Below are 135,668 nucleotides of genomic sequence, written 5' to 3'. Positions count from 1 at the left end.
CACCTGTATGGTACTTCTTAGGGTATGTTTACATGACAACGAAGTACTAAAAGCAGTTTTTTTTTCCTTCGCATTTTTCGCGTACAGATGGCAATGTTATTGTTGGAAATCTCAGAAGCATAGACCAGGGGCCTGTACCATGATGGTAGATGAACAAACTCAGGGTTATAGGATTAGTTTCGAGTTGACAAAACCAAACCACTCCAATCCGGCTTTGTTGGTACCATGATGCTGATCATCAACTTTCTCTGTCAACTCAGGCTTTGATCCTGAGTTTGTGAAGTGTGTGCACATGAATCTGTGACATCAGTGGTGAGCAGCCAATCACATGCCTTGCAACAGAAATAAACTGTGATTCACTTCTCACGAGAGAGCCAGTGAGATTCAATTCACTGAAAATTAAGAATTTAAACGCATTTACACTAATGGAAAATACTTATCTTTGAAAGAGGACAAATAAAAGAAATGATCTTTCTCTATCAGTCCAAGTGAAGTTAGTTTATATGGTTAATAATATATAGAGATAGAGACTCAAACATACAAGCTCACATGTAGTCATATTTAAATAGTATATTTACACCTTATTTATATTAGCCTACATATGATCAATATTCATTGAAACTAAGTGCTTAATAACAACTGTTAAACTAAACTTGCATGTGTGTAATGGATTAATAAAAATATAGATCATATACAAATCATATATAAATTATATTATCATTAAAACCAGACAACTTCATCATTAAATATTTGTTTTTACTATATAATGACCTTTAATTTGGAGGAAGAGAAACCGGGGGAGTGACTTTATTGCGTTGGGTGTGTCAGTGTCACTTAGCTTACACCTGATTGGTCCAATTTCAGTTTGAGATCTCTAACCCTGAACATAACCTTCCCCGGAGCAGGTTAGCCGTGGAGCGTAAGTTACCATAGCGATGAACACCGCTAAAAGCCAAGTCACTTTCATGGTACCTAAAACCCAGGATTGGTGCAAACTAATCTGAAATTTACCTGGCTAGCCAGCTAATCCAGCATCATGGTACAGGCCCCAGGAGACTTTGGGATCTCTTGAAGCAGAAGTTACTCTTTATTGAGAAACACGCTGTGCGTCGCTGTGGTCATCCAAAATCTAACTAAAGCAGTGACTTGGTAGTTCATATACATTCAAGGGGGAGGGATACATAGAGTAGAGGTGTGGACAATCTAAACAAAGGATGCAAATGCAGTACAGGAATCAGATCATTGCTTACATTTCCTAGCCATGGTCTAATCAGCATAACTGTGTCATTCAAATGCATAGGTGCTAATCCAATCAGTCTGGCAGTATCACCTTTACCTTTACATTATCATAGAGACAAAAGCACTGCTGTATCTTGAGCTTGTCCTGCCAAATGGTCAGGATGTAGGATCTGCAGATTTTAAACAGATTCTTAAATTTGTAATTCCACAGTTCCCCCTTTGAGAGTTCTAATAACTCTCACATAATACAAATTTAAACCCTCTTAAATCCCTTCTGTAACATATATGTTTGTTAACATAAGTTCCATCTTCCAGTCATGCAACTTGTAACAGTTACAGGCACATACATCTTATTCTGTGTCGTGTCATTTACATAAGTGTTGTTCTTTAACTTGAGTATACTGTTGACACACATATACAACGCAGGGTGGTAACATGTTGTATTAACTACATGATGACACAGAAAAACCATGTAGCATAAGCGTGGAAGTCCTAAAAGTCCATGGCGCCTGAATATCTGTGGAGTCTGTTCCCGGGAGAGTCCATTTCCATGTTTGTCCCAAGATGATTATTTGTCGTCGTGCAACTCTGAGTTGCTCAGATGACTCCGTCATCATGAAGGTTGTTCATGGTTATCTGAGGTGATGCTTTACACCAAGTGTTGCTTTAGACGTCATGGCATATACACATACCTGCACACAAGAAAACAAAGAAAAAGCAGACCAGCAGTATTCATGCATAGACTTTAGTACGTTACACCTCTGATGATCCTATAGTTTTTCTGTCTAACTCTGATCATCATAAACTTCTAGTGATCGTATAGTGGTTTTGTTCTTCTTTTTCTTAACCTAGTCTTAATCAATTTGACACCTATAGACCAGTAAGGTGGGGATAAACTGAGAGAGGGGGAAACCTATGAGGAAGTCTTCACCACAGGGTTTAGCCCCCGATGCCTTATGCACTTCGGTTCTTCCCTGGGCTCCTCACTGGTCTGTGTGTCCTATTCTCTCCCTGTAGTTAATTTGCAAACTTTACTGTGCTACATCTCTATCTTCCATTGAAACATCAGTCATAGCAGACATCATAACCCATTGAGGATGGACAAGTGAATGGAGTGTGCTGTAGCATAACATTTAAGGCTGTGAGTGTACTTAACCTGTGTCCCCAAATGGTGGAAGTGATAGTCAACTTTCTTTTGTTCAGAATGAGTCTTTAAGCTTTCTTGTAAATGACTGGGGAAATTAAGCACTCACAGCCCAAATGGTTAGCATGTCAGCAAGCTGCTGCTCCAAGAGTTTGGAGAAGAGGGGAGGGGCAGTTTCAATGTAGCAAGTAGACTGAGTAGGAGCTGAGTAAAGCTGTTAATTTCTTTTAATGTCTTTTTGTTTTTCCTACACTCTTTCATCCAATGTCCAGGTTTACCACAGTAATGACATCTGCCTTCTCTCTTAGGACATTTACAATTCTGTCGATTCTCTGTGTTGACCTTAAAGGATGCTGCTGCAATCTTTACTCTTGTCTTGACATCTGAGTCTCTTTCCCAAATAGCTAACCTATCCAAGTTGTTTTGCAGGGTTCCATTGGACCATGTGAGGTCTAAGAAAGGCAATGCATTTCTGTATTCTGATGAAAGCCCATCAAACCACATGCGGACCAGTGGTCCATTATCCTCTAACACCTTCTCTGGAGTGTCAACTATTCCACTGTATGCTGCCGCTGACTGACAAAATCTTTCAGTGTACTCACTTACAGTTTCATCCTTCTGTACACAACTAGTGATCTTTGACCAGTCTACCTTTGGTCCAACAAGGTTCTGTAACACTCTCAGAACTCCTTCTCTCAATTCGCCTTTGCTGGAATGCTGAAACTCAGAACTATTTACAGCACTTTCAAAATCATTGAATTCTGACTCTTTCAGGATTTGTGACATTAGCTGTGTGACTTCAGCTAGGGACATATCATAGAGCTTCATTTTTCTGGACAACTCTGTCCTAAACTCAGAAAAATTTCTATGCACTGATGGCAAATTCTCAGCAATTCTTTCTATGTCTTCAGGACCAATAGCGGTACTGACTGCTTTTAACTGCAGTATGGGGGTTACAGATGGAACTGTGTCAACCCCTTTTGCCCTACTCTGAGCCTTTTGTCTCACTCCACACACTTCAACTGCTTTTACATCTTTATCCATGAATCCAGTATTGCTATTGCCCTCTAGTCTACAGAAAGACTGTAAGTCAGGATAGCTTTCATCTGACTGTTGGTCTTTTGAGTCACATTTGGTTGAGGCTTTGTTAAGGTCCAACTTCTGAGTGAGACGAGACACTCAAGTGTGCAACTGTTTGTTCTGCTCTTCTAACTTAGCGATATGTTGGATTTGTTCTTGTGCAATGGATAGAGTAAATTCTCTGTGGCAGCAGATAATGCCCTTCATATTTTTCTTCCGAATACAAGCACCAAATACCTTTTTGCATTCTTCAATGGACCAAACTTTTTCTGGATGAATCCCAAATTTCTTTGTCAAATCCAATTTGACTGACTCAGTCACTATTGAGTCCATGTGCTTTCCTAACACTGATTTGAACTCACTATCTGTCCATAAAGGAGTAGCTAGTCCACCTTTCTCAGTTGTTGGAATAAGTCTAGCGTTCTTTCTCAACATTGTGTAATGTCTTTCTGGTACAACAATACACTTCAACACTTCCCTGACAGAGCAGAGGTTAACCTAGTTAATACACATCGTAATGTATTCAACCTTCTCTGGTGATCAGAGTAGAACCAACCTGCTAACACACAGTAACAACTTTAACCTTCCCTGAATTAACAGAGGATGAACCTTCTTCTCTAGCAAAGGATGGCTATTCTGTTAACACACCACCTTCCCTGATAAAACAGAGGACAACACAAATTATTAGCACTTTACACTAATTCTTCCCTGCCTGAACAGAGGATACCTAATTATTAGAATGTGATGCTAAACTTCCCTGCCTAAACAGAGGATAAACTTCATCTCTAAAAGAACATTTTTAGAGGATAACTTAGTTAACCAAACCCTACAGCTGTCTGTTAACTCTTCTCTGATGGCGCAGAGGATAACACATTTGTACTGGTCTTAATGGTTCTTTTGGGTAGAGTATCACTCACCAACCCTTGGGTGTACAGGAAAATTCAGCCTGGATCTTCTCTTGGATCAGATCTCTGTTGTGCTTGAAGTTCCAATCTGGATTGAGGTGAGAAGCTCTATCCGGGTCACGGCACCAAAACTGTTGGAAATCTCAGAAGCATAGACCAGGAGACTTTGGGATCTCTTGAAGCAGAAGTTACTCTTTATTGAGAAACACGCTGTGCGTCGCTGTGGTCATCCAAAATCTAACTAAAGCAGTGACTTGGTAGTTCATATACATTCAAGGGGGAGGGATACATAGAGTAGAGGTGTGGACAATCTAAACAAAGGATGCAAATGCAGTACAGGAATAAGATCATTACTTACATTTCCTAGCCATGGTCTAATCAGCATAACTGTGTCATTCAAATGCATAGGTGCTAATCCAATCAGTCTGGCAGTATCACCTTTACCTTTACATTATCATAGAGACAAAAGCACTGCTGTATCTTGAGCTTGTCCTGCCAAATGGTCAGGATGTAGGATCTGCAGATTTTAAACAGATTCTTAAATTTGTAATTCCACATTATCAAAACAATCACGTTCATGCAGATCCGTGAAAACTAAAAAAACTAAAAACTAAAAAATGTATTATTCATGCCAGGCCAGTGGTTGGCGATGTCACTTTGTTAAGAAACACTACGTGCCTGAACATTTAATACGAATGCGCAATTGCGCATGACAGAGTTTTCACAAACTCACGTTTTTGTAGTTTACACGGAGATAATAAAAGTATTATTTTCAAAAACTACAAACAAAAGTTTGCATTTTCAGGCCCTCAAAACGACGTTTTCGAGAAAATGAACGGCCAAAATGCATAAAGCTTTCAGTTTTTATTTGAAAATGGTGTCCTTTAAACAGCCCCTTCGAAAAATTAACACTATTTCTGCAAATATCCATATTTCAGTTATCGATTGTTTACTAAACAAAAAAATATATTTCATGGAATGGTTCATTACTTTAAGAGAGGGAAACACTGGAAAGAGGGTAAAATGGTTGATGCACAACTAGGCCAATTAAGAAGTCTCTGTAATTAATGTAAACTAAAAAAAATTTTAAAAAAAAGGAACAAAACAAAATCCTGGAGTTATTCCCATAGCATTTATTCCCATAGGGCCTATATCCCATTTGTTCACATCAAAATGTGCATATTTGCTAAAAAGGCATCCTAATGAACAAATAAAATAGGATCCGAGCTCGGTATTTGGAAGTAACCAAGTGAGTGTGAGGAGACGGGGTGGTGGAGGGATGCTGAAAACTGTCGAGGATTCATGGGTGAGTTGACTGTGGTTATATATAGGCCTGTACCCATTCTGATTGGGTAGATATGTTGATTACTGATTGTTGACAACTGGCTGAGATGATGTGATAACTGGATAACTTATTTAACTTTGTTCCTTCCGAACTTTGTTAATAAAACCTCATTAAATGCTGTAAAAGCGCAGTTCATTATTAGTTCATGTTCATCATTTAAAATAAGTTTTGCTTATGTGTTTAGAAAAATTAAGCTGGCATCAACTATTAATTTTTAGGCTACTGTATGTATATGAGGGATACAAATGACACCATTTTGTAAAATAATATATGCTTGTCAGCTTTTAATAGGACAGAGAAATCTTACACAAAGAAAAGTGTAGACAGGAGTTGGATTCAAAAGTTAAATGAGAAGCAAAGAGCACTAAAGCTTTAAAATTTCACATACATCAGCTTAAACACATCCTGGGTATATAGACAGTCTGAAACCCTAAGCCAGGCATCTTGTGAATAAGACTGACAGTAATTTAAAAGCAATGCCCCTCTTCACTAGTCTCTAGTGATTTGGTCTCTCTCTACCCGTTAATTAGTTTGTCTCCAACTGCTGATTTAGCCTCAGTGTCCTTGCAGGAAGCCGTGTGGTGGGTCTCTTTTACAGGCTGATTAATCCTGTTCAGGCCCGTGGAGTGGTGTTAGACCCCGTCAGCAGCTTATTAGTATGTGTGCCTACTAGCAGAGCCCCTGCTACTCCTAAGGCTTAATAATATGTGTTTCTTAAGCTAACGTCCTTATTAGTGCTACTAAGTGACGATCACACTTATAAATAGTGCTGTGTGCCTTTTTAATTAAGGCCTATGAAATCATAGGCTTGATGCGCGAGCATGTGTGCATGTGTGTGATAAATGAGGGGTGTTCGTGCTGGTGTTATGACTGCTGCTCCCGTGAGTTTGCCTCGCACACTTATCCTAACAAGAACACACACACACACACACAAAAACACAATCTCTTCACACGTTACTCTTGATGATTTATGGTCTGAGGTGCAACAGCCTCTTTACAGTGCAGTTTTGTTGAGAAGATAACAGCTTGAGAGATACAGGCATGTAATGTTAAACATCAATTAGGATGCTGTCTACTCATACATGCAGTCTTTTCCCTTTGGAATTTTCATCCTTAAACAGGGCCGTAACCACCTTTGACATTGAATGGGACGTGACTGTTTTTATATATTTCTCCCATCTTTCATTTGTCTTTAATAGCTGTCTGAAACGCATGCAATTATATATATATATATAATACACACACACACACACACACTTCCCGGCCCCCCAAAAAACTCACTATTTGTATTTTAATAGGCAAATACTTTAGAATCTATGAATTGATCTTTATTACAGTGATTATTATATTTATAGCATGTTATATGTTTGGCAATGTAACCCTAACAGATGGAGTTTGTAGCTTTTCATTTTGAGGGTAATATTAGCTGTTTGAACTTTTTTTTATGTTGTTTAAGGCAAGCGCGAGCTCTTGGGGTGTGGAGCACCAGATTTAAAGGGCCACACACCCTGAATCGGCTCATTTCTAATCATGCCCCAAAATAGGCAGTTAAAAAAATGAATTAAAAAAATCTATGGGGAATTTTGAGCTGAAACTTCAGACACATTCAGGGAACACTTTAGACTTATATTACATCTTTTAAAAAAAGTTCTAGGGCACCTTTAAGAAATGAAAAGCTGCACACTTCATCTTTTAGGTTTAAAAGAACCGTTGCCAAACATATAATGTGCTAGAAACATTATAATCACTGTAATAATGATCCATCCAGACTCTTAAGTATTTGCCTATTAAAATCCAAATCTTTTTTTTTTTCTTTTTGGCCAGAAAGTATATATCTATTCGCCTATATAAAATTGTTATAAAATCTGTATATCAAATTTGCAGTGTGTATGTATATATACAGTCAAACCAAAAATTATTCAAACACTAGATAATTTTTTATATATATTTTTTTACTAGTGGGTGCAGGACACTATAGTTCATTTATGTAAGTGAGGATAGCAAAATAAATAAACTGTGACATATTATCCCCAACAATTCTTCATAGAGTGGACTACCAGTAAAATTGATTAAAAAAAAGTTGGGACCAAAAATTATTCAGACACTTTGACCTGACCATGTTTTGCTTAAGTGTTATCTGACATAATTAAGATACTTTTTTTTTGTACTGTGGCCTAGTGAATAAACTGTAACAATGAATGAAATGTTCAAGGTGTCTGAATAAATTTTGGTTTGACTGTAGATGTGTGTGTGTCTGTGTGTTTATACTTATTTATTTTTTGCTTTTTTTTTCACATAGCCTACGTTAGCCTGCAATATTTTGATAAAGTTTAAATGCAGTAAAAAATAAATAAAGAAAAAAAAAGAAAAAAAAAACGTGAAACACAAAAACTGAATTTTTGAAGAAATAATTTGGGGACTAATAATGAAAGCGAATAGGGACTGCAGGTTGTCAATTTCCGAGATGACACAAAATCGCCATTTAAAGGCATCATAAAGTTACATGACTTACATATCTCTCATATCTCCTGAAGACGATGGAGAAACAGACAATCGTCACATCCGATCTGTGTTCTTGGTGCGCTCCTGAAAGAAGCCATGTCCGATTCCTGAAAGAATTGTTCTTTTGAATCGGTTCTTTTCAATGAATCGGTTGAACCGTTTCGCAAAAGCGGTGTAAACTAGGCCTATTCATTTACGAATCGGACTGATTTGTCAACTCAACGAATCGCAGCAGTTAAAACCTCACTGGAGGAGAAGAGTATGTTTAGTTCTGTTCGTCACACAAATCCATCGTAAGATTTTTAGACTAATAATATAGAAAAATCGAACGGACTACTTTCACAGTGATTTTTTTTTTACCCTTAGCGTATATATAGTGTAATTTCTTATACAAGAGCGTGCAGGACAGTATGCAAAATGTATGATTTTGTGTTCCACGAAAGAAAAGTCATATTGAACTAATTCAGAATGATGAAATAATTTTAGCTGAACCATCCCTTTAATTTAATACCTTCAGACTAATTAGCTCATCCTACCCCAATTTTTCATTAAGTTTCATAAGTCTGTGCAAACAAACTGCGGTCATCATCCCGATGTAATGTTGTAATGTGAACACTAGGGTGTAATGAAGATCATGTTTTTAAGCCCATCCACAGTCTTAATTCTTGCTGTCAGCTTATTTCTTTTTATTGCACATTATCCTTCTCCCAGAATCCACCTACACATTCTCTTCCCTCCTTCTCTGCTCCTCTCCTCCAAAGCAGAGCTGGCAAGGTTTGCCAATGCAAAATAAATCCATTTTGATGTTCCTTACAGCTCTCTCTTCTTCTCTCTCTCTCTCAAGTATGCTCACGCAATTCAGTTATGTTTAGAGGAGCTCTGGTGATTCATGCAGTTCGAGATATTCACCGTGCCCTATTTCTCCCTCTCCCTCTCCCCCCACTCGTCTAATGAAGTTAGTGTGTATATGCAGCGGAGAGAAGTAGATTAGAGCTGAGGTGATGAGGCAGAAGGGGAGCCTCAGTACTCCTGTACTCAGACCTGAGGAGGGGCTGCTGGGGTCGGCCGAGATGAATTCCCTCTGCTCCTGAGGTGATCTAATTGATTTTTGTACCCTGAGCCATCTGGCTTGGAGTGTGTGTGTGTGTGTGTGTGTGTGTGTGTGTGTGTAAGGGAGAGCAAGACAACAGATCACCTCTTGAATTTGGTTTTGGGCTCACATTTGCTATTTAAAAGCACTGGCTGCATGCTATACTCTTTCTGTGAGGGATTCTAATTAAATCATTATGTGCTAGCTAGAGCATGCTTTCAACATCATCACCAAAGGTCATCTGTGTTACCTAGGACAGACGACATCATCAGTGTCTTCATTTCACCTGGGAATGTTCACCTAACACAATAACCAGGGTGTCTCATACTGTTTTTCTTTTCAAAAATATATTTGTCAATGACAAATAAAGATGTCTGAAATGATAAAAAAGGAAGGGGAAAAAAAACTAATTTAAAATGAAAGTATTCATACTGCTTTCATATGGAAAAAAAATAAAAAATAAAATAACTGTAGCTTGAATAGAAAGGGGTTTTTTTAATCACTAAAAAATTGCTGGGTTAAAAACAACCCAAGTTGGGTTAAATATTTGAGCCAACCTGCTGGGCAGTTTTATTTAACTCAACTACTGTTTAAAAATTACTATGGCTGGCTTGAAATGAACCAAAAATAGGTTGGAAATTAAAAATCAGACATAATTACTAGAGGCAACAGTAATAATCAAAAGGTGAACATTTATTAATAAGCAATTTAATACAGATTTATTATGTAATTATGATTTATTAAACTTATTAACAAATATTTATTTTGTAAAAATATTAATAAATGTCCATTTCCAACCTATTTTGGGTTCATTTTAAGCGAACAATATAGTAATTTTTAAACAATAGTTGAGTTAAATACAACTTTTTGTCTATTTTTAACCAAACTTGGGCTATTTTTAACCCAGATTTTTTTTTAGAGTGCATGAAGTACAAAATATCAAGAATTTTTGCAACATAAATACTTAATTTGACCTGAACAATATGTGCCTCCATAAATAATGGCTCAAGATATATGATAAAAAAAACTAAAAAAAAAAACTAATTTACCTTGTGTGGACAAAATATGTTAAATATTAATATTTTTAATGCCCTTTTGTGAATTAAATTAATAATGATAATAAGAGATTATTAAATTACTTTTGCAATTTTTTGAACCAATTCCACCTTTTAATAAGCTTTTTTTTTTTTTCAAAAAAGAAGAAATTTAAAAGAAAAATACTGAATTTTTTTTTTTTTTGCAGTTATCTGATAATGTTTAATTTGGACAAAAAGCTGATCATGTAGATTAAATAATTCAACCCTCAGCATAAACCTCTAGTTTATTTGCTCATATTACAGCATTGATGCTGTTTAAGTCTTTTCTTACAGTCTCCAAAGGAAGATGCTATTACAAATATCAGCAACATTAACAACAGCATGTTACTGTAATAGATATTTGTATCTGTCTATAATAATGTGTGTGTGTGTATTCATGTTTGTTAGCACATGTGTGGCAGTGTTAATATCCAGCCCTGTAGCACAGTCTCTCTGAAGTATTCTCTGCTGGATCAGAATCAATAGAAAGATTTGGTTAGGTCATATAGGGTTGAGTAAGGTTTTACAGTCATTTGTACTATTTAAATAAACAAATGCAATTTCCACATGCAGCAAATGTCTAAAATGAAAATCAGGTGCACTGTTGCGCAGGTGCAAATGATTAGAAGCTCATTAGAGAGTAAATGAAGGGGCACTGCCTCATATAAACATCAGAAACTTGTGGTCAGGTTTGGTCTTAGCAGCTGAGGAGTGTGGCTACATCATGCTGAGATCAAAAGAGTTCGCTGAGGCCCTCAGAACAGAACACTGCTGATGTTTGCGAGTTTGAGCAGCATTTTAAAATGATTTTTGAACAATTTTTTTGTTAGTCACTCCACTGTCCAAAAGAAAAAACAATTTCAGCTGAATATTTATCCAACCTTGGTGGTCCAGCCAAACTGCACTGAAGTCGCTAACCTGATGAAACTCTACATGTGATGTCAAGATGGAAAAAGTCAACATTCTTATTAAAGGGATATAGTTCACTCAAAAATGAAAATGATCCCATAATTTACTCACCTCAAGCCATCCTAGGTGTATCAGTCTTTCTTCTTTCAGTGAAACAAAATCAAGAGTTATGGCTCTTCCAAGCTTTATAATGGGAATGAATGATAACATTTTTCTAAAGCCCAAAAAAGTGCATCCATGCATCATAAAAGTAATCCATACTGCTCCAGGGGATCAATAAAGGCATTCTGAAGCAAAAGCTCTGTGTTTTTATTAAAAAAAATAAGAACTAAGTAACTTTTTTTACCTTCATAAATAGTTTTCGAAGTCCTCACGATGGTTAATTGACTTGTAGTGGTGTGTTTGAGGCGAGCACTAACCCCTTCTGGCACGTCTACACCAGAATACAGCACTTGCAACGTTCACGTGAGAGTGACAAAATGCTTTACGGTAATTCAAAAACAATGTATATATTATGTCTTTACCCACCTCCATCGAGTGTACTGTATTTGCAAATTACCCACCTCCTCTTTCTTGTACTGTATTTGCAAAACTACTGCGCTGGCGAGTGTTGTAGTCGTTGTAGTCCAGAGCTGCGCTTGGAGTATTTATGACAGTGTCATTCACTGAAGGAAACTGTAGGGGGAGCTTCGCGAATCTTGCTTAGTTCTGCTTTAACGGCCATGCGCGAGTCTAGTTCCGGTCGAAGAGAGACCTAACCCAGAGCCGGTTTTTCCACGGCTCTGACCTAACGTTAACCCTACTCAACGCGGAAGTGCAGAAGATATCAAAACAAAACTAGTGATGGGCAGAGCGAGGCTTCGTGAAACACTGAAGCAGTTGAATCAAATGTGCCGTGATGATTCGAGGCTTCGAAACAATCTGACACTTGACTCCACGGTGACCCCTAGTGGTCAAAAGAGTGTAAATGCAACAAAACTCAAACTAAACATGCAGTAAAACACCTTTTACAAATCTATTGCAAATGTTTTATTGAAAGTAAAATCTATTAAATGCAATTAACTAATTCTCTAGTAAGATTAGGCTACATATAGAGTGACTGTATATCTGTTCTTTTATCAATTTTCAAGACTTGTTTCTCTGTTCCATGGCTCAAGCTAAACAGGCCAATAAGAGATTAATAACTACCATTATTCATTTTAATTATTCTAATGTCTAATTAAAACATCTACAAATTTATAAAACTGATCAGAGATCAGGTAAAACCCATAGACACTTGTTCAATGCTTCTCAGTGAATCTGCATGATTCATGGGTTAATTTTATCATCGCCCTCTACCGGTGAACCACTGAAATTTCGAACTGTTTTGAAATGTTTCGAAACAGTGATGACGTAATGAAGCCTCGTTTACTAAAATCACGTGACTTTGGCAGTTTGATACACGCTCCGAATCACTGATTCGAAACAAATGATTCATGAAGCTTCGGAGCTTCATGAAGCATGTGTTTCGAAATCGGCCATCACTAAACAAAACACTGATCACGAATTAAAAGTCTTAAAGGTGGGGTTTCACATCTCATGTTAATCTTGAGTACATAAATTGTAACAGTGCATCCTTCATATCTCCGAAAAGTCTTTAGTTTTGTCAAAAGATAGATACGCTAAACCGAGTCTTTCCGAAAAAAGCCGAGCTCCTGGAGGCGTGTCTGCCGTCAGTGCCATGGGCGGAGCTAAAGAGTCACAAGCGTGCAGCTTTTGCGTAGAAATCGTCAGCTAGCTGCGACACCATTATAAATAAAAAGGGAAGAAAAACGTTTGTGTTGTTTACATTATATGCACTTGCGCGCAGATTGCCAACAAAACACAGACATCTGATGCAGCTTTACTCACCACCCGCGATCTGCAAATCCAGCGCCGAACTGGGACTTGTTTACAAAGCATTCATCACCGAAATCCCGGGAACAAACAAACATACGTGCATAACTCCGTTGCTGCCCCGGAAAAACAAACTTCATCCACTGTTCCCTTGATGCTGGGTTCTTTGGGAAGATGAAAAAGGTAATCTTTCCCTCACAAAAATTGTGATGTGTAAAATGCTGTCATTTCTTTCTTACGTTGCAATCTAACGGTTATTTTCCTTAAATGAGACTGCCTAGATGATGTATGCAGCCTTCAAAGGGTGCAGCTCCTGAATTGGGACACAGCCATTGTTGAAAAATCTCTCGGCTTCCGTATCCCGAACGAAGCGTTGATGGGCATGTTCTTGCTCTGGGTGACGGCTGCGTCCGAAAATCTAGGTATACTGTCTTGCTGCCTCGCTGTCTTATAAGAGAATGACTTGTACGGCAGTGTTTGTGCATGAAGGTACCTCACGTAATGAGATAGGACTAACTGCAGAACCGCAGAACCATACGTCATGACAGTCTGAGGACGACAGCGCCAGACTAACAGCCTGAGGGCGGAAGTGGGCGGAGCCAATTTATCTCCGTAGGCATCGCTCCATTTGGAGCTTTTTAAAGTTTAAAACCATGTTAATGTGAAATATTGTATTAAAACGATCTAACTGAAATTATAGATATAGATAGATTCGCATTGTGTTAATTGCTTAATCATATACACAAACACGTTACGATATATATACATACATATATATATATATATATATATATATATATATATATATATATATATATCCTATGTGTGTATTAAAACCCCCTTGTAACCTTTAATTATTTTAAAAGTTCATAAATTTGTTTTATGTCTTAAATGATTAACTGAATATAAATTGAACACAAAGCTTAAACACTAAAAATGATAAACATTTATTAATTTGTCATAAAATATTTTACTTAAGCATTTCAGAATGAATCATTGTTTTTCATAATATATAATGCGCATTACACGGTTGTACACTAGAATGCGTGAATTAAGTACATTCAGATCCATCAAACCCAAAAACAAAACACAAAAGATATTTATTTAATTTTAATAAAATGTACTAAAATGTAAGAGCAAAAGCATTATATAGCCACTAGCTGTGCTTTGCTCTAAAATAAATACAAAATCAAACCAAATTGAGTGTAGAATGAACAGCAGGTACATGATGACAAATTAAATCTGAAAAAAGAAATGTTTTTGTCCAGACACTCATTAAGAAAAATTGCCATATCATCCTTAATTTGAAAGCAAAACACTAAAGGCTCTTTGGCCAGTTGTCTGTCATCATCTGTTTCAGCCTGTGGAAGTTGAAGAAGGGCTTGTTCCTGGTCTTCCTCTTTCAATATCAGAAAGCACAGCTCTTCCACTAAACCCTTGAAGACCTTTGGTTGTTGTGCAGCGCAGAAGTCTTCTGTGATCCACGGCTCCTTCATGAGAGAAGGGTACAAACAAATGGGATGAGATGTTAAAAGTGTATTTAACAATACTTTGTGTTGTAGTCAGGATGCAGCACAGCATGTATAATAAAGTTTTGACATTCTGTTTTTCTCATGTTTATATATTGAAGAACATATATAATAAATAGTAAATCATACCATCACACCAATGAAATTAATCAGTTATGTTCAGTATATATATATATATATATATATATATATATATATATACTGAAGCTCCACATATTGCTTGTATATTGACATGCTTTTGACAGTCACAGAAACACTGTGCATTGTATATAAATATAAAATTCAGCATTGGAAAGAAAAAAAAAACAAATGCTGACAGAAAATGCAACAATTGCAGTGCAGAAAATACTGTTTAATTCTTTTATAGTCTGAAATGTTCATTCAGGATAAACTTAAATAGTGAAGTTGACTATATGTAATGAGGATGTGCAATGCCTGAGCATTTATGAAAACATATTGTGTGCTTTGTTCATCCTATTAGTGACACTGACACTGCAAATAAGGATGTTAACCAGGGTTTAGTGATGTACAGTGTGAAACGCTGCATATGAATACTCAGTATTAATTGTTAACCCCAGGTAAATGATGATCAGTGTGAAACGTGAATCAAGATAACCCAGGATTCTGTTTACCTGGTGCTAACAATCACCCAGGGTTAACTATTTAAAGTATGAAAAGCCCTCATATATGTTTTTCATTCTAATGAAAAAAGAAGTTCATACATTTTTAAAAACGTTTAACTTTTCCTTTTTTTTTTTCTTACCATTAACATGAAGATCCCACACAGCCGGTCAACTGTTCTAAAACAATAGAATATTATTAAGTTATTCCTGAAAAGTTTTGACAGATATAACAACACACCATCTGTATAAGTAGCTTATGTGTTTATGAAAGTCTTATGAAACTAACCTTGTTTTTGATCAGCTTCTCTTGTCCTGGGGTGAGACTGCTTGTCAATTTACTGCATTGCAAAATCAAAGAAAAACTTAAATATATAACCATAAAAATTGCATAAAAGAAACAAGTTTCATTCTTCTAAAGTCAAAATTACTACTTACTGCATTGCAAAAACAACATTTTAAATTCAGAATACAAAAGAAACGTTCATACCTCCATGAACAAATCCTTTTGAAGTGAATTTGAAGCTGTGCATTCAACCTGTGCCGTCTGGTCGGTTTAAGAGCACTGGACAGTGGAAATTGTTGCAGCACGTTTTGCATCGCTGTAAATGAAGTAAAGCGGAGCATCTCCCAATACTAATATGCCTCTAAAATCCACAAAAACACTGATCAGTATTGTAAAATGTAACCAATTAAATAAAGTACAGTACCAACAACAAGTAAAATCACAAACCATAAATATGTAAACACCCGGGTGAAAAAATACTATAGTGTTTTTGAACCATACTGTATTTACAACACTAATGAATGCTACAGAATACTATAATACTGACTATAGTGAATACACTATAGTGAACTGATAAACTGTAATAAATAGTATAAATAGTATACTTTAGTTTTTACTACAGTAAACTGTAGTGTATATTGTAGTATAATATACAATAAAATTGTAGAAAACTTAGTACAATATTGGGTAAAGTAATTTGTTTATATTATTATAGCCGTTATATTATCACAGCAACTATAGAATTACCACAATAAATTAATTCAAGTACTTATAGTACTATAGTATGGTTCAAAAACACTATAGTATTTACTATAAATTATAGTATTTTTTCACCTGGGCGCAAGCAATGCGAGACGATTTGTAAAATATCAAAAGACGTGATAAAGTGACTTTGAAGCCCATTTACAAAATATTTGAGTCATGTTAAGTGTTAACGATCGAATAAATACACAACACATAAACGTGATCGATTAAAAGCACAACACAAAGAAACTTTTTACCATGTTCTCTTCTTCCGCCATGATTGTTTGCTTGTTTGTCGCTAACTCCGCCCACATCCAACCTGAGACTCATTACTCCGCCCACTTCCGCCCTCAGGCTGTTAGTCTGGCGCTGTCGTCCTCAGACTGTCATGACGTATGGTTCTGCGGTTCTGCAGTTGGTTATTATTGCACGTAATTGATTTCGTACAGACTTCTGAGGCAGTGCAACAGTTTAATGATCTACAGCAATATAGCACGAGCTTTGGTGAGAACTAAACAAATGTTTAATTACTACAGTAGTAATTTCTCGATAGAAATGATATCAAAATTGAAATATGTTGATCAAAATCGTACATTTATACACAAACTGAGCAGCAAATGCAACTTTCGGACGCCATCTTTATTTTTCTAGCTCGACTGTCACAGAATGGAAAGCACAGGATTGGGGGATATCAAAGGCAGCTAAGGATACATCTATGCTTCCTTCAAAAATCGATCTGAGGAAGGTATCTCATGAGAGAGGAAGTGAAGCTAACATTGGATTCGGACGTGCCTTGATGCCTTACTACCTTGAAATGTGTCCTCAGAAGGCAGCATTTTCCAGTTTTCGGACGCAGCCGATGTGTGTGTGCACTCTTATCAGGGAGAAGTGCTTATACAAGGAATTACGCAGTCTTCAGTGTCACATGATTCTTCAGAAATCATTCTAGTATGCTCATTTGGTGCTTAAGAAACATTTCTTCTTATTATTATCAATGTTGAAAACAGCTGTGCAGTTTAACATTTTTTTCCCACACTTATTGCAATCATCGAATACAGTTGTTTCAATCATACCCATTGCCACAGGTGTATAAAATAAACCACCTAGTAATGAAGTCTGGATTTACAAACATTTGTGAAAAAGTTTGTCGTACTGAAGAGCGCAGTGATTTCAAGTGTGGTACTGTTATAGGATGCCAACTTTGCAATAGGACAGTTTGTGAAATTTTAACCCTGCTACATATTCCCAATCAAATGTAAGTGGTATTATTGGAAAGCAGAAGCTTTTAGTAACAGCAGCAACTTAGCCACGAAGAGGAAGATCACATAAAGTCACAGAGCAGGGTCACCAAATGCTGATGGTGTGTACTTCCAGTGAAGGGAACACTTAATGCTTTCAGCATACCAAGGCATTTTTGACAACGCTATCCTTCCAACTTTGTGGGAACAGTTTGGGGAAGGCCCTTTTCTATTCCAGTATAACTGCGCACCAGTGCACAAAGCAAGGTCCATAAAGACATGGTTGGATGAATTTGGTCTGGAAGAACTTGCCTGGCCCGCACAGAGTCCTGACCTCAACCCGATATAGAACACCTTTGGGATGAACTGGAACAGGGATTGTAAGCCAGGCCTTCTCATCCAACATCATTACCTGACCTCACAAATGCTCTACTGGATAAATGGCCAAAAATTCTCACAGAAACACTCAAAAATATTGTGAAAAGCCTTCCCAGAAGAGAGAAAGCTGTTATAGGACAACTCCTTATTAATGTCTATATATATTTAGAATGCAATGCCATTACAGTCCCTGTTGGTGTTATGGTTCGGTCTCTCAATACTTTTGTCCATACACACACACGGATCACTTTGTGAGCTTCCAAATTTCAGTATCTGTAGGAAAAATGGTGCATGATTATTAACTCACCAAAGTTTAATACTTAGGACTGCGATTTCTTTTGCCAAATTTAACTTCATGTAGGACGACGGCCTAAAGATCATCATAAAATAACTTACATACTTCCGAGCACTGTTTATCATCCATTCTGCCTTCAGAGGAAATGCAGAAAAAAGCAAGCAATTTCAATTTGATTTACATGATATGCAATATCCACCAGCAATATGTTACAGAGCCTTAGCTTGAACTTCAACGGTGCTTATTCCACCTATAAAACTGTTTATTAAAATCAAGTGTGCTGAAACAATCCAAGTAAAATATCGATGGGGATCTCTTAGTGATTTTGTGAATGCAGCATTAATCCTCATGCCTATGCGCAATGAAATCCAGCGCTTGGGTGAATGAACGTGATTTTTAAGTAAAGGGTAATGTTTTGAGCACAGATGTGGGCTATTTGTATTTGATTGTTCTATCCACTAAATTTCCCAGGGGATGTTCTGTTCTCTGCTTCCACTCTTGGCTTGTTCCTGTGCTGTTGTCCATCAGCTTTCAGCTACTGCTGGAAAAAGGGCTCTCGTTTCATTCTAAGTGTGTTTTCCAGATTGTTCAATACTAAGTTGTCATGGCACAAGGGTCATGAGAGATCTACTCTGATTTTGAGTGTCCCGACTGATAGATGTTCAGAAGACCATACATAAAGCTTTTCAGAAGAGCGTTCTTCTACAATTGCATTAAAACTGAAACATCCAGGTGCCGCGGAGCTCAAGAATATTCTGGCTTCCGTTCTAAAAAAATTATTTATGGCAGTTTGACACACACAAACCAAGCGAGTCTATTCTCCATACAGCAGAGGGTTGAGCATGCATCACATAATTTTCAGACTTTAGTCAGATCATAGATTTATGTTTTGTTGCATTAATAATTCATGCCCTCCATCCAAAAACCTGCATGGAAAACCTGAGCCCAATCAATGTTTTCTGTTGGTGCTATGGGGTTTTATTCACAGTGAATGTCTCTGTATTTCCATCGTGATGTGACTAAATTCATTCAAAATCATCTGACCCTTTGAAATGCATGCCTGTAACGCTTGCAATTAATGAAGATTTACATCTCTCGTAATGGAAATATTCTAGAAAAATGTTGAATTCTTGAAGTATTTTATTGTGAGATGGGGAGTCATTAAAAAACAAAATAAAACAAACATTCAAACAAAAAGCTACCACTAAAAAAGGTTAAAACGGACATATAAAAGACTTTGTTGCCTTGATGTAGACAAAGAGAGTTACAAATTGGCACAACCAAAAATAATAATAAAAAAAACAACACATTGATGATGTTTTGGCTTCATTAAAAGGGCAGCACAGTTTCATGGTGAAGGACAATCTTTCGATACAACAGCAAAGACTCATGCGTGTATAGCATACAATTAGTTTTCAGACGTTCAGTAGCTTCAAAGTATAGTGGGGTAAGAGACAGTAACATGAAAGTGACGTGTAAAAGGTAACAGTTCTGATATACTTTAGGGGTGTTTTTGTTTTTTTTCTTCAAACAATGCATTTTGAAAATTTGAAAATAATACTTTTTCTGTTTTAAAACACTTTGAAATGCTAGAGTTTCTCCCCCCCAGCTTTGTATTCATTTATCTTTGAAATTATTCTTCATACTAAAATATATTATTGTATTAATACAAACTACAGTATTGTACACTACATTGTGTAATAAATAACCATAAAGAAAATACAAAAATAAGACACATAAATATAAAAGGTCTCTAAAACTAAAACTGTAAAGTTATACTGGTGAGGGATGGGAGGGGTAATACTGCCATTACTGAAAACAAAACGAAACAAAACAAAAAAAATTACACAATGTTCACTGAAACAAACAACAAAAAAACTTCAATACAAACAAGACAAAAATTAATACTGACAGGTAAAAAGGCTGACTGAAAAAAACAAAAACGAAAAACACTAAAAGTGAATTCTTCATTGATCATATCTGTCTACATTTGTTACCTGAAGAAAAAGTGTCGTGCTGCTAAAGATAACAAGAGAAACAAGTGCACCAAACGGGGAAAATACTTCAAGGCTGAAAAAAGAGATTCTTTTTTTTACTCCTTTTTGCTCATCGATCGTCTTTCCTGAATTCTTGATGCAGTGTAGTTCTTATACTGGATTGATCCAAAAAAAAAAAGAGAGAGGCAGTCTTGTCCTTTAGTCAGGACTAGTGGTTTAGGTGCAGGGGTCCAAAATTTGCTACTAAAACGAAGACAGCATGAGCCCCACGCGAGTGTGCTGCTTAGCGGCGGCGGCGTCACAGCAACGGCACAGCACTGTTCAATGGCACTTCCAACATGCATGTTTTTGCATAAGGGTGGATGGTGGGTGGGGAAGGGACTTATGGCGATCACCTGAAACATGATGATGACTAAAAAGTCTAAAACCAACTGTCCGGGATTACTAAGGTTTTTCTTTGATGTCTTGGCTTTTTTTTTTTTTTTTTGGAATTCATTAAAGCCCTCCCACCATCAATCTTTTTACATTTAAGGCTCAGTGTCCTTCTTGAAATGAGACGACGGACAAATGTTGTGCTAGCGAGCACTAGCGTGGCTTAGGGAATAACGTCTGGGGTCGCTAATACTGGAAGGTAGACATTAAACAACACAAGGCCCACATAGGTGTTCCATAGGTAAACTGGGAATATGGTAGTGCACAGGATACTTTTTCCTTCAAATGCAAGAAAATACAGAGTTTTGTTCATTGGCAATAAAAACGTATAGAAATCTCTCTCTCCCAACTGTACAGCTTTTCAGGGTAAACCGAGAGTGACAAAAATTAGTAATACTGATAAAAGAAATTGACCCAAGGCGTTTTAGTAATAAAACATTATTAGCCAAAACGTGTATAGCTTTCAGTCCGTATATGTGTCATTTTCTTTTTTGTTTTTGTTCATTTTTTCGTTAAACTTTGCATTTATACAAACCATACTCAAACACTGAAAATCGTCTTTATGTGGAAAAAGTAACTATTTCGTATTTATCAGGCACACCTGGGGGTTTATACACAGTAGTGGGTTTAAATGCAGCGTAAGAGCAGTCACGCTCTCTTCCTCGCCTCGTTCTCGTCTTTACAAAGTCAGTTCTCAGGAAGAGAGAGAAACATCTGCAAAGAGAAAACGTCTTTTTTGTTCCTTCAAATTAGTAATTTTGTAAAACAACTTCATAAGGAATAAGGGTTTTAAAAACACAGTTGTGGCTTCTCTTCATTTCACACCTCCATTCATAGCGGCTGTGTTTTCTTCATTTTCACTGTTTTTTTTATTGTTCTCTCTTTCCTCGTCTCCTTCTGTTGTGTCCTTCATGTGTTCAAGGGCCCCTGTGTCCATTGGTTCCTCCTCCGTTCGCTCATCTTCCCCATTTTCTTCCTCCTCACATTCATCCTGCATCACTACAACTTTCAGCGTCTGTCCGTCATTTTCCTCGCTCTCACCTTCCTCGTCGCCATCTTCTCGTTCCGCTCCCTCCATCCTCTCTCCTTCCCCTTCCTGTTCTTCATCTGCTCCCTGGTCGTCTTCATCTCCCTCCTCTCCAATCTTGACCACCTGAATCTCATCCTCATCCACTAAGCTCCCAGAGCCTATTTCATCCTCCTCCTCACTCTCATCCTCTCTGGTACTACTCCCCCGTTCGTCTGAGTCCAGTTGGGAGGGGGGCGAGGCCGCCGCGCTTCCTGTTCGAGGCTGCTCCTCGCCGTGGTTGTCCTCTTCCTCGACTCCTTGGCCTAGCCCTTGACCTTGAGCCTCTTTCTTACAGTAGGAGTATCGGTGGTTCATGTGTTGCGAGTAGGAGCCGGAGTGAGAGAAGCGTTTGCCGCACTTGTCGCACTGGTACGGCTTTTCTCCGGAGTGCAGGCGCAGGTGCTCTATTAGGTGGTGTTTGTGTTTGAAGGCCTTGCTGCAGATCCCGCATTCATGAGGCCTCTTTCCTGCAGGAGAAGAAGTTGCACTCTATTAGTATTTATCTTGGAGTACTTCTAGAATATACATAGAGAGACATGGTAAAAATTTACGATAAATGTTTTTCAGCTGATTGACACTGTTATGCAACAGTAGAACATATTAAATTGACTCATTTTCATCAATTATATGCATGCTTTAAAAACCACTGTTACACAGTTCAACTTATAAAGGGTCCCAGCTGCAAAAAAAAAAAAAAAATCTTGTAATCTCCACATGCAGCGCTAGAAAATCCACCCACACCCTTCAACCTTCAACCCTGGATCTTTAAGGCATTAAGAATTGCATTACATGTTGTTATGTAGCCATGGACAATAAGACCAAACAATGAATCAAAACAAGATGTGGTGCACAAGACAGGCCAGTTCCACCAAGGCCTGGAAGTTTATAAACTGTGGCTTCAGACGAAAAATCGAACGAGAGAGAGAAAAGACAGCACAACTTGTGGTTCAAGGCGCTGTGATGTCATTTGGATGAGGGCTGTTTGCTTTTTGGCCAGGTATCATAACAGTGAGAGGTGACCGGCTCTTGGCTTTGCTAACTTCTCATGTTTTTAGAGCAAAAGAGGGAGGAGGAGTGTAAATTACTAACAGAGAACTGATGCAACAGCCTGGGTTCGGTGTGAGAAGGTAATGTATTTGGCCAGCGGATGAGGGAAAATAAGTCACCGCACCCTCCAGCACGTGTAATTTAACAGCGGTTGGAACTTAAAATTCAGTTCTGCTCCCTGTGTAATAGGTAAAATTACTGCAATACAATGTATTCTGTCATGATTTCCCCTTCAATATCACTTCAAATCATATTTCTGTGAATGCCCAGCCATTTGCCTATGAACGATCTTCTAAAAACAGGTTTAACTGCTTTCTATATGTCTACATTTTTCCCCTTTTGTGATATAGGTGTGTGAGAATCCCACCTGTGTGTTCGTATTTATGGCGGAGCAGTGAGCTGCTCTTCTGGAAGATTTTGTCACACAGGTCACAGGCGAACAGCCCACTCTCTGTCCTTTTCATCTTCTTCCTCGTCGGCCCTGAGTCTGAGTCTGTCTGTTCTTCCAATGTTGAGTTGACCTCTGAACCCATCTCCTGTTTCTCCTCCTACATCAAGAGAAAAAGCAGATCATCGTACATTTGTGGGCACATATACATATATGTTATGTATACACTTGAATGTTAGTTCAGAACTACCACTGTGGACTCTTAGGCTGCGTCTAAAAATGCTGCCTTCTGAGGACACATTTCAAGGTAGTAAGGCATCAAGGCATGTCTGAATTCAATGTTAGCTTCACTTCCTGCCTCATGAGATACCTTCATCTGATCGATTTTTGAAGGAAGCATAGATGTATCCTTAGCTGCCTTTGATATCCCACAATCCTGTGCTTTCCATTTTGTGACAGTTGAGCTAGAAAAATAAAGATGGCGTCCGAAAGTTCCAATTGCTGCTAAGTTTGTGTATAAATGTACGATTTTGACCAACATATTTCAATTTTGATATCATTTCTATCGAGAAATTACTACTGTAATAATTAAATATTTGTTTAGTTCTCACCAAAGCTCGCGCTATATTGCTGTAGATCATTAAACTGTTACACTGCCTCAGAAGTCTGTCCGAAATGAGTTTCGTGAGGTACCTTCATGCACAAATGCTGCCGTACAAGTCATTCTCTTATAAGACAGCGAGGCAGCAAGACAGCTACCTAGGTTTTCGGACGCAGCCTTAAACTAACAAGCAGTGAATGTGGGGTCCTCACCTTAATGCCATTGACGTGTATAACGTTCTTCTGTGGTGTGTCGGCCCCTGCTGGGCTGGAGGATGTAGTGGTGTAACTGTACGTCAGCTGCGGGATCAGGATGGTCTGTTTAGTGGTGGTAAGTGCACGTAGACATTGTGCTTGTCCCTGGTCAGTGATAGCCACTAGGGTGGGCAGTTGAGTGGTCACAATGTTTATGGGATTGGCACTTGGTTGGCTGGCATATATGGCAGCATTGGTGCTTGCATTGCTGAGCAGTTCCTTCTTTGTGCAAGTCAAATTCAGCGGCTCCTCTTGAGCCGAGTAAACAGTGTTAACGTGACCGCTAGCCACAGCAGCTGTAGCAGCGGATTTTGGTAGCGACAGATCGAGAGGTCCTTCGCCTTCCTCAAGAGTCCTGGCTGGGACAGGACCATCGGCCGATAGGTTTAGTGGTGAAGGGGATGTAGGGACACTCTCGATCCCATTCACCCCAGCTGCTACGCCCTCTACTGGGCTACAGCATTCCCTCTCCCCTTGCTCCTCTGAGTTCATTTGATCATCCGGCTCTGTTCTGGGTGATCCATCTCTAGTACCATCCAAATCCCCAGGGGTTGTCTGCTCATCTTCAGCCGGAGGTGAGGAGGGGTCTATGGAGATCTGTCCCAGCTGCATCTTCTCAAACCACTTCTTTACCACCTCAGCTGGAAGACTGACAGACTCTGATATCTTTGCCAGCTCCTCCTTGGTGGGCTCGTTGTTTAAAGCAAAGTAAGCCTTAAGTAAGGAGAGAAGGTTCTTCAGAGGAGGCTTACCAGGACACAGTCCTTCCTCCAAGTCCAACTTCCCGTCAAGATTTTTCCCATTTACCCTATGTCCATCTTTACCACAGTGCTTAAGTGTTGTGTCATTGTGTAACATACTTTTTTCATCCACAGTGATGGTGGTTTTGTCCCTATTTGTCTTGACAGTAAGGTCCTCTGGTAGCTTCTGAGCCTTGCAGACCTCCGTGTTCAACCCCAAAGTTTCCTTCTTCGGACTTTGAAGGACTGCTTGGGCCTGTGACGGGTCTAGACTGTAGTTGATGATGATCTTAGCACTGCCATCCTGATCCAAGATGGGAAGACTAATGGCCTGGATGACTTGCTGGGGTGCTTGAGCAATTCCCACCCCTCCTGCTCCAATGATTCCCGTCCCTGCTTGCAGCCCCTTAGCTTGCGTGCTTTCCAGCACTTGCCTGATGACATTGCCATCCACTGCCACCTTCAGCATATTCTGTAAGTCCCCCAGGTTGATGCTGATTGGGGATACCAGACCCACTGTTGGGAGCACAACAGCCTGTACGGCACCCTGGAGAGGGGCTGCCGCCCCACCCTGGAAGATGCCATTTACGCCTCTAGCAGATGGGGCCACCACCACGGGCTTGTACTCATAGTCCAGTGGCTCGGACTTGATCTGCGTCAAGGGAAGCTGCTCCTGAAGGGGTTTGCTGTTGTCCAGTTTGTCTCTGACTTGGACACGTGCTGTAGGGGAAGAGGTTGGCAGGGATGGGGAAGAGCACTGCGGGGTCTTGGCAGCCCCAGTGGCGGGAGAAGGTCGTGGCCGCCCGTTTACTGAGATGAGGCCAATGCACTTCTTACTGCTGATGTGGGAACTGTAGGAGCCAGAATGAGAGAAACGCTTCTTGCAGTTGGAGCATTCATAAGGCTTTTCTCCTACACAACACACAAAATAAAGAAATGAAACAAGTGACACTTCACAAATAACAAGGTCTTCAACTCGATTGCTTTTACTTTTGAGGACACTTCCATATGTTTCAGATTTGTGATTATGGAAAGAATGGACACTTCTTTGGTGGTCCTAAAACGAAAATATTACAACACAGAAAAAGCTTTTTTTTGATCAAACAGTAAAGGCTATAAAAACAGTGTGCAATGTTTAAAGGACAAACTCTCTTAGGAAGCCTTTGATTGTAAGTACTGAAAGTACTTTGAAGTACATGAATGCTGAATTGCCCTACAAATTTGTACAAAGAAGTGAATGATTGCACACACATATGCATGCTTGCAAACACACGCAGAGAGATGCGGCAACATATACTACTCTAGCAAATTTTAGGCAGTCCTCACCACTGTGGATGCGCAGGTGTTCTTTCAGGTGGTGTTTGTACTTGAAGGCTTTGCCACATTCAGTGCATTTAAACTTTCGATTCCCTCCTCCACCTGACTGAGTAACATGCCGCTAAAGAACGTAAGAGAGAATGCGTTATACTTGGATGAACAATACAGCTGTCATTTATCTGTAAGTGTAAAATACCATATTATTTTAACCATTAACCCAGTGTTTCTCAACTCCAGTCCTCGGGACCCACTGCTCTGCACATTTTGTATGTATCCCTTATTTAACACACCTGATTTAGATCATCAGCTCATTAGGAGAGTCTGCATGAACTGAATTGAGTGTGTCAGATAGGAGAGACATACAAAATGTGCAGAGCAGTGGGTCCCGAGGACTGGAGTTGAGAACCACTGCATTAACCATATGCCCTTTATATGAAATATATATATGACTGAATTGTTTAATAAACATTAATTTTTACATTTTACAGTTTTTAGTACTTTATAGGTCTTGCATGAGTTATATAAGTCTTGTGAATGATCCATATGTTACATTCAACCATTTTCAGTCAGGTTTTCAATCTTTGGCTCTTACAACAATACACAATAGTCTACAATTGTAACCTTTTCCCCCCCGGTTGGCCCCTGGAAAGCACTTTGGACACTTTAGATTTAACAGAGCAAACCAAAATATGTCATTAAATCACACTGATCACAAACATTAAAGATTAAGGACAGAATACCTGTTCTCGGCCAGCTTTGTGTGCGGTCATGTGTCTGTCCAGCTGTGTTCGGTAGGCAAAGGTGTAGCTGCAGAGAGAGCAGCTGAAGTTGTCCTCGCTCTTCTCGTGTCTGTATTTAATGTGCTCCTTCAGTGAGGTGTAACGCTTGTAGCCACGAGAGCAATACGGACAGGTGAGAAGCTGAGAAAATGAGTCTGGCGTGCCTGAGAGTAAGAGAGGCAAAAAGAGAGCATATTACAAATGAGAAGAGTTTTATCTTTCTTTCTTTTTTCCTCTTCAAAATTATACATTTGAAACATGGGAAAAATCTGTTATCTATCAGTAGCTGCAAATTTACATTCAATTATTTATTATGTTTTTCAAATATGTCTGAAGAGATGTGCAAGTAAACTAACGTAATAAAAAGGAATCCAGTTGCATGGATTTTGGCATAGATAATTTATCTGTGCAGTTTGTGTATGTGTTTGCATATGTACATGGATCAATGCACTGATGAATGAGAAAATGAGAGTTAGGGAGGATCTTTAATGTGTGACACTTCCCCATCCTGAACTATCTCCAGCATGAGGAGTTAAAGTACAGCAGCCAAAATGAAAAGAACAAGGATTGGCAGCTGGGTAATCAAAGAATACCACGGCAACAAGGCAAATAATTACATGGATGAACAATGGGAAAAAAAAGAAAAAAAAAAATACAATATGCTGATGAAGCCTTATAAAAGGAATGTGAATAACATGCCAGAGAAGATTTGACAGTACATTTCAACAAAATAATAAAGCCACGAATGACACATCTTTGTCATTTCAGTGCAGGGCATTCTGGTAAATTAAACTCATGCAGTGTCATTCATTAAAACATTATTATGTGTTTAATTGCAATGACATTAGAAATTCAGATTCACCTTAGTCATATTTCTCAAACCAAATGATTAAATTTAAGGAATGACTTTTATAGTTTTAACAAATCTTGGTCAAAATTTTTAAATGTCAAATGGAAAAATGAGCAGAAAACACCTGGATGGGTCTCTGTCTAGCTCTCACACAGGTAACATATTACCTGTTAACAGGTAACCTATTAAACTTCTCCCTCCGGTCAGGTGAAACGTTCTCTCTCACACAAACACAGCAACAGGGACGTGAGAAAGTAGCTCAGGTATGAGAGATTTGCACAGGTGTTGCAGGTGTAAAAAAAATTATTTCAGACTCATTAGTAGTCTATGGTAAAGAAGAAGAGTGGCTATTGTGTGTCTTCCTGTGTGAGATTTGAAAGACATGTACATACAGTTGCAGGAAAAAGTATGTGAACCCTCAGGTTTAACATGATTTTCTGCATAAATTAGTTATACAATTTGATGCAACAAAAGTCAATTTTTTGAAACAGAATTAAAAAAAAAAAAACGAAAGCTGAGATTGCACGAGATACAGCTATTTGAGAATCTGAGGGTGCAAAAAATTCAAAATATTGAGAAAATCGCCTTTAAAGTTGTCCAAATTAAGTACTTAGCATTCACAAAATAAATTTTTGATATATTTATGGTAAGAAATTTACAAAATATCTTCATGGAACATGATCTTTACTTAATATCCTAATGATTTTTGGCATAAAAGAAAAAACAATCATTTTGACCCATTCAAAGTATTGTTGGCTATCGCTACAACTACACCTGTGCGACTTATGACTGGTTTTGTGGTCTAGGGTCACATATAAGAACCAAAATAAATTGATTAAACATAATGAGTAAGTAGAGATTTTGAATTTGCTTATTCAAGGATTTCACATACTTGCTCCTGCATCTGTATTAGTGTTCATCATGAGAGATATGTGTGTAATGCGTGTATGTCTACCATTTTCATCATGTCCACTGGTTTCTGGTGTGCCCTGACGCGGTTCGTCGTCTGGAGCCTCGGGGAAGATGACGGCCGTGTCTCCTTGCTGGAGCATCTCCTCAACCAAAGCATCTCTGCTCCTCTCATCTTCGTCTGACATGCACTCCTCTTTCACTGTAACAAACGCAAGTACACACTTACTCGCTGCTGTGTCCTTGGACAGAATAACTGTTATATGATATGGCCCAGTGCACGATAAAAATACGAAGGATGAATATTTTGAATCAGAGCAAATAACAGCCAAAATACTTAGTGGTGACTCACTATTAAACAGTACATTAGCTAAATACTCAGTGGAGTTTGAGTGGGTATGAGCTTTAGATACATAGCTTCACATATGTGGGTATGTACACCCACAAAAACACATATTAGTCCTCGAATGCACATTTACCTATTAAAAGCAAATGAAAAAGAAATGACTCTGGTGCAGCTAATTTAATTTCGGCTTAATGCACAATCTGAGCTCAACGTCGCCATTAAATGTGCTTCTTTAATTTGAGAAATGTACTCTCATTCTCTTTTGCTCACAAACGAAAGATTGGCTCAACTAACGATTGCAAATGAACAAGCGAAGGCTTCGGGAGAAACTGAGCCCTCGGGCGGCACACTGTTCTGTGCCTTAGCTATGCGCTCTCTCATGCGTATGCTGAAAATGAGTCCGCAATGTCAGCAATTACAACTAATGGCATTTGCTAGCGAGTCAAAACAACATTCGGAAACACCTGAGGACATTTGTGCATTTGTGTGTCGGAACGATTTAAGAGATCTTGCAATATGTGAGGGGGAAAACAAAATGAAGAAGGCTTTTTTTTTTGTCTATGTCAGTGTTCTTTTGCTTGTTCTCACTCTCTTTTTCAGCAGCTCTTTCTGTAGTGCACTCTACCCTTGTCAGTAGTGATGTCTCCATAAGGGACGCTGATTCACACCGACACTGTTTATTTGTCTGACAAGTAGGATTTTCTCACTACGGTAAAGAAGGACGTCCTTGGTTCTATCCAAAGAAGACGTATCCTGTCATCAGTGTTATTTTATTTATTTATTTATTTTACAGTTTTTTAATTTAGTCAAATTTAATTAAATTATTTTTTTTTATATTAAATTGACAATATTTATTATGATAATTATTATCAATTTATTTATTAACATTTAAATATGTATTATTTTAATTATTTTTACATTTATTTTTAATAAAATATATGATAAATATGATTAATAATTATTAATTTTTTCCATTTTATTATTTTAGTCAAAAATGTTTACTTTTTTATCTTGAAAATTGTAATTTATTTTAATTAATTTTTTTATATTAAATTGACCTATTTATTATAATTATTTATTATCAATTTATTTATTAATTTATTTATAATTGTTAACATTTAAATATTATTTTAACTATTTTTTACAGTATTTTTAATAATAAAATATTTTAATTAATTATAAATATAATTAATAATTCCTAATTATTAATTTTATTCCATTTTATTCTATTTTATTATTTTAGTCATTTTTTTTTACTTTTTATCTTGAAAATGTAAATTTATTTTAATTAATTTTTATATTAAATTGACAATATTTATTATTATAATTATTTATTATCAATTTATTTATTAATTTATTTTTAATAGTTAACATTTCAATATTTATCATTTTAATTATTTTTACAGTTCTTTTTAATAATAAAATATATTAATTAATTATAAATATAATTATTATTCATTTTATTCTATTTTCCTCTGAAATGGCATGGCTTTAGTTTATTTATAATCTAAGTAGAAACATTTATTAATTTATTGCATGTATCCAACATTTGGGTTTAATCAAGATTAACCAAATACAACATATAAAATATATATATATATATATATATTCATCTCATCTTTGTTATCGTTGATGAAAATCAAACCCTCTGCAAACTAACATATTTGTCAGTAATTTTGCTGAGCAGCGTAACACTGCCCATCATTTAAGTAGGCACTAGAAAAAAAAGAGCAACAGAACACTATGCAAATTTTATAGATTAATTTGCATATTCATTTAAACTATGCTCTTGGCATTTGCAGACAGAAAAACCATGAACACACTGAAAAAGATAAACTCCACCTATCATGATCTCAAGTGAGTTCAATGGCAAATGTTCCAGTAGGTCCCTCCCAAACGTTCCTGAGAGGTTTAAATCGTGTTGAAATCTGGGTGTGAGATGTTCCGCTAGTAAAGGAACAGATGATTACAAGAGCCCTTACTCCAAGCTTTGCCCTACACTATCCAGCCATTACAGCACGCTGTTGTCATGACATCACAACACAACTGTAGCTGTGACAATCTCACATTATAAGTGGGCCAGAGATAGAGACGTGAATGTTAGTGAGGCTGGACAAGAGTATGTCCTTCCTCATTCTACACTCAAAATCCTTCACATTACACCATTTCCAAGAAACATTCCCTATCTAGGCTCAACACTTTATTACGCCACATTATTGAAGTCCTGTGACATCTTGTGAGGGACAATATCCCCTCAGGCCTGACAATAATAAACTGTTGACAGAGACAGACAGAGATTATCTTGTGATTGTACAACAAACTAAAACTTTCTTCGAACAGAAACAAATGAGATACGTGTTGTAGTTGTAGCTCAGTGAAGTAGCTAACACACAAACAGTATAATTATATATGACATCCTGACCTTGTGAAACTCATCAAGGGTGAAGGTCAGATAAAGTGCATGAGTGCTCTGTGATGGGATTGGTTTGACTTGAGGATGATGCACTAGATAGCATGCTCAAGTCACATGAGTGCCAAAGCTCACCCAGTTCATAGATATACTTTAACTTGAGACGATTAAGTTGAGAAACTGAAGAAATATGTAAATAAAATCTTGTGAGGTACTGTAAGCATAGTTCCACTATCCATTATACCCACTAACAAAATAGTTACGGTTGACTATGACATTCTCACCGCAGCTAAATGTGAACCAAATCTGATTTTCTGCTCAAATCGGATTTTTCTGTGAGGTTGTTCACATGACCCTTTAAATGAAGCCTGTATCAGATACTGGTTTGAACAGACAACACTCCCAAACTGATGCACGTAAAACACTCTACCCTGTAATGTTCATCAGAAGAAAATAGGTGGAGGTTCTTTTACAAACTGTACATTGATTAATTATGAGGGCAAAGAGTTCAAAATGACTAAATAAAGACTACAAGTCTGAATCTTTCTGATCTCTTGGCCCTGATATATATGTATAGTTCAAAAGTTTGGGGACAGTAAGTTTTTTTTAGGAAGAAATTATTAATTTCATCCAGCAAGAATGCACTAAATTGATATTTATAAATGTTAAAAAAGATTTCTATTTCAAATAAATGCTGTTTGTTTTAACTTTATAAACATCAAATAATCTTACATATATATGCCATCGTTTCCACAAAAATATTAGGCAGCACAACTGTTTTTAACTGTGGTGATGATAATAAAAAAATTTCTTGAGCACCAAATCAGCATACAAGTATGATTTCTGAAAGATCATGTGACACTGAAGACTGGAGTAATGGAGTGTGTGTGTATATATATATATATATATATATATATATATTTTTTTTTTTTTTTGGGAGGGGTGTAATGATACATGTAATCTTACCGAACCGTCACGGTTCAGTCATACGCCAAATACAGTCAGTCAAAGGCGACCCACACTCCAATCCAGAAGGGGGCGTGTGTGGCAATACAAGGCTGTTTGCTAACCACCATAACAGAAAAAAGTGCAGAAGAAGAACAGATGATCTAAACATAGATATGTTTCCGCATAATCTCTCAACCAGTGTTTCAACTGCGGAACATTAAACCAGCTTGAGAATAATATCTTACATAGCATTACATTTACCTCAGGCAAGTCATAGTGTATAGAGAAATTAAAGGAACACTCCACTTTTTTTGAAAATAGGCTCATTTTCCAACTCCCCTAGAGTTAAACAGTTGAGTTTTACCATTTTCGAATCCATTCAGCCGATCTCCGGTTCTGGCGGTACCACTTTTAGCATAGCTTAGCATAGTTCATTGAATCTGATTAGACCGTTAACATCGCGCTTAAAAATGACCAAAGAGTTTTGATATTTTTCCTATTTAAAACTTGACTCTTCTGTAGTTAAATCGTGTACTAAGACCGACAGAAAATGAAAAGTTGCGATTTTCTAGGCTGATATGTCCAGGAACTATACTCTCATTCAGGCGTAATAATCAAGGAACTTTGCTGCCGTATCATGGCTGCAGCAGTGCAATGATATTACGCAGCATCTCTCACAAACGTCTCCATGGTTGCAAGGCACGTTCCCTGTGCAAGCAGGGGCTCACGGGCGCTGCGTAATATCATTGCACTGCTGCAGCCATGGAACGGCAGCAAAGTTCCTTGATTATTACGCCTGAATGAGAGTATAGTTCCTAGCCATATCAGCCTAGAAAATCGCAACTTTTATTTTCCGTCGGTCTTAGTACACGATTTAACTACAGAAGAGTCAAGTTTTAAATAGGAAAAATATCAAAACTCTTTGGTCATTTTTAAACGTGATGCTAACGGTCTAATCAGATTCAATGAACTATGCTAAGCTATGCTAAAAGTGGTACCGCCAGAACCGGAGATCGGCTGAATGGATTCGAAAACGGTAAAACTCAACTGTTTAACTCTAGGGGAGTTGGAAAATGAGCCTATTTTCAAAAAAAGTGGAGTGTTCCTTTAACTCTAGAGAGGAGCATTTCACTAAATATACACACTGTATTATAACTTACATATTCATTATATGTACTGTACCTGTTAGTAATGTCTTATTTAATATATGTTTAAATACATTTGTCATGTAAACAAGTTATGACAGTAACTGTGTAAATTATTATATTTCAAAAATGAACTGGAGTAGAAAAAATAATAAAAAAATTAATTTTATAATTAGATTTAGAAGTTAATTGAAAACCTGCCTTATGTGCAATTTTACTTTTTTTTTTTTTCTTCTTTTTTTTTGAGTGTTGATTTTTATACATAAAAATAAATAGCAACTGAATTTAATAATTGGCTCTGTGGTTAATTATAACCTTTAATATTATAATAATGTGCAAGAAATGTTCATATATATCGGTGTAGACAGACCATCAGCCAGCACTACATTTCCCAGAATTCACCAGCTTCACTTTTCCTGATTAAAGTTCTGGTGGGATTTCCATTATGAGTCAGGCACTTACAGCACATTCCCCAGTGACCAATTACTCCATCACCATATGCTCATGCACTTTAAAACCTAAGAGTCAAATATAGACTGTAATCCTCCCCAACAGTAAAAAATGAGGTAAGCCCATCCACCATGTTCCTTGTTCCATTATGCTAGGTGCCTATGCTCACCGCATTACGTAAATGGCTGATTCCTAATGCCTGTTCAAGAAACGTGTGGTTAAATTACAGCGGAATAGAGCGGTATGACATACCGAATTGGATATGCAGCGTCACTATCCATGCAACAGTAATAATCATGTATTGGTTTCTGGAGTATTTACTCCATAAATGACTGCGAGAGGAGCATTTTCATCTCAGAGAACACGAGAGCTGACAGTGAGCAGCCAGTCATCTGATCGTGAAGAATGAAGAAGGACAGACGGAGAGAGAGTAAGAGCGGAGGTAGAGGGGCGCAAAAGAACTGTAGCCTTAAAGCAAACACAGACAGAGAGACCACAGAGAGTCAGCCATACTGTCTCTAACCTAGGTGGTACTCTAAATCAGAGATCGCTGCCAAGATAAAAAGAAAGAATAAAGAAAGTAATGAAAGGTGTTGGGTAGCCTGGAATGGAGAGTGAGAGTTGGACTGATAGTGCTGGACCATTATGGCCAGTGGCTGCTTTACAGCCCGGAGCTCTATGAATGATGGGAAGCTTAGGCAGAGAAGTGTATATAACTCAAACACGACATCTGAGAACAGAGAACAATGCACATTACATCTCGGCAGACCAATTTCTCTATGTGACACACCTCCTAATGGCTCGTATATCTGGGCCTCTTGCTGCAACTGAGCCATTGGAGAGGCAAAAGCTATGAATCGAAGGAGAGGTGCAACAGGTGCTTGGATCCTGTGCTGTAACATGTTAAAAGGATTCTGGGAAAACATTAGAGACTTACAACAAAATTTCATTCAGAGCTCTACAACAAAGAAGCAACAGGCGGACAATGAAAGACTACAAAGAGATGAAGGTGGTTTGGAAGTAAAAAGAAACATTCGAGTGAGAGAGAGTGTGTAGTCCCTTTTTCTTAACTAGGGTTTCTGTGAAGTGTTTAATGTTTGGAGAGCTCTGCCAAAAACAATGACTTTCTTCTTCACTGAAGCTCCATCCTGCAGAGAACTGACAGAGAAGCCGGGAGAGAGGAATGAATGAATGAATACTGGCAAAAATTGAAATGACAGAGAACTATGAATTTCTGGAGTGAACCTAGAAATACAGAGTGGAGAGAGTAGGAAATGTACTAAATGAAATGAAAAACCGAACGCGGGGCTGCTGTGCAAGCAGTTGCCGTGGTTATAGCAGCGGTATATTACCTGCCATGATGTCTGCGTCCCGCAACACTAACCTTAATGCACAATAGCATGCTGGTAGCTCACACACAACAGACTTTGTGTTCACCTCTTCCAGCATAAACAATCCCCACACTGCAGGCAATACGTATTAACCCAAGAACAGGAGAAATGCCTTTCGTAAAAAGCAAAAGAGCGCTATTGTATCCCAGTCACCCTCTATCAAGGCTCATTATCCAGATAGAGCCAAGATTTCACAATCACAATAAAAACTAGGCCAATATTTTCTGAAAGAAAATACCTGTGCCTGAAAGGTAACAACGGAATGGTGTTGAATTTGAGAGATTACAGTTCACGTTCCCTTAAAATAACATAGAACCTGGAAGTGTAATAATGTTGATTATGACAGACTAGTTAGCTGTTCTTAAAGGGTTAGTCCACCCAAAAATGAAATTTCTGTTATTAAGTACTCACCTTCATGTTGTTCCAAACCTCTAAGACCTTTGTTCATCTTTGGAACACAAATTAAGATATTTTTGATGAAATCCAAGAGTTTTTTTTTATTTTATCCCCAATAGAATGCAACGTAATTACCACATTCAAGGTCCAGAAAAGTACTAAAGACATCATTAAAATAGTCAACGTGACTACAGTGGTTTAACCTTAATGTTATGAAGTGACGAGAATACTTTTTGTGTGCAAAAACAAAACAAAAATAACTTATTATCGAACAAATTACCCTGTCTGACTCGTACGCAGTTGACACAGCGAACGCAGTTCAGCGCTTCCGGTAATTACGTTGCTTTCTATTGGGGATAAAAAAACTCTTAGATTTCATCAAAAATATCTTAATTTGTGTTCCGAATATGAACAAAGGTCTTACGGGTTTGGAACAACATGAGGTTGAGTACTACAAAAATTTCATTTTTGGGTGAACTAACCCTTTAACTGACTAGTCAATTTGTAAAGTCAACTAGTTTATCTGCAGGATTCCCACAGTTTCTGGCTGATGAACTGCCATGTTAATTCTATGATTTTACAATTATTCTAGTCTTAGGTTGCGGTGACATAAGCAACATTTCTGTGAAATTTCACTGACAAAAATTTCCATTGTTCATTGCCAATAATAATGAAGCACAGCTCACAAAGAAGTCACTTTCAAACCAAGCTGCTTTCTACGGAAGATTAGCGCCAAGCAATAATAAAAAATAAAACCATCTCGAGATGAAAGTTGTTAAATTTCGAGAAAAAAGTCGAAATAAAATGTTGAGAATAAACTTGTTAAATTACGAGAAAAAACTCATTAAATTTTGAAAAAAAGGTTGAGATAAAATGTTGAGAATAAACTCATTAAATTATGAGAAAAAAGTCATTCAATTTCAAGAAAAAAGTCGAGATAAAATGTTGAGAATAAACTCGTTAAATTACGAGAAAAAAGTCGTTAAATTTAGAGAAAAAAGTCTAGATAAAATGTTGAGAATAAAGTCATTAAATTATGAGAAAAAAGTCGTTAAATAACGAGAAAAAAAGTCGTTAATTTCATGAATTCATTCTGAACATTTTATCTCGACTTTTTTCTCGAAATTTAATGAGTTTTTTTCTCGTAATTTAATGAGTTTTTTTCTCGAAATTTAACGAGTTTTTTTCTAAAAATTTAACAACTTTAATCTCGAGATGGGTTTTTTTATTATTATTGCTTGGCCCTAATCCTCTTCCGTAGCTTTCAGGTGGGCCGATGCAGCAACTTAAATCTGTTGCCAAATCTGTGTATTAAAATCTTTCACCCTCATATTAAATTCCAGATGCATGAATACCAAATGAAATGTCTGGATTTTGCCTCAGAAAATTTGCTAAACAATGGTAAATGTGACCACAACTTAAGAGAGATAAGGGTTCATGTTCCTTTAATAAACCATAAAACATGGAAGTGTGATGATGCTGATGACGGTCAACTATTTGCTAAACAACTCACTAGTCGATATGTAAAATTAACAAGTTTATCTACAGGGTTCCCACACTTTCAGACCAATGAATTCCCATTTCTTTTTACATTTTTTCCAGTATTATCTGATAACAGGATGAATATTTTACCAAAGCCCCTTTCAAGGAAAGTCTGTTCACTCGGCGGCCATATTCTCAACGTCTCCGGGCATCTATTTCGGCAATCTAAGACCAAGTCCTATCTATGTGAATAGGGGAATTCTGAAATCTCAAAAACTACTTGTCGAACTCACATTTAAATAACATATTTCAAATCAGCAACAAAATCTTACATGAATAGTCCCATAGATGTTGCTTCTTATGTTCAAATAGCATTTAAAAAGCTTATTTTTCAGCTGCAGTGACGCAATTACTTTACCAATCAGCCAATGGCTCATTTGTTTAGAAGGCGGGACGCATTCCGCCATATTGCGCATTGCAGTTTCTCCCATTCATAATTTGTTATTTATCTTATTTTATATATATATATGCGATTTATCTTATATATATATATATATATATATATATATATGCGATTTATCTTATATATATATATATATATATATATATATATATGCGATGAGAGTGAAGACAGTGCTGTGTTTTAGCTTTTAGCTTTTTTCCTCACGGAAAAGCACCGCTGCTACAGCCATTCAGACGGATGTCATGTCTAGCACTGTTTTTGGAGCATCCTGCCACAAGACAGCGCATCAATTTAAAAATAGTCCGACTTTTAAAATATGCATCTTGAAACACCTGCGTTCTGTTACATCTAACATGTCCTATGTAAACACTCCCTGAGAAACTTGCTTATCAGGATCAGATGAACCCAAAATGAGACTCAATATTCAGAGCATCCTTGATAACAATATGTCACAACGGACAGGCGGGCTTACCATCATCCCATCTGCCATCCGGGTCGGCGGTCCCGTTAGGGTCATCATCAGGGGCCACGCTATCACAGTCAGCCCCGTCCAGGAGACTCCCTTCCTCCTCCACAATGTGAAGCTTATCTTCATCATCCGAGTCTGACTGGCCCTCCAGCACATGACTGTAGTTACTCACTGCAGAGACAGAGAAAACACAACACTTAAAGAGAATGCTAACATATGGAGCCTGCAAATGCTTGCAAACCACAGAAGGGTGGATGAAACCCTCAAGATTTGGAAAAAAACACTGCTGGTGAAAACGACTACAAGATAGAGCCAGACAAGATTAAAGAGAGACACAGCAGCTCAGATGAAACCAATTGTTGAAGCGAGAGAGATGACTGAAGAGATGTAGAGAGATGAAGTGTACTTAAGGGAATAATTCAATTAAATACCAAATAGTAGTGGAACAGTTCCTGTGTGTTTCAGTGAGCCAATGAAACAAGACAAAGAATCACTCGAGATTGAATCAATAAATCAGAATGGCTTGTGTTAAAACCATTTGTGGCCAAACGGTTCAGTGAGGACATGGTCAGACGCTCTAATCATATAATCTCAAACATGAAATGACAGTCAAGGTGCTGTAATCGTGAGATCATTTACCATACAACACAAGAAACATATCTTTTTACAGGTGTGAAATCAGAAAAAAGACCTTTTGTAATGTTTAAATGCCCCTTTTCTGTTTTGACGAAGAGGAGGGACTGGCTGACCTCCATTTCAGCAGCACAGAAAAAAAAAGAGAGAAATTGAGCTAAAACACCATTGATTTTCTGTAGCAGGCCAGACGACCTTAATTAGTAATGTATGTGTTTGCATGCTAGGCTAAGTGTGATTTGACATTCTATTAAAACAGTAGATGACAGAGTGGTAAGCTCGCCCAACAAGTTCTCATTCGTTAAAGGTAAGTGCTGGCAGGACAAGGTCTTTAATGGAGCATGCATAAATCAAGCAGAGGTTGAACGCTCAGATTTATAAATGCAGCTAAAAAGAAAGACAGTTTTAAACCCAGTAACAGGAAACATGTCTTGGATGATAGGGTTTGTGGCCACCTGAGGAATCTGTATTACTGTTATGGTTCTCTCAAAAATTGAAAATTCTGTCATTATTTACTAACCCTCATGTTAGTCTTTCTTTTGAGGAACAAATGAAGATAAATGTATTTTTTTGATTTTTGTCCATGGTCAATGGGGTCCAAACAGTTGAAACGTTCGTCAAAATATCTTCTTTTATATTCCTCAGAAGAAAGAATGTATTTGGAGTGACATGAGGGTAAGTCAATTATGCAAGAATTCTCATTCAAAAAAACAAACAAACAAACAAAAGAAAACATGCAATTATTCCAATACAGATATTTACACATGACACAAAAGACTAGCAGTGATTATCATTGTAATATGTGTGAATCATTGTTGACCATACACAGCAGGTGTGTACTTTTTGGAGGTAAAGAAATAGGTGTGCAGAAGAGCCTACTTCTCCGTCCTCCTCCTCTCTCTCTCTCTCTCTCTCTCTCTCCATTTCGCTCGCTGTTCTCGCTCTCCGTCATTCTTCTTTTCCACTCATCTAAGTACCTCTCTCCGGCCAAATCAATTTTCCTTTGAGAGGAGCAAAGTCAGCAGAGGGGCTGGCCGTAGATTCACACACACACACACACACACACAATATCTCTTCTGCTGGGCTTATCTGGCACATTTACATTCAGCTGATTTTGTGCTTTTTGTTGCACTCTTTAACCAACTCTCTCTCTCGTTCTTCCTCTCACACTCTCAATCTTCTTTTATTTCTCTGGCCTGTACATTCATTCTCCACCTGTTCTGGGCATGTACAAACCGCTTAACCTCTTTCTTTCTCTCTATCTCACACTCCATCTTTAGTTTTAAGGTCATGGATCATAGCAAAGACCTGTGGCGTGTCTATATATGTACCTGAAAGTAGAGTCTCGACATGGCTGAAAAATGCTGTCTATCGCAAAACGAAAAAAATCACACAATCATAAAGATAGACCCATCGCTCACTAGCCACAAGTTCTGTCAAACCTATCCGAGTGATGCACGGATCACCACAACAGTCAATTCGGTGTACTGTGAAGGAGATGCTACCAATCCCATCAGGCAGTTCAGCCAAGGGAAGCAAATGGTGTGGCTAGTCAGCAGAAGACAGAAGTAAAGGGACAGCAGAGAGTGTGTGAGCTCAATGTGAATGATCCATGACAAACAGCCACGAGCCTTGTTCCGCCGTTCCACATGAGAGATTTCATTACAGCCTTCAGGAGGTACACACAGGAAAAGTGACTAAACAAACGCTTTACCGAGAAAGGAATAGCTCACATTATGCTGGAGCTGTAAACTAACATTGTGTGAAGGCACGGGAAGAACAAACTGCACTATATAAAAAACACATAAAAGACAGCATAAAACATTTAACATCTGTACCTTAAAATAGGTCAGTGTACAAAAAATAAATAAATAAATTCTATCACAGGAATAAATTACATTTTAAAAGATATTAACAGAGAAAACAGTTTAAATAGTAATACTATTTGACAATATTACTGTTTTAACTGAATCCAGCCTTGGTGAGCATAAGAGACTTCTTTCAAAAACATTAACCCTTAACTAACCACAAACTTTTGAACTAGTGTATATGGGTTGTACAAATTTAAATATACAACTGCCTTTATATTTTAGGAAGAGGGTTCCTCACAAGGCAATCAACATATTTTGATGACCAACATATTTGTCAAAACCCTGTTATAGAGAAAGAACAGGAAATGATGGCAGAAAGAGATATTGAACTACAGCTCGTTGTATTTTTAGCATGTGCGCTAACCACCAGGCCAAGGCTCTACTATTACTCAGTTATATAAATGCTTGCTAAATGTTCTTCCTATGGTATCTCTCAAAATATCACATACACTTGTCCAAATACAAACATTGACATTCCACCGAAACCTTCAACGGTCTTTGCACGTGTTGTCGGCATGCACGGCACTATGAATATGTCAAGTCAGCCTATGAAACCATTAGCCTAATGAGTCTACATTCCTACTGGTCAATCAGTTTCCCAGCTATGCCTCATCTATGGATTTTACAATCAGCCTAGCGAGGTGATATGTTGACTGGGCAAAAACTGGACTCCAATCTGCTACTCTGTACCTGTATGATAAAGCCTGTATCACAGAACTCCAGGCGATTCTCCGAAGCAAACATGTTCGAGACCACTTAATGCCCCCTAGGGCACTGCAGTGACATCAGTCAAGGCACACCGATAAATGCCTATTAAAGAGTTCCCTAAATGAGTACACATACACAACTCAACTGCTTGTTAGCAGTTCAGTGCATCAAATATGGAGACTTTAAATAATAAATTGAACTTTCTTCCATCTAAACTCCAGCTCAGATAAAAGACACATGAGACTCTGAGGCAGACAAGAGATATTGATTTGTCATTTAGGAAGGTGAGCTGCAGGTTTCCCATGAGTCTTTGCCACTAAGAACATTCTCATCTGCTGCTTGACCTCTCAATCTCTTTGTAGAGGTTATTCAAGCAGAGGCATGACGTGATTTAGACAAATAGGTCGTGTTACTGGTTCAAAATTAACAGAAAATCTAGCAATGCACTGATATTAATATTCAAGATTAATTTTAATTTATTTAATTTATTTTATTTTATGAATATTATTATTTTTATAAATAAATAAAATATAAATAAATGTATAAAAAAATAATTTATAAAAAAATAAAAAAATATTGTATTATATATTATAAAATAAAATAAAATATTTTTTCTCTAAATAAATGAAAAAAATAAAACTAAAATCAGTCATTTTAAATGCTACACGTAAATTTAGGCATCAAAACATTATAATCTACAATATGCTGAATTTTGAGATTTGCTTATTATAAAATTTTACAGTGTTACAAAATTCAAACAGTTTTAAAGATTAACTTTAAGGTAGCATAAGATGAAGGCAAAGTTAATCTAATTGTAAAAAACGGTATATATATCCCCTACATATATACATTTACACAAACACACACACACACACATATATATATATATATATATATATATATATATATACATATACATATACAGCTATGGAAAAATTAAGAGACCAATCCAAGTTCAGAAATCAATGTTAAGTGGTCTTTTAATTTTTTCCATAGCTGTATATATATATATATAAAACCTCACTCCCACAGCACCAATGTAACCCCTCCGGTCCTACTCTCCGGCATGAGAGGCGGGCACACTAACAAGGATGCTAAAGAACATAGCGTCAGATGCTAGTGCGCCTCTTGAGGCCAGGAGAGTGAGGGTTACTCGCATAGCTCTAACGCTCTTACTAGCTGGCATATACATGTACACATACACTATATAAATCTTACCAACCCCAAATTTTTGAATGCTATCTCTCTAATACAGTATGGTACTGATATATTGTGCATCCCTACTAATGTCTTGAAAACTTAAATTATCCAACCGTTGCATAGTTTGCTATTCTAAGATACATAGAATTAGTCAGTAAGAATCAAATGTGCTAAGAGAACAAACAGTGCGTTAAATCTTTCAGGAGTGTCTCTTTTCTGGAACACTCTCTGCAGAACATATTAATCATTGTGGCCTGTGGTGTAAGAAAACAATCGCTGGGGCACACTGATACCTCGCTCAGGATTCTGTTCATGGGATTTATCACCAATGAAGGGATCTTGAGGGGGGCACAAGAGCAGTAAATTACAGCATGCTTTCCTCTTCACAGCGACAGCCACGTTTACCTCCCAGAGTTCTGAGCTTTGCATTGCTGGTCTTTTTCACTTTGTATGGAAAGTAATTGCTTGTATACCTGTAAGTCTGCCCGAACCAACATATGACAGCACGAGGTGGATGATCTCGACAAAAAAACCCTTAATGGCCTATAATTGGGTTTCCATTGCAAACACTGTTGTCTTTAGGGCTTTTGAACGTGTTTTTTTCCAAAGCTATCTTTGGGGCAAGAGAATGGGTGTTTGTTTTAGAAGGAGGCTACAGTAAGAATGGATAGTTGGGTTTTCTGCACTCGTTTGTTCATCCAGGAGTGAGAGTGCTTCTAGTTCGCTCCTCCAACCCTGGTGAGAGAAGCTATGCGCGGAATGTCCAATCATAACACTCTCCCTGAGTGGCTGGACCATAACGACAGATCGCTGTGTTGGCTTTTTTTTTAACCTTCATTACAACAGGAACATACTACACTGTCGCTTTTCAGCTGCGAAGACTAATTAGTGGTGAATGTTACTGTTGCTCACTCTAGCTTTAGCGATTTAAACAAACCTCTAAGTATTAAAAACGTTTGTGCGCAACTAGTCTCTCACCATTTGTAATATGGACTTGAATGATTCCTCAAATCATGCATTTTAATGAGGATAGGTGTGCTGTTACTTTGATTTAACAGACAATTCTTGTCTGGTGGATTATTAAACTCATTAAAATGTACTTTAAAGGGTGGACCCAAGATCTGATTTGGGCCAGTATAAGCAACCTACTAGCACCCACCCAGAGCACCCTAGCAACACCTTAACACCCAACTAAGAATACCAAGCAACCTCATAGCAAAGCCTTAGAAACCACATCTATAACACCTTAGCAAGGATACCCTAATAACCTCATAGCAATGCCTTAGCAACCAGCCAAAACAATAGAGCAATCACCTAGCAATGCCTGAGCACCCACGAGAAGACTTTATCAACTGCATAGCAACATCTTAACATAGCAATGTCTTACCACCCACCAAAACACACTAGTAAATGCATAGCAACTCCTTAGCAACCACATAGAACACCCTAGAAACACTTTAGAAACTGAAAAGCAACAGAATAGCAACACCTTAGCAACCAAATAGTGAAAATCTAGTAAGCCCTGTACAAGCCATTTTGTAATACCACTACCAGTGAAGAGGATGATGGGAAATCAGATCTTCTTAGTGAATAGATGCTGATGGATGTTCCTATCAATAACTGTAAAAATTGTAAAGTAGCAGCTCTAATGACTGTACGACGCATAGCTGATTTGTCATAGTTTGATGTATGTATCCACACAGAAGCAGCGCTGAAGGAATGAAGACACACCCTGCGCTTGAACTGAGCTATATATAAACCAAAGCTTCAATACACACAAACACACACTTATCTTGAGCTAGAGGTGTTCGAAAACTGAAAAATAACGATGCAGAACTGGAAAAGTGCAGTAAACCCATCTGGACCATACATGCTCTGACTGACTTGCAATCCTTTATTACACACAAACTTTTTTTTCACTGTCAAATACACACACACTGTGTCACAGGCTTTAAACCACATCCCCACCCAGCATTCTTTTCTCTCGCACACACTCTAACCACAACAAGACAGAGCCATTACATCAAACAAAAGCTTGTCACCGCACACATCTCTGTGCGTCTGGGGAGTGTGCAAACCCACTCCTGAGAAAGACTCGGATTCCACATGCGGCCTGTATCATTATGTTTCTGTTCTCAGTTTTCACAGGCTGTGCTTTGGGCTGCATGCTTTGCTCTGGGCTGTAGGGGGCAACCTGTTCCCTAGGAGACATCACAGAGGCAACAGAGGCAGATGGAACACAGCATGGCCCAATTTGCAAAACATTTAGCATTCATGTGATCTGCATCTCCGTTCCTGATGTCAGAGAGGAAGAGAAATGGGAAAACTAGGGATGCACCGATATTAAAATTCTAGCTGAGATCAATAAGCTGATAATTAATTTCATGTCACAGCCTTAAAAAAAAAAAAAAATTAATCTAAAAATAAAAATCTAACAAAAAAAAAATCTGTAACATTTTGGCTATAAATAAATAAAACAAAACCAGTAATGTTAGGGATCAAATACTTAATTTAGTATGGAAAAATTGTTTGTTTTGAATTCTGAAATGAAAAACAAAAAAAAGTGGAAAGTAGAGTTCAAGGAGTTATACAGGTTCCCATATATATATATATATATATATATATATATATATATATATATATATATATATATATATATATATATATATATATATATTTTTAATCAAACCTCTTAAAATTATTTACTTTATATATATAAAAAAGATTTTAAGTTAATATTTAAATTATTTAATGCCACATTTACATGTTCACGGACGGTTTGATGTCGGTTATTAATATTATTACAGTTAATTATCATTAATTAATTATTATTGTTATGTTTTAACTCTTATTATAGAAATTAAGGCAGAAATGTATTACTGTTGTAAATTACAATTGCACTGACGGCATGAATATCTGATCATTTTATTTTACACTACATTACACTAAGTGACGATACTAATCTTTTATTAATATTACGATTATGTATGTCTATCTTATAAATATTAAACCACATACACATGTCTTTTATTAATATTATTACTTTTTATCGGCTATCTTGGTATGTCTATGTGGTTTATGTGCTCTTAAGGGAGCAGCGTACTTAAACACTTTCCTTCAAGTTAGAACTTCAAGACAGGAAAAGTAATCAAAACCCAGATAGAAACAAGAGTCTAAAATTAAATCTCCAATACTGACTACCAGCAGTGGCCAATAGGGTGCATCTCTATGGAAAGAAGATCAAGTCAAAGTGGTATATATTCAAACCTGTTTCCTGCTAGAGCACCACGGCTCAACCTATAGGCTACATCCGCGACCAGATGAAAAACCAGCTAACTGAAAATACAAAATATTCACACTCTTACATCTTATTCGCCTTGCTCTCTTGTGCTTTCCTTCCCACTTCCTGCCCTCTGGGAGTCAGTACACACATGTCATGGATGGCGGTGGCGCCACTTGCCCTGCTAAGAGCATCACTTCACAAGTGCATCATTATCCAGCCAATGCTAAGAAGCTAATTAGTCGCAGCAGGCTGTCTCTATTCATTGAGGAAGAGTACATGTCAAGCACAAACACTCTGCTAATGTATACTTAGCTTGACTGCAGATTCATATGAGTGATAAAAGTGTTAACATTGATGTGCTAAGAGAAGGAATGCAGTGAGGAATACATATATGTTAGTGTGTGTGTTTGAGCAAGGGTGACTTTGAGAATTCATGAGGTGTGTCTGGCCTTGAGAGTATGTGAGTGTATTTTGAGCTAATCTTGCTCAGCGCAACTGGGTTCTTCTAAATAAGGTCAGAGAGCGCGGTCATACCTGCGCTATGATAACAGACCGTGCAGCTTCACTTCGTCAGCTCTTACTTTAGTATGTTTACGTTTGAGGTAAGACCGACCCCATTCACAGGCATAATGGTCTCTCGTATATGTGGTGATTGACTAGGGACTAATTTAAACTCTAAGTGTTCGAGAGAAAGTTATACCGGTAAGTGCACTGTAAAAAATATTTTCATGATTTGTTATCATAACATTTTTTTCTTTTGTCAAATCAACAATTGATGTAGTTCAGATAACATAAACCAATCGCCTCCATAGTATTGACTCAAATTTCAAATTTCAAGGCAACCAGGTAACTTACTTTTTAAAGTTAAACCAACAATTCTTTTTTACAAGTCATGGCAGTACATTACCTGTTAGTAAAAGTATGGGCGGTATGTTGTGGCACTTGTGCATTATCAGATCCTGTTCTGTGTCTGTGCAGTGCTAGACTTTGTGTCTGTTCGTGTGTGTTTGTGCTTCACCGGTCTTTAGATATAAAGAGGAAACATCTGTTGTGCCTGCTGGGTAGTCAGTCAGTCTTGTACCTGCAGATACTGTTCACTAACCTGAACCTTCCTTCGTACAGTTTCACTACCTTTTCTCTCTCTCCTCCCACTCGTGCCTCAATAAGATCTGCCTCCCTTTATCCTCACACTCGTCTTCATAAGCAGATCAGACAGAGGTTCAATGCCGCCCATGGTCAGCACACTGGATTTAGACGCTACATAACACACTTTGTTTAGGGTGGGAAAGTCCCGTCGTCAAGGTAACCCTACCAAAATTAACACAAGAAAGCACCAAACTGTTGTATGAGAACACACAGACATGACCACACACCTGTGTCAACAGGAAATGGGGATTTCTCTCCCACTCAAATGCAACAGATGACATATATATATATATATATATATATATATATATATATATATATATATATATATATATATATATATATATATATATATATATAATTTCAGTCATCAATCCACAGTTTTTTTCTGCATTTGTTTTGGGGGAAAGTGTGAATAATTCTGTGAAATCAATCAATCAATAAATCCCTCTGAAAGAATCAATCAATCAATAATCCTTTTTAGTCACAAATGAGATGTTTTAAGTGGCTTCTCCTATATACCATTGAGAGCTAATGGAAACTTATTTATATATTCTCACATCTAACTGTACTCTGATTTGCCAACATCTTCAATCAAATGTTTAGATTTATAAACATTTCTCATCCAATTCTTTTAAAACCAAATGATCTGAGTTGCAATAGTCTTTTATAAAATCATTTAGAATTTTAGGGGGGAGGGGATTCTGAAACTAAGTTGATATTTCAGTTAAACATAATTGCGAACACTATTAATCCTCTTGAGCTATAAAAGCGCAACCCATTGAGCTATAAAAAGTTTCTCTGTGTACAAGCTTTCCTGTTTGGTGGTTTTTCCAGACATGTAATAGTGTCTGCTCACTCTCTTGGACACGAACACTGTCCAAAAGTTTTAATCTATGAAATGATCAATAAAAGAACGAGTGAATGAGCCAGTGGTTGTCTAGACGAAACATTGAACAGTCTGTCTGACCAAATTGAACAGTACAGATACACATATTTATGCACACATTCAAACCACCACACACAGTGTGACTCACAGACTTGAACAGTCATTTTAAGAGCATCTCTGTGTGTGTGTACATGCAGGGCATTTCCCAAACAGCACATCAGTTGAGTCAGAAAAAGACAAAGAAGACAGAATATTTTGTTATGAAGACAAGATAATCATGTTAAAACAATATAGTTCTGATCCTGAATGCTGATTGGTCAAGCTGATTGGTTAAGCTGATTGGTTCTAGGCTTCAACCATGATGTAGTGTTATTGTTGAACAACCTGAATTACGGAATTAAATTTGAATAAAATGAAAACTAAAAGACTTTCAATATTTTATTCACAATAGAACATGGATAACATAACAAATGTTTAAACTGAGAAATTTTACAATTTTATGCACAAAATGAGCTAATTTCAAATTTGATGCCTGCTACAGGTCTCAAAATAGTTGAGACGGGGGCATGTTTACCACGGTGTCGCCTCTCCTCTTCTTTTCAAAACAGCCCATCTTTACTTTTGAAAGACTCTGCCTCTCTAAGACATTCTTTTTATAGCTAACCATGTTACAGACCTGATATCAATTAACTTAATCAGTTGCTAGTTGCTAGAAAATTTCTTGATTTTTCAGCCATTTGTTGCCCCCGTGCCAACTTTTTTGAGACCTTTAGCAGGCATCAAATTTGAGATGAGCTCATTTAGTGGATAAAATTAGTGTAAAATTTCTCCATGTAAACATTTGTTATGTTATCTATGTTCTATTGTGAATAAAATATTAGCTCATGTGATTCGAAAGTATTTTAGTTTTATTTTTATTCCGGAATTTGTTGTATTATTTATATACTATTTTATATATATTTATTAGTTTTTTCATATTTTTATTTATCTTAAATGTTATTTTAGTTTTAAATTGAGTAATTTTAATACTTATACTTCAACTTTTTTTAGTTAGTTGCCAAGGCAACATTTCAAATATGCATTTACGTTTTTTTAAATTTAATTTAATTTTTATATTTAATTTTATTTCAGCTTTATTTCAATGACCATAGTTTAGTATATTAGTTAACAATAACCACACTGTTGTGATCCTATATATCTAAATAGCCACCAAATATAATGACAGCTATGATGAAATCAGTCAAATACAGCATTTTGATTGGCTAGTGCTTTTCTCTCTCTGTTGCTCTTATTAATGCAGCACATATAAGCTGAAAACACCTTAAACCGGATTAAACTGGTCTGTGGTCCAGACCGACAGGAGGCCCACTTGCAGTCTCAGCTGTTGGATTGTGGGAACAGGTGAAGTGTGCTGCAAGGATGACTATTCTTGTTAATGGGGCGTTGGGGATGGGGGAGGGGAAAACAGATAAGCGGTCCCTCTTTTCCGACCTAAAATAGTCAAAATACCATAATTCAGTGGCATTTGATCTGTGAGAGATTGGGCTGTGAGTATATACAGCGGTTAAGAAAAAAACAAAAACTTAATGACTTGAAAAGACAACGCATCGCTGTCAAAGTCCATATTCATCTGGACAGAGAGTTTGCCCGAGGCAGATCCTGTCACACATGGTCAGAGAAAGGAAGACTGAGAGAGAGGGGGCTGCTCAGACTCTTGTATTTAAAGGTCAGGTCTCATAAAGCTGATCATTCAGACAGCCTGACACTTACAGAGGTGAAGAGATGCCACAGGCGTACACACACATTCACAACACTCCCACTGGAGGCAGAGGGATGAGTCAACAAAACAACCCCAGAAACTCTCCCACGTCACATTCAGAAAAAGCACAGATCTGCAAATTTCACTCTCTGTTTGCTTCATAGACCCATGCAACTCGTTCTCTGGTGACTGTAAAGACAAATAATTTACACATTTCATAATGCCGAAATAAACATAATACAATGCAAGTGAGACATACAGAAAGTTGATTGAAATTAACACAATATTGTAAAAACAAATTGTAATCAGAAGTTAAAGGGATAGTTCACCTAAAAATTAAAGTTATCCGACAATTTACTCACCCACAAGCCAGTTTATATTACTTTCTTCTTTCAGCCGAACACAATCAGAGTTATATTAAAAAAATATCCTTGCTCTTCCAAGCTTTATAATGGGAGTGAATTTTTTTTGAAGCCCCAAAAAAGTGTATCCATGATCCATCCATCATAATAGTAATCCATACAGCTCCAGTGGGTTAATAAATTCCTGCTGAAGCGAAGCAATGCGTTTTGTAAAAAAAAATATCCATATTTATAACTTCATAAACTGAAATCGCTAGTTTCCAGTCACTCTTCGACCAGGACTCGTGACCATTACAGGAAGCCAGTTATTACAGTTTATAAAGTTATGAATATGGATATTTTTCTTACAAAAATGCACAACTTCACTGTTGTTCACTTTTTTGGGCTTCAAAAATATGGTACCATTCACTCCCATTATAAAGCTTGGAATAGCCAGGATATTTTTGCTCCAATTGTGTTCGGCTGAAAGTCATATAATGGCTTGAGAGTGAGTAAATTATGGGATCATTTTCATTTTTGGGTAAATTATCCCTTTAATCTGTTGGCAAGGAACAATTTTGGACACAATTATTGGCTGTTGCTAATAATTTGAAGATGGACAAATAACAGTTGGTTAATTGGTGCGAGGTTTTGCTAAATGTAACATTAACATCCCAAATCAGAACTTAATGGATTCATCTCAATTTGCTTACTTCCAAAGAACATGCACGTCACTTTATATATTTACACTACTGAGAAGACTAAGAAATTAATACTTTTATTCAGCAAAGACACTGACTGATAAAAAGTGACAAACAAAAAAACCTTAATTACAAATGTAATCTCAAAGATTCTTTGAGCTCTGTTATTGTCTGACAAAGCCCCAGAACGGTGTCTTGTTCCCAGGCAGTGAGGTGGGGCTGAGCCCCCCGTCTCTTGGAGCTCACTGATCCATCCAGTGCTGCTCCATTACACACTACTAAACGGGCAGGACAGCAATCACTTACACAATCACGGTCAGCCGAGATATATCTAACCTAACCAGCCATGAGAGAGTGTAAGAGTGTGCGAGCTGAGACACACGAGGAGAAGAGGAAAAAAAGTGACTGGATGTCGGTGTAGTCACTAATTACAAGAAGTGACAAGGATCAGTTGTCCTGTTTTTACTTTGATCTCCGATCACAAGATTTTAACAGCCTCCCTACTGATACACACACAGAGCACTATTTACAGCCAACATGAAACAACATCCTCAACCCATTTTATTTCACTAATATGACATACTCTACTGTATATCGAAGTGAAACATGATATTCAACAAGCAAAAATGTGGTGCAGATCTGGCTTCTATCCAACAGCTAAAGATTGGATTGCGAAAAGTGGGCGTTAGAATTAAGAATAAAGCCAGGTGGTTGGGGGCGGAGCAATATGCATGAAAGATTACAAACATTTTTCTCTTTGGAATAGCTTTGAATGATGAATAGCGAATAATAAGATCAGGAATGTGTACAAAGATAGTAAATAGGGTCTTTTACGGTAAAACAGATAAAATGGCTGACCGGACAGATAGATGATGTCACCAGGGACAGATATATTGACATATTGAAGCATCTCTTTGTCTGTGACTTGTGTGCGTGTGTGTGTGTCAGAGAGAAAGAGAAAGATGTACACTGACAGAAATCAATGTGCACACTGACAAATCGCTCAATGTAAAACAACACAGATCTCTAATTTCCTCTCACCTTTACTAATGGGATCTCTGACCTAGACAAGTGCACACACAACACGTTCATTATTTGCTTTAATACGACACAGAGCTTAATGTTGTTCTATAGAACTATAAGAGCATTTGAGAGGAGCATTTGTATTGAACTCTCCACACTGACCTAATTCTATTAGTCAATGTGACCCTGAACACAACCTTTCCTGTGATAGTTCCCAATATACACAAACACATGCACACTTTTAAAAGATACATTTTAAGACAAGTTTAACACACATTTGTGTGCGTTTGTCCTTTAAACTTTGCGGATCCTTTGACACTTCAGGAAACTCACATATGCAGCTTTTAATAAACACAATGGGAGGGTGTGACGCAATGCTGTGCTGAGAAGTGTGTGTGTTAAGTGACTGATAGACAGTTTGTCCCTGATTCCCTCTTAAGTGCAAAAGGGGGAAAAGCAAAAGAAAACAGAGGAAAGGAGAGGACTGAATGCTTTGAAGCAGACCCAAAGGCAGTTTTGGTTTTGTTGCCACACTTCAGAGATAAAACAAACAGAAACATCTGTAAACGCTTTTTTTGTCTTGTTTTCTATTATACAACAGTTTTGGTCCTCTAATCTGATTGGCTGAGCAGTGTTCCAAAAATGCCGATATTTAGTATAACAGCATGTTTCACTGTTTGCAGGATTTGTCAGCAACAAAAAACTGTTAATTCTGTTTCTGAACTACTTTCGTTGGCGGACCGAAAATGCTCACAATAACTAAATTTTGTGTCTTCTCTGTTTTAAACTAAATTAGACAATCACTCCTTTTACACTCAAGGCACTACGTAATAATGGTGAGTGACGAGTTTCCAAGTTGTAAAACTCATTCACGTCTTTTGGCGAAATTCGTAATTAAAAGTTCAAAATGTGTAAATTTATAGGAACTCATTTGACAGCTGTGACTGTCATCAGCAACTTCTACGTATTAGTTGAGCTTCTTTTAACTCGAGCGGCGTGTTATGTGTGAGACGCTGCCAAAAAAGACGCAAGAAGTGCAAGGGTCAAAGACTTCCGGCACATGCCTACAAAAATGTGTTCTGTTAATGAACACTTAGTTCCTGAATATTTTTATAGAGGTGCATTAATATTGTGATCAAGATTCCAACAACCATTCATTTTAGTGTTATAACAACTGCCACCAAAAATAAATAAATAACTTTAAGGATGTGAAAAGCTTAGAGAAAAAATCTCTAAGTTGTCATCTCATAATTACAGTCATTCAAGATGTGAATGCAGCACAAATCTATAAACATTGTCTAAACCCAGAGTCAAAAACACAGAGTAAAAAAGCATGAGCCCTCCATAAGCACGAAGAACATCATCAATAAAGAGTTCAAAGAGACGCATCGTTTGCCTTTTAATTATTTGATGAAATGAAAAGGAAACAGGAAGCGTGCGTATATGCAGATGAGTGGCGCGGTGTTGTGGACATGTTATTTGTCAGGAATGTGAAGCACGCTCTCACTCTCATTGGGCTAATGGCATTTGATTTTTGTAGCTAGGCAACACTCCCATGCGTGACATTTACCTGCCAGACCAAATAACCAAATACAAAACATTCACATACACACACGCATTAACGCATGCAGATGTGCACAAAAGCAAGAGGAAAACATGCAGAATGGTCTTTGTTCATTCAGATGTTGTTGATCTGCATGAGGGCCTTCGTCATCATCGGTGTAGCAAAAAGACCAAGGTGTACGAAAATACACCGATCATCTGCTGATCTTCATCGCACGCCTACACACACACACCCACACACTAATAACACCACATACACAACAACAGCCAGTGGTCAAACAGGCTAATTGCTCTCTCAAATGATCACATTTGTTAATGCTTTCACTCTCTCACACAATTAGAGTGCAATAATAATACCAAAAACAACAGAGCTCTAAACATCCTCTTAATCTGAGACAAACAAACAGCACGCCAGATAAACAACAGAGATTAGAGATTACAATCATCTGATTGTCGTCTCTACACACACACACACACACACACACACACACACACACACTCACCTGTGGGTTTGCAGCAACAATCAGGCACAGTCTGTGGCTGAATGTAATGATTATTACTCTAAGACATGATCTCTGGACTATAGGCCTGCATTATAAGCATGTACTTTCTAAGCCATAACGTGTGCGTGTGTGTGTGTGTGTGTGTGTGTGTGAGAGAGAGAGAGAGAGAGAGAGAGAGAGAGAGAGAGAGCTTTACAACAAGGCTTAAATGCTCTACTGCACAAGGCTTGGGGGAAAAGTTGCCCCTCCTGGCACCCTCTTTTAACCCCTAATTCTCCTTTCAGACACAAAGTGAGCACAATCAACCCAGACATTCAGTTAACAAAGTATTTCCCTCTGAAAACACTTCTGGCCCAAACACTTCTATCTATACAGGAGCAATGCAACACATTTCTCTGTGCACACTGGATGTGAAACTGCTACTCAATGTGACAATAACAGCCAATTAGAAAATATTTGATATTTAAAGGGTTAGTTCACCCAAAAATGACATTTCTATCTTTAATTACTCACTCTCATGTCGTTCCATCCATACCTGTTAGACCTTTGTTCATCTTCAGAACATCTTCAGAACACAAATTAAGATATTTTTTATGAAATCCAGAATAGAGGAAATTAGTAAAATTATCTCGTTTTTTTTACAAGATGTAATATAAGTCTAAGGTGTCCCCTGAATGTGTCTGTGAAGTTTCAGCTCAAAATTATTATTTTTTTTAACTGCCAATTTTGGGGCATAATTAGAAATGCGCCGATTCAGGCTGCGGCCCCTTTAATTGCTCGCGCTTTCCACCCCCTCCCGAGCTCTCGACTCTATCATTGCATAAACAAAGTTCACACAGCTAATATAACTAATAATCAAAATGGATCTTTACAAAGTGTTCGTCATGCATGCTGCATGCATACATTGGATTATGTGAGTATTGTATTTATTTGGATGTTTACATTTGATATTGAATGAGTTTGAGGCTATGCTCCGTGGCTAACGGCGAGTGCTACACTGTTGGAGAGATTTATAAAGAATGAAGTTGTTTATGCATTATAAAGACTGCAAGTGTTGTAATAATGAAAATAATGACGGCTCTTGTCTCCGTGAATACAGTAAGAAACGATGGTAACCACATTTAACAGTACATTAGCAACATGCTAACGAAACATTTATAAAGACAATTTACAAATATCACAAAAAATGCAAAAACAAAACAAAAGCACAATGTTCAGCACTTCCAGGTTCTATGTCAGAACAGCGACTCAGTATTGGTCAACGCTGTTCACATGAGCAGCACAACATATGCATGTGATGTTTACACAAGAGCCAGCCAATAATGAGCCGCCGTTATGACGTAGAACCTGGGAGCGCTGAACGTAAACAGCATAGGAGAATGATGGGAGAGAAGAAATTGTTGAATAAAGTCGCCCAAAAAGTATTCTCGTCGCTTTATAACATTAAGGTTGAACCACTGTAGTCATGTTGGCTATTTTAATACCTTTCTGGACCTTGAATGTGGTAATTACATTGCTTTCTATGGGGGATAAAAAAACTCTCGGATTTCATCAAAAGTATCTTAATTTGTGTTCCGAAGACGAATGAAGGTCTTACGGGTTTGGAACGACATGAGGGTGAGTAATTAATAACAGAAATTAAATTTTTGGGTGAGCTAACCCTGGAGTGGGCGGGGCTACTGATAAATTGATCTGTTGCTTGTCGCTTATTATGGCAAGGTAAGACAAAAAAAACAAAATCAAAACATGGTGTTACGCCATACTTTCAAATGTATGAAGGTCATTGCATTACAAGCAAAATATCAAAATAGCATGTATTTTAATAATAAAAAAAACTACAACATAGTGAATCATACATTGTACTTAACATGTTTATTCCGACACTTGAGTCAGATCTGGGAAAAGTTCTATTTGCACAAGCCACTTAAGTTAAATATTTTATTTATTTTATTTATTATTTTTATTTAAGTAATGTGATGAAATTCATACATTTTTAAATGTGGCTAAAAAACTATTGTGACCACTGCACTGAGTGACTCAAACATGTACCAACACATTAACACAATAACAGAAGTTTAGACATACTGAAAAACACTCTGGACAGAATTAACTCGACAGGTGTGTGTTCTTGTATGTGTGTGATTTGTTCATTCAGCTGAATTCATTCCCCAATGAGTCTCCACTGGCCAGGGCCACGTCATACGAGAACTGTTGTTTTGACGTCTTTTCCTGTGCCATTTTACAGTCCTTCCCCCTTCCTTTTTCTATCTTTAACAACATCTTTTCCTTATTTAAAAAGAAATCAAACGGAAACTGAACAAATGGAAGTTATCAGAACACACACTAGAGCACTATGTGTGTGTAAACCAGGTGTGCTCCAGACCTCTCCTCAATCCTCCCTGAGTCTGGCTCTCATCCTCCTCTTATATCTCCAGACAGCTTTATTAAGTCGGCCCAGAATCCATGATAAAGAAAAACTGTGACGTCTCTGAGCTTGCAGGAATATCTGGTGCTACTAGATGATTTATAATGAGTCAGTACCATAAATTCCCCTGACTTCTAATTATAGCTTTGTCTCAAAACCTGCTGTGCTGCCTATCTAGGCAGAATGGGTATGTTTTGAGAGACAGCCTGTACAACATCTTAAGCTACTGGTATCATAAGAAGTTTCTGTGATTTGTGTCTGTAACTGCCGAGCTTGAGTTTGAGTTCAACTGGCGCTAATGAACCCGGTCAGTTCTGCCATGATTTCCCAAGACATGTTAACAAGAAAGTGACACATTTCCCATAACTGAAAGGACTAAAAGGGATGTTTCACTGGGGGAAAAAAGAAGAGTATAATGTTTGTGCTGGAGGGTATATCCTCCAGGTCTCTGAAGAGGAAGAAAAAGAAAAGGAGAAGTGAAAAAAGTAAAGAGCTTGTTGACATTGGGCCCATATTTAACCGCCTACACACCAGTCTGTGCTTTGATGTAGCAGGAGAAATTAAAAAAGGGTGGAACAGAGAACTGAAAGAGAGGGAAAGAAAGGACCATGAAAAAGAACAGAGAGACAAGGAAAGAAAAACACACCAAAGTCATCAACATCTCAGTTTCAAAGTGAGAGAGAGAGAGAGAGAGAGAGGAGAGCGAGTGAGGTCAGGCTACCATGTTAGCGGCTGAGCATCTCAAGCAAGAAGATGTCTTTGGCTTTTAGCATTGTGAGATGTGGTGTTTGCTAAACATCACTATTACTATTGCTTCATGTAAGATCATGTAAACGCCTTAAACTTGGTCCTTTTTCAGGTAAACAGACTGTTTAAGAACCAAAATCTTGTGCGCATGTCTGTTTGGACTGGAAAAAAACAATGAGGAAAAGAAAAAACATTAAAAGGTTTATGATAAGCTGATTTTGGATCATTAATTATTAATACCTCAAATCCTGCACCTTGCTGAGAAGTGTTCTACTACCTTTTTAAAGCAATCATCATACATACGTGGTGGATGATTACATAATTAATTACATATAATAGTTACTAGAACAATAGTGACATTAGCGGCAGCCTACCAACTATCCATATAACCTTAGAAATATCCTAGCCATTATTCATCAGAAAAAAATAGGATGCCTATGGTTTTATGTTTGCACCAAACAAATTCACCTCAATTAGCTAATGCAACTGCAACAACTGCATTTTACTATAGTTGCATAAACTAACATTAAAAAAGTTTGGGGTCAGTACGTTTGTTTAAAAGAAATTAATACTTTTAGTCAGCAAGGACACATTAAATTGCTCAAAAGTGACAGTAAAGACGTTTATAATTCTACACTAGATTTCTATTTAAAAAATCATGGTTTCCACAAAAAAAAAAGCATCTCTTTTCAACATCTATAGTAAGAAGTAATTTTTTTTAGCAAATTAGAATGATTTCTGAAGGATCATGTGACACTGAAGACTGGAGTAATGACTGCTGAAAATCAGCTTTGCCATCATAAATTTCAAAGTATATTAAAATAGAAGGAGTGATTTTAAAATGTAAAAATATTTCACAACATTATTGTTTTTACTATATTTTTGATCAATAAATGCAGTCAGCATAAAAGACTTCTTTCAAAAACATAAAAAAAAAAAAAAAACCTTACTGACCCTAAACTTTTGAACAATACTGTAAAGTCACACATTTCAATAGAGAAATGCTTTTCTAACTTTTAAAATCACATTATCTGTTTTCTAAGCAAAGAATTTGCCTCAGGTTAAGACTAGCATGAAATGTTGTTTCAAGCAGTGAACACATCTTATTATTCGGAGCTCCAGATATAGAAGAAGAGAACAGAGAATCCAATGTCTGACTTTATTTAGCTTAACTTTCTTTCACACCGTCCCTCTCACACACACAGTTCATACTATCCACATCCTCTCTTCTCGTGACACTGCCACAATGGCTGAATTCCCACCAGCCCTTATCAGAGGTAATGCACTTCCTGGGTCGTGACCTTGGCAGGAAAAACCTCAACTTCCTGTTGAACTCGCCACGACCCAATACGCTTTTTCTTTTGAGTTTTCCATGACGTGATGCTCCCCAGCCGTTCAAAAGAGTGGCGCACTTTCACCCCCCAAACTCTCTCACGCTTTACTACTAAATGGCAGCTTAAATTGTAAGCAAGATTAATCTGGAAAAGGTCCACAGTCTCAATCTAAATCTGATAACTAAGCATTTTAAGAAAAATCAGAACTAATCTGAGTATTTCAATGAGTTCTATTAGTTATTCAAGGCTGATCTGTGCAAGTGTTGCAAAAATGTTACCCTCTATATGGCACATACACTCTCTTAAGGGCAACTCACACTTGTGCAGCTGAAAGTTATTAATTTTTTATGAGAGTTGGTGATTTGAGGTGACATGAGTGACAGGAAGGATGCGATAAAGTTGAGCTTGAGTTCAATTTTATGCAAATGTGGCGACAACCAATGGGGAGTTCAGACAGTGAGGCCTGTGATTTCCCAGCTGATACATTTAGATACAGTATTTAAACAGGAACACTATTAAAGCCGACTTGGCAACCTCCAGCATCTCTTTACTCACATGCAAGCGCCCAAACACACCAGCTACTTCCGATAATAGCATTTTACTTTGCTTGAGTGTAAACATTCCACAATGTCCAACATCAGAAGAGGAGATGGATGATTCACTACTATAACCAAACACGCACACAGACACTCAGTGTCTGTTCACTGAGGTTACATCAATGCAACTCTCAAATCTACACATGACATTCAGACTTCAAGGATGTTGATGCACTCCTGAAGGGATGACAGATTTTTGATTGCTGGGTGAACTATCCCTTTAAATTTCTTACTCACACATATTGTTTTAGACTGTTCTATTGCTTTTTTTGTTTTTCTCAAACTGACCTAATTATATTTTTTATCCCCTAACATTTACATAAACCTTTATGCATTTTCAGATTTTCATTAAGACATTACATTTATTAAGCCTGGTTGGTCTTCACAATGTGGGCAAAACCTGAGCCACACACACACACACACACACACACACACCTGTGGCCTGAAGCTAGATATTCATATAAACCATAAAAGCTCTTTCAGGATCTAAATAACCTCCGGACCCTGACTTAATCTGTCTAAACTCAAAATATCACGCTGCCAGCCAACGGCAAAAACGACTGTGGTTCTGTCCTGATTTCCTACTGTAAATCCCAATGCTAGCATGCTAAAATCCCTTCACTGCTCCACGACAGAGATCAAAACATCTGACATATGACAGTTAAAGTCTAGAGCAGTATGAACCAGAGGGAATGAAGTGAACACAAGCACATGACAAGTGCAAAAAGAGAGATAAATGTCAAAAGAGGAACTGAAGAATCATGTCATCAAAGAGAGAAAGAGAGATGCTAACTTAGCATGCATATTACTAGCATATTGGCTGTTTATTAGTACTTATAAAGCACATATTAATGCCTTATTCTGCATGACCATATTCTACATCTCTTAATCCTACCCAATACCTAAACTTAACAATACTTTACAAACTATTAATAATCAGTAATTGGGCGTTTATTGAGGCAAATGTCGTAGTTAGGCTAGTTAATAGTGAGAATTGGACGCTAATCTAAAGTGTGACCTTTATCAAGGTTTGAATTCTTAGTTTTGGTCCAATTAATTTTCCATCTATGATTATGTTTGTTCTTAAAGTAAAACTACAACATAATCATAAAGTGAAATCTAGAATATGAAAAACTAAACTAAATAGGAAATTGAGTCAAAATAGAAACTAAGCAAGCTAAACTGAAACTAGAAAATTGTAAAATGTTTTTAATTTAGTTTTTAATCTATATAGTTTCAGTTTTAAGTTTGTCAGTATATTTCATTTTTTATATAGTTTTATAACAAAACACTAAACTATTTAAATGTCATGGTGATTCCATTTTAGTTTTTCAAGTTCAGTTTCAGTTTTTCCAATTATTTTAGTTTTTATTTAATACGGTTCATAATAATATCTCATATATTGCATCGAATAAATACTATTTGGCTATGATACACAAAATCAAATTAAAACAAAAAACATCAAACATAAAAAAGGAACAAATTAAATTTCAAAATGACCTGTGTGGGAGTGACAAACACCTGGTGGGGATTTGGATGAGGAAGAGAATGGAAATGCAGAACAAAATAGGAGAGAGAGTTGGAAAACCCTGTCCACCTCTGAGCCACATGTGCTGAGCGATGATGACCACTTAATCAATAAGGCCCCGTTTCCAAGACAACCCTGATTTCCTGTGCCATGTCCTCAGACACGATGATTGTCTATGATGCCGCCCTGAGTGTGTGGGAGTGCTAGTGAGAGTGTGAATGAAAAAAAGAGGAGATGAGTACATTTTGAGGAGATGTAAACACACACACACACAGTTTAAAGAGCGTTCGTTTAATTGGCGCAGCATCTCTCTCTCATTTCCTGTGTCCTCTCCCAGGATGACACACCCTGTGATGATAGGGTGGATAAATGTGTTAGCAGTTAGTCTGCGTTATTTCGTACAACGACCTCATTAATCGTGCATGATAACAAACCAGAGATGGCGACAGAAAAGTGATAAAACTCCACTCAGGTACACAAATGTAGCTACGCACATTTATGAAGGTGCTCTTGTGAATTAGGGAACAGCGAGAGGAAGCACAGCGAGAGGAAGGAAAGGAATGGAAAGACACAGGAGAGAGATTAGGAGAGATAGACGCTAAAGGAAAAGGGATTTATAAATAGGGTTTATCGCTACACTTTTACCTGTTCTTCTCCTCTCTTACAAATCTCTCCCACACACACACATATAAAGGCTTAACCTTTGAAACATGCACTCTCTTTCTCCTGGGCGAACACACACAGCTGGTCTCTTAAGCCCCCCATTTTTGGGTCAGGAGGTTGTGCTTACTACTTCATGTGGAGCTATTTCAGCCATAACGTAGATGGATTGAGCTGCACTAATCGCAAGGCCGACCCACGGCAGCAGAGCCACGGCAGGGTTACGCAAGGACCCTGGGAGTCTGTTAGCATGAAAAGAGACTAAAATATGGTCCACAACGAGCATTCACTACTAGATGACAATTATGCACGCTGTTTTTGAACATTACTACACGGCTCTCTGGAATACGTAATTCTGATTGGTCAATTGCAGTCAAATGTTTTTGTATAATGTCTGCTAAACTGAATAATTGACCATTGTCCCAGGGCACCGATTTCCTATATAGCTGTTGTAGCTTTATATCTCTATTAATCCGTGATCTCTTTCTTTCTACATAATGAAATCATTTCAGCTTATATTAACGAATCTGCTTTGCATCAGGGTTCTGAATACACTACTGGGTATTTTGTGATAATGACCAACATTATCACTTACTCACTGTACATGAATACCCACTTTAACACCTTTAAAACCAACGGCATTCACAGCGCACTTAACATACATAATGTGCCCTATTACCAAGTGAAACAATGTTCAACAGGAAGTAATGCAGTATAGGTAGGATAAATGGAATTTTTTAATTGTGATTTGACTGGATCATTTGGTCAGATGGATTGATAATATAGAAAAAAATAGATAAATAAATAAATAAAAAAATTATATATATATATATATATATATATATATATATATATATATATATATATATATATATATATATATATATATATATATATATATATATATATATATATATATATATATATATATATATATATATAATTTTATATACATATATAATTTATTTATTTATTTATTTTAAGAAATATTTTAAACAAACAGTCAAGAAAGTTAAACCTGAACCCTACATTTTGATTTTCTATGATATTAAGAAAAAAAAAATCTTCTTTTGAAAGCAATTAAGCACTTTTAAGTTGATCAAACATGACAGTAAAGACATTTGCTTTGTTATCAAAAATGTCTATTTCAAATAAACATTTTATTCATCTAAAAATCCTGAAAAAAGTGTATCAGTCTCCACACAAATATTATTAAAGCACAATTGGTTTCAACATTGTTAATATGAAATGTTTTTTAAGTACCAAATTAGCATACAGCAATGATTTCTGAAGCATCATGTGACACTGAAAACTGGAGTAATGGCTGCTGAAAATTCATCTTTGTCATCACAGGAATAAATGACATTTTAAAATATTATAAAATAGAAAATACTATACATTAAAAAAAAAAAAAAATTCTGTCATTAATTACTCACCCTCATGTCGTTTCACACCTGTGAGACCTTCGTTCATCTTTGGAATACAAATTAAGATATTTTGATGAAATCCTATAAAGTTTTTTATCCTCCGCTGAAAGCAACAGAATTACCGTCATTCAAAGACCAGAAAAGTTAAAATAGTCAACGTGACTCTTCGCTGCTTTCAGTGAAGGATAAAAAAAATCCCTCACATTTGGAACGACATGAGGGTGAGTAATTAATGACAAAAAATTTTTTTTTGTGTGAACTAACCCTTTAAATATGAATATAAAATTTCACAATATTACTGATTTTTCAGTTTTATAGAATAACATGCACACTGATGAATCATGCACAATCATATAACCGTTAGCTTACCAATGTATACAATATTGATTTCATGATGTCTTTAAAAAGAACACCTAAAAAAATAAAGAGCGATTTTACTAAATCCTACTGCTGTTCCCTACTGTTTCTTGTACATTAGCCTAGAGCTTCAGATTCTAGTTTTCTGTGGTTTTTGCAGAGTTGTGAGTGTATGTAGTCAACAAGGAACTATTTAGCTCCAGAATGCTTGAGGAGAAGCCCTGATTGAATCAGCATGATTGGAGCTATTATCATGTTTCCTGTGCAGACCATGTGACGGGAGAGACGTGGCTTTTGATGTGAGCCAGTTTGGAAGCCTATGGCTGATGCGAACAAGCATGCAGTTATCAAAGCAGGACAAAATGATGCAAATTCCCTCCATTCCATCTGATGTTTAAATGTTCAATACGAATCTATGTGTAATGCAGTGGGCAGCATTTGATGTAAAGGCTTAGCGTGTTTGTGGATGTGAGCGTCTGACCTGGACCTTATCTGGCGAGTGGTGCTTGAGTGTAACTGGGGGAGGGGTGGCGTCAGACATACAGAGATCAACCTCAATAGAGAAGATTAACCATGAACTAATCATCCTCTCTCTGTGTGCTTCAGGTGGTCTGTGTATTTGCGTGCACATGTGCGTGTGTATGAGGCAAGCGGCATGCAGCAAAACTCCTGCACTTTTTTCCGTAATCCTGGTCTCCAAGCGTGAGCCTGCGAGCAGACTAATCCGCCGTATTTACGTATTAATAACCAGCCAGGCCACAAGATCATCATTACACATGGTGTTGTTGTAAGTTAATCTCTCTAAATGGGATGCTTCAGCGCTACATGACTCCATGGGACAACCTGTGCATGACTGAAATGCGGAGAGAGGACCATAAAAAAACAACACATTAGTTAACTTATCAGCAAGCATTAAAATAAATAAATTATGAGAAAATGAAGATGATGTGACACTAAACAATGACTTCTTCTGCTAAGTTATTGGCCAATGCCATCTCACAAAACGACCCCATATCGACTCACATCTTCATATCTAGAAGGAGACGAGAATGAATGGCTGTGAATTCCAAAGGTCCAGCATGGCACACTAGCCATAAACGTCTAGACATCCCCAGCGTCTGTAAGGCTAAAGAGATTCTCCTTGATTTAATAGATTTATTAGGCTTAGATTCGATTAGGACAGAGAGAGGGCTCAGCTCTAAATGACAGCTCAGGCAGAGGGCACATTGGCTGCACAGAGGCTAAATTAAAGGGTAAGTACAGTCTGCCTCGGCTGCTTACCACAAGCCCAGACCCTTCTACCACTCTTCAGAGGTTTCACTTCAGCTAACAGCATCCCTAATCGCTCTCATTATCCGAGAAGTATCAGGTTTTTAGGCCAGTGAAACTTAATTGTCAACGGTTTAATTTTCCGCTTGTGTTGTGCTTTCTGACAGTGCTCTTTGGTGGTAAACGGTGTCATGACTCGACCAAAAATGTGGGTGGAAAAAGGTCAGAAAATGGGAGCCTCAGAAGAAACGATGCCACAAAAATGACAAGTGGAGGTAAAGAGACAACAGCAATTCTCTCCAGCGTCCAGTCTCAAACAAGCCTGCACTTTTCCTGTTGTTTCTGCTGTCATAGCAGAGCCAAATTTTTTATCTTATCACCCTTTCCGAGTGCATCTAAGCCAGAAATGTGGAGAAATGTTCAGAGCTATGAAGAAATGTGCTTAGTGGGTTGGGAGTGTAGGGTAAACAGGGTTTTCGATGAGAAAAAAAGAAGATGCATGTCCAGTTCAGAGTAAGGTCAGCATTCAGGTGGAGGTTAGGAATGCATGCACAAACCAAATCATCCACCCACACACAGACACACAGACACACACACACACACACACACACACACACACACACACACACACACACACACACAGGCCAACCATGTGAGTCTCACACGCTTATCTCATGGGTGCATTCCCATTCTCCACCATTTCTGTTGCCCTCTTCATTTCATTCCTCTTCTTATTCTGGTCTCTTTCTTACTGTCCTCTTCCTGTCAAACGATTGCTTAATAGTGTTTCTCTTCTCTTTTTTTCACATAACTCTGGAAGACTCGTGACTTCCTTGTCAAATGGAAAAAATCAGTGACAGAGACCTGAAGTCATTCAGTTTCAGAGAATTCAGGCAACATGAGCAACTACTATGAGACAAAGCTGAGCAGAACTCAACTTTATGCAAATATGCAGTGACACAACTACCAATGAGAGTGCAGACAGTGATCCTTAAAGTGGTTAGTTCAGCCAAACATGACAATTCTGTCATCATCTACTCAATATCATGCTGTTCTAAACCTTTGCATGTCATAGGCCAATTTCAAACTTCCGGGTTAGCCCACGCTGGGTAAACCTATTTCCGGTAACAACGATGGCTGAGCCTAACAAGAACCAGTTCGGGAATCAAAGTCTTTGTGCAAATTAAATATCATGAAAATGTTTGAACTGTCTTAAGAGCTAAATTTAAGAACCAATTCAAAATGATGGCACTTAGCTTAAACTCAATGTAACTTCAGAGCTTTTCACTATGAGCTGGGGAAATCATCGGCTGGCAACTTCCTTCTCACACAGACCTGATCCACTGAATCATAATAAGAAGATGAACCGTTCAGTCCCTGGACACGTATCCATAATAAAAGGCAACACTTCTGTCATCTCTCAATTATATTACATCTCATTCATTCACATATGCTCCTGTAATCATCATTGTAAAATCTGTAAACATGCACACTATTATCAAACCCACTAGTAGTAGTAATGTTGCTGTTGTACATTTCATAGTTGCACTGCTTACTAAAGATTAAAGGCTCGTTCACACCAAGGACAATAACTGTAACTATAACGATAAAGATATAGTTCTAAAAATCTTTCAGAGTCCACACCACAATTATAACGATAACGAGAAACGAATTGACAACCAATCTGAATCCATCCTTCTTTAAAGAGCTGGAGCATTTAAAGGTGCCGTAGAACGTCTTTTTAAAAGTTGTAATATAAGTCTAAGGTGTCCCCTGAATGTGTCTGTGAAGTTTCAGCTTAAAATACCCCATAGATTTTTTTAAATTCATTTTTTTAATTGCCTATTTTGGGGCATCATTAGATATGCGCCGATTCAGGCTGTGCGGCCCCTTTAAATCTCATGCTCCCCACCCCCGGAGCTCGCGCTTGCCTTAACCAGCATAAACAAAGTTCACACAGCTAATATTAGCCTCAAAATTGTTCTTTACTAAGTGTCCGTCATGCAGCATGTCTAATCGCGTAAGTATGGTATTTATTTGGATGTTTACATTTGATTCTGAATGAGTTTGAGGCTGTTCTCCGTGGCTAACGGCTAATGCTACACTGTTGAAGAGATTTATAAAGAATGAAGTTGTATTTATGCATTATACAGACTGCAAGTGTTTAAAAATGAAAATAATGACAGTCTTGTCTCCGTGAATACAGTAAGAAACGATGGTAACTTTAACCACATTTAACAGTACATTAGCAACATGCTAACGAAACATTTAGAAGGACAATTTACAAATATCACTAAAAATATCATGATATCAGTTATTATTGCTCCATCTGCCATTTTTCGCTATTGTTCTTGCTTGCTTACCTAGTCTGATGATTCAGCTGTGCACAGATCCAGACATTAATACTGCCTGCCCTTGTTTAATGCCTTGAACATGGGCTGGCATATGCAAATATTGGGGTCATACATATTAATGATCCTGACTATTAAGTAACAGTCAGTGTTATGTTGAGATTCGCCTGTTCTTCGGAGGTCTTTTAAACAAATGAGATTTATATAAGAAGGAGGAAACAATGGAGTTTGAGACTCACTGTATGTCATTTCCATGTACTGAACTCTTGTTATTTAACTATGCCAAGATAAATTCAATTTTTAATACTAAGGCACCTTTAAAGTGGCAGAAGACAAAACTGCAGCACGCTTAGAATAAACAGAACTGTATTGTCTGCTGGTGTTTTTAAGCTAATGTAGTTACCTTTATTCGTGTGAATGGGTCTTAATGCAAAGACTATGATTAATGCATGTTGTATACAAAGTGGTCTTGGAAATCTTAGTTTTATCATGTTAATGTCAGGATTACTTTATATATGCTTGACTGCAGGATATAATGTTGTGAGATTAATACATGCTGATATAAACACTGATCAGGCATAACATTATGACCACCTTTCTAATATTGTGTTGGATCTGGGGAATCTGGAGGCCAAGTCAACACCTCAATCTTGTTGTTGTGCTCCTCAAACCATTCCTGAACAATTTTTTCACGGTTTCCATGAAAGAGTGTACATGGTCTGCAACAATGCTTAGGTAGGTGGTACGTGTCAAAGACATCCATATGGATGGCAGGACCCAAGGTTTCTCAGCAGAACATTGTCCAAAGCATCACACTGCCTCCACCGGCTTGCCTTCTTCCCATAGTGCATCCTGGTGCCACGTGTTCCCCAGTTACGCGACGCACATGCATCCAGCCATCCCCCGCATAAGAAAGAATGTCATATAGATTTGGAAACGGCATGAGGGTAAGTAAATGATGACAGAATTTTAATTTTTGGGGTGAACAATCCCATTTAGGCATTACAATTATAAAATGAATTGAGGTGGGCATTGATAACTCAGCAAAGTCTTACCAAAGCTTGATTACTTGGTTTCTGATAGTCTTAGCACAATCTGAATGGCAGGGTGGTGGGCCGGGCTGGCAGTGCCCTCTGAGGAGAGCGGATGCCAGGCAGGAACATGCAGAGGGGCCGTCTGTGCCAGCGAGGGCAGACTCAGGCTTTCAGCGGTCATGAATGAGGCTTATTTATCCCAGCGCGTGAATAAGGCCAGTCAGTGAAAACAGCACAAAAGGAGACAGAGGCTCGTTGGCATGCACACAGTGTTGCCTCAAAAGCAGTGTTGCAAGACTTTGGTATTAGTGAGAGGCATTGGATGAAACAGAGATCCAGTGTGTGACAGGATCGTTTCAAAACACTTTGTTTGAGAGAGCTATCATCTGATTCTGTTAATATTGTAATTATAATTTAACTTATGCATTGTTAAAAGTCTAATTCTAATTGTCACATCAGCAACAATCACACTTATCCTAAAGTTACATGCACTTCCTTGTTTTTGTTTCGTTTTTTTGTTGCTTTGTTGTTTTTTTGTTTTTGTTTTTTTTGTGAGGGGGCAGGACCTTGGGGCTGTGCATCCTGGGTAAGTAATCTGTCTTTGTCTCTTCCTGGTTTTGTTTGCATTGGCCTGGATGGGGTTCACCGAAAGTAGACACAGACTCATCATCCTGGGTATGTTTGGGTCCTAGGGCTGGGCCATTCAACATATATTTAAAATATATAAAAACATTATTTTAGATAATGTGAACATGACAGCACTATAAGGCAGGGCTTTTTTTAGTAGTGTCCCAGATTTAAATCTTATTAAAATGCAGATAGAGTCCATTTGAATCTCTCATTTGTATTATCACTCAAAAGTGTTCTCAGAAGTTCCATGTGGCATTGAAATTTCTATTTAAAAGTAAATAAAGTGTGTAAAATATAATACATTTTTTAAAAGATGTATTGTGTAGAAAACATTTTAATGTATCAAATGTCTTGTGTTTAACAAAAATCATCATTTCAAATCATTTCAGACTGAACGCATAAATATCAAGATGCACTAGTGTTCAAAAGTTTGGGGTCAGTATGATTTTTTGGAGCTGAAAATCATACTGATTTATAAAATACTTTCAAAAGGATGCATTAAATTCATCAAAAGAGCCCAGTAAAAACTTCCACATTGTTAAAAAAGATCTACATTTCAAATAAATGCTGTTCTTTTGTTCTATTCAAGAATACAGAATAAAACGCATCACAGTTTCCACAAAAGCAATAAGAATCACAACATTTCTCAGCTCTGATAATATGAAATGTTTCTTGATCACCAAATCAACAATTTAGAATGATTTCTTAAAGATCATGTGACACCGAAGACTAGAGTAATGACTGCTGAAAATTCAGCTTTGCCATCACAGAATTTTAAAACAATTTATTTTAAATTGTAATAATATTTCATAATATTACTGTAAATTTAAACAAAAAAAATCAGCCTTGGTAAGCATATAAGACATAATAAATCAAGAGGCAAAACTTACAAAGCTTATGTATTTATTGAAAATCTTCAAAATGCTGAAACTTTTTTATCTTTATTGCCCATTCCTACTGGGTCCTCTAATGAATTTCACAAAATAGCAGTGTTTAGCATTGTTCTCAGTTCTATGTGCATGGGTGATTCCTTCTTCCTATTGGAAAAACAATCACTATCACTAGCTTTCATGTTCAAACAGAAATTAAAATTCCCATCAGAGCGTGATTCCAGCTGGTACCATCAGCGAAGGACAAGATTACAGACAGATTGATGAAATGATTCATTTAGCTAAAAATATGTCCATGTCCAAGCATCAGTAACTTCAGCCTTTTGTAAATAACCTCTGAGAACAGCAAAACAGGGGTAGAGGACCACAGTAATGATTCAATTAATCACTTTACACATGTCTATTCATGCCCAATCTAACCTGATTAATGTGCACTTCTTAATTATTATCCTGGCACTTTTTGAGACACTCATTCAATGTCATTCCTGACGACGTTAACAGCTTTTAACAGCGAAATTAACACAGTCGCCTGGTTTTCTTTTATGGAATTATAAACTCCCAGAGAACAGAACAATGCCCTCCCCGCTTTTTGATTTGAATTCACAAGCACTCTTTCATGTTCTCATCTGCATCCATTAACCAAACACATCCATTTGCCTTTTATTTAAAAAAAAAAAAAATCCTTTTTGTGACCTCAACGCTTTCAGTTAATACCAAGCTTAAAAGCTCAATTTAAAGGAGAGAGAAAAATGGACAAATGACAGAATACAAAATTGGCAGATAATGAAAACAATGTTTTTTCAATCGTTGTATGCAGTCTGAAGGTGAGCGCATACTGTCTTGCTGTTCCTCAATGAGCTGGTGCATACGGCATCTGATATATTTCAACTCAGATATTTCTTCCACATATAGGTAAGCATTAAAGGGATAGTTCACCCAAAAATGAAATTTATTCCATGATTTACTCACCCCCAAGCCATCCTAGGTGTATATCTTCTTTCAGACGAACACAATCGGAAATATGTTTAAAAATAGTCCTCCAAGGTTTATAATGGTTGTGAATGGCTGCCCAAATTCTGAAGACATGCATCATCCATAAAAAAATGAATCCATACGACTCCAGGGTGTTAATAAAGGCCTTCTGAAGCCAATCGATGCATTTGTGTAAGACAACTATCCTTATTTAAAACTTTATAAAGTAAAATAACTAGTAGTACATCATGGCATATAAAGTTTTAAATAAGGATAGTTGTCTTACACAAACGCATCACTTCACTTCAGAAGTGTTTATTAACCCTGGAGTTGTATGGATTATTTTTTTTATGGATGGATGAATTTTTTTGTCTTCAAAATTTGGGCAGCCATTCACAACCATTATAAACCTTGGAGGACTAAGGATATTTTTATCTCCTATTGTGTTCATCTGAAAGAAGATAGTCATATAAACCTATGATGGCTTGAGGGTGAGTAAATCATGGAATAATTTTAATTTTTCGGTGAACTATCCCTTTAAATGTTTAACTCCGTCATTGACTTTCTCACTCTTTGGCTATGTCCTAAACCTGAAAAGTGCTGTATACAGAGGTAGGAAGGCATAAATGTGTCCTTCACTGCCCACAATCATGCGAAAGAAGCAAAATAATTAATTATTTTAACAACTTCTGATTAAATTACTTCTGAGAAATAAGTAGTGCTTGGCTATCTCTATCATTTGACATGATGCTATGAGTTTACTTAGGAGGTGCATTCATACAAAGGCGCTGCCAGTAACTAGAGAGCAGGACAGCTGCCTACATTTTGGATGCAGCCAATGTCCTGCATTGTCTCTATGCTGACACACCCTCATGCATCATTCCATTTGGTCCAGTTTTAACAGTCTCTTTCCTTTCCTTTGCCTCACTGACCCGTTTCTTTTCCCTGTATTTTAAAAGCAAAGTAATTCAGAATCCATGTCTGCTGAAGTCTTTCAGTCTAACTCATCAAAGGTACCATGTCTCCTCTCTTTCTCTTTTGTCAGGTGTTATTTATGAGACGTGTAGCGGAATTCCTGTGAGCCTGCAGCACCTGCTATAGTTGGACGGGGAGCCGAGCGGCAGCTGCCGTACTCTGTAAGAGCAGAAAAAATGTTGTGAAAGCACTGTGATTATGTTATTTAAGTGTTAAGGGAGACCGGGAACATTAAAGGACATTGAAAAAGTGTTGTGGATTTGTTCAGGGAAGCTGGGAGCTGCAGAAGAACTGTGAAAGCTTTGTGAAAACAAAAAGATCTAACAGCGTTTTCAAACACATTATGAAAGTGTGCCCAAAATGTTAAGTGGATCCTTGGAGTTTTTAAGAATAAAGCATGCACTGTAAACCCGAATAAGTTGGCAAAACTCAATCACTTGCCTCAAATTTAAGAAATTCAAAGTTTAAGTAAGCAGAACTGGCAGGTTTTTATTTTGTACCCATACATTTGAATTGTTCTTAACCTGACACATTTGAGTACACACATACACATACACACACACATACATACATACATACATACATACATACATACATACATACATACATACATACATACATACATACATACATACATACATACATACATACATACATACATACATACATACATTCAAATGCTAACTTGCTAATTTGCTAACATGTTAACAATAGCACTTGCTGAATGAGTAAAGCAATATACAGCTTTTAACATACTTGCTCTCAAACCAAGCCGCATGCACCACTTAACACCATGATGGTAACTCTCCAAAAACCCACATTGACAGAAATTCTTCTAAATTAGCCTAGCAAAACATTAATCATGACTAAATCCCCCACTTAACATTAATCTTGCACAAAAAACATTAGCCTATATAACACTTTATTTTAGCATTTACTCTCCATTTCGAGTGCCATGGGCAAAGCATGCTGGGAAATAGAAATCCAAGCCCAGTTTCAGTTAAACTTCAGTTCGTCTAAAAAAAAAAAAAAGAAATTAAGTATATTAAACTGAAACAGTTCAGTTTACCTAAAATAGATCAGGTCTGTGTATTTGAAAGAAAAAAGAAAGCGCTAAATACTCATAAAAGTTAATCTGACTGAACTAATTTGTTATTTTTGTTTAATTTAATTTGGTCCAACTCAAACCAATTAATTATTTTGAGCGTTAGGGTTTTCATTGTGTAGCTGAGCTAAAGAATAATGGAAGACAATTAAATTAAGATAATACTTTACTCTAAGGTTCAATTTGTTAAAATTGTTTAATGCATTAGGTATGATGAACAATGAACAACATTTTTTTTACTGAATTTATTCATCTAAGTTAAATTTTACAAAAATACTGTTGTTGATTGTTCATTTTTGTTTGTTCATAAAATATTCAATGATGTTAATTCATACTACAACTTGAAATGTTACAATGTATTAGTATATGTAGAAACTAACCTTGATTAATAAATGCTGAAAATGTGCTATTCATAATTAAACCATATTGTAAAGTGTTTCAAAAACTAATAACAATAAATAAAGATCAAATGCTAATAGGTAAACATGCACTTCATCTGAAGTGCATACTTACAAAAATAAATAAAAATTAAATAAACCGGCAAGTAACTTTCGTATTACTTGCTGATGTTTGGACTCAAGTTCAGTCATCACTTCTTGTCAGTGTTGTAACCAGGTAAACACAGCGCACAGGTGAACATAGCAAGGTCAGCGTTTGTTTTGACTGCAAACACCTGAATCAGGACAGGTGGACTTTAATCTGCCAGTTTGGACAGAGAGCATCGTCGTCAACACAGCTAAAGCACACAACGAACTAAAAACACATTAGCACCTGAATGCTGTAGCATCTGCTGGGTGAAATCAGTTCCACTAAAAGTGCCCAAAAACACAAGATCATCCTTAAAATCAACCATCAAGGTTGTATTGAATTTACTTTGTCTTAAAATACACGATTCATTGTTGTATGTCATTCTAAATTATAAAAATACTGCCTCAATTCAATCAATTCCTGATAAATAATATTAAGTTTTTGTCATTAATTATTATATTTCACTCATACATACATAACAGTATAGAAGTAAAATACATTGCAAATGTCATTTCAGTTTCAAGTAGAATGCCAAGGTATTAACCACCAATCGGTTCAAGGCACAGAACAAAATTATTACACAAGACATTTATTTGCTCTTGATGTCTAACCCCAGTTCAGTATCAGGTAACTATCAGGTAAACTTGGCAAGGCCAAATACTGTGTACTGCAAATACAGGAGGGATACCACTCCTTGCGCTGTGATTGGCTGAAATGTGGAGTGGGTAGCTCTGATACCATCAGGTACCAGGTGCAGACGGACAGCAGGGGTGGGGGAGTCTGACAGCACCAGCAGAGGTGAACGCTCACAGCTTAAAAAATGTCCAGATCACGTACAGCGAGAGCATGAAACCAAATCTGGTTCACATTAGGGCAGTTTTAAAAGGAAATGTTGCAATGACATCCCCTCAACCTCACACGAGACCCCAGGATAATTATTACTAGTCGAGGTGAGAAATTCCCGGGATGCCATTTAACACATGGACAGATGACATCAGAGGAAATCTGTGGGGACCTGAGGCAAACATATGGAGCTGGAGAGCAGAAACAAACAGTTTACTAAACACCGCTTAAACATATTCATCATCACATGTCAAGCCAACACACACAAAAGCATGTTTAATGCTTACTAACAGATCACACAGACCCTTAAGAAACATTTTAATTGGGGTGACAGCATCTTGTTTTATTATATTTTGTGTACGAGAGGCTGTAATATGTCACAAAGTGAATACAGACCATTCATTTCTTCATACAGTCTATAAATGGCCAATGCAGCATTTTTTGCTTCTTTTTTCGCAAAGTCTACATTTATCGCCCCATCACATCTTTCTAGATGTTTACCAGTGTTGACGGTCACTGTGGCAGAAAGCCTTTCACAATCTGACTAATACACACACTCATAGTATGACCTAACATGCTACTTCTCCAGGGAGTTCAGATGGACAAGGACACACACACACACACACACACACACACACAGATCTCCAGGGAGCCTTGGATAGAGACGCATTACGAGTACCCCCTCAAATCATAACGCATCAAACCCTGCAGAGCTCCTCAGAACCTCAGAGAACAGAGATCTCACGCTGCCTCCCAGCATCCCTGACATTTCATACATCACTTTGATAGATCACCTTATCAGTGCAGCCGCTCGCCGGCATAAGAGCTGTATTCATAAGGCCATGCGAGCCTTTGAGCTGATAAAAGTATACAGCATATTCATCATTATCTTCTTAGCATTGTTTTGATGTGATAAGGGCTGAAAGCATTAAATGAGGATGCATTATTTCTAGCTGTAATTTCACTTTCTGATGCAACAGGGCTGTAAATGTTGAAAATGGAACGGTGACGGCTGAAGGTGTGTTGATACTCTTTAGGAGCTGTTTCTGTGCGAAAAGAGACTGCCATGCTTTTTGGATCAATCAGGAGATATTGCAGGTTGTTGCCTATTATAGATGCAATATGGGGATGATGGGATTGGATGTGAGGGTGAAGCTGTTAAGATTAAAGAAATGAAAAATATAGCTTTTCGTTTTTTGCAGAGGTCTTTATACACAGGGGGTGAAGATAAGAAAAACACTCTAAATGGTGATAAGACTTCTGTTGCTCATCCTTTGCTATGTCCATATAACGCATTGAACAGAATGGAATAACAGAATGGATTTAGGTTGATTTTTTGTTTTTGCAAAATTTTTCCCTATAACTCCATGGTTCCGAAAGTGTATGTGGGGGTGGGGTGTGCAAGGCTAAGGGATAGTATACAGATTACACCTCATCAGGGTGATGGAAGACCCTATTATGAAATTATCCCACTTATTATGTGGTTATTTTCCACACAAGTAAATACTTAAACAGAAAATATTAATTTGGCATATTTTATTTTCTCAAGATAACGCACAGTACTAGCTCGAGTGGTCTGATATCAGTTGTAGCCATAGACTGTAAAAAAAGATGGACAACCTTCACTCCCTTCCACTGTAGAAAAGTGAAGCCGCAGTCTGCTCAGTAATGAGAGTGAAGTAGAGCCACGATATCAAGGCCGCGCCCACACTCCTGCAGAATCAGTTAGTAAAGTTTACTGCAGAACAACTCATTTTCAGAAATTAAAGCTGAAGCTCCAATCTCCTCCTGTCTACAACAAATGCATGCGGTGCGACATGACGTTAGGGCTGGGCGATATATCGCATGCGATTGTCACGCGCATTTCGTCAGTAAAGCCGGTTCCCTGATTTCCGCTAAATCGGCGTCACCTGCTTTCAAACAGAGCCGTAGTTCTATACGGCTCTGTCTATTAAATGCCGCTCCATTTGAATGCAGGTGATGGCGATTTAGCAGTCATCAGGGAACCGGCTTTACTGACGAAATGCGCGTGACAAAAGCATGCGATATATCGCCCAGCCCTACATGACGTGACAAAAAAGTATATAGAACCCAATATGACAAGTAATGCTGTCTATATACTAGAGATGCTCCATTCTGTTTCTGATGTACTTCAAGCGCTTGCACCAGTTCAGACACAAACAATAAATTGATTTGCAACATTCGTTTTGTCACGTCTATAGGGCTGTGATGGTGGCAAATTTTTACTACCGCGGTGGTAAATCACCAACAACCGCTGGTGTTGCGGTGGTGGGGTCCGACAGGGGGCGGGATTTGGTTTATATAAATTCATTTGGTTTATATAAAATCAGAGGTTGCATTAGACTAGATCGTAAAAAAAATCCATCATAATCAATAATTACCTGTCGTCCACATTTTCATTTTTATTCACAAACTTACAGGATAAGCAAATAGGCATAGGCTATGCATTTATTTATATTATGAGAAGAAAGTTGTACAAACACTGCGTCACTTTTCAGTTTTCATCTTGAACACTTTCACGGATCGTGAGTGAATGCGATCAACCTTGCCTCTGTACTACTGTACATAACGAAATAAACGTTTATGAAAATAAAAAATACGTTGAAAGATACAGTAGCTTACCGAAATCTGTATCACGTCAGTCAACAGTGATGCAAACAATGTCACGCAACATTATACTTCAGAAAAGCCATTCGTTGACCATAAACTCATAGTCAGCAAGAAAAATAACTTAAAAAAAAACTTAATTATGTAAGTAAGCATAAGTAACTTTATTATTATAAAATTGACTTAAACTAGGGTGCTCGTCTGTGTGTAATCAAGCGCATCGTTTTCATTTTATTCTGGAGACACACTACCGCCGGTGACACTCCATGGCCGCGGTGGCGCGGTTGTCATGCCCACCTTCACAGCCCTACACGTCTAGCTTCAAAACAAGAAAATATAAGGAGGCATATCTTGCCTTCGGATACACCAGTACAACGGTGAGTAATGAAGAGAAACCACAGTGTGTTGAGTGCCTCAAAATATTAGCTTCTAACAGTATGAAGCAGAACAAGGGTTAGTTCTACACTGAACACCGACTCAGTATTGGCCGGCTACTATGTCAGCATCACACGCATGCGTCATGGTGCTCACGTCAGCAATGTCAGCCAATACTGAGTCGGCGTTCTGATGTAGAACCTGAAAGCCTGCACTGTCTATACAAAGTAAACAGCGTATGAGAATGACAGGGTAGAGAAGAAATTGTTGAATAAAGTCGTTGTTTTTTATTTGTTTTTGCACACAAAAAGTATTCTTAACATTTAGTTTGAACCACTGTCGCGTTTACTATTTTAACAATGTCTTTACTACTTTTCTGGACCTTGAATGTGGTAATTCTGTTGCTTTCTATGAGGGATAAAGAAAACTCTCGGATTTCATCAACAAATATTTTAATTTGTGTTCTGAAGATGAACGAAGGTTTTACAGGTTTGGAATGACATAAGGGTGAGTAATTAATGACAGAAATGTCATTTTTGGGTGAACTAACCCTTTAAAACACCACTTATAGACTTCACATCATGAACAGTAGTTGAGATGTTATAGAACTGTATTAATTTCAATGTTTCAAATAAATTCTATAGGATTTTGTAAGCAAGGTCATGTCTGATAGTATATGTCTAATTTTGTATTTAATAATTTATTATAAGAATTTAATAGAGCATTTCATATTTTATTATAAAAAAAAAATGATTTCATTTTGTTGTCTTCATAATATAGAAAAAAATCTCACACAAAATAATTGGTCTTTATTCATTAAAATATATAGCTGCCTCTATTTCAGTGAGGCAATCCCTCACAAGGGAATTGTCATATTCAGGGGTCCTCCTTGGCATCAAAATCCCTTGGCTAACTGCACCTTCAGTTACAGGAGAAATCCTCCTGGAGCAACATAAGGTTAAGTGGCTCGCTCCAGAGCACAATGGTGTTCGTTCATGGATCGTTCCTTGGGGATTTGAGCTTGCAACCTTTTGGTTACCAGCCCAGATCTTTAACTACTAGATTACACCACAATCTACTTAAAACTGTCCAGGAAAAGTCCACTAGGCCTATATTGTGTAAACAGTTAAACACAAACTTAAAGTTTAAGGCCAGTTATGGCAATGCATGAAAGAGAGAGAGGGAGAGACTCCAGTGGCTATCTTAGCCCTTTAAGTGTAGTCCCAAGTCATATAATTAAAAACAATAAATGTATCAGCGCAACAGACACACAAAATTACCCCCCACACAAGCCAATTATGAGCATTCATATTCTCAGGTGCACTGAAGAAACCCTAACAGGTGCACACGTTCATACACACATACTTGGCTTATCCCTGAAGAGCGCGCCACTTAAGTTGTCAGACTCCGGTCGGAGTCTTTCAGACAGGTGTACACACAAACATAATATCCCCAAAGAGTGAAGGAGTGGAGAAAGGGGGGGACGAAGTCTTAATTTCCTGTGTGATGTGGCAGCGACCTTCCCACCATGCCTGCACACACACACACACACACACACACACACACACACGTCGGGATAAATGATTGTATTAGATGAGGTCATACACCTCACACACCTGTTCATATGACTCACACTGACAAGAGATCTGCAGAGAAGTGTTTATCTCCAGAGAAACTATTTCATACACACTCTATTAGATGAGATCAACACAACACAGTGACATTGAGCAGAAAAAATAAGACTGATAGCAAACACACATGCACACGCACACACACACACACACACACACACACACACACACACACACACACACACACACACACACACACACACACACTCATTGTGGAATGTGTGCCACTGGGTCCAGACAACACAATACTTGTGAATGATCCTAACTGGCTGTTGATATTGCAGGGAGGTGTTACATTTTGCTGAGCTGTAAGAGTGTTAGTTTGTGGGTTTACTTAATTATACTTTGAAGACAAAATTGTCACAAGAAATGCGCTAAATTGTGCTAAAGTCTCATTTTGAGAACATCCTGATTAACGAATAATATAAAATATACATAATGTAGCCTAAAAAAATGCACAGATTTTCAAATTTTGGTTGAAACTAATAAGCATATTATATTAATGTTATGACCGCTAAATTATTCAATTAAAATTATTTATATTTAAATATATTATATAAAATATTATATTAATATTAAAAATAAAACAGTATAAACTGAAATTTGTATTTTTAAGTTTTACATGTGAATTACGGCATCAAAACTTTATAACGTCCAGTATGAAAAATGTATATATTTATTTTTAGATTTGCTTTTTTAATATTACATTTAACACTGTTAAATTATTAGGTTATTTAAAGTTTAACGTTAAGTGAGATTTAGTAAATATAAAAAGAGAATGCATTTGCATATTCATTGATCTGCGTATACTAAATGAGGCAAGTGTGTAGAGTTACATTCAATCTATTTTAAGGCATGAAGAAATTTTTTCACAGGAATTTTTTTTTTAAAATATGTCATTTTAGTGATCAAAGACGAGTTTTAATGGATAAAATTATTGACTACAGGGGGACTTTAAATAAAATCGATGTAGTTCAGAAGTATTGTGCATTCCTGAATTTTGTTTCCTTTTAGGTGTAGATTTATGGTTAGTCTTCTTTATTATTAATAATTAGCTTTGCATTGCATATATTAATTTATGAATTATATACTATTATATGAATTTAGATAGATGTGTGTATTTGGCTATCACACATCACTCATTCTTTAAGTGTTACTGAGATGTGTTTTTGTCCATGAGTGTGTACGTGTCTATCCACCACCCAGACACCTTTAGGATATTTTAGTCCTCGGACCGGTGCTGTTGACACCCATTCACTGTAACACTTGTTCCTCCATCACACCTCTCCATCACAAGCAGACAAACGCACCACCTACACACTGACACGCAGAGAGACAAGGATTCCTCCACATTTCATCTTCCTCTCGGAAGAGAATGGGTCATATGCAAATGTGTGTCTCCGCATGGGCAGTAGTTTCCCACAGGCAGCAGGAGAAAGAGTGTTCCCTCCCTCTCTGCACTCTTTCAATAGTCCTTTTCTTCTGCCGCTAAGCCCCTCTATGGTCGATAGTGGCCCGCTGCATAGGTAGCAAAACCCCTTTTCTCCCCCTCACTGAAGCTTTAAAACACAATAGCTCACTTAAGCGTGCACACACACACAGACACACAAATACACACATACACACACAAACCAACCAATAAAGTACAACCGTGCACAACTAAAAAGGGGGTTCATGAAACCTGGGCTCTTCTGGGGAGAATGAAAACGAGGGAGAGATGAAGGAGAGAGAAATAAAAAGAAGGTTTTTCTTTAGGAGTAATGCTTCCTCTCCTTCCGTGGGACCAATGACCAGGCTGATCATTAATCCCCGTTTGTAAAAGCACAGAGATGTTTGGAGCGCTGTTTGCTGAGAGCCAAATTTGGACAGGGCCGCAGGAATTAAGCAGCACCTGAAATGAACCGTGTATGGATCTCAGGCCAGAGGATGATTACGAAAAGAATCCTACTTTAAGACAAAATTAAGCTAGAAATTGACACTGTTTACTATAAATATCCGTGGTGATTTGGAACATGATTGACCAGTGCAAGTTATTCTTAAAAAAAAAAAAAAGAAGTTATTTCACTCCACCTCTGAAACAATATTTCTGCTGGCATAACCAAGGCCGTATATGTAGGTAAAAATAATATTATTCAACAATGTCAATCCAATTAACTATACAATCTAATCACATTCCTAATTCCTGCCCTACATGTTAAAATTTCTATGTGGGTCATTGATGAATAAGGTTTTTAAAAGTTAAAATAAATACATAATGGAGATATAATTCATTTTGAAGTTTTATTAAGTGTTAACAATGAGATTATGTGGTTTTTAGAATCAATTAACACTGCTTTTGTCATTTTTTTTACAAGATGGACAAAATTTGTCACCAACAAAGTCATTCGTTTTAACCAAAATTTCAGTTTGACATCGAATGACACTTTTGATTATAACAAATGTTGATATTTTCAAAGAATGCTAAGAGGCTGATATCTAGCTAGCTAGCAAAAGGAACATCTTAGATTTAGTACAAGTTTTTAAAATATTACAACATTTTCCATGTTTTATAGCGGTTGCACCAAATGACCTGATGTTACGGGACAGGAATATGAGCAAGTGAAAACATGAATTTTTCAAATAGTTAAAAGAGAGTTAGTTACTTTGCTTCATGACCATGTGGTCATTTGCAGGTGTCTGAATGATATCATATCCTGTCACATGATTTTGACCGCATTACTTGTTCCAAAATGGTCCCTTTATATTGGTTACTCCAAATGACATCAATGAAATTAATTTTTCCAGACATTCTTTCTCATAACAAGGCAACGACTTCTACACATAATTTTAATTCCATTTTGCACTATGTTGATATATGATGTTATAAAATCATGCCAGAATAAAAAATATATACATTTAATACATTTTAAGATATTTTAATCACATATGAAATGGCTGTATTGGCCTTAGAACGGTTAAACCAAATGACCTTTTGACACCTTTAAAATACCTTTATATGTAGCAAAATATAATTAAAACCTTTTGGATTCAATAAAAAAATTCTAGTTGTACTACCACACATACTTTGGATGTCATATCTTTGGTTTTTATTATTATTGAGGCCTTTGGACAAAAAAAATGACCCATCACGTCCTTGAACCACTCATTAAAGAAAAAAAATATTAAGAAGTACAGCTGTTTTCAGCATTGATAATAACACCATAATAGCACCAAATCAGCATATTAGGATGATTTCTGAAGGATCATGTGACAATGAAGACCGGAGTAATAGCTGCTAAAAAATGATCTTTGCCATCACAGGAATAAATTCCATTTCAAAATATATCAAAAACAGTTATTTTAAATTATAATAATATTTCACAATATTACTGTATTTATTTTCAAATAAATGCAGCCTGAGTGAGCACAAATATCCACATAAAAAAATCCCACCGGTCCTAAACTTTTGCATGGTAGTGCAAGTCACATTACAGAAGTTGTTCATGCCGTCTTATGTTGTGTGTATTGTCATGTTGTATGTAGCACTAAATCCTGAGTGGCTATCACTTTTACCTATAATGGAGACCTATTTCCCTTTCTTTTCTTTTCATTCACCTAATCAACAAAACAAAAGGGCCAATTTCCTTTTCTGACCCTTCTAAAGAAACCGAACAAATGCGTACAATGCAAGAGAAACCACAAACTGAACCTCAATTAAATAGAAATGCACCACCACGCTCTTGTCTACAAAGTTCTCACTCACATACAGTGTTTTTCACGTGCTTAAACACACATTCACACACCGGCCCTCGACAAGAAGGAAGCCATGTTTGTTATGCAAAGCACAGGAAGGGAGAGAAGAGGAGCTATCTTGCCAGTTTACAACAGTCCTTCACTGTCACCTCAGCAGGCCTCCAAAACACTGACCCCCATCTTCAACAGATCCCTCCCCCATGTGACCTCCACACGGGGGGCAAACTGAAAGGGAATGGGGGGTAAGACGAAAAAAACAAGGGCTGCTTCTGAGCTTTGTTACCTAGAGATCTATTCACAGAGTGTGTATTTGTGTGTTGGGGGCTTTAACACACAGCCAATTTGTTACGCTGGACGCCTCACAATGGCACAGGGGGGGAAAGTGAAGTCATACTTGAGGCAATGCATGGGCGCCCATGGCAGAGGTCACTAAACATCACCCTGCTACTGTGTCTTAGAGAAAGGGTCAAAAGAGGAGAGGAGAAGAAGAGAGGAGTGGAGAGAGCATTTCAGATGGACTTTTGCAGGAAATCAACGAAAGGATGATGGATAAATGAAAATTTCCTCCTCGGCTAAACCTCGCGCACCAGGGAGAGACCCTAAATGTTAGCAGATGGCTTTTAAAATGCCCTAGCAGCATGTCCCGCAGAAAAACGCTCCTCCTCACTTCCATATACCTACAAAAAAACAAATGCATGCAAAAAAGTACTACACAATTTTCCTAAACTATAAAGCGTCAACTTAATGTGCACAAGTAAGAGAAAAACAAGCATGTGAGTTTATTGACTTAAACCCTAGAAAGTCTGTCGGGGTGTGGAAATAGCCCAGCGAGGTAATTAAAGTTTTATCAGCCAAATAAATTCCGCTACACCCATTTTATCACAGAGCTGGCAGTAGCCTGACGTTGGCCATAGCTCTCCGAAGGTAATGACAGTAAACAAGCTAAATATTTCTCATCATTCGTTGGGTGTTCCACTGTGAGTATTTGTAAAAACGCAGTCAAGTAAAACTTTGCGGGTTCTGCTCATTTCAGAGGTGTAAATCCTTCTGCTAAAATGTCTCGGTATAAAAATACAGCCTTGCTAAAGTTCTTTTGAAACGTAAAAGAAAGCCACTACAAAGCACAGCACGCCAACCAGCCGCTGCCATGTTTATTTTCTTAGCCATGCTAATACCGGTCAGCCACATTCCTCTATTCCCAAACTGGGAGGTTTCAAATTGCCCTCCAGTACTCTTGGAGAGAGCCAAAGGAGGAAGGGACAGAAGGAGAGCTGCCCTGTGAACAACACCTGTCGTCTTCCGGACTATTAGCACCTTCACGTTTACAGCTCAAGCTCCTGATCGCCTTCATGTTACGTGCCACGAGAACCCCAAGTTGCCGGGAATGTCGTTAGAACGAGTCCCACGTGGAAAGGTGAAAAAAGACACACTGGCAAACAGGTCAAGCATCTTCTAAAAAGAAATCGAACCCTATCTTTATAAGGATTCCAAGAATCGTAGTGTTTTGGGAATCTGTTCTTGGTGACATACTTGAGATACTCTCTGTCGGCTTTCGAAGCAGTTTGGTGATATAAGCAAGGTGTGCTTTTAAATAAGACTGATTAAGGCTGCACTGCGCTGTCACATAGCTTTCAAGATGTTTAGACACACTTCACCTTCCTCACATTCTACAGATATCTTCACCTGAAACAGCTGAAAATACTCTGAAAAACTGTCGACTATTTAGAATTCCACTCCAAGACTGAGAGTCCAAATCTATGGGTTGTTCCCTGGGCCTCAAGTTTACTGAGTTTACTAGAGACTTGACCAATACAGTAAGCAATATGATGAGAGAAAATATCTATATTTCTATAGGATTTAGTATATTTTGATTTAAGTAGGACATTCAGCCAAGTCTACAGGGTAAAAAGTCAGAGAGAACTAATGAATTCTCAAGCTTGTAAAACATTTTTCACCTGCCCAACAGCTCATCTCGGTGTTAACACCCTGCCTTTAGCCAAAGCAACAGGCACATCACAGATTTTTCACCTGATGGTGAAGTGCTGCTGTCACATGCTCACCATGTCTGGTAAAAGATTCAGCACTGAAAAAACATCACCTTCCCCCTAAACCACTGTAACTTTTACAAACACTTCAAATGTAGGTGTATTACTGCAGTCTGACTCATGAGTAAGAGTCAAGAACATTTTATTGATAGCCAAAAAAAGTAAGATGGATAAATATTGACATATTTACTTTTTGAATTTTTGATACCTGAGTTACCCAGATGATCCATAACCTTTCAACATGACAGAGAAAAGGAAAGTTTGGTAATTATTCTTTTTTTTTTTTTTTAAATACAGCAACTTTGTTTGATTTTGCAGTTTAGCAGCGGTTTGGTTCATGCAGTTAGACGATGAATACAGACAGTCACAGGCAATCCATACTCCGATCCAGAAGGGGGCGCATGGTAATACAACGCTGTTTGTTAACTGCCACAACAGGAAAAAGAGCAAAAGAAGAACGGCGCATATGCGAATGACAAAGTCCACTAGGAAATGCGTACGTTCAAATGTGTCTTTCTGCGCTCGTGGACAAAGGAGAATTCTTTGAAAGGCTTGCGCACTCAACTGAAACGCGAAACGGAGCAGAACGCAGAAAATTAAGTATAGAAGGGTTGGGCTTAAGCTTCGAATGTTTAAATTAGTGGTGGGCATAGATTAATTTTTTTAATCTAGATTAATCTCACTGTAATCTTGGAATTAATCTAGATTAATCTAGATTAAAATGGCTCATTTGAATTCTGCCGAAAACATTCAGAATATGTGTGCTACCCAAATAATGACTAAAAGTAATCCGCCATTTTGTCCGACAAAGCAGTCAGGAGTTAGAAGATTAACCTCGGTGGAGTAAAACTTGAAAAATTGTGTATATTGACATCTTTCCGCATTTGAAACAACATTTCTTCTCATGTTCATTGATGTTTATTTGATAGACTAGTAGTAAGAGATGATCGGTTAACGAGCCTCTTGAGCTGAGGCGCTACAGCAATCTGTCACGATCATGGTCACGACACATTAAAGAGCAACAAAACGGTTTTTATTGTTTGAATTTCTTAAAAAAATTACACAGTTTTAAAGCTGGGACTTTGTTTAATATCATAAGTAACCTGTTCTGTCTTGTCTGTTGACGTGTTGTCCGTTTCCTCTTTGATCCGCGATGTATATTTCACTGTGTGATGTGACAGCGCCATGGCTTGTCGGACAAAGCAACAGTAGCTAAGGGGGGCGGGTCTTTGCAAAGGGTCAATTCGGCTAGGTATACATCCGCGCTACAATATCAAGGTGAAAGTCATCATAGCTTGCGTAGTACAGACCCAGCTCCCAACCCAACTTTGAGAATAGATTAACGGCGATATTTTTTAAATCGCCCGATAAATGTCTCGCGTTAACGCGCAGCACGTTAACGCCGATAACGGCCCACCACTAGTTTAAATATAGTTTAAGTGGAGCAAATTGTAACACTCCTAATGCAAAAGTTTTATTTTTCATTATTCTGTTTAATTTGTACTTTTATAATATGAGATGCTTTTCAGTTTTGTATCTGATTGTGACCAAATACCTTTTGTTTTTTATCAGCCCTGCAAAAAAATATGACCTATGCAAGAGTGCATTCTGCTTAGTGCTTAATACACTATTATAGGAGGCTGTACTGTACCAAGTAGGGGACTAAATGCCGCTAGATGGAACAAACTGATTTGCATTGTCTGTTAAAAAAAAAAAATGAAAAGAAACCTATCATTGTGGATTTTTTCCTTTGTCCAGTAACACTTTATTTTAGGGTCCAATTCTCACTATTAACTAGTTATTAGCATGTATATTACTAGGATATTGACTGTTTATAAAGCAGATATTAATGCCTTATTCTGCATTACCATATTCTACATCCCATAATCCAATACCTAAACTTAACAACTACTTTACGAACTATTAATAAGCAGTAATTAGGGGTTTATTGAGGCAAAAGTCATAGTTAATAGTTAGTTAATAGTGAGAATTGGACCCTAAAGTGTGACCATTTTTCCTATTGTACCGAAAGTGTACCGAACTGTGACCCCAAAACCGAGGTACATTCCGAACCTTACACCCCTAATATATGTGCATGGGTGTGTGTGTAACCATAAGACTCACTGCGGAAACATGTCCCATCAGTGATTTATCAGGACAGCAATGGTGCCACCAATTAGGCCTTCTGATAAGAGCCACAATCAAGCAACTTCATAGAAGACCTAAGGGAGGCATTTTAATTATGTGGAATTGCTATGTTGGTGAAGGTTATGTGAATTATAATTGGAGATGTTATAAACAGGCACATCAGTTTAGTACAACTAATATTATTTCTTATGTAGATTTTAAACATTACAAGAATTCATAGTGTTCAAGCCTTCTGTGGCTGATTTAAAATAGTCCTAAAGTAAGCGAGTTGAAATAAAAAAACATTCCATTCATCTTGATTATGGTAATTAAAGTGAAAGTAAGTCTGGTAAACACAAGGTGAATCCATCTAGAAGACAGTTTGCCTCCAGTGAACATTTACTGTTGGCCTTTACAAGAAACGGTGAAGCACTCAGGCGGCCACATTCCAATTATACACGGTCTGATCAACACTCCTTACGGGGGCGCGGAGGGGGAGGGGCGTATGCTAATGACGCAGGGACGCGCACAGTCAGGGAGCGTTCATCACGCACCGGGAGCGCTGATCCTCGGAGGGTGCGCTCTGAGGTCAACCCGTGACTTCAAATAATTAACGGTCAGGACGCATGAAGCGCATGCGTGCATTTAAAAGAGAATAAACTTTAATTAATTTCCTCAAAAAAAATAAAAAAAATAATAATAATAATAATTTAATGATTCAGATCAAAATGATAAAAAAGCTTTATTTAACACAGAAGAATCAAGCTTCAAATTATAATATGTCACCAAAAGCTATATCTAAAGGTGTTCATATGATAAAATAAGTAGAAACGGTTGCTATTGCACGGCTCAGGTGCGTCTCCGCGTTTAGATACCTGCAGTGCGGTGAGCAGTGCCAAACGCCCTATGACAAAGCACTTATATCAATCCAACACCGCAGAAAAGCGCTGCAAAATTACTCTCAAGCCTCATGGTGTCAAATCATTCTAGGTTTCGAAACAATTTCAGAACACGCCTATGCTTTTACCGCATGGAAAAGGATCATGAGCGATGCTTCAGCACCTATAAGTACAGAGGATGCTCTTTGCACAGTAGCGATGCGTTTATGAGTAAGCGTTATAACGCTGAATGATAACATGTACCTATCCTTTCCAGTCAAAAACAAACGACAACAGCAGCTGAGAGTGAGAAGGCATGCGAAAACACTGCACATACATCTTTTTTTATACCTGCACAAGTTGACATTTGCGGCAACGCACGAGAAACGCCTCCCGTCTGCTTTCAAAATGAGCCAATGTATCTCAGAAAGAGAAAAAAGAAAGACTCCTTCTTTGTCAGCAAGTTCAGGTAGCAAAAAACAATAGCGAGGTGGTCAAATGGCATCTATGAAAAACCTAAGTGACATTTTTGTCTTCCCTTCCGATCAGGTAAGCACATATTTACAGGTCGCTCTAACACGCGCATGCTGAGAGAACGGCTACATGGCGCGCGCATGGCGTCAGCCTGGAGAAAAGTGTCTTTCCTCACTCACCTCTTCATCAAAAAAACACTCAACTCAACAGATAAATCGTCGAAATGATAAACGGTGCACTTTAATCTAAAAAAAAGACCGAATGTTGAACTGTGGATGAATAAAAATGTTTTAAAAAGTGTTTATATTCACTATCACACGCGCGCGCAAGCGAGAAGTAAGCACGCCCTCACATTTCTCATGATCGATTTCCTTAGTTAAATTACTTAGACTCACATCTATACCTGCCCTGGACACAGCTTACCAGATAAATCGTTACAATTCAAGAGAGCAAATCGCAAGTTATTTGCCACACATAAACCTACAGAGTTAGAGACTGAGCGGATACATAAAGTCCCCAAAACAAATAAACTGTCAGTGCAGTAAGTCCAGCTGCAGCAGCGCGATTTATCAGGATTCTCTGCGCTGCTCGGGATGTATACGCATTCCTTATATAGGCTGCAGCAGTTGTTCTAGCAGCAGACAGCCCTTCAGATTCCTTTCCTTTTCTCTTCAGCGTTACCACCCAACTAGAAATGTGGCAGGCTGGCTGCACAAACAGGTTGCTTTAACTGGCATCGTGCTCCAGAGCTCTCTGAGTCCCGATCCCGCAGGGACGCCTAGACTGGCAGGACTGTTACATAAACACACCCTTATTTTTTGCTTTGTAAACTTCAATAGGAGTTCAAGAAGAAACTTTCCTGTCAAACATCACCGCGAACTGCATACATGCCCTTTTTTCTAATGCAGCAGCAACACAGAGAGCAGCGTGCTGCTGTTATGAGGCAGTTTCTTATGAGCTACATTACAAAAGTGGGACTCGTGGCTGTAACATAGCAAGTAAAACAAGCCAAACTGTCACGTCGGCGATATAAAGCCATGTATCCATAAACACTAGGCTAAAATGTTTACATACATACTATCAGAGGTTATTCTTAGGATTCTGCTAGCTCGCTAGCTACCTGCTACCACGCAGACAGCGGAACAGCCCATTGCAGATATATATCAAAGTTTGTTGTGAACGAAAATAAAACAAAATCCTCCCAAGTAACCGCTCTATTCACAAACATGTGTTTATGAAAGCATTTCCACCACTTCAATCGCTCAAACTGATACATGTGAAACCAAATCACCCGCATCAGACCAAACAGGTACATTTTGAGCGAGAAAATAAGTTTCATTTCGTTCGAATCTAAAGAGGAAAATCCTACAGTAACGACCAACAGTTTCGAATCGAATTAATTAGTTTAATTCGAAAGCTTTATAAAGTGAACTCAAGGCGAAGAGAATTAAAAGGGGAAACAAAAGCGAGATTCACTTGTATGGGACTGGCTGCGTATAACGGTCCGCGCTCGCGCTGTGTACCACTAGGCGGTGAGAGAGTCGCGAGCGCGGCAGGTATAACGGTACACCAGATAGGGGCTATAACACAGCGCTACTTTCCAGCACTTTGTAGGGCTCGAGAAGTTCTGCCAGCGGCCCGGAGTCCAGAGTTGAATGAAATCAACCGTCGCCAAGCAAAGCGAAGGGTTTTTACTCACCGTTTGTCCTCCTCGGGTTCGCCTGCTTTCTGCGCTTACACCTGGGGCCATCCGCCATGATCCTTTCGCTGTGTCTAAATGCTGCTGGAGAGTCACCTCCTCTCGCCCCCACACCTCCCCTCCCTCCCTTCTACTCCACCTCCCCTCCCTGCACCTGGTTTACGACACTCGGCTTTACGACATTACCTTCTGGCTCCTATACCTCTCTCTCTGGCGCTCAGACCCCCGTCTCTGGCCAACTCCCGCCCCTCACACCACGCGCTCCCTGTGGCGCTGCTGCCTGTCCGAAACGGTCACTGATCAACCTGTCCATGTACACGTAGAGGACTTCAAAATCTATGTTGATTGACAGTTCAAAGGAAGCATAACTGTCTGGACAAAACAAACATTTAAAAGCTTGTACTACAGAAACGCGCAATGGTAAACATTCAACCTGAATCAAACGTCATATATGTTTTTTTTTTTTTACAGTCAGAGTGGGGGCGGGGAAAGTTTGACGCGTGCACCTGTTTATGGTGCGCGCGCGCAAGCACTAGCACGCACACACATTCACGCACACAATCTGCAACTTTTTCGTATTCATGATGAGGCAGAAAACTGCATGTCATAAATCTTGTTTCAGCAAGAACTAGACAGCAACATTTTATGTAGGGGGCACTGGGGCAAGTTGTCACACTTTTTCCTCCAAAGTTTCATAATGTTAAGTATACTATTTATCATTTCCATTGTCATTGCCCAGGAGAAAAGTATATATTCAGTAAAAATATATAAATAAATAATGAAGTGCAATAAAAAATATAAAAATATATAAATAAATAATGAAGTGCAAAACATTCACAAAATATAAAAAATGTTATAGGTAAAATTCAAATTATCAAACATTTTTGTAATTAGTACATTTTAAGCTATAAAATTACAATAGGCTATTTAAATCACATGACAACCTGCTTAGATTTGACATAAGAAAAAAAAAACTTGTCTTGAGAACACTAACCATATATATAGTTGACCTTTGCCTAAAGTGTCCTATTGTGTTTTTTTGTGCTGCTTTTCCAAAAAGCTTTTGTAAAATATGAAGACAGTGGAATATTAGTTTGAAGGATAAAATTCACAAAACTTATAAGATGATTTTGAACAAAGTTTTGGACTCAATTTTTGATTAAGAACCAAGTCCTTGTATAAAACTAAACCCAGTATCTCTAAAATACTTTATCACTTCAGATAGAATTTCCAAAAATTTCAAATGGTTTTATCTGACAAGATCATTCAGACAGTTTTAAATCTTTTATATGGTAGTCAGTTTTCCCCATAAGTTTTGAATTATATATAACTGTTTTTATTTAGTCCATATTGGATTCAAAGGAACATGGTTGGAACTTCAAAGTAGTGCCATTCATTTATAAATTATTAATTATCATGCCACATGACTGATGCTATCAGTGGCTGAGTTTTTTTTTAAAGAGTGCACATCTAATCGTAATGAAATATATGACTTAAACACATCAGTGAAATGAGCATATCTAATGCACTTGACAGTTCTCCAGGTCGACAAAAGCTTTGACAGTTTCTAAATAACTGTGACAATGTCTAATGCTATTTGCCATCTCTTTGCTGGCACAAATGTATACACATCTAGATGTGTATTGTAGTAAGTCTGTGTATTCATATTAATTTAAAGTATGAAGGGAATATGTATACGTGTGTGCGATTGAGTAGGAAGGAGGAGGAATGCAGTGTGTGTCCCAAGGCACAGGGAGGATCATGGGACCCTCACTGCAATGATTCAGTCCTCCACCCAAAGAAAGAGCTCGCTGTTCCCCAGGGATGTTTACTCCTCTGACTCTGACCAGGGAGAGAGCGCGTGAGAGGCAGAGAGAAAGACAGAGAGAGAGAGAGACTGACTAACTGACACTAAGTAAAAAGAAATTGAAGGCCAGAGAAAAGTTTGATGTAGATAAATGTTTATGATAATTCTGGATGAGTGAAGATGCAATCTAAACAGGCTTTGTGCCACTGCCAAATATCAATTATAGCCAATGATAAAGATTCTCTGCTTAAGTGCATTTCTTTAGAAATATGAATGTAGCAGCTTGCGCATTCAAATGACTTTGAACACTAGGACCAAAGAACCAACATAGTATATCTGAAGGTCTGCCGTTCTCTGTTACAGGTCACAAAAGCGAGTGCTGCAGCAGTGGCGGGTATAGGGCTATTCTTGTACCTGATGACTATCAGGTTTCTGTCAGACCTCAGCTGGGTGTGGTGTACTTAGCATGGGACTGCAGTGTACAGTCCGCATTGATTGAGTGAAGACACTATATGATCTCACAATCAAAAGCAAGTTGCACAAGCCTTATCTTATGAGAAAAAATATTCAACAAAATAATCACTGTAAAAAATTAAATAATAATTCCCTCCTCCATTTACAGTTAGAAAAGTTAACCTAAAATTTTTTGTCATTATTTAATCACCCTCATGTTGTTCCAAATCAGTATTATTAAACAAAAGGAGAAATTTTAAAATCATGTACCAGTCACTCTTTTCCATGCAGTTACAACATATAAAGCTTCAAAAAGGATGCAAAAGAACCATAAAAGTATAATAAAAGTAGTTCATATGATTCATTTGTTGTAAGCTTTCTGAAGTCATAAGATGTTAATCTCCTGTGAGATGTTAACTCAAGAATCACTTGAGTTAATTTGATTCAGTTAATCAGATCAATTGAGTGAAATGATCTAACTCAAATTAACAATTCGTTCAAGAATACACTTTTTTTTTAGTGAACTCTATCATTGTGTCTAAACCAGGCACAAGTGTAGTCACGTTGCAAGTGTTTGTGGTTGTCTACACTGTGACTGGAATACGTTTCAAATTCATTTGTCCTTTTTGTCAGAAGTAGATGGGCAGTCCATTTACTGTAGGTGACTCATCACGTTGCATCAAGTGTAAAATTGACCACTGATTATAATGGGTTTTACTGGCTTTTGACGAATGTAATGAGTAACTGTAATAGAAAATAATTGAGTAAATTATTCTACATAGATCAACTGATTCATTTGAGATTCCATGAATCAGATCAATTAATTCAGTCTGATTCAAGCAAATCAAGAAACAGATCAACCAATTCATTTTGATTCAGTTAATCAGATCAATCGTCGTGGTTCGTTTTAGAGTTAACACTTTAGTTTAGGGTCCAATTCTCACTATTAACTAGTTGCTTATAGCATGCATATTACTAGGATATTCATTGTTTATTGTTACTTATAAAGCACATATTAATGCCTTATTCTGCATGACCATATTCTACATCCCTTAATCTTACCCAATACCTAAACTTAACAACTACCTTACTAACTATTAATAAGCAGTAATAGAATTTATTGAGACAAAAGTCATAGTTAATACTTAGTTAGTAGTGAGAATTTGACCCTAAAGTGTGACCAATGATTCAAATCAAATGAATAAATTGTTCAGTTCACTACTTCACTCATAAACTCTATAGTAATTGTAATGGAAAATATCAAGTACATTATTCAGAATCTCTCTTCTTTTTTATTTTTTTTTTCCTCAGTAGAAATGAAGTACAAAGGTTCTGAAACACCATGAGGGTTGTATAATGAAAGAATTGTCATTTTTAAGTTAACTAATCCGTTTAACATCCTGTGTTTTCTTCATTTTGCATGTCAACTGCAGCATGATCACACTAGGAAAACTATTTCCATAAAATGTACCCAGATAATAAGGTCTGAAAGGAACTATGACCTTCTTAAACATTCCAAAGCCGTCTATGTTTAATCAAATCTGCAAACGCTCTACAGGTGAGCTATGGTCATGAGAACAGGAAGTGGAAAGGGAAATGAAACAATGGTTAGGAGACAAATGACTGGGCAATTTCGTTTTAAATGTTTAGAGAGAAGACAAGCTCTGTGTTGAAAGCAATATCCTCTAAGTACATAGCGGAATCTTTGCAGAAAAAAACCCAACATTAGTTTAGAGATGCCCCTGGTAGTAGCCTCAAATACCCTCCCTGTCATCTGTCTAACCCTCTCCAACCCATGGCCTCTTTCACTTCATCAAACAGACAACAGACAGAGCTGAGTAAGGTGCCTGTCCCTTCATCATTAAGCCAGTTTGCTCTGCCTATGGCTGCTGACAGTGAATTATTCAACAGGACAAAGTGCTCTGGCTGTGCAGAGGCTTTACAGGGTAACAGATAATAATAGCATTAATGTCCATAAAATCTCATTAAGAGAGTAAGTACTCTGTTTTCTGTTCTTCCTATATATTTATTCACATGCCGCATGTGCATACAATGGAAAAGAGCGACGTGGAAAAGGGTGGACAGGTTTGACTGTCCATAATGAAGGGGTTTGAGCTATGTTCCCCTACTGGCCATAACCATCGCAATAATTGGGAGCTGAGGTAAAGGAGAGTTGCTGAAAGAATTTTTTGGAAGAAGTGAGGTAAGCGGCTTCTGGTGGGATTAAACGAACATCATCCTTCTGAACTTTCCTTGGGAATTTCATTGGTGCTGTCCTGAAAGAAATCTCCAAAATTGTGCTGACTTAGTGAGGATTTGGAATGGCAGAATAGTAAAATGTTATTTCATGGTTTAGCTTGTCTTTGACCAGGCACCAGTTAAATTCTCTCCATGTGCCAGCGACCTGAGCAGCTGTCCAGCTGAGTTGGCTCCAGGTGCCACTATGGTCCAGCAGGCGGGCCGGCGGGCGAGCTCAGAGACAGAGTGAAGGTGAAAAACAGACGTTCCCTGGCTAGAGGGAAAAGAAAAAGAAGAAAAGCATTGCAGTGAAGGGCAGGCTTCATCAGAGATCAATGATGAGGCGTTTTGAAAACCACACACGCGCTCTCTCTCTGCTGGTGCTAACCGACTGGAAAAAGACGGGGCCATTATTCTGTGGAAAGTCCGGTCTATTCCCATTTTCCTTGGATGCTGCCATTTCGACATGAAGTCATATTTTCTCAAAACGATGGAAAACAAAGAGTAAAAATAATGCTACTGCAAATATTAAAACGGCATAATAGCACTCACTATGCTATTAAAATAGCGGTCTGAATGCCAGTAGCCTCTATTCCCGGTTACTGGTGACGGGACCACCCAGCTGGACCAAATTAAAACCCAACAATATCTGCTGGTTTTAATCCAATGGGCATACTGAGGGTGGCAGTTTAACGGAAGCAGAGTGGTGACTTCATCAACGGAGGTTTAAAGTAACTGACCTCATACTGCAAGTAATTTATCCAGTAATTTTTCCACTGTACGTCCATTTCTTCACCTGTTACCTATTCCAGTCTCATTTACCTTCTCCTTTCACTGGGCTAAACAGAAAGAGAATGAATGGGGCATGAAGACAGGAAGAAAGAGTGGAAGAAGAGACAAGATAGGAGAGGCAGCAACATGAGTTGGGGGGGGTTAAGGTAGAAAGCTATCCTCACTATCCTCCACATCACTGCTCTACATTAAGGGATCAGGCCGCGTCTCTGTAAATGAGTATTGATCCTCCTCCTGGCGGGATCATTTAGGAGATTAATGCTGGCAGTGCCGTTTGGGGGGGGGGGGGGGGGGGGGTGTTCCAGTTGGTCCAGGGGGGAGCTGACTCAGAGCTGCCCAGGACAGAGAGCCTGCTGTGGGGCTACGTGGAGAACAAGCCCCTGCCTCCCCTCCTAACCATCTGGACTAACAGCTCAGGGCGCCAGCTGTGTGGGGGAAGGGAGAAGATGGTGTGTGCATGTGTTGGGGGGGGGGTAAAGGATTGAGAGAGAGAAAAAGGAAGGAAGAGAAATGGAAATGCGAAGGACTGCTAAAGAAACAGGAAAACGTACATAAAAAGAAAGAGGGAGGTAAAATCAGCTAAAAGTTATTTGTGTAAGGCTCATTTGACACACAGACACGTTGAAGAAATGGATGATTTAAAGTGGCGAGAATAGAGGAGAGGAACAGAAAGCGAGAGGAATGAAAGAGAAACACAGGTGGCAAGTACAACTGCAGAAACAGAAAGATAGAGTGAAAAACAAAGAGGACTATGCAGAAACTGAAAGAAAGAAAGAAAGAAAGAAAGAAAGAAAGAAAGAAAGAAAGAAAGAAAGAAAGAAAGAAAGAAAGAAAGAAAGAAAGAAAGAAAGAAAGAAAGAAAGTTTGGTGATCATGATGGATGGAGATAAAAAAAAAAAAAATGGAGAAACTCAAACAACCCTTGGGACTGCATTCAGCATGAGGCATTAGCCATCTTCCATTACAGAATGACAGTAAACAGAAATGTAATAATCTTAAACTAGGGACAGACCATCAAGGTAATTCAAATGGGCATTTGAACCTAAATTGATTTGAGGACCCCATGAAATGGCTTGATGTGCACTGTGTTGTGTTGACATGAAAAAGGAAGTTTATGTTGTAGGCCTATTGAAGGGCTGACGTCCCCCTTTAAAAAAAAAAGAAAAAAAATAGCCAATAGGTTTTTAATTATGTTACAGAAGCACAATTAGCTATTTGCTAGTCAGTTGCAAGAGGTAGTAAGGCGCGGTCACATTTACGATTGTTTGGCAAATTTTCACAAGCAAAATCCAGTCTTTTCAAAATGAAATCCATGCAATTGGGAATTTTTGCACAAGGGTGAAAGTTTTGTCCACAGGGTTAAACTGGTCATGTGGCTTTACCATGTTGGCCAACAAAAACTTCTTGGTTTTAAGTTAAATTCTGTGTGAGCTGTGCTTCATACATAACTATCCTCTTGTTAAGTCGTGATTTAAGGAACGCCGTTTCTGGGTCCAAGTCCCGGCTCGTTTCACTTGAGAATGCCATCTCGACGGCCATAACATTTTAAAAAGGTAAACAATTGCAGTCTACACAACAGTCTACAGTCACATGCAGACATTATATTAACGATTTATAAGATGAATCACTGTCTGGCCATCTGGGATTTTAATAGATAAAGGCTATGATTATAATTTTTTGGTAGTATTACACAACATCATGTGTGTATATTAGCACCATTTATTGTTTTCTTGTGGTATGAGACAGAGCGTTTGGACCTGTAGCGCTGCCATGTGACGTCAGACTTAACAACCAATTTGACAATAGACAATGGACCTTTTACCTTTGGAGTGAGGGACATTCTCATTCTCCAGAGCATTGTATTATATGCAAAAACTTATGAATGCAAGATGAGTTATCTATATTTTTGGTCTGTTTTCCAGAACAAATAGTTTTGTCAACTTTTATAAGAATATAGATAACCTCAACGCTCAATGACACGGACTAATGTCCACAAAACAAATCAAACAATTTTGATTTCATGCAAATAAACTTTGGAAATAAAGTGCATACAAATGAAAGCTGTTTCCCCTGTGTGCCAAGAACGGCAAAACATCTGTGTAAAAAATTCAGAAAGTCAAAAGTGATTTCTGAGTCCTACAGTTCCATGGACAGAAAATAAGTTGATTGCTTGTGACATGATCCAGAAAAATCCAAAGCAAAAAAATCTGTTTACATGTTCATTGTGCTGAAGTTACTGCTGCATGGAAAATGCAAACACGAATGTCATGACGACAAAACTATTCAATAGCCCAGAAAAACTCAAGGGCCTTACAATGGAATGTTTTGAAGGCAAGATTGAGATGTCAATCACACTACGCAGCCCCCCTTCCCAAGAACAAGGTCATTATGATCTCACTTCCTCTTCTCTGGAGTGTCCCTGGACAGGACTGCTGCTCTGATGCTCAAGAGAATTTGGCCACACCCAAAACAGAACTTCCAGTGAGCCAACACAATACGTAATCAAATTCTTCATGTAGCCTATAAAATACGTTATATATAGATAAATACAATTCCAATTAAATCTTACCAAATTACCAAACACAAACTTTCTATTTTTTTCTATAAGCAAACTTCTGAACATTCTGAAAATGACAAAGATGTGTAAACAGATATTGTTTCGTGTACTTTACAATATTTAGTTCATTGTAAAATATGTGTGACTTAAAATTAGTAAGTAAAAGCAAACATCTGAGTGCCCAGTAGTCTTTGATGGGAAAAAATGAGTGTGTGGGAAGAAGTAGCATAGCTGAAGCATGCTGATGTGCGTGTGTGTGTGAGAGACGGGATTTTTTCTGGATCATCCAGGTTGTACGGGTGAGCTAAGTCTGTCACGCAGATTAGTAGAGATCCATTCCAAATGTTCCGTCAAAAATTCACCTCACAACCACAGCTAAAATTTATTTTGTGTATGTTGGAACACCAAGATCTTTCTTCTGCTCCTTTTGCTGGCATGTCTGAGAATCATGTGCTTCCCACACTCACACATACACACACACACTTCAGGCTCTGCATATCAAAGAATCCTGCACATTTAGGTGCAGATGTGAACACCTGAGAGCAAAGGAGAAACCAATAGAGAGAAACGATTGTTAATATCCAGGTGCTTTCATCAAAGGAACTTTTTCCAGAGAAGGCATTTGGACATCCTCCTTATTACTTTCCTAAGTTTTGTTTTCCACTGATTCAGTCTGTTCCCTTCGCATTAGCGGTTAGAGATTTCCATGTTTAGTATGCAGGTATTTAGTCATTCAGGATTCCTGCCATTTTGTGGATAGATTTGGCGTATTAGCATGATTCTAATTTCTTTTCAATATATATATATATATATATATATTGTGATGTAGGCCTACTCTGTGTATTTTTCCCCATTAAAAACATTTAAGTATTTTTGAAAAAAAAAAAAAAAATTAAATTAAATGATGAACACTCACATTAGAGGAAGACTCCAGTCATATTATAGCCTCTATAAGCCATTTTATTTTACATACACCTCATGGTGGCCACCATGTTGAGATCACATGACCTATTGAATACCACTCAGTAAACGTAATTATAAATAAACGAATCATGGCTGACTGCAAACAGCACATTTCCACACTGGCATTAGCAATCATGTTTGCTTTTGCTTGCTTGCTACATCCACAGCGACAAGTGTCAGTATTAATTTAAGATGACTGCCATATTCATCAGAATTACATATTGAGTGAACATTTAAGGAAGAAGAAAAACAGTTACATGTCTCACCTGTTCTTTTACGCTGACCAAAAAAAACAACCCTGTCCAATAGTAGGTGAATTATTGCCTATATTCTTCAGACGAAACAATCCGAGATGTTCAGTAAACTTGAACAGGGCACAGGATATACATTGGCTACTTATTACACAGTCTTGACCAAAGGTTAATATTAGGGGGCGACATGAAAAGGAGTAGGGATGAACAGGTGAGATTACTTGAAGGAAAGGTCTTTTGAGAAACATATTTAGAGCAGCTAGAAGAGGCAGAGAGCCTCTGTTTGGAGCAATATCATGCATTCACATTAACACACACAAACACACATCTACCCTCAAAAATGGCAGGACGTGCAGGATCAGTGGTCATGAAAGCTACAGATTTAGCCTCTCAAACCATAATATCTTAGAATGTGTTCAGAGAGAAAGAAAAGGAATGAAAGAGAGCATGTCAAATAAATAAAATCACTCTCTGCCTTTTTCACTCCATTCGACTATAGCCTCAGTATCACCTCTGTGGGTGCTGAAGACAAATGTCAAAATACACGTCCAAAAGAGAAAAACCTGGTTGATAATACATAACTGAAAAGCTATGCCAGGTGTACTTCTGTTACTGTGCAAAGTTGGAGGCTGCAAAATAACTATTTGAGGAAGCTCTCCACTACCACTTTCAATGTGCCATTTAGAGATTTTCAGATGAAGCTAAAACACACGTTTCCTTGAAATTGACCAGAGTGAAAAAGAATCCCGTAAGCTTTCGGTTTTATGCTAGACGGATGACGAACAGCCGGGTCATCGCACTTACTGGCCCCAGTGGAACAATTCATTGACTCACCTTTTCTCTGCCTCTCTAATAACCATGACAGATTTAACAGACAAAAACATTCAAATGGCTCCTGTTACAGAACAGACAACCATAAACCATTGCAAATATGCCTGAGACAAGTGAGGGAAGAGGGAAAGAGAATGTAAACAAAATAACTTAAGGGAACATTTTCTTACTGCTGCTTTTTCTTTTTGTAAACAGAAAGTTATTGCTATGGATGCACCTAATTTTGCTTTTTAATAAATATCTTGAAAAGGAGAAAGAGATGTGAGAAATGAGGGAGGGGGAGTTGATTTTGTTTGATTCTCTCAATGTTTATAATCCAGCCTAAACCTTGAACCACAGAACTCACACTGATGTTAAGAATAATGAAGGTAACTGCTGAAATTACAGTTGTAGTACATCAGGGTTGTATGAAGCTTATACAATAACAGTACAGTGCACCTCAGAATGCACAAGGCAAGAGTTCCTATTGCTCATGTAATTGTTTAGGCTACACGTCTGTTTGCTAGACACAAAGGGACCAATTAAAAACACTAATTTGAAGGAACAAGGTTTTTCTCTAAATGTGCATTGCCAGGCCACATTTCAAAAGCACATAAGTGAAACAACCTCCTACTGCATTTAAAAAGGGAAAAAGGCTGTGACTGTGAGCCACTCCTATATAAATACAATTGTCTAGATTTAAAGTGGGAATTGTTCCATTCAAACCTAAGAGAGGATATTTTGGAATCTAAATCACAATTTGTAAATTATTCAAATATACAGATCACATAAGTGTTGTGTTTGGTGAAAGATTACTGGTTGAGTCACTGTCACAGCCTTGCAGGAAGTGCTTTGACTTAGTAGCCCACTTGAATCACCCAAGTTTGAGGGGTTTCCCCAAATCCTTTACCCTTGTACAGTTCACAGGGGTTTTCAACCATGTTCCTGGAGTACCCCCAACACTGCATATTTCCTTTGTCTGATATACCAATTTCAGGTCTTGGAGTCTCTACTGATGAGATAATGAGTTGAATCAGAGGCCAGTTGCATAAACAGCCATTGTATTAAAACTGCCTTAAGAATTGGTGTTACCAACTAGCAGTTAGTTAAGGGTACTAAGTCTTACTTTTCAGTATCAGATTTGACCAATGTACTTTTTTATGTAACTGACTTAAAAAAATGTACACTCTAAAAAAATGCTGGGTTAAAAACAACCCAAGTTGGGTTGAAAATGGACAAACCTAGCGATTGGGTTGTTTTAACCCAGTGGTTGGGTTAAATGTTTGCCCAACCTGCTGGGTAGTTTTATTTAAACCAACTCTTATTTAAAAATTGCTATATGGCTAGCTTAAAATGAACCCAAAATAGTTTGGAAATTAAAAACCAGATGCAATTAGAGACATCAATAATAGACAAAAGGTGAATGTTTATGAATAAGCTTTCATATTTTATTAATATAAATTTAATAGTTTATTAATATAAATAATAAGCAATTTAATGAATGTTTATTGTTTAATAATTATTCATTGAACATTAATAAATGTTCATTTCCAACATACTTTGGCTTAATTTTAATTAAGCAATACAGTCATTTTTAAACAATAGTTGAGTTAAATAAAACTACCCAGCAGGTTGGGCAAACATTTAACCCTACCGCTGGGTTAAAACAACCCAATTGCTGGGTTTGTCCATTTTCAACCCAACTTGGGTTGTTTTTAACCCAGCATTTTTTAGAGTGTATGAAAAGTCTTAAAGAAAAAACTTGTAAGGCTAGTCTTAGCAGTTTATGCAACTAGCCCCGGGTGTGTTTTGGGAACATGGCTTAGAACCACTGTCCTATCAAAAAAAAAGAAATGGTCAAATATATAACTTAAAGGCCGGAACACACCAAGCCGACGGTCGGCCGTCGGGCAGTTTTTCTTCGTCGGCCGACTAAGTTTCCTCGGTGTGTTCTGCACCGTCGGCTGAAGTTGGTCCTCGTCGGCTTTGTTTCGGCCGATTCGAAATGTTGAATCGGCGTTGGACCTCGTCGGGCCGTCGGGCCATATGATCATTCTGATTGGCTGTTCAGCTAGCGAACCAGTGCATGAGAAAAGAAAAACGGAAGTGACGAAGCAAGTAAACGACGAAGTCAAGAGGGAACACACATTGTTTACCTTAGGTACGTGAAAGACATGGCTATCTGGAACGAGGCAAGTGAAGACGAATTGATCAACATGATCCAGGAAAGGCCGGGTTTGTATGACATTACGGAAAAATGTTATGTCAACCGTGTGCTGAAAGCTGAACTGTGGCGTGAGATCGAAAATAAACTCGTCATATCAGGTAAGATTTCCTTTTTGGCAATTGAGAAAGCTTGTTTGTAATTGTTCAATAGTCCATAGTAAAACTAATATAACCATTTTAGTGTTTTGTGTGTACCAAACTAAGTTTGTTTATGGAAACAGACAGTAATTAATATGTGCTGTGCTAGCATCTCATATTTCATAATAATATTAAAGTTAATCAAATTGTTAATAATATAATTAACAATACAGCAAAAAGTAACATTTGTTGGCATAACAAATACTCATTAAAGTGACAAAATAAGCAGCCATAACACTTAATGCTTACAAAATTTTACTTTGTCCCTCAGAAAAAGAGCTCAAGAAGCGGTGGGATTCATTGCGAACCCAATACATGCGTTATAAGAAACAAGGACCCTCAGGAAGTTCTGGAGCTCAGAAGACTGGCAGGCAGCAATGGATCCTGAACCGCCTGCAGTTTCTAGAGCCTCACACAAAAAGGAAGGAGAGCACTTCAAATCTAATGATCATGGTAAATAAACAAATATATTTATATTTATTTATTTATTTATTGTTTAATTTCAGAATAAAATAAACATTTTGCTTTTTGTAAGATGGCAAGTGCTTCTTTAAAAGAGTCTATTCACAAGTAACTCCGCATATTAAGTCAAGCCATTACATTAACTTGTCACATTTGTATCTTATGTTTTTTAAGGAACCTGCGGCTGATAGTGATTCCTGTTCACCCTCAGATGGTACCAACAGTGACACCTGGACTGGCACCCATGAAGACCCCAGCTTCAGTGATGCTGACCTACGGTCAAGTACACCCTTGGCTGAATCCACCATCTGTGGAACTGAGTCCACAGCCATGAGAAAGGACCATTTGCAAAGCTCCAACATAAAACCAAAGCCTCCAGGGAAGCGCAGGAAGATGCAAGACGAATCCTCCAGCGAGGAATCCACAAACTTGATGCGCACCATCGGCAAAACTCTGGAAAAGTTGGCATCACAGGAAAACACCAATGATGCCATCTCAGCTTACTGCAAAAATCTTGAACACAGAATGCGGAATTTGCCACCACATCTACTGCCACATTTCCAGCATGAGGTTGATAATTGCATTTTCAAATATTCAGTGGGCCACAACCATGCACTGGATGCATCTTCCAATCAGTATACACACTTGTAATTTTTTATGTAGCAAAATTGTAAACAGATATTGTAGCATTTAGTAAATATGTCACGCTTAGTTGTACGTTATATTAGAGTACTTATGCAAAGTTTATATTTCTGTACATTTTATTTATTTTAAATACCAACTGTTGATATTTTTCTGTAAATTACCTTAATGCTATTTTTGCACATTTGAAAATAAAACACTGACTTTGTGTAAAAGGTACTTCACTGTTCTTTATGTAAAAAAAAAATCACAAAACACAATGATGTAAAAATATAAACTTTATTTTGCAAATTCACACCATTGTTATAAAACATAAACCAAGGTCAAGGGGGAAAGAAACAAGTTTGCTACATGCTTATATTTTGCCCCACTGAAAGGGCACTGCACCGGTGTCCGAATTAAAGTACTGGCACAGTTTATCCCTGAGCTGTTTGGCGTGTGTTGTACTGTTGGTTGTGCGTGGCAGAGAGGCCTGCTGTAGGCCAGGGTCTTCTCTCCATCTTCCAGGGACAGTGTCATGATCTTGTTCTTCCTGGTCGATTCCTGCCATGTACACTTCACAGCACTCTTTGCGCAGAAAGTTGTGCAGAGCACAGCAAGACAAAACAATGTCCTCCACTTTGGCAGTGCTTTGAATATTAATGGTGGTTAGTAGGACGCGAAAACGATTTGCCAGGATGCCAAATGCATTTTCAACCACCCTTCGAGCTCGCGAAAGTCTGTAATTGAATATGCGTTGCTCTACAGACAGCTTGCGGTTCGGGTATGGCTTCATGAGGTATTCCTTTAAGGGGAATGCCTCATCAGCCACAATGCAGTAAGGGGCCAGCTGGTCTGATTCAGGAAGTGGTGCAGGTGCAGGAATGTTGGATGTTCTTTTCTCCAAGGCATCCTGCAATGAGCATCCCCCAAACACTCCACCATCTGAAATGCGCCCGTTGCAGCCCACATCAACATACAGAAATCTGTAGTTGCTGTCTACCAGTGCCATAAGCACTATTGAGAATGTATGCTTGTAGTTGAAGAATTTAGATCCAGATCCTGGAGGGGGACGAATGTTAATGTGCTTTCCATCCAGAGCACCCAGGCAATTTGGGAAATGCCACTGATTCTGGAATCCAACGGCTACTTGCTGCCACTCTTCCACTGTGTCTGGGCACTAAAAAACAATATAATTAAAAGAAATTAGTTTAACTCGTCAGACCATTAATAACTCAGTGATTTTGACATTCTTGAATTAACCCTGCAAAGCCCACTTCTGCAGAATTACAACATCACTTTCAAAAATTTAAAAAAAAATGCCTGCAAATGTTTTTTTCTCTCAAGATCACATTTACATAGTTAATGGGTTCTATTGTTCGTCCTCACAATGCTATTGGGTTGAAGAAGTGTTTATAGGTCAGCATTAGGCTCTTTAGGTTTTGGATTTTGGGGGAGATGCCTGTTGCATTGTTCAGGGACAGGTATGAATGGTCTTGAATATGAACCTGTAAGTGCTCTGGGGGGATGAATGTGTTCTTTTAGTATGATAAGTAGAGAGCATAATAGGCCAGCCAGACTGTATTGTTTGAATGTAGTAGTGGAATTTTATTTGCATTGAAATTATAATTTGATGGATAATACTTAGATCTCTGCCCTCGACACATGGTCTACCATCCTGTCTATTCTTTCAGTTTATCTACTACAATATAAGACCCTAAAATTACCCTTATTAAAATGTAAAAAAACTGAAAAATCTTTAATTTCTACATCAGAGGCCTCCTAAAACAATATCTGAGAGATCAAAAAAATTGCTCATTTTTGGGCTAAAACAAAAAACATTAAACAGATACATGTATACCTTTAGGTATTTCTCTTTTAAGACTTGGTAGATTGCTGCACAGGTTTCAGGAACAAATTGCTGAATTGTGGACATTCCCACCCGGAATTGGTAAGAAAGGCTCTTGAAGCTTTCTCCTGCAAAGATTACAAACACATAACTCCACTATTAATTTTCCACACCTTTTACAGAGTCAAATCTAACACTTTTAATGCATTTGTACTACACTACATTAAAGCAAATATTTTTTTTATCAGTTATTAAAGACATTGTGCTACAAACAACCATAATAATGTTTTATACATTGTGTCTTTTTAAAGTAGGCTACAACTGGATACAAAATAATAAAATTCTTTTCACTTTTATAATGCTTCATAATACACCAAAATAAACACAACTGAAAAGGTGTTTTAATGAAATGTTCAAACAACGAATAACCTTACCTGTTGCCAAGAACCGTAGTGTAATCATCAGACGTTCCCCCACGGAGATACAATCCCGGTAGTTCGTGTTTGTTCTCTGTATGATTGGACTAATAAGTTCTTTTAACATGTGAAATTGAGTGGGAAAAAGCCGAGCGAAATTTTTAAAACCACAAGTTTCCTGTAACTCGAGCTCTCGACACAGGTTCGGGAAAGCACCTTGGGCCTGTCTCTGGAGTATCCATGGTTTCACCCATTTAGTGCGCTTTCTCCGTATTTTTCTCATCCGCTTCTTCTTTTCCTCTTCCACAAGCAAAAGACCAAGGGCTGACAAAGCCAGTGCCATTTGCAACGTGTCGGACATTTTTGAAATAACACGAATCCGTATGTGATGAGCGAGAACTGGTTTTTCATGCACCTTTGTTTATGTTTTGTATCCCTGTAGCTCTTCCGGTCTCCCTAGCAACGAACCATAGCAACGAACACAAACTACTGCCACCTGCTGGCATGGAAAGGCATTTCATCTCACGCAGGCGCAGAACGGACGTGCTATTTGGCCGTCGGCTGTCGAACGTCGGCTTGGTGTGTCAGGGCAACTTTGGACCCAGACGCTGCCGACGCCAGCCGACGCCAGCCGACCCCGCAGTCTGCTTTCGTCGCCACTAGTTCGTCGCCGTCGGCTTGGTGTGTTCCGGCCTTAACAAAGATTACTGTGACGAGCAGGGCGGGCGAGAGCCGTGAGGGAACGGCGCGAGGCCGGTGACGCGAGTGATAATGAGCGTCACCTGCGAGGCGTGCCGGCCTCGAGTCTCTCACGGAGGAGCTCCGGAGGCATAAAAGGAGGAGCGACATCAGTGAAGGACGAGAGAGGACCAGGCCTGGACTTTATTTTATGTTTTATTATGTTTGTGTGGCCGGCAGACGTCCGCGAGGGTCTGCCGGCATTACTTTCGTTTTGTTTGTTTATTTTATATTAAAGTTTTGTTGAATGTTCGCCGGTTCCCGCCTCCTTCTTCCCACATCTACTAACCTTGTTACAATTACTTTTTGAAATAAGTGGAAAGCTCCATTTAAATATTATGCAAATATGCACATTCTCACATAATGGCAAAAACATTAATTCATAACTATGACAAACTAAATGATGGCTGGAGTTCTAAATGAATGACGCACAAGAACAAACCTCTTCTGGAAGCTCAAACGTGCTGAGTAACTAATGAGATTCATTCTCGTGTGTTTTACACAGCACATTTGAGCTTCCGCAAGAGGTTTGTTCTCGTGCGTCTTTCAAGATCGGTTGAACTTCTGTTTATGTTCGCTGATCAAGGTTTATATGTAAGTGAAAGCCTAAATTAAATCTGTTCATCATAAAAAGCAATCGAATCTCTTCAGAAAATTTGGACTAAACTCAATTCATATGGATTAGTTTTACAATCTCTTTTTGAAGCATCAAAGTTCTAGTTGCAAAGGCAGTTTATGAAGAGACAGAAATCTTGGTTTTCATTAAAAATATCTTAATTTGTGTTCCAAAGATTAACAAAAGTCTTGAAAGGGTGAGTAATTAATGACAAACAATTTTCATTTTGGGATGAGCTAACCCTTTTAAACAGTGTTGGGGAAAGTTGTTACTTGCATTAATGCATTTAATGCGTTATATTATTTTTGTGTTACTTTTTCTCTTCTGGGCTGGGATTGCTTGTCTGATTTTAATGACAAAAAAAAGTTCTATTTTTGGCAAAGGTAAACGCCCTTTTACACCAAAAGTGAAATGAATAAGCCTCAGGCTGAAGGAAATGAAAAATTACGTCTGAACAGTAGAGTGCGCAGCTCAAACAAAAATTTTAGCTGCGCTGCCATTCTGGACTGCAGAAGAATAGGACGCAGGAGAAGAAAGTTCAACATTCTTCAGGAATAAAAACAAAAAAATGAAACAAATGTGATGTTATAACTAAAGTCATTTTTGCTAATTAGTATGGTTGAAATAGATAATCAAAGGTCAGCAGCAAAGACATTGCTACATAATCTGAGATTATAGTCAAATCACCTTTATTTATATAGCACTTTATACAATACAGATTGTTTCAAAGCAGCTTTACAGTGATAACAGGAACATGATTCAATTATGCAAACAGTTCATTTTGGCTGTACAGCAGCTCTAAAAGAAAACAGTGTCATTGTTCATCTGCAGTCAGTTCAGTGTTGATTCGGTTCTGTTGTAAAGATCATCAATTATTAAATTAGTTCAATTCATCTATAAAGCAGTTCTGCAGAAAACAGTGATGTCAACGTCCAGTTCAGTTCAAGTTCTCATCCAATTGTGTCAGTGCAGTCAAATCAATAATATTGTTGAATATTAAGTGTCCCCAACTAATCAAGCCAGAGACGACAGTGGCAAGGAACTCCATCAGGTGACAGAATGGAGAAAAAAAAGCTTTGGGAGAAACCAGTCTCAGTCTCCTCTGGCCAACGAACGAACACGGTGTGTTTATGATTCAAGCTGCATCACAAATTAGAAATCAAATATTTCATCCAGTTCCTTTTGCTTGAAGATCAGATTCATCATGCCAATATGGAGATGAGGCTGGTCATAGGTCTGAATAAAATAAAACATTTTTTGCAATATGCATATTATTATGCCATATGGAATCATATTTAATTATTGCAGTTTTGCGTAAGATTCTGTATTTGCATTTTACTGTTTATTCATTTTGAGGAATACTGAATCCGTTCTGTGCCAGTGCACAAATGCATACTCACATTAAAGGGATAGTTCACCCAAAAATGAAAATTCTGTCATCATTTACTCACCCTCAAGTTGTTTCAAACCTGTAAAAATGTCTTTGTTCTGATAAACACAAAGAAAGATATTTTGAAGAAAGTTTGTAACCAGGCCTCTTTGGGGCACCATTGACTTCCATAGTAGGAATAAAAATACTGTACAGCATTACAGAACTGTACAGTTTCCCACATTCTTTAAAATATCTTCCTTTTTGTTCAACATAACAAAAAAAAATGTATACATGTTTGGAACAAACTGAGGGTGAGTAAATGATGACAGAATTTGGGTGAACTATCCCTTTAAAGGTGCCGTAGAACATCTTTTTAAAAGATGTAATAAAAGTCTAAGGTGTCCCCTGAATGTGTCTGTGAAGTTTCAGCTCAAAATACCCCATAGATTTTTTTAAATTAATTTTTTAACTGCCTATTTTGGGGCATCATTAAATATGTGCCGATTCAGGCTGCGGCCCCTTTAAATTCTCGTGCTCCCCGCCCCCGGGGCTCGCGCTTGCCTTAAACAGCATAAACAAAGTTCACACAGCTAATATAACCCTCAAAATGGATCTTTACAAAGTCATGTAGCATGTCTAATCGCGTAAGTATGGTATTTATTTGGATGTTTACATTTGATTCTGAATGAGTTTGATAGTATGCTCCGTGGCTAAAGCTAACATTACACACTGTTGGAGAGATTTATAAAGAATGAAGTTGTGTTTATGAATTATACAGACTGCAAATGTTTAAAAAATGAAAATAACGACAGTCTTGTCTCCGTGAATACAGTAAGAAACGATGGTAACTTTAACCACATTTAACAGTACATTAACAACATGCTAACAAAACATTTAGAAAGACAATTTACAAATATTACTAAAAATATCATGTAATCATGGATCATGTCAGTTATTATTGCTCCATCTGCCATTTTTCGCTATGTCCTTGCTTGCTTACCTAGTCTGATGATTCAGCTGTGCACTGATCCAGACATCCTGCCCTTGTGTAATGCTTGAACATGAGCTGGCATATGCAAATATTGGGGGTGTACATATTAATGATCCCGACTGTTATGTAAAAGTCAGTGTTATGTTGAGATTCGCCTGTTCTTCGGAGGTCTTTTAAACAAATGAGATTTATATAAGAAGGAGGAAACAACGGTGTTTGAGACTCACTGTATGTCATTTCCATGTACTGAACTCGTTATTTAACTATGCCAAGGTAAATTAAATTTTTAATTCTAGGCCACCTTTAAGTCTAGAACTACAATAACCATCATGTTTACACAACGCCTCACTCCCTGATTTCTCTCAACATGGGGACAGGAGAGGTGTCTAAGTAAATTGGAAAACAAAGTATTTGCACATTTGAAAAAGTACCTCAGATATTTTTTTGTAAATTTAAAAGTAATGTATTACTGTACTAGTTACTTTAAAAAGTAATCTGAGTACATATCTCAATGTGTCACCCCCAACACTGATTATTAAAGCAAAAGGGAGACAAACAAAATACTAACAAATACTGAATTCATGTTAATATAGGAATGTAATTTAAATGTTCCTTTAAATTGCTATAAAGACCCCATTCGTGACATTCTGCCAAACCGCTTTATGTTACATTAAATGGAATGGCAACAGATGGCATTTCTGAGTAGCATGTCCCTTTACATATTCTGCAGCAACACTGAAGTCTGCAAACAAAGAAAAAAAAGAGCAATAGATACAGTTTACCACAGACACACACACACACACACACACCACAGTGAGAAGAGAGTTGATGAGAGAATCTGATAAATATGTCAGTCGTCGTTTGTTTACCTGTAACGTTAGGCTTTTTCTGTGCCTATCTTCACTTTCACTCTCATGAGCTTGAACCTCCTTTATCCACTTTCTAGTTTAATTATAGCGTAGTTAAATAAGTAAGCAACGCCATCAAAACCTACTGCACTAGTCTTACTGAATTAGTATTGTTGGGGTACACTTCCCTTTTACATGCATGAAGAAGATTACAGCATAATCCCTTTTCAACTAGCCTCGTCGCCTGCCTCAGATTTCCCGCAGTTCCTTGAATCTGATAAAAAAGAAAAGAAATCGCCAACTGTACGCTGGTCATAGAGTAGGCGGTGCTCTGATTGGCGAGGGACATTTTCGCCGTCTCTGATTGGCTGCATTCACAGGAGCAAACCGGTGTTGCATGAGCTGTACCATTTTTTCTTAAAAGGGGTGGATGTGGAAATCTGTCATGGATGGTGAGAAAATATAAAAGGTGTTTTGCTTACAAATTACGCTTTACAACAAAAACATGTGATTCTTGATTAAAAAGTATAAAATCGGATACATAATATTGTGTTTAACATAAATATCCCTCAGTTCCACTTAGTAACAGTCACCGTTTCGGATTCGAGGTCTCGCCCAAAAATGGCTGTGGAGAAACAGTTATGAAGATGTGTCGATCTACTCACCTAATTAATGTGGCGCATGCTCCAAATTAACCAAGAGTCCTCTGACCGAGCCGGAGGACATTTCTGGAAGGTGAGGCACAAGATGTTCCGTTATTTCCGTTATTTCGTGCAGAAAAGAGGAGCCCAATGGGCTCACTGTGCAGTCGTGTTACGAGTTTATTTTCAGCCAATAGGAAGCACAGTGCGATCACAGGCCAGGGCCTTCAAAGATGTGTTTATGCAGAATAAAACACAACACTGAGCATCAAACTACATAGAAACAAATGTTTAGCACATAAACGTTGCTGAAAAACATTGCAAAGTTCATATTCACACGGAGGGAGTCATATTTTTGTGCACAGTGAATACAGTTCTCATGTCATACCGGTTTAAAAGTGTCATATTGTATTAATATAATAGTAATGGTTTCAATACATCCATATATAAATTCAATGTAATTGCATGGCAGCCTACCTTGTGATTGCAGAGACATTGTGTATCTATTTAACTGCATTACGATATGTTTTCTTCGTAGATAATTAATCTCGTCTCATAACATTATATACATTATTTTACTTTCAAGTGTGTATGTGGGACTAAAATTAACCACAATGTTAATTTCTGCTCACACTTTGGGATAGTTCTCACATTCATGGTTGTCAACAGGTGCTATCAGTGTTGACATTTACCTGTATTGCTATAATAACCTTTTCCTCATAAGTATGTTAGTAATAATGGTTTGGAAGGAGTAGAAATTGTAATAGCAGGGATTGGAAAATGTTAGACATTTCTTACAATAACATGCTTTCTATAAACCTGGTTGTGGATGGAGTATAATAGCAACATTTGTGTGCTGAAGATGTAAAAACTGACTGCATGTTCTTGTGAATGTGCATTATGTGTTACACTCACTTTTTGCATAGTTTAGAAGGTAGAAGTTTTTGCTTTGGGTCTGTTGTTACTTACCTAATGCATTATGAGACTTTGGGACATTTATTATCTTGTGTAAGTGTCTGATCTCAGCTAACAGTTTGTAAATATCAAAGGCCAGCCTGTTATAAGTCCTGTTTAGTCATATTGTGTTTATATACATTGCTTGTCCCGAAATGAATGTGAAGATAAGGCCTGTTTCACACTGCATGTTCAAGCATATGTGAAGCAACACCATCACAAAATCAACTTTTACGCTGACAGTATGTAAGAAAGCGCTGCTTGTGCTTGTCAGTGTATGTAACCTGCATTGACTCAGAAAGATGTCTTTTTTTTTTTCTTTTAACATTAAGTGTGGATTTTGCTCAATGGGCATATTATGTTGCTTCAGAAAAGCCTATATTGCAGTGGACTGTGTTGATAAATAGCGTCATAGCAGAGAGTGTGAAATTTGTAACCTATTAATGTTGCATAAATTTGTTCTGCTTTCAGTGTAAGACAGGTCTTGTTAATCTGGAAACATCAGATTTGGACAATCTTAAGTAAATTTACCAGTTTGTGGTTGGTTGTTTACGTATACATGCAAGTGGCATTTCAAATTAGTAAGTCTCTGCTGTTGGCTTCCAAATGTTAGAATAATATTTTCTTGGTTAAGCTACAAATCATTCTAGACACAAGATTGGAAATTTGCCACAGGTATAACAGTGGAATATCCTCTCATTTATAATGGCAAGGTTTGCTAAATTAAAAGCAGTGTCAGGAAAAATGTCTTGAGCAATTTGTTACATTCATAAACAGTAGCAGTTTTTGGTGTTGAGAATTGGCACTGTTGATGAATTGAAACTGCAGAAGCTTTACAGTAAGATTCCATCAGATGTTTGGAAATCATATGTAACAAGCAAGTCCATTTTCAAATGATTATATTAGCTTAAAGCTAACCTTACATGGCTGAAAAACATTTGATGTGTGTGTTTTTGTGTAGTATTTAGAGTACTGAACTGTTTGCCAGGACATGATGAGTTTAACTTGCACAAAGAGGCTTATCTATTTGTATTTGCTGACTTACTAAATTAGAGATTTGTTACAGACATTCAAAGAAAGTGCCTAAAGGCATGTTTTCAAAAGACACATAATGTGATTGACGGCAGGTAAATTTCACTGTGTTCATCACAAAAAGTTGTATGCCTAAAGGGATAGTTCACCCAAAAATAAAAATTTGATGTTTATCTGCTTACCTCCAGGGCATCCAAGATGTAGGTGACTTTGTTTCTTCAGTAGAACACAAATTATGATTTTTAACTCCAACTGTCGCCGTCTGTCAGCCATATAATGCGTGTCAATGGTAACACAATTTATAAGAGTCAAAAAACGTGCATAGACAAATCCAAATTAAACCCTGTGGCTCGCGACAACACATTGATGTGCTAAGACACAAAACGATCGGTTTGTGTGAGAAACCAAACAGTATTTATATCATTTTTTTTATCTCTAATACACCACTATGTCCAACTGTGTTCAGCACTCGGTTAGTGAGGTTTGATCGCGATCTGACAACGGCAGTGATGTCTCGGGCTTATACTTCAATGAGTGCTAGACATCACTGCCGTTGTCAGAGCGCGATAAACCGACATGGATTATATGCCTGGTTTTACAGACCAGACTTAAAGAGTTAGTTCACTCAAAGGTTAAATTTCTGTCATTAATTACTCACCCTCATGTCATCCCAAAACTGTAAGACCGTTCATCTTCGGAACACAAATTAAGATATTTTTGATGAAATCTGAGGGTTTCTGAACCACACATAGGCAGCAATGTTATTGCACCTTTTGGAGTCCAGAAAGGTAGTAAAGACATTGTTAAAATAGTTGGCGTGTGACGAGATCTCGTGTCACGAGATCTCGCTAGACTAATATGTGACGAGATTTCTCGTCGAGGCGAAAAGTAGTCTCGTGATGTTGCCATGTTAGGATGTTAGGATGATTAGGGAAGAATATGGCACTGCTACGTTTACGTTACGCCTCCACTGTCTTTTTGCTTTGTTTTTAAATTAAAATAACATTTAATTCAGTTGGATAACGGTTGCTGATGAATACAGATATCTGTCAATATGAAAGCTATCTTAGGCTGGGCTGTGTAGTTGTAAGCATCTCTCAGCTCTGTATCAAAGAAAAATTTGGTCTTATTTGCACTTTAAATATTGAGAGAGTGCGATGGTTGCACTTATTGTAAAGTGTTCCCATAAAAAATGAATAACAGTTTTCTCTTAATCTTATTAAAGGAACACTCCACTTTTTTTGAAAATAGGCTAATTTTCCAACTCCCCTAGAGTTAAACAGTTGAGTTTTACCGTTTTCGAATCCATTCAGCCGATCTCCGGTTCTGGCGGTACCACTTTTAGCATAGCTTAGCATAGTTCATTGAATCTGATCAGACCGTTAGCATCGCGCTTAAAAATGACCAAAGAGTTTTGATATTTTTCCTATTTAAAACTTGACTCTTCTGTAGTTACATCGTGTACTAAGACCGGTGAAAAATGAAAAGTTGGGAGTATAGGAACTATACTCTCATTCAGGCGTAATAATCAAGGAACTTTGCTGCCGTATCATGGCTGTAGCAGGCGCAATGATATTACACAGCGTCTCTCACAAACGTCTCCATGGTTGCAAGGCACGTTCCCTGTGCAAGCAGGGGCTCACGGGCGCTGCGTAATATCATTGCACTGCTGCAGCCATGGAACGGCAGCAAAGTTCCTTGATTATTACGCCTGAATGAGAGTATAGTTCCTAGCCATATCAGCCTAGAAAATCACAACTTTTTATTTTCCGTCGGTCTTAGTACACAATTTAACTACAGAAGATTCAAGTTTTAAATAGGAAAAATATCAAAACTCTTTGGTCATTTTTAAGTGCGATGCTAACGGTCTAATCAGATTCAATGAACTATGCTAAGCTATGCTAAAAGTGGTACTGCCAGAGCCGGAGATCGGCTGAATGGATTTGAAAACGGTAAAACTCAACTGTTTAACTCTAGGGGAGTTGGAAAATGAGCCTATTTTCAAAAAAAGTGGAGTGTTCCTTTAAGCACAAACAATAAGGTTTCATTGGTTAACATTAGTTAATGCACTGTGAACTATCATGAACTAACAATGAATCACTATTTTTATTAAGTAACATAAACAAAGATTAATAAATACTGTAGCACATATATTGCTCATTGTTAGTTGATGTTGGTTAATACATTAATGTTAATAATGAGACCTTATTGTAAAGTGCTACCATTTTTATTTATACTGTTTTTTAGGATCAGTTTGTGGAAAGGAGTTCAGTTAGGAGGTCAAAAGTTGTAGAAGCTCATAAATCATGTACAGTAAGGTCTGAAGAGACTGAAATCATACAGAAGAGAAGTCAGTCAGTTGAGTTTGTGGCAAAATGTTTTACAGTGCTTGAATATTGTTGTCTTTTACTGCATGTGATTATTCATACTCAGAAAGTAGAACTGAAATGACATTCATTACAAGATGATTAGTTAAAACATTTCAAATACACCTGCAGATTATTTTTTCTAGTCATGTATTTCGTCATTGAGGATTTCTTAAAAATAGTGTGTAAAAATCTCGTCTTGTGAGATACCCGTCTCGTCACACCCCTATAAAATGGTCAATGTGACTACATGGTTCAACCTTAATGTTACAAAGTGATGAGAATACTTTTTGTGTGCCAAAACAAACATAACAACTTTATTTAACAATTTGAACTGTTGTCATACACAGTTGATGTAGTGAACGCGGTGCAGGCTTCCTTGTTTACGTCCGATCACTGTCTCCGTATTGGCTGACGCTGTACATGTGTGATGCTGACGCATGAGCGGTGATCAGTGATCTGACTTTTGTGTTCCAAGATAGAAAGAAAGTCATATGAATTTGGACAGAAGTTTCATTTTGGGGTGAACTGTTCCTTTTAGAGCTTTCGAGTCATACTTTAGTATACAGCTACAGAGTTAAAGATGAAAAATGATAATAACATAACCCAATATGTTACTGGAAAATATAGGCATAGTGCCTTTAAAATGTTTAGAAAGGGTTAACTTAAATACAGGAGTTGAGAAAAGCCTTTTCGGCTCAAGTAACATTTTTTCCTCATCAAAATATTTGACTTTAAACTTAAAACTTCTTGAGAGAAATGTAGGGGATCGCTGAGAATCTTCTGTTGGTTATGGTGTAGCTGTTGGCAGTCGAAATTCATTTCTGCGGTGTCACTGAACACATTCTTTCAGAGATTTGCAAAAGGTTATTAAATACACCGCTGCATGGACGTGTTGCACGGCAGGGACGCACACACACGCTCTCTCCATTTGGAGGATGCTGAGGTTTATTTTGGCAGTTGTCATGACGTTGTGTGGTTTCACATGTGGTGAGAGAGAGGGGGAGGGAGACCCTTTTCATAGCAAAGATGCTTATTTAACATTTCCGGTCAATCAGAATCATGTCAGCATCACTGCATGTGCGCAGACACACACATACACACACACATACACACACACACACACACACACACACAAACACACACACACACAACATTTATCCTATGCATACAAACCTAGCCAGAAAAAGATTGCTATCTTAAACTTTCCTTCAACTTCTTGGTCGGTGACTTTGTAGTGATTACTCGCAGGAGACCGTTCACCTATCTGCACGGTGCTCGAGGAAGATGTGTGTGGTCAGAAATACATGGCTTTCCACAATTAGGGATCAAAACTGTGGAGGAAACTGCACTGTAATTACTCAGATTGTTCTGAGCAGATGCAGAACAAATGTCTTTGTTGTAACAGCGCAGAGCTTCACAGCAAGGTGCGACGTGTGGCCAAAGTAAACAGCTGAACATGGAGTTGTGCATATTTTATGAGCAGTTCACCTTTTTTTCTTTTTTTTTCTTTTTTCAAGGGGACCAGGTTTGCTGTGATCTCGAGATTCAGAATTTCCACCATTATCTGACATATGCAGATTTCAAAGAGGTCATATGGCAATGTGTGGAGAAACCTCATACTTTCCTGTTTATTTTACAGGCTATGAAGTGCATACAAATATTCTCACAATACTTTTTTTTTTTTTAGTTTTAGATACATGCACAAACTTCACCCCTTTTTCCACACCTGAACAAGCTAAATTCACTCAGTTTGCTGCTTTTATAGATGCAAAGGTAGATAGATAGCTGACATTCTAAGCACGTTCACTTCTCTTCAAAAGTTAAAAAAAAAGAAAAAGTTTTATTTAGTAAGGATGCATTAAATTGATCAAAAGTGACAGTAAAGAAGTTTACATTGTTACAAAGGATTTCAAATGCTTTTGAACTTACTATTCTTTATAGAATCCTCAAAAAAAGTATAATAGCTTCCTCAAACATTAAAGGGATAGTTCACCCAAAAATGAAAATTCTGTCATCATTTACTCACCCTCAAGTTGTTCCAAACCTGTGTGAGTTTCTTTTTTCCGTTAAACACAAAAGAATATATTTTAAGAATGTTGGTAGCCAGACAGTTGATGGACCCCATTGACTTCCATAGTATTTATTTTTCCTATTATGGAAGTCATTGGGGTTCATCAACTGTTTGATTACCGATATTCTTCAAAATATCTTCTTTTGTGTTCATTAGAAGAAACTAACTCAGGTTTGGAACAACTTGAGGGTAAGTGACGACAAAATTTTCATTTTTGGGTGAACTATCCCTTTAGGGGCTGTTCACATATCACGTCTTTTGCGCTCTCAAATTCGTTATTTCAGGGTGCGTTCACACTTGTCATGTTTGGTTCGATTAAAACGAACCCTGGTGCGATTGCTCGGTTAGTGCGGTTCATTTGAACATATGTGAACGCTGCCATCCGAACCCTGGTGTGTACCAAATAAGCGGACCGAGACCGCTGAAAAGATGGGTCTCGGTCCACTTCCAAACGAACTCTGGTGCGGTTCGAATGATATATGAACGCAACATGGACCAAAGACATGTAACCGAACCAAAAACAGGAAGACGAGACCCTAAAATGGACAGAATCCTCACGCATATTGTTTTTTCTCGTCATAGATGCGAGTCTGCCCATGACAGGCATCAGACGCGCGTCTCCACGCAGCAGATCATTTGTGTGTATGACGGATGGATTCCCACCGCTGTTTTGACTACTTTACACATTTTATAAGCTCTTCACGAGTTTCCAGCTGGCCAAAATACCAACACACCATCACCACACAACGAGCGCATTTATCTCAGCACACAGCATTGTTTTGGATGTTCGGTAACTTCCGTCTCAAAATAGGCAATACGTCATAAAATCCGACCAATCGCGTTGTGAATGTATCCCAATGCCTTAAGGTTCGGTATCTTTTGGTTCGGTGATAAAATTGCCAATCTGAACGCTAATCAGACCAGGACTAAATGTTTTTTTTTCTGCTTTGGTCCGGACCAAATGAACCAAACGAACCGAACTACAAGTGTGAACGCACCCTCAAATGTAGGTGCGCAGCAAGCGTGCTCATAATGGAAGCGATGCGGTCGCGACATGGTCACGACGTGCATGCGGTGCATTTTAAAGGTGCAGTGTGTTGAAAACATCTCAACTTTTCAGAATGCCACAAGTGCACCGCAGGTCATGTGACAAGAACCAACCGATCAGCCAACCCGATCTCACGGCAGTTTGTACGTATTTTACGAGGTGGCTAATTCGTACGAATTCATACAACCTCACTTGTACGAATTCATATGTTTTTTGCTAAATCGTACGTATTTTACGAGTTGACAAAATTACCTACCCCAATCCCCACCCCTAAACCTACACGTCACTGGGGTTAAGACAAATCATACCTCACTCGTACGAATTCATACGAATAAGCCAACTCGTAAAATTGGTCGTGAGATGGCATTTGATGAGCTTTGGCCTTTCTGTAGCAAAACATTGAAAGCTCAGCAGAACAGCTGATCATAGCTGTACCAGGGTGGTTTTTATTTCTCATCTCTATAAATATATCTAGTAGTAAAACTAATGCAAGGGCCAGAAATCAATTTATCCTTTGCTGAATCTCTCTCATCGTCGTGGAGAGTGCAGTTCATGTTTGCATAGCAACGACAGATGCTACTGGAGCGCAAGCCTTTGGAAAGAAGGAGAAATCGGTGCGGCCGCGCTTTCCACACGTTCTTAGACGTGATATGTGAACGGCCACTTAAGCAGCACAACTATTTTCAGCATTGATTATAATAATAAGAAATGTTTCCTGAGCAGTAAATCATCATATGAGAATGATAACTTAAAGGGTTGGTTCACCCAAAAATGAAAATTCTGTCATTTATTACTTACCCTCATGCCGTTCCACACCCGTAAGACCTTCGTTAATCTTCGGAACACAAATTAAGATATTTTAGTTGAAATCCGATGGCTCCGTGAGGCCTCCATAGGGAGAAATGACACTTCCCCTCTCTATAAAGGTACTAAAAACATATTTAAATTGGTTCATGTGAGTACAGTGGTTCAATATTAATATTATAAAGCGACGAGAATACTTTTGGAGCGCCAAAAAAAACTAAATAACGACTTATATAGTGATGGCCGATTTCAAAACACTTCTTCAGGAAGAATGGAATCATGATTCAGATCGCGTGTCAAACTGCCAAAGGCTGAAATCACGTGACTTTGGTGCTCTGATCAGCAGATTCGACACACTGATTCATAACACTCCGAAGCTTCCCGAAGCAGTGTTTTGAAATCGGCCATCACTAAATAAGTCATTATTTTGTTTTTTTTTGGCGCTCCAAAAAAATCCTAATCGCTTTATAATATCAATATTGAACCACTGTACTCACATGAACTGATTTAGGTGTTTTTAGTACATTAATGGATCTTGAGAGGAAGTGTCATTGCTCCCTATGCAGGCCTCACGGAGCCATTGGATTTCAACTAAAATATCTTAATTTGTGTTCAGAAGATTAACGAAGGTCTTACGGGTGTGGAACGGCATGAGGTTGAGTAATAAATGACAGAATTTTCATTTTTGGGTGAACCAACCCTTTAAGCATCATGTGACACTGAAGACTGGAGTAATGGCTGCTGATTCAGCTTTGCTATCACAAGTAATAAATTACATTTTAAAATACATTAACATAGAAAACGTTATTTTAAATGGTAATAATTTTTCAGTTTTACTTTTTTGATCAAATAAATCTATCCCTTGTGAGCATACAAGACTTCTTTCAAAAACTCTTAATCTTACTGACCTCCAACTTTTAAACTTCTAGATCATTTCATCTTCCACATAAGACAAGCATACAGATTTGGGATGACATAAATAATGACAGAATTTTCATTTTTGACTGAACTGTCCCCTTAAGTCACACTTGCACCAGTGAAGACATCATGTATGCTGTTTAGAATGTAGTGCCAGTGTCTGTATTTGTACTCTTTGTCAAAAGGGTCTCGTTTCTGGTCTTTTTTTCTGCTGCATTTCTACTTAAGAAAGGATTCACTGTATTTTAAGGCAGACTCTTTTGAATTAATCATGTCTGTTCTTACTCAAACTGGTAGCACATTTACACTGAATAGTTTTTCTGTGTCATCATCATTCTCATTATCAGTAAAGAGAAGCACCTCCTCAATCATGGCTGGTAGTTGAGATAGTGAGATAGTTAAGAGTACTTTGAGTGTCAAGACTGCAGTTTACACTAAAAAGGTCTGTGCAGCAGAAGCTTACCTTAGTACTTAAAAAATAAAAAATAAAGTCAACACCTTGTACAAGAAAAATGCATAAAAGTGTGAATTATGAATGTGGTGGTATTGGACTTAGGGCAGAGTGGCTGTGGTAATGGACTAGTGAATGTTTCATTTGCTGCTGTATTACATCTTGCAGCAGCATGTTGGAAGCTTTAAGAAATTCTTTTATTGTCACAGGATGCTAATGAGGTCATTGATTTTAAGGAGCTTTCGCAGGAGATATGGGGGCAGATCTCAGTCCATTTTTGACGTTAGAATCTAGTTTGTTTGGTTTGAACCACACCTGAGTCTGCTTGAACACCAGCTTTAAATTTATACACATCTGGCAATTGTAATTTTTCCCCAATTGTTCTTTGTAAAACTACTCCGGCTCTGTCAGGTTGCATTGAGATCATGAGTGGACAGGTTTTTTCAAGCCCACTCAAAAATTGTTAGTTGGCTTGAGATCTGGACTGTGGATTTGACCACTGCAGGATATTAACATTGTTGTTTTTAAGCCATCCCTGTGTAGCATTAGCTTTATTGGCCCTGACTTCTTCCAAGTCACAGGTGTCTTGCAGACCCCATCAGGTTTTCCTCCAGGATTTCCCTGTGTTTTTGCTGCATTTATTTCACCCATCAAACTCAAGTACTCCGGGGCCTGATGCAGAGAAGTATCCCCACAGCACGATGCTGCCATCACAGTGGGGATGGTGTCTTTCCAATTCACTTTTATTTGCATGCCTCTGGTCAGACAAATATAGTCTACTATATATTATATAATAAAGTTCATCGCATTTCTCATGGCTGCGGTCTTTGAGGGAATATTCAGAGAGTTTTCATTCTTAGCATCTCTTAGAGTGCATTTGTGGCTGACAAATGTCATTCTGTGTGTGTGATATTATGGCAAATCTACAAAGGGAAAAATACTTAAAGGGATAGTTCACCCAAAAATGAAAATTGTGTCATCATTTACTCACCCTCATATGGAAGAGGATTAGGGCCTAGCAATAATAAAAAATAAAACCATCTCGAGATTAAAGTTGTTAAATTTCGAGAAAAAAGTTGAAATAAAATGTTGAGAATAAAGTCATTAAATTACGAGAAAAAAGTCGTTAAATTACGAGAACATATTCGTTAAATTGTGAGAAAAATGTCATTAAATTTCGAGAAAAAAGTCGAGATAAAATTTTGAGAAACTCAATTATGAGAATAAAGTCATTAAATTACGAGAAAAAAGTCATTAAATTATGAGTACAAATTCGTAATTTAACGACTTTTTTTCTCATAATTTAATGACTTTATTCTCAACATTTTATCTCAATTTTTTTCTCAATTTAACGACATTTTTCTCATAATTTAACGAATTTGTTCTCGTAATTTAACAACTTTTTTCTTGTAATTTAATTACTTTATTCTCAACATTTTATTTTGACTTTTTTCTCGAAATTTAACAACTTTAATCGTGAGATGGTTTTATTTTTTTATTATTGCTTGGCCCTAATCCTCTTCCGTACCCTCATGTTGCTACAAACCTGTATGAATTTCTTTCTTCTGCTGAACACAAATGAAGGTATTTTGAAGAATGTCGGTAACCAAACCGTTGATGGGACCCATTGACTTCCATACCTTTTTTCCATACTATGGAAGTCAGTGGGGTCCATCAACTGTTTGGTTACCCATATTCTTCAAAATATCATCTTTTGTGTTCAGCAGAAGAAAGAAATTCATACAGGTTTGTAGCAACTTGAGGATGAGTAAATTATGACACAATTTTCTAGGGATGCACAAAAATTTCGGCTGACTAAAATGGCATTTTTGGTTTTTGGCTGAAAGAGAAAAAAGGCAGAAAATATAAGCCGAAAATATGCCGCCCTGCCTCTCCATGTTCAGGTTTCACTTTCACGCAGCATGTTTTGTAACTTTGAGAGGATGCACAAATTCAAAATGACTGCTCAATGTTCTGCTCTGTGTGTTGAGCTCTCCGCTCCATGTGTACAGATAAAACACTGGGTTCCAAATTATTATGCAAGAGACAAATCAGTAAGATTTCTGCACAATAAACATTAAGATTTTAGTTTTTCTAAGAAAATGTTTGTTTGTTTGTTTGTTTATTTATCCATGTCTTTTTAGATAACTGGTATCAATCTCAGACAAAATAATTTGCCAGATCTATGGAAACCCTACTTAGAGGTTGTTCCACATTATTAAGCAAATCACAGTTCTCATGCAATATGGGGAGGAAGAAAGATCTTTTTGAAGATGAAAAGCATGAAATGGTGCAATGTTGTGCAAAAGGCATGAAAACAACTAATATTGTGTGAAACTGAATGGAGATTATCAAATTATCATAAGATTTGTGAGTGATTTAGAGCACAGCAGAACTCGGTCAGATAAAGGCTTATTAATGAAAGTTCCTGTCAAAAAAATTAATTATATTAAAAGGGCAGCTATAAAAAAGCCAGTGTTGAGCAGCAAACAGGTATTTGAAGCTGCTGGTGTCTCTGGAGTCTCAAGAAGCTGTCCATGCAGGCTGCCAGTTGTGCGTAAAGATGCATTTCAGCCACTCCAAACCAAACCTCACGAAGAGAAACATTTACAGTGGGTGTAGAAATACATGAAGACTCATTTTTAAATAGTTTTATTTACTGACTAATGCCGTACTACAATGGATGGTCGAAATGGATAGATTTCTGTATGGTTGGTGAATGGCCACCACGTTCCAACAAGACTGCGACATCAGCAAGGAGCTGGCGGGTGATGATTTGTGCGATTATTGGGAAGTGAGATGGAGGGTATTAAAATGACATTTGCAAGATATGTGGAGTTCATAACTGGCCATTTTCAACTATGGTATAAAAAAAGGAGGATAGTGCATAGTACAATGCACTATGCACTATCCCATGCTGCAAAAAAACACCACAGCAATAAAACTGTTTGAAAATGTATTTCTACACCCACTGTAAATGTTTCTCTTTGTGAGGTTTGGTTAGTGGTGGCTAAAATGCATCTTTGACTGGCAGCCTGCATGGAGAGCTTCTTGAGACTCCAGAGACACCAGCAGCTTCAAATACCTGTTTGCTGCTCAACACTGGCTTTTTTATAGCTGCCCTTAATACAATTAATTTTTTGGATAGGAACTTTCCTTAATAAGCCTTTATCTGACCGAGTTCTGCTGTGCTCTAAATCACTCACAAATCTTATGATAATTCGATAATCTCCATTCAGTTTCACACAATATTAGTTGTTTTCATGCCTTTTGCACAACATTGATTGCACCATTTTTTTGTTTTTTCTTCAGAAAGATCTTTCTTCCTCCCCATATTGCATGAGAACTGTGACTTGCTTAATAATGTGGAACAACCTCTAAGTAGGGTTTCCATAGATCTGGCAAATTATTTTGTCTGAGAAATTAATAATTATTTTAGATTTTTTTTTTTTTTTTTTTTTTTTTTTTTGGTATCGGTTTTCGGCCAAATGCATTCAGACTTTTCAGTTATGGCCCAAAATTTTCATTTCTGTACATCCCTAGAATTTTCATTTTTGGGTGAACTATCCTTTAAGTGAGTGTCATTATTACAGTAAAATCTGTGTCTTTTCTTCCCGAATAATTACGTTCAGGAAGGAAAGACTAGCTACTGGTGCTAGTGCTCATGATGGTATTCAATGTGCTGTGATTCAGACCCACATGCAGGGGGAAGGAAGTAGAGTCAAACTCCGATTTGTTAGTAACTGTTTTCATTCAGATTTTAGTGATCGGAAATAAATGTCATCATTGTTGATGTCTATATTTATTATTAAAACTCCACAGACAGCTGTAAATTCATAAACCCATTTATGCTTGAAAACAATGACATCTCCGCTCTGGTTCTGCAGTGCAAGTGACATGCATGGAACCTGACTTTTAGGTATTAATGTTAAAAAAAAAAAATCAGGATTTCCAGAAACCAAGGAAGTGCACTTTTTAGTCAGTCACAAGCCAGATGTCTCCACTTCACTCTCTTTCAGAAGTGAATGATTAGTTACATATGGAACTTGATCAGATAAATCAATGCCTTTTGTTGATTACGCACATCTGGGCCCACCTTCCCAGCTAGTGTACAAGTATCTTGCACAATGATGTTTTCCAGAGATGATTGCAATTTAACATGCAGGTAAACAGCCAAAGTTGTGTTGGGAAAAAGTCAAAATATCTTTTATGGCTCATTTGAGAATCCTTGTTGCTCAACCCTTATAGGAAATTGGCTGTGCGGCTCCAATACTAAATAAAAGACACAATTATTTGTTTTATATTACAATATTGTTACGACATTGTGACCTCCTTCCAATGAAAATAAGGCCTACCCGTTTAGGATGACAAACATTTGCCAGAAAGGAAGTGCTGTTTAGTTTATAGGTGCTTTCAGTGTTACTCAAGTGAATGAAAGGAAACAGTGAAACACAATAATGACGGATACCTCTGGTATTTTTTGTCCATGTCAGGATCTATTCGGCATGATTTAAATCTGTAATTAATTTGATGTGGCATGTCCTTGTTTTTTAAACACTCCACAAAGCATAGACACGAACAGCTCTCTATTTCTCGTGTTTGTACCATGCAATATGATGTTTTTCTTTTGTAGTCATCGTCCGTCCCCGTCTCTCCATCTCACTCATTCCTTCCCCTTGTCCACCTGAGGAGGTGACTGTAGTGTGACTCACTTGTTCCTAGTGTGGTTTGTGGTTGAGCGAATAGTGTCTCAAGCCTTCTCTGACTTCAGAAGTCTTGAGCCCAAACCACACATAAACCGTTACTGCCACAAACCCACGCGAACACATACACATGCCATGGGGTTTTGAAACTTGTAGCTGTGAGGATGGAAGGAGAGATTAAACAGAGAGGAAATAACAATGTTTTTTTTAAGATCCCTAAAGATCCCTTGGTGGCCTTTTAGTCTGAGAACTTGCCTTTTAAGCATATTTCAAATGTGAGTACTAATAATACAAGGTTTTTCCTTCATTGAAGATATTTTGGCGGCACCAAACTGTATTTTTGTCCCACCAAAGATTAATTTGATAATTTCACAATCCATGCCATTCTTACACTTAGAAGAGTGTCAAAGGTTTCTATTTACAACATGTTGTAGCAGCTTTGAGCTTTGTGACCAATCACAGACATGCGTATCTGTTGAGCGCATGAACGCAGTGGCCAGTCAGATACTTTTTTTCTGGTACTTGCCGATACCCATGCCTATACATTATTAATGAATGTAGGACAGCTTCTTTATTACTCCAATGAAAAAAGTAATAATTTTTATGTGCTTGTCACAAACTTAAAGCACAATGTCCAATAACCTTCAAAGGGCATAATTATCAAAGGTGCCCTAGAATCAAAAATTGAATTTATTTTGGCATAGTTGAATAACAAGAGTTCAATACATGGAAATGACATACAGTGAGTTTCAAACTCCATTGTTTCCTCCTCCTTATGTAAATCTCATTTGTTTAAAAGACCTCAGAAGAACAGCCGAATTTCAACATAACACCGACTGTTATGTAACAGTCGGGATCATTAATATGTACACCCCCAATATTTGCATATGCCAGCCCATGTTCAAGGCATTAGACAAGGGCAGCCAGTATTAACGTCTGGATCTGTGCACAGCTGAATCATCAGACTAGGTAAGCAAGCAAGGACAATAGCGAAAAATGGCAGATGGCGCAATAATAACTGACATGATCCATGATATCATGATATTTTTAGTGATATTTGTGAATTGTCTTTCTAAATGTTTTGTTAGCATGTTGCTAATGTACTGTTAAATGTGGTTAAAGTTACCATCGTTTATTACTGTATTCACAGAGACTAGAGTTGTCGCTATTTATTTATTAAACACTTGCAGTCTATATAGTGCAAAAACACAACTTCATTCTTTATAAATCTCTCCAACAGTGTATAATGTTAGCTTTAGCCACTGTCAAACTCATTCAGAATCAAATGTAAACATCCAAATAAATACTATATTCGCATGATCCGATCCATGCATGCAGTATGCATGACGAACATCTTGTAAAGATCCATTTGAGGGTTATATTAGCTGTGTGAACTTTGTAAATGTTTTATAGTCGAGAGCTCGGGGCGGGGGTCCGGGAGTGCGTGATTTAAAGGGGCCGCGCTGAATCGGTGATGCCCTAAAATAGGCAGCAATTAATAAAAAAAATCTATGGGGTATTTTGAGCTGAAATTTCACAGACACATTCAGGGGACACCTTATCCTGTTTTCATCCACCTGTTTGCGTCCACTTAAGCCATAACCGACTGTATTTACATGAGATACTCCACACCATGGACATTTTGACAACTATTTGTGCATTTGACCATTCATGCGCAAGGAGAACTGATCACGCATGCTTCTGGTCTGTCATTCAGTGCGATTTGCATGCAGTTCGCAATGTGTCACTTGTCATCCTTAATTTTAAAGTATTTCCACATTCCTGAGGCTGACTTTGTTTCTGCTGCTGCTGCCACCGGTGTCTCTGTGCGTCTTTGGTATCGGTAGTGTTTTTATGAGTACGAGTACAAGTACATGAGCTTGGTATCGGGCCCGATACTGGTATCGGTATCGGTGCATCCCTAGATGTGTTTAAGTTAGTTAGAATCCTCTCAACACCGCTCAAGACGGCACAGTCTGTTAATGTGTACATATTACTTTGCTGTTCATTTTATTACACAGAAAATTGCCAGGTCTATTATTTTGCATTTACACTCCAAGACATAATGCACAAATCATTAGACATATGGTATCAGATTGTTTTGTTCCGTACATTGCTATGGATATCTCAATCGGATTCAGCTGCAGATTTAAATACGGTTGTCAATTCAGAAATTTGCAATGTGTAGTTAGCACTAGCAACATGAAAAAATATATTGTATACAAAAAGCAAGTAAAGATCGCTGCCATCATTGCCATCAATGAAGTGGTCTACACTGTGTGTACAATGAATCCCTTATTGACACTGTGCTTATATTCTGTTGGTTATAATGAAAGGATTTGCGAGCATATTGAACAAAGAATGGCATGTATAGTCACATTAAGTGATCAAATTAATCTTTGGCGGCAGTTATCGGGCAGAATTTGAGATGATTTTAGCCATTCTCAAATTAATAAATTTTTTATTATACTTTTATAATGTTGTGATGCTTAAATTCACTTGTAGTTATCATATTTGTATAATATATATATATATATATATATATATTATACAAATATGATAACTACTATATATAAATATTTGTAATTTATTTATACAAAAAATATATTTTTAATATCATTTGCAGCATTTAAAATGACTGATTTTATTTTTTAAAGTTTAATTTGTTACTTGTTTGCAGAAAATTATACATAACCGATAAATTGCAGATATTACAATTATCTGCCATAACATGAAAAAAGTTATAATAAATTATTTTACAAACATTTCATTATTTTATTATCAAATCAACTTATAAATGATTTTCTTACAGTTGTCTATCCACATTAAGCAAGGACAGGAGAAAGTATTTTAACATTGGAAAACTGTTACACTTAAGAATCATTCAAACAATGATTGCTAAGAGTAGATTAGGCCTACATTCTTCTAATTAAAATGTAATAAGCTCACCTTGGCAGTTAATTGTATAAAGTTCCTCAAACTTTCTACACCTAACTTCTGCCGTTCGTTCAGCCACCTCTCATTCCACTGTACGGAGAGCTGTGTCTCTGTGGTCAGTCAGAGATTTGTAGCACACATCATTTAATGGTTATGAAATGCTGTCCCTCTCCCCAGTGACGGATCTCTTTGACTCGTGGTCCACCCCCTCCACATTAAATTGAATGAAAGTTATCGATGTGTGATAGTTGATTGTGCATGTGGGGGAGATTTTTGCAATAGCTTGTACATAGAACTAGGGTGTGGCCTGAAGAAAGACAGTGGATTGTGTGTGATGCAACAATTATTATTATTATTATTATTATTATTATTATTGTAAGATGTATGTCCTTACATAAATGCATGGTATGTGGCCTCAGAAACCAGTAGGGTAATGTGTGTGCAATATGGGCTTTAGAACTTCAGAGTGAATGAGGAGCGTGTGATGGAAGTTTTATGTATCATGTCAAATTCTGCAGATTATTTTGCCCCATCATAAAAGCAAAAAAAGCTTGCAGATTCCTTTGCTTGCTGATTTATTTTTTTGCATTATTACATATGACATTATACATATGAAATTTTATGTATGATAAATTCATTAGCTTCTATTTTTGTTTTATTTAAAGGGTTGGTTCTAATTTCTGTCATTAAGCATTCACCCTCATGTCGTTCAGCATGTTGGTAACCAGACAGTTGATGGTAACCATTGACTTCCATAGTGGGGGAAAAAAATACTATGGGAGTCAATGGTGCCGTCAATTGTCTGGTTACCAACATTCTTTAAAATATCTTCTGAGCAGAACAAAGAAACTTATACAGGTTTGGAATAACTTGAAGGTGAGTAAATGATGACAGAATTTTCATTTTTGGGTAAACTGTCCCCTTAAAGGCTTAGTTCACCCAAAATGAAAATTCTGTCATTTATTATTCACCCTCATGCCATTCCACACCCGTAAGACCTTTGTTAATCTTCGTAACACAAGTTAAGATTTTTTAGTTGAAATCCGATGGCTAGGTGAGGCCTGCATAGGGAGCAATGACACTTCCTCTCTCAAGGTCCATAAATGTACTAAAAACATCTAAATCAGTTCATGTGAGTAGTACAGTGGTTCAATATTAATAATTTAAAGCGACGAGAATATTTTTGGTGCGCCAAAAAAAACCAAACTAACGACTTATATAGTGATGGCCGATTTCAAAACACTTCTTCAGGAAGCATCGGAGCATAATGAATCAGCGTGTCGAATCAACGGTTTGGAGCACTAAAGTCACGTGGTTTCAGCAGTTTGCCGTTTTGATACGCGATCCGAATCATGATTCGATACGCTAACCCTTTAAGTGTGCACAAATGTAAATGAAACAAAAACATACAAGAAAACAGAACTCGAGGATTGGGTTGGGTAAAAGAATGACAAGTGAGCGACAAAAAAAACAAACAGGCATCATGGTGCAGGCATCATTTTGAAGTTTTGTGGGTTGATGGCTGTCACCTTCCTCTGCACCACCCTTTTGGTCCCCTTGCTGACTCCCTGTCTGGCAACTCATCTGTCTGGCATTTCCATCTTCAGGGTTGATTCTGACCAGGAACCTGTTAGCATTATCATACCAGTCGTCAGTAAATATGTTTTTCGTTTTTGGATGAACTAACCCTTTAAAACATTGTATTAAAATGGCTAAAACTTACAGAAAACTTATTTCCAGGCTTCAAAGTCAACTGGCCCACACTGTAGAGCTGTAAGAAATCAAAATACATTTTATTTAGTTATGCGTTACTTGTTGAGGTCATATAAGCTAACACATCACTGTATTTCATACACTTACAATACATCTTTAGTTAAAAAAAAAAGCTTCTGCTTCTTTAATTCAGTTGGATAACGGCCGCTGCCGCTCCATATTTACTAGGGGTGTAACGGTACACAAAACTCCCGGTTCGGTACGTACCTCGGTTTTGAACTCCCGGTTCGGTACAGTTTTCGGTACAGCAGGTGGAGAGAAAACTAAACATAAAATTGCTTTTTTTTATTATTAAACAGAGGTTTACTGAACAAATTGTGTTTTTGTCTTTAAATATATTAAATTAAATTAAAACTAAAAGTTTCTTAAGGATAAAAAAAATGATCTCTGCTAATGCTATAAACTATGTAGGGAGCCCTAACTTGAAAGAAGCCCAAACTATTAGACTATACCTAAATTCAATTGCTTTTTATTTTTAGATAAAATAATCAACACTCAAATAACAAATTGAATGCAAACCTGTAAGCTGCACCTAAGGCAGTTTTTGCATTAACTTCTAAATGTATTTACTCCAATTCGTTGTTGAAATATAATCATTTCTACACAGTGGCTGTTATTTTAACATCAGATTTATTTAAACATACATTAAATAGCCTAATCAGGATATCACTAAAAGATTAAGTAAAATAATGAATGTATTGGCTAATACAGTGCATATATTAAGCGAAAGAGTTAATTTCTCTAGCGAACTAACAAGCTGTGAACACTGAATGGCTTTTCTGAGGTAAATGCATCATGACATATTGTTGAATACGGACGCTTTCCACCGTTGAAACACTGAATGAGCGATTACATGAGATATGACCGTTTCAGTAAGTTGTACTGAATCTTGCAACATACCTTCAGATGTTCTTTCATGTTTATTCTGTAACTAGTATTAAGGAGGAAGAGATGAACACATTCACTTGCGCTCCGCGCTCGCGCTGCCGGTTGAACTGAGGCGCCTGTACAGTGATCTGTCACCCCATCAAATCACGTCAAAATGGCATTTTCTGTTTAAACTTCATGATTTCGTGGACAGAATTTGAAGGATGACACTTTGTTTCTTATCGAAAGTAACAAAACGCAGAGCTTATTGCGGTTATTGGTGGTGAATATTGGTTGCAATGTAATGCTTCGGTACACACGTGCACCGTACCGAAAGCCCTGTACCGAAACGGTTCGGTACAAATACGTGTACCGTTACACCCCTAATATTTACAGAGTACGCGCGATCGCTGAAAGTGAAAGTAAACGCGCGCATGCGCGCGCGCATTCAAACGTGATTTCAATACCCCACAGCGGCTCCCTGATGAATGCAAATATCTCTCAATATGAAAGATATTTTAGGCTGGGCAGTGTAGTTGTAACCATCTCTTAGCTCTGTATCAAAGAAACATTTGGTCTTATTTGCACTTTGTTTGCACTTATTGTAAAGTGTTACCATAAAAAATGAATAACAGTTTTCTCTTAATCTTATTGAGCACAAACAGTAAGGTTTCATTTGTTAACATTAGTTATTAATGCACTGTTACCTATCATGAACTAACGATGAATGACAAAATCAGTTTGTGGAAAGGAGTTCAGTTAGGAGGTCAAAAGGGACTGAAATCATACAGAAGAGAAGTCAGTCAGTTGAGTTCTTAGCAAAACCTTTTACAGTACTTGAGTATTGTTGTCTTTTACTGCATATGATAATTCATACTCAGAAAGCAGAACTGAAATGACATTCATTACGAGATGATTAGTTAAAACGTTTCAAATACGCCTGCAGAATATTTTTTCTAGTCATGTATTTAGCCATTGAGAATTTCCTAAAAATAGTGTGTAAAAATCTTGTCTCGTCTCATCTCGTGAACTCAATCTCGAGTCTTGTCTCGTCTCATGAGATACCTGTCTCGTCACACCCCATATATATATATAATTTAATTTTTACCTTTACTCATAAATCACAACGCTACAGAACTGAGTCTTCCGCCTAAATGAAATTAAGTAAAATGATAAACTGGTACCAATAGTCAATCTCTCTAAGCCCAAATCACCTATTTACGCTGCAAAGCAAAGTTAAGTATTTTTAAGCCTTGTTTTCACGTATTTTTCACGACAAATAGGTCTAGTGTTGACCGCGACAGCTGCAGCCGTCATCCGCAAATCTTTTTAGCAGTTTAAGCACTGTCAATGTACGTCTGTTACAATACTAAAAGTTCTCGCCCAGATCGGACATTATAAAAAGGATCCCTACAGAGATAGACATTTTTGTTATCATATGATCATTCAAACCTAGACTCCATTAGCAAATGCAGTAATTTTACTTCGCAGACCATCGTAAAACATAGTACATTCAAACTCAACAGAAACAAAATAAAACTTGATTTGTCTTTTCAGCGTTTCAACAATCACAAGGTCTGGTTTGGTCGAAATAAACCATATGTAATTCACCGAGTTAGAATTGAAAATGTCGGGACAATCGGGGAACTGACACCTAAGTTAACTCTGTAACGGTGTTTTTGCAACGTTCGCTGACTGTCATTTCACAAGTTATGTACACTCCAAAAACCCTAAAACCTAATTATAAAATGTAAAATTAACTTAGCAAACTTCCAGATATCCATCGAGTGAGACATCCAGATATCCGTGAGTGAGCTGCTGTAGTTGTGTTCTGATGTCAGTCAGGGGGCGCTGTTTACAGCAATCTTGTATTATTGCCTGGCATATTACAGCCAAGTTACAGCTAGGTTACAGCAACACTAAAATATACTGTAAAATGTTCCCGCTCAAACAAAATTACCAAGAATGCAATACAAATTACAGTATTGTACTGTAATATAAAAATGCAGTTTTGTACTGTAGGTTTTTACAGTAATGTGCTACTAAATCTACAGCGACATTTAACAGTGTAGGCATCAACGTCATTGCACCTTTTGACATCCAGTTAAAAACATGGTTAAAATAGTCGTAGTAACCATGTTTTTAACTACCTTTCTGAACATCAAAAGGTGCTATGACGTTGCTGCCTATGTGTGGATCATATACCCTTGGATTACATCAAACATATCCTAATTTGTGTTCCGAAGATTAACTATGGTCTTGCGGGAGGGTGAGTAATTAAAGACAGAATTTTCATTTTTGGGTGAACTAACCCTTTAAATATAATTGAATTTCTTATTTTATTCATATTTATTTTAGATTAGATTTTTAGATTACATTCCATTCATTAGCAGCCCTATCTATGATCTGAACAATGTTAAGGACAGAACAACATAGTCTATTCCTTTAGGCTGGTAATATTTACTCATCTTTATAGTTTATATAGACAGTAGACACATTATTTTACCCAACATTGCTTGAAACCACACATACTGAAAAACTGCTGAAGTAACAATCTGTCCTGTTGATTCAGAAATGTTTTAAATGATCTAAGCATTAGAGACTCTCATAACAAAAATTCATTGTAGGTGTAAGGCTATGTTGTGACAGTTCATGCAGAATAAATGCTCTAATGAGACAGTTGTCCTGTGCTCTATGGGCTAATTGTCTCTTAAGATGAGGTTTCTGAGCCTGAGGGAGTAGTCTGTTACAGACCAAACAATATTGAGGCTGATTTTGTTTATTTTTGTTCGGATTGCAGATAGACCTGTCTCTTGCTCTCCAGTGAAATACAGTTTACAGTGCTGAATTCAGCATGTCTGAGGAATTGTTGCAGTATGCGGTACCTGAAGTGCTGACTAGAACTACTTTCTAATCGGAGTGATTTGCCAAGCTGGGGGTCTAGCACATTAAGAGCACTTATTTAATTGCATTTTGTTTGTACTTTGGCCTTTCTCTTATATTTAAATATTTTACTATTCAAGTTGCACTAAAAGCATTTAAATTAAGCTAGATAAAGCACTTCTGTCAATGACGGTGAACCAATTGCTGTTTATAATGACAATTCCTAATGGTGCATGTAATATAAAGCAAACTAATGCAGTTAAACGCGGACTATGATATTGACTACAACCAGATCTTGTTTATAGGTTTTTAGGTAGCATGTGAACAGATCTAAAATTGATCATCCATTCCATGAGACCATAAAAAAACTTGTAAGGATGAATGACTGTAGAATTCTTCCAGCACCAAATGCATCTTTCCCATTTCTTATGAAGTTCAGTCTGCACAGGCTGTTTGGAGGCAACCTGGTTGTTGTAATGAGGACATTTATGTCGCTCTGCATCAGATGCATGCATGAATAAGCGGCAGGCTGCTTTTCTGTCTGAATGCTCTCTGCCAGCTACATTATTAAAATGTGTTTGTGTGGGTCTTATTTAACTTTTTGTTACAGCCTATTCTCTTTGGATGTTCACCTGGAAGTGACAAGCACAGAGTGATTGTTCACCATGTCATTGTGCTATTGGAAATGGTGTACGGTTGTAAGCTTTTAAGCTGTTTTCAGTAAAGCCCAGCTCGTTTGTCATTTGAGTGTTAAGTCACTGATTCCAGATCTGGCATAGTCAAATGGGGGCGCAGACCTAATCGCTGTCCTGCAATTTTTTTCTATGATTTTCACAAAAATATTAAGCAGCACAATTGTTTTTAACAATAAGAAATGCATTAAATTAGCCAGGAGGGTCATGTGACACTGAAGACTGGAGTAATGGCTGCTGAAAATTCCGCTTTTTCATCACCGGAATAAAAGATTTTAAAATAGGGCTGGGTAAAAAATATCGATTTTAATCTATTCTAGGGCCCTATGAAATCAGTTTTATTTTTTCCCATATTCCGTTTTTTCCATTTTAACTTTTCTGGATTCTGTTTTTTTCCATTTTTATTTATTTTTTGACTCCATTTTAATGGTTAAAGTAAATTTTAGTAATCATAACACATGTCTAATTAATTGAAATAATGAATCTTGTTCAATTTACAAACAATTTAATAAAAGTTTAGCAAAAAAATTAAAAAAAATTTAGGGCCCTTCTTTCCCCTCAAATTTTATTTTTACCAAATTCTGTTTTCTGGATTCCATTTTAATGGTTTAATTCCATTTTAATAATCAAAAAGCATGTCTAATCAATTGAATTCTTAAAAACAACAATATTAATTAAAAAATATATTTTTATGAATTTTTTTTTTTTTTTTCAGAAATTCTGTGGTGTTTACATTTTCAAACACCACCGCGAATTAAATTAACACATACCATTTAATTTATCTTTTAATCATGAAATTAAACTTTTGTCAAACAATGTGCTGTCAAGTTAAATCAAACTTTTATTTTGATGGTTTGCCTAGAACTTTGAGTTTCTCTGTGTTTATGACGGTAGTTTTCTCAAACGAAGCGGTTAAATGCTAATGAAGTGACTTTCAGAGCAGCTCTGGAGATTAATTTGTGCGTTCATATAGTGAGGCGACAGAGGACGAAAACACCGCGAGCGTCGCATGTGCTTCAGCGTGCGTGCGTCCACGCGATTGTGTGTGAGGCGATGTGAGGTAAATGAAACTGCGCTTCCGCATCATTCATTTCAGAGTTACACAGGCATACAGGATTCATGTTTAAATAGTCTTTTTGTGGTTTAATATTCACAGACACTAGTCTATATCGCGATTTAATTTAAGTGTACTGACCTGCTTTTAATTCATTCATCAAAAATTTGACAAATTCCGTGACATTCCGCGTTATATAGTGAATTCCATTTTTATGAATGGATTCCACGATTCCGTGATCGCGGAAATTATAGGGCCCTACTATTCTCATTTTTACGAACCAATATCAATTCTTAAATCCCAAGAATCAATTAGTCTAGCCTCTTTTCAGTTAATGAAGGAATGGAACATTGTAGTGCGCCTCCCATCCAATAAATCTCTTTCATACCAGTTACAGTGCGAAATAAATATGAATGAACATCTGAAGGTATGTTAAAAGATGATCTGATGTTACCGAAATCTGTATCATGTCTTATGTTTCGCTCAATCAGCGATTTAACCACTGAAAGACGACAATAAAACGACGTAACACATTTACCTTATTCATTGACCGTAAACTCATTAGTCATAGTAAGCTAGAAAAATTATATATGCACCATATTACATATTCATTGTAATTTTTTATATTCTTCAATATTTAAAAGCATGTTTGAATAAAATCCATCAGAAATAATTATGCGATTGTAAAGTTAGTATTATAACTTTATTATTATAAAAACTTCCTTGAGTGTAATGCAAATACAAATCAGTTCATTTTAACCTTGAATACCTTCAAGATTTTTTTTCTTGAGAAAATTTGCCATTGACTGTACCTGATATATATCGAAAATAATTGATATTGAATCGTAATCGAATCGAATCACAAGCTTGTAAATTGAAATCAAATCAAATCATGAAATTTGTGTCAATACCCAGCCCTATTTTAAAATATAATTTAAAAATGCATCTGCTATAAAATCTTGAGACTGACTGCACTGGACGCAACAAAGGGACCGTTGCAAATATATTTGTTCTTCATATAAGAAGTAGTGCAAGAGCTTGGAGTACATCAGATATCAGATGCTTGCATCCAGTGTAGACACGGTGTAAGAGACTTCCTTCAAAACCTTTAAAAAATCTACCGAACTAAAACTTGCAAAGAATATAATAATCACTGTTTTTTTTTTACCCTGGGTTATGACGCTTTGTTCCAGAGAAAAAGCAGAGTGAACACCAAATTGCACTTCTAAAGGTCTACAGTGTACTCTAAAATGACAGGTGCTATAATTTTCACAGCGAGTTGTTTAACAGACAGCAAATTAGAAA

The 135,668-nt window shown here is 37.5% G+C and overlaps 3 protein-coding genes and 2 long non-coding RNA genes across 9 annotated transcripts in view; 2 read left to right on the top strand and 3 right to left on the bottom strand.

The window, feature by feature from the left end:
- Positions 1–14,216: 14,216 nt before the first annotated feature.
- LOC137007417 (uncharacterized) lies at positions 14,217–15,659 on the bottom strand. Its single transcript, XR_010892617.1, has 3 exons — positions 15,604–15,659; positions 15,458–15,489; positions 14,217–14,655 (listed from the first exon to the last, which is right to left on the bottom strand). It is a non-coding gene; the product is annotated as an uncharacterized lncRNA (long non-coding RNA).
- Positions 15,660–19,389: 3,730 nt separating this feature from the next.
- zeb1b (zinc finger E-box binding homeobox 1b) lies at positions 19,390–89,140 on the bottom strand. 4 transcript variants are annotated; one of them, XM_067370234.1, is made up of 8 exons: positions 89,019–89,140; positions 38,142–38,309; positions 28,685–28,840; positions 26,841–27,043; positions 26,110–26,221; positions 24,002–25,695; positions 23,168–23,348; positions 19,390–22,220 (listed from the first exon to the last, which is right to left on the bottom strand). In XM_067370234.1, the coding sequence occupies exons 1-8, from the start codon at positions 89,074–89,076 to the stop codon at positions 21,499–21,501; spliced, it is 3,294 nt and encodes a 1,097-aa protein (XP_067226335.1). In that variant the 5' UTR covers positions 89,077–89,140; the 3' UTR covers positions 19,390–21,498. The 4 variants fall into 4 exon arrangements, with proteins under 4 accessions (XP_067226335.1, XP_067226336.1, XP_067226333.1 ...); XM_067370235.1 differs by lacking the exon at positions 89,019–89,140 and adding an exon at positions 87,743–87,930; XM_067370232.1 differs by lacking the exon at positions 89,019–89,140 and adding an exon at positions 77,798–78,207.
- An 11,632-nt stretch (positions 89,141–100,772) lies between these two features.
- LOC137008234 (transcription factor Adf-1-like) lies at positions 100,773–102,669 on the top strand. Its single transcript, XM_067370162.1, has 3 exons — positions 100,773–101,214; positions 101,525–101,706; positions 101,890–102,669. The coding sequence occupies exons 1-3, from the start codon at positions 101,064–101,066 to the stop codon at positions 102,364–102,366; spliced, it is 810 nt and encodes a 269-aa protein (XP_067226263.1). The 5' UTR covers positions 100,773–101,063; the 3' UTR covers positions 102,367–102,669.
- A 7,113-nt stretch (positions 102,670–109,782) lies between these two features.
- znf438 (zinc finger protein 438) overlaps positions 109,783–135,668 on the top strand; it is a 70,716-nt gene continuing 44,830 nt past the window's right edge. The window contains exon 1 of one of the 2 annotated variants that reach the window (XM_067369528.1): positions 109,783–109,901. The gene's annotated coding sequence lies outside the window, so the exon portion shown is untranslated. The remainder of the gene's footprint in view (positions 109,902–135,668) is intronic. The other variant, XM_067369530.1, reaches the window with a different exon arrangement.
- LOC137008172 (uncharacterized) overlaps positions 128,029–135,668 on the bottom strand; it is a 17,567-nt gene continuing 9,927 nt past the window's right edge. The window contains exons 2-3 of the long non-coding RNA XR_010892765.1: positions 128,818–128,865; positions 128,029–128,721 (exon numbers count right to left, since the gene is read on the bottom strand). This is a non-coding gene — a long non-coding RNA (uncharacterized lncRNA). The remainder of the gene's footprint in view (positions 128,722–128,817; positions 128,866–135,668) is intronic.

The sequence above is a fragment of the Chanodichthys erythropterus genome, chromosome 19 (genome assembly GCF_024489055.1).
Source record: "Chanodichthys erythropterus isolate Z2021 chromosome 19, ASM2448905v1, whole genome shotgun sequence".
Classification (NCBI taxonomy): Eukaryota; Metazoa; Chordata; class Actinopteri; order Cypriniformes; family Xenocyprididae; genus Chanodichthys; species Chanodichthys erythropterus.
This window is presented reverse-complemented; position numbering and strand designations above follow the sequence as displayed.

Excerpts from the sequence above, each read along its gene's own strand:
- zeb1b (XM_067370232.1), bottom strand. The coding sequence starts at position 78,056 with ATGAACAGGTGTGTGAGGTGTATGACCTCATCTAATACAATCATTTAT. Across the intron at positions 38,310-77,797 it reads GCTCTTCAGGGATAAGCCAA|TGAGTAACTACAGTCATGTG; the intron begins GTATGTGTGTAT and ends CTGTCTCTGCAG. Across the intron at positions 27,044-28,684 it reads CAGTGGACATGATGAAAATG|GCACGCCAGACTCATTTTCT; the intron begins GTAGACATACAC and ends TCTTACTCTCAG.
- LOC137008234 (XM_067370162.1), top strand. The coding sequence starts at position 101,064 with ATGGCTATCTGGAACGAGGCAAGTGAAGACGAATTGATCAACATGATC. Across the intron at positions 101,215-101,524 it reads AAATAAACTCGTCATATCAG|AAAAAGAGCTCAAGAAGCGG; the intron begins GTAAGATTTCCT and ends TTTGTCCCTCAG. Across the intron at positions 101,707-101,889 it reads CTTCAAATCTAATGATCATG|GAACCTGCGGCTGATAGTGA; the intron begins GTAAATAAACAA and ends ATGTTTTTTAAG.